Source organism: Euprymna scolopes, chromosome 30 (genome assembly GCF_053919585.1).
Source record: "Euprymna scolopes isolate OS-2025 chromosome 30, ASM5391958v1, whole genome shotgun sequence".
NCBI classification, from domain to species: Eukaryota; Metazoa; Mollusca; class Cephalopoda; order Sepiida; family Sepiolidae; genus Euprymna; species Euprymna scolopes.
In genome coordinates, this window is record NC_136511.1 from 15,314,314 (window position 1) to 15,458,492 (window position 144,179).

General features: G+C 35.2%; 1 protein-coding gene across 1 annotated transcript; it reads left to right on the forward strand.

Annotated features, from left to right (window-relative positions):
* The first annotated feature begins 11,648 nt into the window (after positions 1-11,648).
* Positions 11,649-100,302, forward strand: LOC145254656 (uncharacterized). Its single transcript, XM_080113306.1, has 6 exons — positions 11,649-11,787; positions 86,578-86,753; positions 91,099-91,195; positions 95,225-95,326; positions 98,412-98,573; positions 99,985-100,302. Exons 2-6 carry the CDS (start codon positions 86,602-86,604, stop codon positions 100,189-100,191), a joined length of 720 nt encoding a protein of 239 aa, XP_079969432.1. The 5' UTR covers positions 11,649-11,787; positions 86,578-86,601; the 3' UTR covers positions 100,192-100,302.
* Positions 100,303-144,179: the final 43,877 nt, after the last annotated feature.

Below are 144,179 nucleotides of genomic sequence, written 5' to 3' on the forward strand. Positions count from 1 at the left end.
TTTAGCAGAAGCAAATCTTAGATTAAAAAAAAAAACAAAGCAGGAGACCAGTATCCGCATTAAGCTGGTCTGCAGTTTGACTTGTTGCTGGCTATGTTGCTCTTGCTTGTTGCTGGATGTCAACATTTTGAACCGTGAGAGAGACTTAGCTGTCGTACAAAGCTAAAACTCTGTAACATCATCTGTGTATAGACACTCCCTCAGCAATGGAAAAGTTGTGACGCGTGTAGGCCTGAAATGCTGGAAGCATGTAATAATTGATCTGCCATCATTATATGTATGTATAGGTGTATGTATGTTCATGTAAAGGTGTGTATATCTATGTGTATATGTACGTGTGTGTATGTATATACGTATATATATTGTTTGTATGTGTATATATGTATGTATGTATATGTGTATGTATGTGCATATTTGTGTATGAGGGCATATTCATGTATGTGTATGTATATGTAGGTAAGTGTATATATATATATATATATATATGTGTGTATGTATTTGTATATGCATGTGTGTATGTATATGTAGTATGCATTGTGTATGTATATATATGTATGCCATTGATCGTCTTGTGTATGTATGTATGCATATATGTGTGTTATATGCATGTGTGTATCTATGTGTATATATGTATGTATGCATGCATGTATGTATACGTATGTATACTAGTGACCCTCTTTAGTGTCATGTCTGTTTGAGCGTGTGAATTTTGCCAGTAGGACTAAAGTCATTTTTGGCTCATGGACTTTCAGTGCCTGAGGAAGTGGCACTCGTCTGACAAGACGTTGCAATCATCATGAATGTATATATGTATGCATGTATGTATGTATGTATGTATGCCCAAAACCTTCAATAGAGGCGACGGATTTTCACGAGATCAGTATTGTTTTTGAAGCTCGACCCTTCAGACAACAAATATCGAAAATTTGGCTAAAAACATGAATTCTTTCACCCTAAACTGGACACTTTTCTACAAGGAGGGGTCGCTTCGTTCGCCAATATTTTCGAAAGTCATCCCCTTTTTTCAACTGACAAGCTTTAATTTAAACATTTGTCACTTTTGGTTTGGCGATGGGTACAACAGCAAAGACGTCACGTTTTTTGGGAGGGTATTTTCATGTTCTTTTCTACCTTCGCGGTACGAGTTCAAGCCTGCCTGCCTATTACCACTTTTTTTTTTTTTTTTTTTTTTTTTTTGCTCAACACACACCTTCAAACACCTGAGCGACGCCGGGCACCTAGGCTAGTCTATAATATAAATCTCACTTGTTTGTTTAAATGTATGTATATATGTATGTATGTTTGTATGTCTGCCTAAAACTTTTGACAGAGGTAGCGAATTTTCACGAGATCAGTATCGTTTATGAAGCTCAACCCTTCGGACAACAAATATCTAAAAATTGGCTAAAAACATTAATTCCTTCAGGGAGATCTCTCTTTTTTCGCCAATATTTTCAAAAGTCATCCCCTCTTTACGATTGACTAGCCTTAACATTTTCGGTTTGGCGATGGGCACAACAGCAAAGCCATCACCTTTTTTTTTTTTTTTTTTTTTTTTTTTTTTTTTAACGTTCTTTTCCTCCTTCACAGTACGGGTTTGAGCCTGCCTGCCCGCTACCACTTTTTTTGTTTGCTCAACACGCACTTCCAAACATCCAGGCTAGTTTGGACATAAAGGGATACTATGAGACCAAAAACTACAGGGACTTTGTGGCGGGAGGGGAGTTGAGCAGCGAGATATCTGTTTGTATTCCATAAGAGATATTACATTTAAATTTTTGCATGTTAGTACAGTCAGGGAAGGCTTTCTAGCATCTAGGGACCTCTTCTGATAAATTTTAAATTCCGTGCCGATTCCAGAGTTCGACAGAAAAATCCCCAAGTTTGACAAAATACACCTGGAGAAGGTCGGAGGTTACATCGGCCGAAATGTTGTGAAAACAACAGTTAAGATAGGAGCAGTAGTGCAGTAGTCCGAAGAATCCAAATAATATGTTGAACAAATAACGATGGAAATAAAGATAACCCAAAAGACATCCAATCTCTCTCAAGTGGTTGGAAATCGTTGTATACATGATGTTCAATTCAGAAGCAAGTTCTCGAACAGCACAATGGTGGTTTAAGAAATTTCGTGGCGACGAATGTTGAAGATTATGAGTATAGTGGTCGGCCATTGGATGTTAACAAAGATCAATGAAAAGCCTTAATCGAAGCCAATCCACATACAACTATTCGAGAACTTGCTTCTGAATTAGATGTAACATATATGATGATTTTCAACTACTTCAGAGATTGAAAAGACAAAAAACTTTATCAATGGCTGCCTCACGAATTGAACAACAACCAAAAGAAACGCTGTTATTAAGTGTTATCTTCCCTTCTTTTACAAAAAGCCAATCCACATACAACTATTCGAGAACTTGCTTCTGAATTAGATGTAACATATATGATGATTTTCAACTACTTCAGAGATTGAAAATACAAAAAACTTGATCAATGGCTGCCTCACGAATTGAACAACAACCAAAAGAAACGCTGTTATTAAGTGTGATCTTCCCTTCTTTTACGGAATAAGAACGAACCGTTTCTTGATCGGGTTGTGACTTGTGATGGAAAGTGGGTTCATTACAACAACCAGCTATGCTCAGCTCAGTGGTTAGATGCTGACGAAGCCACATGACACTTCCCAAAGCCAGAGTTGCACCAAAAAATGTTCATGCTGACTGTTTGGTGGTCTGCGACCAATTTCATCCGTTGCAGTTTTTTTGAATGCAAGCAAAACTATTATGACAGATAAGTACTGTTTACAAATGGATGAAATGCATCAGAAACTTCAACAACAACACCCAGCATTAGTCAACAGAAAAGGTCCAATTTTCCTCCACGACAAACCCCAACTACATGTTGCTAAATGGCTCCTACAGAAGTTAAATGAATTGGGCTACGAAACTCTGCCTCATCCGTCATACTTTCTAAACCTTTCACCTACCAACTACCAAATTTTCAAGCATCTTGACAACTTTCTGCGAGAAATGCTTCAAAAACCAAAGTGATATCAAAAAGACTTTTACTGACTTCATCGCTACCAGAACGCAAGATTTTTACATTACCTGCATAAATACACTTGTTTTGTGTTGATGAAAGTGTGTTGATTCTGATGTTTTTTTTTTTGTTTTCTTTTTTTCTTTTTTACAGTGATCACCACTTATCAAGGCCCGGAAGCCACTCAGGGATAAGGGTTATTGCAAGTACATTACATTACATGATGGTGCTTATTTTGATCAATAAATTTTAGTTTGAGCCGTAATATGTTTATCTGAATTTAAAAATTAAAAACCGCAAGAACTTTCTTCCCAAACTGGTACATAATTTGCGGTAAATAATGAAAATAATGCGATTTTTTAAATTCTCTAAAAAAATCAAATAACGGAGCAATTTCGTTATTTTTTTTACAGACGTATTTAAAAACGACTGAACTATATATACACGTAAATAAAATAATACACAAAAAATTTCTCATATTTTGCCCCCTTCCCCGAACACAATTATATCAGAATTTTTTTTTTTTGCGGGAGGGGGTGGGGGTGTCAGATCTTAAATTTTTACATATTAAAATATACTGGAATGACGATATAAAATATATTTAACTCTGAGTCACAAACGTTGCCGATTTATACGATTTTTTATCGATTTTTGGAAAAAAAATTGGAAAATATATTTAAATCTTTAAGTTTAATGAAATTTTAAAAAAATATTTACATTTGACAGTTTTTACCTGTGTAATTTCGTGTGAAAAAAAAAATGTATAAAATTCGGTCTTTAAACTTATGAATTAAAAACAATTTTTTTTTTTAAATCAATGCCGTTTTTGAATAGTGAATGATTAAAAAATATACTTAGAAATCGAACATGAATAATTTTTTCTACAAATAAATAAAAATCGTAGTGTTACTAGATTCTTTTGTTCAAACAAAATCATAATTTCTAAACCAAACCACTGAAATAATTATGATTAAAGAGTTAATATTTCTTTGTGCACGGAATGTTTCACAATAAAATAAAAATGCCACTTTCAACTTATGTTCATACAAAAATTTTGTATGGAGAATAAGTTTCCGATAAAATTAAGTTAAGGATTTAATTGGGATTAAAAAAAAAATGCTTAATTTTAGGAATTAAAAAATGGTATTTCCTAGAAGAAAGAGAAATTTTACAAAAAATAATTTAAATATTACTTTTTTCGAGCTACAAATTACGACATTGAAAATTAATATTAATGTAAATTCTTTCAATTAACGGATTCCATATCAACCTGGAAATTAATTATTTTAACTGTTTGCTAAAAATATGATTTTTTTTTTCTGGGTATTCTATATTTTTTTTTTTCATTTTCTTTCTTTGAAGATTGTAATGCTGGGTATGGGGCAGCCAAACCAGCTGCCAACATTGCCCTGCCTTTTATTGAAACCAACCGAGAACTCTTTTTAGTATCCTCGCTGTTTCTTTAAGTACAATTATCTGGATCTCTTTTGCACTTGGTTCACCAGGAATATTAGTTAGGTAGGACTTCAGATTCTTCTTCATAAGCCCTGTAGCACCTATAATAACTGGTATGATTGATATCTCTCTAAGATTCCAGTTTCTTTTCATATCATACATGAGACCTTGATATTTGGTCTGTTTCTCCCTTTTAGCTCTGTTCAGACCTCCATCATTAGGGACGCTCACTTCAACCAAGGTTGCCACTCTTTCTGACTTATTCCATATAACGATATCAGGTGTGACAGCAACATTTTCAAGGTAAGTAATGTATGGTATATAAGTCATTTCCAACTGTTCTTTCAGGTTGATGCTCCCAGGACTTGCTGCTACATGGGATGTTTAATTTTTTAGATTGTTGAATGGAGGTACTTACATACTCCATAATATTTCAAGCCAAATGTAAGACTTTTACTGTTTATATTTCATTTGAATAATGATTGAACAAATACTTTAAAAAGATACAATGCATATTTGTAGTAAGTTTTTTTCCCCTATATTTTTAATGTTTTATAAGACCTGTTTTTCGCGAGGCCATGTTAATTTCCAATTATGTATCTTTTGATTATTTTGTGGCGTTCAAATCAAATTTCATTCAGTGTAAAATAATGTTTATATACGATTTAAATCTCGACCTTTCCTCTTCAATATAGAGTGAAAATTACGATGAATTAATTCCATTTTACTATTTTTTACTTGTATTTTTTGTTTTGCTTGTCGAAAATTAGTGTTATACACTAGCAGTGTCAGATGTCGCCATGAGTGATAAAAATTTGAATAATTAGACTCACTGTCTGTCTAAGCTTAAAACTACTTGATAAATGTAATTTAAAACCTTAATTTTTTTTCAATAAAAGGAGCAAAGACTAAATTTTAAAATAATAAAACGTTTAATAGAAAAATATGCATTTTTTAAAATCGTTTTCTTTAAAAAGATTTCAAGAAAATCAACGAATTTTAACTTACTTCGAATATAAAAATATATATAAATTCCAAAAAAATCACTTACCTATAAAAAATAATAATCAATGGGTACTTCCATTCTTCATTAAGAATTTGCACATATTTATATTTTATATTCCATGTACTTTTTAAATAAAAGAATTTTTTAAGCAAGGATAAAAAAAAATGCGATTTTAAATTGTCATATTGCTTATAGTTGAGAAATACGAAGGCCGAAAACCACCATAATTAATTATTTCAAAAATATAAAAACAACACATTAGACCTAATATATTTCAAAAGTACTCCCGATACTAACTATAATAAAGAAAGAAACATTTGAAGTGCTGATGTGGGTCTTATCTCCTCTTTGGATTTTTTTTTTTTTTTTTTTTTTTTTTTTTTAATTACATTTTCACCCCAAACAAGGCAAATTGCCACTTTGGTGTAGGGGGCTACTATCAGGGGCAACAACTACTGGGGTACTATGTAGGGATTTGGGCAGCAAGGTGTCGGTTCACGTTACACTTGAACTTCTGCACGTCAGTACTGTTGGGGAAGCAGGGACCTGGAATGGAATTCCAGAGTCTTGCGGTTCTGGGGAAGAAACGATATCAGGTGTGACAGCAACATTTTCAAGGTAAGTAATGTATGGTATATAAGTCATTTCCAACTGTTCTTTCAGGTTGATGCTCCCAGGACTTGCTGCTACATGGGATGTTTAATTTTTTAGATTGTTGAATGGAGGTACTTACATACTCCATAATATTTCAAGCCAAATGTAAGACTTTTACTGTTTATATTTCATTTGAATAATGATTGAACAAATACTTTAAAAAGATACAATGCATATTTGTAGTAAGTTTTTTTCCCCTATATTTTTAATGTTTTATAAGACCTGTTTTTCGTAAGTATGCGAGGCCATGTTAATTTCCAATTATGTATCTTTTGATTATTTTGTGGCGTTCAAATCAAATTTCATTCAGTGTAAAATAATGTTTATATACGATTTAAATCTCGACCTTTCCTCTTCAATATAGAGTGAAAATTACGATGAATTAATTCCATTTTACTATTTTTTACTTGTATTTTTTGTTTTGCTTGTCGAAAATTAGTGTTATACACTAGCAGTGTCAGATGTCGCCATGAGTGATAAAAATTTGAATAGTTAGACTCATTGTCTGTCTAAGCTTAAAACTACTTGATAAATGTAATTTAAAACCTTCATTTTTTTTTCAATAAAAGGAGCAAAGACTAAATTTTAAAATAATAAAACGTTTAATAGAAAAATATGCATTTTTTAAAATCGTTTTCTTTAAAAAGATTTCAAGAAAATTAACGAATTTTAACTTACTTCGAATATAAAAATATATATAAATTCCAAAAAAATCACTTACCTATAAAAAATAATAATCAATGGGTACTTCCATTCTTCATTAAGAATTTGCACATATTTATATTTTATATTCCATGTACTTTTTAAATAAAAGAATTTTTTAAGCAAGGATAAAAAAAAAATGCGATTTTAAATTGTCATATTGCTTATAGTTGAGAAATACGAAGGCCGAAAACCACCATAATTAATTAGTTCAAAAACATAAAAACAACACATTAGACCAAATATATTTCAAAAGTACTCGATTTTAAATGCGTTTTTTAAACGCGATTTTAAATTGTCATATTGCTTATAGTTGAGAAATACAAAGGCCGAAAACCACCATAATTAATTATTTCAAAAATATAAAAACAACACATTAGACCTAATATATTTCAAAAGTACTCCCGATACTAACTATAATAAAGAAAGAAACATTTGAAGTGCTGATGTGGGTCTTATCTCCTCTTTGGATTTCTGACATGTGTTTGCTGTAAACAATCAAATTAGTCAGTTATGGGTCACCGTATTTGAAAAATGATCACATTTCACTCATTAGTTGAATAATTAAGTTTACTTTTAAAAACAAACCAGCCGACAAATTTTCCATCTTTTTTTTATTCTCTTAAAGAATTACACGAGTTTTTGATTTCAAATATTAAATTTCTTCTTTATGCAATGAACTTTTTTTCAAAATCTACCCCCCCCCCCACACACACAAAAAAAAAAAAAAACCCCAACTTTCAATGAAATAGAAAAAATTGATGTAGGTGTCCAATTTTTACAGGACTATACTTTCAAAATATGAGGTTTCACTTAAAAAAAATCAATGTGTTTTTTTAAAAAAAGGTTTTAAACTTTTGACTTTACAGGGAAATTTGCACATAACTATTTTTTTGTTTTTGTTTTAAATTATATTATTTTATTTATTGATCTTTTATCTTCAATTTGTGATATATAAACCTTAGGTGAGAAAATTAATTATTTTCTTTTTAATAGAAATTTCAAAATGGGGGTGGGGGTGAATAAAAAAAAACTTTGTCTAGAATATTACATTCGGTTTATTATAAAGAGCATAAAATTTCACATTAAACCTGAAAATATCTTTAAAATTGAACCAATAGGAAAATTTTGATAGTTTTTTAAATTAAAAAAATTGAAAAAAATTTAACTCGTAAAATTCAATTCATTTCATTACATAGAAAAAATGGCTGCATGAGCGGGCGCATGCACTTTGTAAGCACTTTTTTTTTTTTAAATAAAAAAATAATATTTCTATTATTTTTTTAAAAAACGTTAATAGTTTATTTTGAAAGTATATTCCATGAATAAATTAAACAAACCACTTTAAAAAAAAAGAAATTATGAGTTTTGTATATTTTATTCGCAGTTTTGTGTTAAAGGTGTCAAAAATTCCCCCAAAATTCTGACACATCTAATCATACACACCTAGACACTATCAGCTGTATTTATATATATATATATATATATATATATATATATATATATATATATATATATATATATATATACTAGCAGAAGTACCCGTTGTTGACTGGGTTCAAAAACAGCCTACAGAAAATGGACTGTGATTGATGAAAGTATGATAGGTTATGAAAAGGAGGGGTTTGTAAAGAGATAGGTTTTGATACTCAAAAACTTTACCCTAAGCAAAATATGATGAAAGTAAAGATAATTTTCACGAAAATATATTTTTTTTATATCAACTTTGTTTCCATTCATAGCCAAGAGTGACCAACAAAATGATGTTTCCTTACAAAGAGAAAATGTTATATATATAATAATATAAATATACAAGAAATAAATGTTACCATAGTCAATAAAAGTTACTTTTATGGTAGAAAAGTTCATTGGTTTGTATTTTTAAGTAGTTTGTAAAAAAAATTGTTTTTTTTTTTAATTCACGAACCGGGTTAAAAAAAAATCAAAATGGCAGCGACTTTGAAATGGAGAGCCCCGTTTTCAATTTGAAGGAGGGGCACCTGAGCATTCTGTGTCAACAATTGAAGAGAGTTCCATCAACGTAAGGAATATTTATAAACATATTTTAATGTTTTCCATTATTTTGTGCTTGAGGAATATTCGATTATGGCATGTGTAGTTTATATAAAAATTCATTTAAGTAGTTATTACCTCAAATTTCGTTTTAATTTCGGTTTGCTGAAATTATTTCAAGTAAAGAGCATTAAAAACTTTTTTCAAAACAAAAAAACATGAACTGAACTTTTATTGACTATGGTAACATTTATTTCTTGTATATTTATTTTTTTGGGTAGTCGTTTGTTGGTTTTTCTGCTAAACACTCTTACTAAATAATATCGATGAAATATCGACAAACAAACAAACAAAAACAGTTTTGAAAAATAATGAAGCTTTACTTTAGTAAAATAATCCGAAACAGCAAAATGGGATATTAAAAAATAAACACGTAATTACTTTAGTTTTTTAAGCAAAGAATCGATATAAATATGAATAAGAAGAAAATGGCGGCCTTTTCAAGCAGAACAGCTTCGTTTCAGTTTTCCAGTATTGAACGGGGTAGTATTGTGCCATCGGATTCAGGGTTGTACTATTGTAATGTAAAGAACACACAGAAAGGGTTGTAATCAACTGAATTCCTTCTAGTACACTGACAAAAAAAAGCTTAAACAGATATATAAATAAAAATAAAAAGGTTATGTAAATGTTTTTAAAAAGACATGTAATCACGTGAGCAGGATTTTTTCCTTCTTTTGACACGATAACAAGTAACGTTCTTATTTTTTATTATTTATCTATTTTCAAAAGAGTGCCACGTGCAAGTGGAGAAGGAAAAAAACAGTTATGCAAAATTTGTGTTGAGAATTGTCTAAAGTTCTGATTTTTTCTTTGGCTTTCACTTTAATAAGAACGTGAATTTATTCGACACAATATGATTCAACTCAAAAAAATAAATAAAAGCTAACGTGAATTAAGATTAAAGTTAAGGTGCTATTGTGGACCCTCACCCCTTTTAAAAAACCTTGTTAAACTTTGTGACATATTTACATTCTATGGAGGTCAAGTGTGAACGAACCCCAATAATTTTATTATACCATATTTCTTCAAACTGAAACATAATTACTTACGCAAATAGATATGAAAAGTCTTTATTAAAGTTTGTGCCATATTTCCATGGAGTACATGCGCAAACGCAGACCCCACAATTTTATTATACCATCCCTATTTAAGTTGAAACATAATTATCAAAGTATTCTTATGTACATCTATATCAAAAACACTTGTAAACATTTTTTTTTTCATTTTTTATTTCCATACTCTGGGGGCCAGGCGCGAACGCAGACCCCAGAATTTTTATGAACCACCGTTCTGCCAGATCAAACATACCCATTCCTGATCCTCGATACATCTTTTATCATTATATGTAATCAGTTTTTTTTTTAAATAGTCAACCATATAGGAGCCTATTCATGACCAGACACACACACACACACACGTTCAGCTTATATATATATAATTCGACTAGGTAGGTGTAAAAAAAAAAAAAAAAAAGTCTCATTTAAATCCCTTTGCAATTTATTTGAGAATTGGGTACTTGTACAGTTTAATCAAGACATTAAAAAAATGAAAATATCGAAAAAAGGTTATATTGTACGTATCCGTTATGGAGTGAAGTTGCTGAAGTTCTCCGGAAAAAAAAAATTCACTTAATTTCATCAAGTAGTTTTCTTTTTACAGCGAAAAAACAATTTCTTATGATACCAAACAAAATGTTCGATTTTTAGGAAAAAAACGTTAGTATTAAAGATGGGGAGGGAGTGTCGGCGCTTTAAACTGAGTTATCTCCCGTGACGTGTTTAAAAAATTGAAAGATGGTTACCTTTAGCACGCTGTCATAAAAACGTGTTTTTCCACTGTTACAAAGAAACTACTCAACAAATTAAGTGAACAAGGTAGACACAGGCAAAAAGACAAAGAAGAATGACAGACACAGGTTGTTTGGTTAAAGATGAGGGTTCAACTTTTACTTGCAAAGGAAGCTAAAAATCGTCTGATCTGGATGCTGGTCGCCTGGAAGGTCATACGTCACTGGAGACTAAGGTTTGGAGGTCTGGAACAGACGTAGCGTGATTCAGAGTCACTTGCTGGGTCTGGAACGATCGGCTGGACGTTTATTCCAAAAAAGTAGTTTAAAATTTACAACGCCCAAAACAAACAAACAAGTCGATTTTTTTAAATTTATTTTTTATTCAAATTCCAATCAAATGAACAATTCTCTTTCAATAGCTGGAAACGTGTGTTTTGTTTCATTGCCTGGGGTTTCATATTTCGCAATTTTGATTTACCAAGTGATTTCGGCCATTTTTTTTATTTTCGAACGCTCTCGGTCAAAATAACCCCCCCCCCCACAGTTAAAAAAAACAAAAACAGTAACATTGTGTTCTAAGCTGGGAGTAAACGAAGGTAGGATTCTTCAGTCGACCCCGAGCAACCCCAAATAAATCAGCTGGTAAATCATAATAAAAGTGAAATAAACACATATGTGATATGTAACAACTTTTGTGATTCGTCTAAACATAAAAGAACGTCACTTGCTGTCGTCCAATCACAGCGAATGTTACAAAATAATTAACGCAGAAAAAAAAAGTTTCACTTTACAAAAAAAAAAAAAAAAAAAAAGTGACAAATCGAACAAAAAACGCCCCCAAACAAATCGAGCACTTGTTGATTTACGACTTGTTTAACATTAAAAAGAAGTGACTATTTATATCATTTAATTTAAATTATATTTAATTAAGAAGTTTTATTATAAAGTAATATTAGATTATTTAACACATAGAAGAAAAAAAAGTTTACCTTTTTTAATTTTATGTGCGACGGACAATAAACAGGTATTTTTTTTCTTCGTTGGAAAAAAGCAAACTTGAAAGGTAAGTGAGATCACTTAATATTAATTTTGAGAATCGAAGCGTTTTTATTTATTTTACTTTTTTAAACCAAGTCTAGGTGCTAGGACATGTCTAGTGTGTATATATATATATATATATATATATATATATATATATATATATATATATATATATATATATATATACTACTTGCGTTTCAACGTAATAAGTGGAATTATTTGAAATCCAGGTACTTATATTATAATATTTTTGCATATTCTCATAGAAAATAACCCTAAATCTTAGACTAAAAATAAACAAGTTAATTTTTTCAAAAACTTTTTCTTTTTCTTTTTTTTAAATATTTATATACGCTTTTTGTGCAAGACAAAAAATGTCAATTGTTAACTTTTGGGGAAATTTTAACATTTAAAATTTAATTAAAAATAGTAGAAAAAGTTTTACATTATTCAGCTTTCTATATGATAAAATTCAGGATTTTATCTTTCTGGAAAAAAGAAAGTTACTCAGAAATCATGGAACAACTTGATTTTTCGGCCATTATTGGCGGTGCCTATAATAAACACTTTAAATTAAGGTTGGTTATGCAGAAAAGGTACCGTGCTATTAAAAAAAGAAAGTATTTTCAATTTGTACGGTATCTTTCGCATTTCCTTGTTTACACAATCTTCCTGCGATACTGAAGCCAAGCAAATTTTAATCTACAGTGTATATAATCTGCCTCAAAATATAACTTCTACAATAAAAATATATTGACTTTATTTTTTCCCAATACTGAAAATAATGTAGCAAAATATAACATTTTCTTTTTTATTAAAAAAAAAAAAATAAAATAAATAAATAAATATACTTTTATTTTAAAAGCTCTATCGGTGCTTGTTAAGATCATCGCTAGAATTCAAAAAACACTCGTCTAATTGAAACCATTACTAATAAGGCCGTTGATATTCGCAGCCGGCTGCGGCTATTCTAAAATGCTATTCGCAGCCGGTCGCATCAGCTGACCGGAAGTGACGTCAGACAAATCTTAAGTAAATTCTTGGCTAGAATTGTAAAAATAATTTGTTTTCTTTTGTAATAGAATTTAACAATTTCTTTCATTTTGAGCTGCTTTTTTCTCCCGTTTATTTTTGTTTTCTACAATTAATAAACCAGTTTACAAGTAAAAAAATAAGTTGTTTTAATTTTTAATTACCAACACAGTGGCGAATTTAATTTTTCTCTCTCCCATTTTTTATTTTGAGCGGAGAATTTAACATGTCTTTTCATTTTAATTATTTGTTTTAGTTTTTCATTACTAACACAGCGGAGAATTTGGGGTACTCATGCAGAGAACGGCATGGGCGTGGGCGTGGCTTATCACTTGCTCAGTTGCGAAATATTTTTGTTTTTAGTAAATAATTTGTGTTTTTGGCAAAGTTTATTTTTAATAAAATTAGCGTATTTACTGATATTTTTGAACCGCGATATTACCATTCTTTCATAACACCGATCACTTTAGTCCTGCCTTCTTACACAGGTTTTCGGGTCGCTGACAACGAATCTGATAATCAACCCCACAGCAAATTTACCGTTTAGATGGTATTAACCCCTGGAGACTGGCTCTACCTGTCGCCATTTTACAGGCTTCGTTGCCCGCCCGCTAGGTGTATCAGAATTTTAGGCGGAATTTTTGGTATTATTATACAAACACCGTGACAGCGAATTAACCCTAACCCTAACCCTAACGCTGTCACGGTGTTTGTATAATAATACCAAATTTTTGACACCCCCAACAAAAAACTGCGAATAAAATATATAAAACTCGTAATTTCTGTTTTTAAAGTGGGTTGTTTATTTTCCTTATGAAATATACTTCCAAAATAAACTATTACAGTCGTTTTAAACATAATAGAAGTATTATTTTTTATGTTTTAAAAACAATGTTTACAAAATGTCTAAGCGCGTTTCTCCGATGTTACAAGCAGCCATTTTTTTACGTATACAAATACATTGATTTTTACGAGTTCACTTTTTTAAAACTTTTTTAACTTTAAAAATCGATCTAAATTTTTCTATTAGTTCAATTTTTACGTAATTTTCAGGTTCAATGTGAAATTTTATGCTCTTTTCAATAAAGTGAATATAAATTTCTGGTAAGGTTTTTTTTTTTTATAATTTTGAGATCAATACCGTCGACTCGACAACTTCCGGTTTCGCCGCCGGCCGGCTGCGAATAGCATTTTAGAATAGCCGCAGCCGGCTGCGAATAGTCACTTCGACTAATAATTTCCTACACCCGTTATCTGTGCCTAAACCTAAACGTAGATTCCATGAACAAAGCTTCCTTCTTACTGACTGCACGCCTGTGGAACTGGAACTCTCTTCCGTTTGCCTTGGCCTCTTGGCCAAGATCAAAGAGCAGTATCTGTTCTTCAGATGTGGCACTTCCATTTCTCGTTCTCTTTCAGTGGAGGAGAAATCCTTCACGACTGAGACAATTTTTATTTTTGTACCTTTTCTCCACGTTAAAAAACGACCCTGGTGTCTAACTCTGTCCCGTGGGCCGTGGGGAGGCATTGTAAATAGGTACAATTTAGTCGTCTTAAAGTCCAACGTAAACAAATTTTGGTAGATGCACTTATTGATCCGTGCTGAAATAACAACGTTATTATTTAAAATGTCATTCTTAACATGGGGAAGGGAGGGTGTTTTGTATATATTCTGTACTTTAACCTTACAATTGAATAAAAAAAAAAACATATCATAAAACTTTAATTAAACTTGTAAAAAAACCCACCGAATATATGTCAGCCTATGTCACGCTAACAAATATTGAGCGAGTGGATTTGTATTACTGTACACATAGATTCGAAAAAGTTGTCAACAAAACAAATATATAACAAATAAATGTTATCAAAGGCAAGATAAGTTACTTTTCTGCCAAACTGGATATATATTTTGTGTTTTTATTCAATGTAACATGTTTATTCATCTCGAAAAAATACAGTGTTTACCATTACCAATGTATTGGAAAATTCAAGATGGCGTCTCACACCCTCTTTAACAACGTAAGTTTGGGAAAAGGTGATATAAATAAAAAACTGTACAAAATACTATTAAAAACCCGGCGAATATATGTCAACCAATGTCACGGTAACATATATTGAGCGAGTTTTTAACAGTATTTTATCCGTTTTTTTTTATTTATAACACCTTTTCCCAAACTTACCGTGTTAAAGAGAGAATCAGACGCCATCTTGAATGTTCCAATACATCGGTAAACACTGTATGGTTTTCGAGCTGAATAAACATGTTACATTGAATAAAAACACGAAAAATATATCCAGTTTGGTAGAAAAGTAACTTATCTTGCCTTTGATAACATTTATTTGTTATATATTTGTTTTTTGACAACTTTTTTCGAATCTGTGTACAGTAATACGAACCCGATCAAGATATTGAAAAAAACAAAAAAAACTTATACTGTACATACTCGTTAATAAAGTTTTCATACAAAAAAAAAATCACTTAATTTCATCAAGAACAAAACTTCTTTCTTAGAACTGAACTGCACGTCTGTGGAACTCAGTTCCATTGGAACTGTCTGCTTTTTCCTTGCTTTCCAGCTGACTACCAACGTAAACAAGTTCTTGATGAGCTGTTCCGTTCCAGTGTTCCACTTAAGTTAACAAATTTACCGAATTTCCATTACTAACGATGGTAATTTTTTTTTTTTTCCCTGGAACATAGAATTTTCAAATCTTCAAAAAGTACATTATATCACTTTTTGGGTGGAAAAAATTACGGACTGACATCAAAAGTACAACAAATTGAGGGACCTTTTTTTTTTTTTTTTTTTTTGTCTCACGTAGTTTTTAATGCGGTTTACAAAAACATAAGCACCAAACATTTTTATATTTTTCGTTCTTTTTTTTTTGCGGGAGGGGGGTTCAATTATAGAACTATGTGGCTTAATGGGTACTTACTTCTGCAGTTTAGTTAACCGTTTTTCCGTAAGTAACGCACCGACATTTACCAATTAGAACACCATTTAGCATTTTTCGAAGATTTTACTGTTACATTGGGCGGGCGAGCGGGGGGGGGCGTCCCCCCTCCCGCTCGCGACCCCAATGTAAACAGTAAAATCTTCGAAAAATGCTAAATGGTGTTCTAATTGGTAAATGTCGGTGCGTTACTTACGGAAAATTTGAAAATTCTATGTTTCAGGAACCCCCCTCCCCCCAAAAAAAACAATTTAATTACCCCCTCTCCCCAACTTGGAGTGCTTTCCTTTTCTTGTTTTATTTCTTTTTCAGCTAATTTTAACTTTTCCACCCAAAAAGTGCTATAACGTATTTTTGAAAATTAGAAAAAATTCTATGTTCTGGAAAAAAAAAAAAAAAAAACAATTAAATTACCCCCCCCCCCCAACTTGGTGTGCTTTTCTTTTCTTGCTTTATTTCTTTTTCATCTAATTTCAAATTTTCCACGGATGGTGTGCGCCATGTGAGAAGGCAGTTTGCTTGTTGAAGCCGTCGTTTATGCTGCAGCGTGCGCGCAAGCTGCAAAATGGTGGAAAGTAGTTCGTGGGTTCAGGGGTTAATACCATGCAAACGGTAAATTTGCCTCAAGTTTGACTATCAGATTCGTTGTCAGCGAACTCAATTACCTATACCAAAACAAATTAAAGTGGTCGGTTTTCTGTTGTAACGTATCTGGATATTTACCGATTTTTTTTTGTCAATTGTAATAAGTTACAATGGATGGTAGCTTCCAAATTATGCAGTCGAAATCACCTGAATTAAACATAACTTTAATCGTGTTAGTAGGTGAAAAATTGCCGCCATCTTAAATCAAAACGGAAAATTGCCTCCCTTTTGAACTCTCCTGTGTTTTACGATCGTTTTCATCAAATTCTATTATTTTCACACCATTTTTTTCCACGCACTTGCTAGTAAAATTTAAGAGATATATCATTATCTGGCCGAACGGTTACTTTTTGAAGGAAATAATAAATGTATTTTACACGCATATGGTGGAGTCATATCTAGCCGAATTTATGTGGCGACGGAAGTTTGGAGACACTACAGTCCGCTAAGAAGTATTTTAGAGTGTACCCACTGTAAACATAACACTGAGTTATGTACCCTTAACCCGAGCTCTCCGGGAAGGAGAGAGAAAAAGGGACTGTCATGGCGGACCCAATAAAGGTACACATGTACGTCGCTTATCGAGGCTAACTACTGTGTCTTGTTGTCTTTCCTTTATGTGTGAAGTCCTTCCCTCTTAATTATACATGGTGTCAGAAGTCGGATAAAAACAAAAATAACAAAACAAAGGAAAAATACAACGACCCATCCTAAAAATAAAACATGAAAATACGTATGAACGACGAAGGATCACCAATACATGAACCTCGTGGAAACAATAGAACAAGGATTCCCTGAACACAAGGATCTTCTACAGCCAAATATTAAAGAGTTTTGGAATATGCGAAGCGGCCTATACACAGTTCAGTCTCTAGTATTCAAGGAAGGCCGCATATTAATTCCAAAAACCTATGTCGCGAACTCATCGATCAACTCCATGTTGGCCACCAGGGGGTCAACAGTATGAGAAGCAACGCCAGACAACGTTTTTTTTGGCCTGGTATAGGAGCACAATTGCAGGAAAAGCGCAATCAGTGCAAGCGCTGTAACGAAATTGCCCCATCAAACCATAAAGAACCTGCAATGGAGCCTGTCCACCCAGAATACCCTTTCCAGTCGACAGTAACAGATATTTTCAACATGGCCGGACAGAAATATATGATATATGCTGACAAATATTCAGGTTGGACAGAGGTATCTTCAATGCAACAAGACGCCAGGATCTCCACAGTATGCAACATCTTACGCAGGTATTTTGTGAATTATGGTGTGCTGGAGGAAATTGCTTGTGACGGTGGACTCCCATACAACTCTGATGAGTGGAGGACATTTCTCAAAACATGGGGCATATCCCTCCGAGTCTCGTCGGCATATTATCCACAAAGCAATGGCAGAGCTGAGGCAGCTGTCAAGCATATGAAGAGGATATTAACAACAAATGTTAGCCCCAATGGTTCACTGGATACGGATAAAGTGGCAAAAGCACTGCTACTCCATCGCAACACACCACCACCTGACATAGGTGCGTCACCATCAGAACTTCTATTCGCTCGTCCCCTGAATGACCACTTACCAAACCCCACAAAATTTTGCCGTGAATGGTTGGAACTCGCCACCCACTTACTTCCCCGTTAAAAAAACAAAACAAAAAAAAGCAATAATTTAAATTTATTTGTTGTTTAAATTAATTTGTTTAAAATTATTTATTTGTTCGAGAAAAAAAAACTATTTTATACAAATCCAATTTAAAATTATATTTTTTACGCAAACTTTTCAATCAATGTTTTTACAATTATTTTGATAAATTTGTAAACCATTATGAACATGTCAGTTCATTTTCTGTTTTTAATAAAAAAAATTTTTTAAAATGATGCATGAAAAACTTTCCCGTTCTTATTAATTAAATCGAAACATTTCCAATTAAACAATTATTTTTTTTTTGTTATTTATTTGCGTGAAAAAATTTATTTCCTTTTCCGGAAGTAATCGTTCGGCCAGATAATGATATATCCCTTTAATTTTACTAGCAAGTGCGTGGAAAAAAATGGCGTCTTCAATTTCGGCAATAAACTGAAGAAGCACCATTAATTTTCTATCTTATCGATTTTCGTAATTTTTTGATATAATCATCTTAAAAATACGAGGAATACGTAGATACTATCGTTATTATGTGAAATTCAGCATTACGATTGGTGCTAGTGCACTTACGCGCTATTTTTTTTTAAGGCTCTCTTGCAGTTTAGATACACCAAAATATCAGGAATGTACGGGGGACATAGTTGACGGTACACCGCCTGTAAGAATGTCATTTGATTGGCTATTTGAAATTTGACAATTATTGTAAAAGAATTTTTAAAAAAAATTATTGTTAAAGAATTTAATTATTGTTTAATTATTAATTACTTAATAAATAGTATTATAGAAAATATGACACTACTACATTTAATCGGCGAAAATTTTTTCAGGAACCTGTCGTTAAAATAAGAGGAAGAAATCAATATTTTAAACTATGACCGAAGCAAAGCATGGAAAAAACCAAACTAAATAATGATTACTTCCGGAAAGAACTAATTACTATGTGCCCCAGCGTAGTATAAATAACCCATATTAAGAACGGCTTTCGGAATACCCCTCTCCCCTCCCCAACCTCGAAAGCCGTTCTTAACAAGGAGAGGTGGGGGGTGTTTATACTATGCTGGGGCACGTAGTAATTAGTTCTTTCCGGAAGTATGCATCTAATTAAAAAAATTGGGTACTGGTACAGTTTAATCAAGACATTAAAAAAATAAAAATATCGAAAAAAAGGTTATATTGTACGTATCCGAAGTTCCCCGAAAAAAAAAATTTCACTTGATTTTATCAAGTAGTTTTTTTTTTTTATTATTATTTTTTTATTTTTTTACAACGAAAAAACAATTTGTTATGATACCGAGCAAAAGGTTCGATTTTTAGGAAGAAAAGCTAGCATTAAAGATGGGGAGGGAGTGTCAGCGCTTTACATAGAGTTATCTCCCCGTGGCGTCTTTAACAAATTCCGTAATGGCTGACTTCAACGCGCTCTCTCATACGAACGTGTTTTTCCGCTTATTCGATCAAATTAAATGAAATTTTTTTTCGGAGATCTTCAGTCCAAAACGGATACGTGCAATATAACCTTTTTTCGACATTTTTATTTTTGAATGTCTTGATTAAACTGTACATATGCCAAAAATTCTGTATTTAAAAAAAAAAAAATCATTTAATAACAAAATATGATGGACTTTAACTCTGGATAAACTGTTAACTCTGTAAATCGAACTCTGATACTCCCAAGGGAACTTTTGGATCATAAGATCCTATTATACCCGAGCCAGTTATGTGCAGCTGAAAAAAGTGTAGCATTTTTTTTTTGCAACCTCGAGGATTACATTAATAAAGATGTCTGTTTAATTTTAAGGTAATTTTGTTGTTTGCTTATATTTTTTCATGCACTGCTAGGCGCCCCCAAAAAAAGGGCTACATGGAGAGAATGGAAATATTTCTCACATGTAGACCCTTTTTCTTGCAAAAAAAAATGAAAAATGATGAATATTAAAATAAATAGATAAATTCTTGTTGAAAACATTTTTAATTCGATATTGATATTACTAACGTATCGTAATTCTTTCCTTTTATGTAAGACCCACGAGGTCGTGAAATAAAAAAGGAGGAATCATACCTAATTAAAACAATAATAATATCTGTTAAATTTTAAATAAACTGAAATCGGTAAATTTTCAAAAAAGTTTTGTAGCTGGGACTTGTTGTCACTTGTTGTCACAGTTTTAAATTTAAAGTGGTGTCTGTTCTTCTGATTAAATTATATCGGTCCTATTTTTATGTAGACGATTTAGTGTGATTCTTTCGGTCTGTTGTTTCCTTTTACTTTGGTTTTGCCTTTGCCTCACGGTAACAAAGTTTGCTGGGGGGATCCTTTAAAGGCTTCGGTATGGCGGTGAAAGAATTAGCCGCCAAAATTGAGTCGAAGAAATTAAGAATCGACTGTGCCTTAAAGGAAGCGGAGATCTCCGAAGCTAAAAGAAATAGTCTCCGTTTGGCTTCTCGATATCAACAAACTTTACGACGATTTGATAGTTAAATCTTCGTCGGAAGATAGAGAAACGTTGAGTCAGGAGGCTGAAAAGTTTACTGAAGGTATAGAATGTAGATTGGATGCTTTAAGTGTGAGTAAAACGACCCATCCTTCCAAATCTGCTTCTTTTAATATAGACTGTCCTTCTTTCACCGGTCCTAGTAGTAATGTAGATAAGTTCGAGTTTCGAACTTTTATTAATAAATTTGAATTTTGCACTGCCAACATAGATAAGGCAGAGAAATTAATTTTTCTGAAAAGCAAAGTAAATGGTCGCGCATTTTACTTAATATCGCATCTTGATATCAAAGCCGACAACTATAATGTTGCAATTTCTATTTTGAAGGATGAATTTTTGGACCCTTCATTAATAAAATCAAAAATTTATAAAGATATATTTTCCTCTCCTGATAGGTTCACGAAAATTCAGGAGCTACAGTTCTTTTTAAAAAAAAGTGAAAGCGGAATTGGGTGAATTGGACGATTCCTTTAACACGGATTTCTCTAGACCGGACTCGACAAGCGGTTCCTTAGTAGCCCATGTCTTGTTTGAAAAATTCCCTAATAACGTTAAAAGGGAACTTCTTTGTAGGAGCGAAGGGAGAATTCCCTCTTCCAATTTTATAATGTTGAAGGTTTTCGACATCTTAGAAATATTAATCGCCACCCTCATTGAAAATTCTGGGCGGGAAAAAATGGTGCCAAGTTCTTCTTCTTCTTCGTCTTCTTCGGTTGGAAAATCCAAGATGGCAGTGCTGTCTCCTACCGTTAAGAGTAAATATTGTAAATTGTGCGACGTAAAAGGACATTCGTTGAACGATTGCTCTAATTATCCTCGTTATGAAGATAGACTGAAGAAAGCCAAAAAGTTAGGCATTTGCACGAATTGTTTGGGCAATCATTCATTAAAGGATTGCAAAGGAAATTCAGGTTTTCCGTATGCATGTCGTTTTTTTCTTCCAAATTGCTTGAGCAGCTCCATGTCGGTGGTGCTGTAAGAGCTAAAAGGACTCGTTTGCCGATCAATACACTTACGGGTCAAAATAACTTAAGTGCTCTTCGGTATAGGGTGTCTGTAAAATTAGGTCTTCAAAGTCCTTTTAGCTATGACGCCCTATTCCTGACTGACCTGAACTTGAGATTTCAAGTTAGTGACTTTGAGGCTGTAATACACAATCTCGAAGAGAATGGTTACCGGCTGTGTCCTGGGTATAGGGACCAGAACGGTGCGCAGTTGCAAGGTATCATGGGATTGGACCTTTTGCAACATATTAAAAATTTAAGGGTCACCCCCTGTTTAAAAGGTATGGCATGAAAGATAGATGAGACCCTCATTCCATGGGGAAGGGCAGGAATTTTCTTGGATGAAAGGTCTGAGTTGCCTCCCTCCAAGGGCAAATACGATAAATTAAGTCCAACGGACAGTTTCCTTGTTGAATCTGCTTTGAACCCCCTTTGTTCCTATGAGGACAACTTTGAATCCCTGTTCGGTATTTCAGATGTCGAAAGAGGGATTGAAAAATTTTTATCTCTCGATTCAATCGGAATTGAGGAGGGTGAAAGATGTTCGATCACTGGCACGGAAAAAATTAGGGAGTTTGAAGACTCCATATCTCTGCGGAGAGGTTATTATTTTGTTGACCTTCCGTGGAAGTTTGAGTTGCTTCCCTTGGTTAGGGACAATCATAACGTGTCCGTGAAAATTTGCGAGAGAGTCACTTCGTCTTTAAAAAGAAAAAATAAATTAAACGACTATATTCAAGTCTTCAGGAATTATGAGGAGGAGGACATAATAGAAGAATTCCTTGTTCCTCCAGGTCGTCAAAATGAATTCATTTGGATTCCACACAGACCTGTTATAAAGGAGGATGTAAACACTACTACTAAAATCAGGCCGGTCTTCAATTGCTCCCTGAAGGCTAAGGGAGGACTATCATTGAACGATGCTGCCTATGCGGGCATTAATTTAACAGCAGATTTGCTGAAATTATTAGTCGGATTCCGAAAGAACCTCTTTGTGCTCTTAGGAGATTTAAAAAAGGCGTTCTTACAAATTAAGTTAAAATCGTTAGAAGATAAAAACCGTTTTTGTTTTCATTTGTTAATAGGTAATAAGTTACATATCTATAGATTCAATACTTTGTTGTTTAGGTTCAACGCCAGCCCCTTTATATTGAATTTTTTGCTTAAATATCACGCAAAGAAATATGGGAACGACATCGCATCGTCCGCCATATTAAATAATTTTTATGTGGATAATCTCATTACCACAAGTAACGACCACGAGACCCTTTGCTCTGTTTACACCTTGGTTAGTAAGCGTTTGGGGGAGGCAGGATTCCAATTACAGTCCTGCAACTCCAATCACCCTGAACTAAGGAATAAAATGTCGATAGATAACTCACTCAGTACTCCTGCTACTTCATTTGAGAAGGTGTTGGGTTACTATTATTCTGTAGAAAATGATTCTCTTAGAATTATTCCCTCTTCGGTAAATTCTGAAGTTAAAACAAAAAGGGAGTTTCTTTCCCAAGTGGCCAGTGTTTTTGACCCACTGTCACTCCTTTTACCTGTCACTGTCCAGGGTAAAATTATTGTTAGTCTATTATGGAAACAAAAATTATCATGGGATCAGGAGATTCCAGAAAACATTCGTTGCTTATGGGAGCATCTAGCTGGGGAGTTGAATAAGTTGACAGAGTTTGAATTCCCTAGGTTTGTTCTGTCAGACAATATTCCGACAGAATTTATTTGTTGTTGCAATGCCTCTAAACAGGCATATGGCTTCGCAATATACGCAAAGCAAGGGACTGTAAGTAATTTATTGTTCGCGATAGCGAAAGTTGCTCCCATTAAAGGGAGATCACTTCCTACATTGGAACTGTTAGCTATTTATCTAACTATCAAAGTTGTTCCACACATTTTAGATGTTTTTAACGCATCTCATATCATTAATTTTTACCTCGTGTCAGATTCACAGGTTGCTCTTTCGTGGGTATTAAATGGTAAAGGTCCAAGAAAAAACGTTTTCGTGGGGAACAGGATTTCGGAAATTTCAAAATTCACTGAAGAAATCCTGACTAAATTTGGTGTTTCCCCAAAATTTAAATATGTTCCCTCCGCCGAGAACCCGGCGGACCTGTTAACCAGAGGTATTAACTCCTCTAAATTTACAGTACTTTACAATTTCTGGATTCATGGATCCGAATGGATGAACTTGCCCGAAATTAAATGGCCAAGTTCTTCCTTATCTTGCCTTAAAGATTCTAACAAAGAGATCATGTCTTGTTTAGTTTCAAATTGTGAACCCCCTTATGAGGGAAAATTTCCAATTGAAATAGAAAGATTCTCTAAGCTTTCAAAAATCATCAGGGTCTTGGAGAAGGTCCTAAAATTTGGCGATTTTAGTACGTCATCGATCATGTGACAATTTTAGCAAAGCTAAATTGTTACTTTTTTCTCATATGCAGGAAGAATCATTTCCTGCTGAACTTAAATACCTAAAACAACCTTCGGTTAAGGTTGTGCCACCTAGAGTGGCCGCATTGGGTTTATTTCTTGATAAGGACGACTTGATCAGGACCAGAGGTAGAATTCAGAATGCAGAAGCTCTACCGTTTGAGGCCAAATTTCCCCTTCTGGTAGGAAAAAGGCATGCCCTGACAAGGTTAATTATCATCGAGGCGCATGAGGGTTGCTGTCACTTAGGTACTAACTCCACTCTATGCAAGTTGCCCTTGTCAGGATTTTGGATTCCTCAGGGTAGACAAGCAGTTAAAAACGCACTATGTGCGTGTATTGTTTGCAGAAAAATTAATTCGTTACCTTGTGGGGCTCCTGCTGGTTCAGTCCTCCCAGCGCATCGAGTAAATTTGATTCATCCCTTCCAACAAGTGGGAGTGGATTTCACTGGTCATTTCTTAGTACACGTGCCAAAAATTCTGTATTTAAAAAAAAAAATCATTTAATAACAAAATATTTTGTTTTCTAATATTGTTTCCATTTAATTTTATTACGTCGATTTCAATATTTTTTCATTTTAATTTCTAAATTCTGTGCAATAATTACGTTATTTTTAATAGTCAATCAAATGACATTCTTACAGGCAGTGTACCGTCAACTATGTCCCCCAAAATTTCAGTTTAGCTAAACTGCAGGAGGGACCATATTTCAAACTGATATAAATTATTACACAAAAAAAAAAAAAAATCAGTAGAAACCATTGTTTTTTTTTAATCTGAGAACTCCATTTTATCGACTACAAACTTTTGTTCTGGTAGTGTAGAAGCGCCAAAAAGTCTACTGTTGTCAGCCTGCTGCTACAAATTTGGAATAGGGGGCATATGAGCGAGAAAAAGCGAAAGTAGTTCAGGGAGACACCTCTTACAGGAGAATCATAAAGACTTTGACTATCCAATGTAATCCATTGTTGTTACAGTGGTCACCACTTATAAAGGCCCGGAAGCCACTCAGGGATAAGGGTTATTGCAAGTACATTACGTTAGAGTGGAGATTTGATGAAGTGTTTAATTAAGGGGGCGGGTCATTAGGAATTTGTTAACGTTGGACTTGAACACATCCAAGTTGTAGTCACGTGGGAATCAGGCAGACGGAACAGAGTTCCACAGGCGCGCAGTTCTAAGAAAGAAGCGTTGTTCATGGAATCCACGTTTTGATTTGGGCACAGATAAAGAGTGGGGGAAATTTTTCACAGTGGATTCAGCTAGAGGGGTGTTTTTCGTGAAAGATTGGCGAGGGGGGAGGGACCAGAGATTGGAGTTCAGACGAGCACCTGCCATGGAAATAACGATAAAACAAGGATAGGCTCGCAACGTCTCTTCTGTGGGAGAGAGGTTGCAAGGTAGAGAAAAGGGTATCCCCCACTAAGCCACGAAGTCTATTTTGTACTCTGTCAAGGCAGGATAGGCTGTTTTTAGCAGCTCCTGCCCAGATATGGCAGCAGTATTCCATCCTTGGACGTACTTGGCTGAACAAGTACTAATGCACTTGCATGTTACAAAACATCCCCTCCTCCCCATATTAAGAATGGCGAACGACATTGGAAATGTTTTCTTAATATTCAGAAAACTATGTATCTGTGCCAAATTTAAATGTGATATTCGTTTTCAGCATACCCAAAAACATTAAGCTGTCATGTTAAATTGGAGAGAAAGTAAAAATTTACCAATGGCATGTCAGAAATTCTGCAATTACAGCATGCCTTCCACTGTATTTATTTTAGACCAATCAAATTGGTCAATTATTTTACCGCGGAGCAATCCACATTGGGGAAAAGTGATCGTGTTCTATGACAAAGACATACAGGCGGGCAGATACATGAGACAAAGCTATCAAACCAGATATTGTAATATGGAACAAGCCCGAAAGAACTGCGCTCATTATCGATGTCACAGTTCCAAATTATTTTGGCCTTAACAGAGCTGAACGGGAAAAGATAACAAAATATCAGGACCTAAAAAATGATCTAAAAACGACATGGTCTCTGAAAGAAATAAACATTATATCGGTTGTGATAGAAGCAACTGGCTTAATAAAAAAGAATCTTCATAAATACTTAGAAGCGATCCCTGGAAGACCAAGCTGTAATGAAATACAAATAGCAGCCGTAAAGGGAACAGCATCTATTCTTAAAAGAGCTCTCGGATATAAATTTAAATCATAACGGAATCAAGTGTTAGCTCCAGGAAGTAGCCCCTTGATATCTTAAAACTTACTGAAGTTAAATAAAAATAATTTTTTTTTTTTTTTTTTTTTTTTGCATGTGTTCTTTTTCAGTTCCAGAAAGCAACCGTGGAGGAAACATCTATGGAACTCAACTCTCTGCGTATAAGGCATTTCGCACGTTTTATTCTGGTTTCCTTGAAACTTATATTTAGCCCAATGATTTGGCTAAGTTATTATATGTCCAACAGAGACTTCCTTTTGAGGTCAGAGCTTAAGACCTGCTAATAATAATAATAATAAAATATATGAACTTCTTGTTTATGATTGTGGTTGAAAATCGAACCCATCTACAGAAGGCATCATACCAACCCTTTCAAACGGTTGCAATCCCCAATCTTCAAAGACAGATGAACCTGTATCTAGTTCCTGTTAAAAATAAAACTATTACCAACTCTATTTCAGCCCTGTCGGTGGGGCATTAGAATATGCCGACTGCCCCCTTGCAGAGGGTAAAAGTCCCTCAATGGGGGTCCTGGATATGACCTTAAACTATATCCAGTGGTGAGGCCCCAGCTTGTGGGCTTTGTGGAGTGGGGAGCCACCCTTTAATTACCATTGCTCCCAGGTCCACTCTGACCCGGAGTGGTAGTACCTGTTAGGGTCCCAACTATGGGTTAAATAGAAACAGACGTGAAAACAACAAATATATTCTATTAAAAAAATTTTTTCTTCAAAATCTTTGGATTCGGCATTAAATAACCTGAAAAGGGTTGATATGCCGTAAAACAAAAACAACCAACCAACCAACTCTATTTCAGAGGCAAAATGGGCATTCCTTTTTTTGCAACGAAGAAACTAATGAAATTTTTATTGAATTTTAAGGCAGGCCTTTATTGTATGTTGTCTTATTTTTGCCAAACGTTAACACGTGTAAGAAAAATATCTCGCAGGGAATCTTTTCGAGTTACATTGAGAAATACGTATTTTGTATTGAGAAATACACACTTTAAACATGCAAACGGGTTTGTTTTACTATACACAGAGGTACGAAAAAGTTGTTAAATAACAAATCCATAACAAATGTTATCAAAGGCAAGATAAATTACTTTTCCACCTAGTTGGATAATTTTTAGTGTTTTTATTTAATGTAAAATGTTTATTTGGTTCGAAAAACGAGTAATGTTGAACGCTGCCAGAGAACAAGAAAAGATGGCCGCAATGTCTTGGAAGACTCGATAATCACTTCAAAATAAGAAATAAAACAAAATGGTGGTAGAAACCCACCCAATAAATGTCACGGTAAAAGGTGATATGAAAAAAGTAAGGTATTAAAATGTTTTTTTATCTTAAACATTATTACGTCATTTTGAGTAAAAAGTTTATTTTGCCCATCGAAATTTGAGAAATGCATGATTAAATGTGGGTAAACATTCAATAAGGAAAAAAAATAGACATGGCTGCCCGTTATCATATTGTAGACCAAAAGCAGTCTTGACCTTGCAATCAAAAACCAAGATTGAGTCCAAACAACTTTTATTTTTAAGTAAAATTTAGTTTTTAATTTCAAATTAAAAAATATTTGGCAGACCTGTACGAGAGTACCCATCTCCAAAAAATGCATGTTTTTCATCTTTTTTGAAACTTTTTTTTTCAATGATTATCATAGATTACAGCTTTCATAATTAAAAAAAAAAAATAATGACTTTCAAGAAGGGAGAGGGTTCACTTTCTCATTATAATGTTTGACTACATTGCTACCTGACTTCCTGTCCATTTCTTTATCGACCTGTCACGTGATTAAAATGTTATGATGAGAAAGTGAGCCCCTCCCCTTCTTAAAAGTCATTAAATTTTTTTTCTTTTTTTTCTTGTTCTTTTCTTTTTCTTTTCTTTTTTTTTCTTTTCTTTTCTTTTTCTTTTTTTTCTTTTCTTTTTCTTTTCTTTTTCTTTTTTTTCTTTTCTTTTTCTTTTTTTTCTTTTCTTTTTCTTTTTTTCTTTTCTTCTTTTTTTTTCTTTTCTTTTTTTTCTTTTCTTTTTCTTTTTTTTTCTTTTCTTTTTCTTTTTTTTTCTTTTTTTTTTCTTTTTTTTCTTTTTTTTCTTTTTACTTTTTTCTTTTTACTTTTTTCTTTTTTCTTTTTTTTCTTTTTTTTTCTTTTTTTTCTTTTTTTTTCTTTTTTTTTCTTTCTTTTTTTTCTTTCTTTTTTTTCTTTCTTTTTTTTCTTTCTTTTTTTTCTTTCTTTTTTTTCTTTCTTTTTTTTCTTTTTCTTTTTCTTTTCTTTTTCTTTTTTTTCTTTTTCTTTCTTTTCTTCTTTTTTTCTTTTTCTTTTTCTTTTTCTTTTTCTTTTTTTCTTTTTGTTTTTTAAGTTTTTTCTGCGAATATGATTATTAAGTCTAATTTGTGATAATCGTTGAAAAAAAATTATGTAGAATAAATGCAAAGGATTTTGCCAAATTTATTTGTGTAATTCAATCTCTCCACATAAATTCATAAAGATACGAACTAAACTGATTCAATTAAGTCCCGTCGATTCGTTACGTTTTGACTCTATCTTCGTTTTTGATCGCAAGATCAAGGCTGCTTTTGGTCTACAATATGGCGACGGGCAGCCATGTTTAGCTTTTGTTTATTTAATTGTGCGTTTCTTAAGTTTCGATGGATAAACTAAATTAATTTTTTACACAAAATAACTTCTCCGTTCATCAGAGCCCCGTCTGCGTGGCAGTGGTCATGACGTGCACGTGGGGTTGATTTGTCTGGGAGAAGCACAGTATGAAACTAAGACATCTGTGTGTTTTAACACACGTCCACACCAGACCTTGACCACCATATATATATATATATATATATATATATATATATGAGCAAACAGTTAATATAATGTTAAAAAAACACTTTGAAATGAGTTAAAAACATATTTAATCTGAAAAGGAAACACTAGATAAATGGATAGTCCTTAATCCGTGGAGTTTCGAAGAAACACTCTCCTTCTCATCAGAGGGTAGGAATTAGCAAAATGCGGGATCGGATTTTGCATGCAGAAGTATTTGATGAAACAACAAGTAAGTCAAAGATCTTACTTGAAAACAAAATAAGTTAAGCAGAGGGAATATGGTGAAGAAAAAGGTGATTACACATGAATGGATAGTCTGGTGGAAGATAAAAAATCCAGTGACGGTAAAATCCAAATGTAAAACTTCAAGAAAGTTAAAAGAATTTCCATTTGTACAAGTAAAATCCAAAGAAATCCCGTAATTGGAAGATGGTCCATAATAATCCAAAGGCAGAATTCCATGGAATAATTCACAAAAATGTGTACAAGGAAAAAAATAATATTAATAAAAGAAAAATAAGATGTGATTTTCAGTCTACTTCCGAGACATAACTATAAATAAAAAAGATCTGGGAAGAGAAAGGAGAGAAAAAAAATGATAAAGTTAAATATAAAATAAAGGGATACAAAAGTCAAAATGACCCAGACAGGAAATGTTAAAGGCGCAAAAATATATATAGGGCAAAATAATATAGGTCAACTGAAATATACAGGTCATCACTTAAAAAAAATGTCAGCAAGAGTTGTTAAACGACACTAAAAGGAAAATAAAAAAAGGAAAATAAAATAAATATATAATAAAATAAATATATAATAAATAGAAAATAAAGAATAAATAAATAAATAAAAAAATATATGAAATATAATATATAAAATAAAATAAGAATAAAAATAAAAAAATAAAAATTATTTAAGGGGAGAAGATGGCCGGTATCTGCAATTTCAGGAAAAGAAAAAAAAAGAAAAAGAAAGTAAATTCATATAGTAAAATTTAAGTAAATATACATACAAGATATGAAAGTGTGGGTAGATTGATATATTAGATATATATATATATATATACTAGCAGACATTGCCTGGTCATAAAATATGCATAAATATATTTTAATTAATGCAGAATTCTTATCTATAATATAAATCTCACCTATCTGTTTAAATGTATGTATGTATGTTTGTATGTCTGCCTAAAACTTTTGACTGAGGTGACGGATTTTCACGAGGTCGGTATCATTTTGAAGCTCGATCCTTCGGACGAATAAACTGAAAAATTTGCCAAAAACATTAATTCCTTTACCCTCAACTGGGCAGTTTTCTACAAGGAGTCTCGTTTATTTTTTTTATATCGCCATTTTTGCAAGTCATCATATCGGTGGATTGACTTTGCCTAATTTTAATGTTCCGAACTTCCGGTCACACCATTGAGTAGTGGTAAGACGTCAGGTTTTCTTTCACTTTATTTTCCGCCTTCGCGTCACAGGTTCGAGCCTGCCTGCCTACTATCACGTTTTTTTTTCTTTCTTTTTTTTTTTTTTTTCTTTTTTTTTTTTTCTTTTTTTTTTTTTCTTTTTTTTTTTTTCTTTTTTTTTTTTTTCTTTTTTTTTTTCTTTCTTTTTTTTTTTTTCTTTTTTTTTTTTTTCTTTTTTTTTTTTTTTTCTTTTGCTCAACACACACCTTCAAACACCAAGGCTAGTTCATTATAAACAGAAATACTGTAGGTATTATATGTAACATTAAATTCCTTAAAAAAAAAAAAAAATGAAGTAAAAAATAAAATAAACTAAGGCACTTGCATGTAAGTATTATGCTTTTTCTTAACAATTCAGTTCTTGTAAGTAAAAAAAACAAAACTCAAGCTGAGATCGAAACTAAAACCTAAAGACAGTGGGTCAAGTACAATAATAATTGGGCCAGCTTGACACGATCTTTAAACTGTTTTCAAACCTATTTATTCTTAACATAAGTAATCTGTCATGAGCACGATTCACACATGTGCATTCGTGAAACAGTTTACAAATAGATAAAAATCCGAGCCCCCCCCACACGTACCAATTTTTCAATTTTGACTCCTTAGCAGCCCTTTTATCCAGATAAAAACCGATTAAAAATTTTCCACATGTCCGAATACCCCCATATACCAAATTACAAGTATGTAGATCAAAAATTTGTTGAGTATATAGGTTGAGGAGTGTCCTCACTTACGCACCCATTCTCACATTATATATAAAGATTAAATTAATATAGAAAATTGATCCTCCACTTTTTAAAACTGTAATTTCTTCATATCTTAGAAACTATTTGTATCCTGTTGTAATTTCAAATGTTAATGCCGTTTTCAGCATCCCTGAACATCCCTGAACAGTAATCATTTTAAAGACTGCAACTATAAAACAAAAATAGATGAATAAAAATAAACCCAAAAACAAACAAAAAAAAATACTCAAAAAAAACAAATTAAGCTTTTTTCATTTCAATAATAAAAAAAAAAACAAATAAGACTGTTTGAATTCGATAATCAAAAAAAATTAGAAAAATGAAAAAAAAAAAAACAATGTTATCAGTATTTATCGCAAGTTTTATGATGACTTTAGAAAGGGAGGGAGGGCATGAGTATGTAAGTTATAATCCCCTCTCTCCAAACTTCCACAAGAAACACTCGTCTAGCTGAAACCACTATCAATCATTTCCCCCACTCTTTATCTGTGCATAAACCTAAACGTAGATTCCATGAACAAAGTTTCTTTCTTAAAACTGCACACCTGTGGAACTGTCTTCCGTTTGCCTGCTTTCCAGCTGACTACAATCTGATTGTCTTCAAGTCCAATGTAAACAAGTTCTTGGTGAGCCGTTCCACTTAGGTTAACAAATTTACCGAATTTCCATTACTAACGATTACTATATTGTCCAATTGACGACTGTACACTCTTTAAGCCTTATCCTCGAGTAGCCTCTTGGCCTTGATAAGTGACGATGCCTATGTAAAAAAAAAAAAAAAAAAAAACTTAAATCATTGCAAATGCAAAACTTTAGCTATATGAGACAACTGTAAGTGGATTATGGACGATTACTTATTGAAATTCTCCACGTATACGTCAAATTCCTGTCTATGGATTAACTAGAATGTTGCCCAAGTAAAATGGGAAAGCCACCAAAATAGTAATTCTTATATTCATATTTCTCGATTTTTGTTTCCGTTTGTCTGGGCACTCTATTTCACAAAGATTAATATTTATTAAGCAACTTAAAACTTGTAAAAGCCACTGGATGCCTGATGATTTAAAGTCTATTATGTGGGACGTTTGTTCATTTCTTAAACTGTAATGGCTGACTGCTCTGCTCAAAGGCAATAACTTTCTAGTCCAGTTATTTGGATTTATTGAACTACTGCTCTCATCTTGAGAGTGATTTTTTTACAATGTTTCGGTCGATGTGACCTCCGACCTTCTTCAGGTATATCTTGTCGAACTCGGAATTTAGATGGAATTTCAAATGGAACTGAAGTGTTGAAATTAATGGTTTAACTCGGCGAATAAAAAACAAAAAAATCCATCATTTGTACTAATGCGTACAACAAAAAACTCCTATTGTGTAAAGCAATCTTCTCTTGATTTCTCAACTCTTCGTCTTCGTCACAGAATCACGATTACATTCTGACCAACTTGCGAAAAAGCTGTTTTTCTATACAGACTTATAATTGTGACAGTACCGTATCTTTCTTCTCTTTTCCTTGTACTCGACGGATTCCGGGTTCGAATGACGGTGGTTCTTGTGCACATCATTTTGTAATCTCAGTGTTGTTCAGTTCCGCTGCAGGAACCCTTTATTTACTTCACAGGGGGTACCATACTCTTGTTCTGTCAGCCATGACTGGATAGACGTCCTAAGTAAATCATAATTGTTTTTTTTATTTTTTTTTGTCGCCTACACTGAGAATTGAACCTTCGACCTTTCAGGAGAATATCACTTTTTACAATTGATTTTTTTTCCCAAGTACTCTAACCACTGTGCCGTGGGTCGTTGCGCATAAAGTGTGTGAAAAAAGAAAAAATACCAATCCGGATTTTTATTTCTTTCTTTCCTTTATTTGTTTGTAATGTAAAGTGGAGATCAGAGCGTTGTTGGTGAAAAGATAAGTTTGGTTTTGGATGCATTGTTTAGAACTTTGTACCACGTGTGGGGACCCCGATTATAACAAATAACTTCAAGTATATTAAAACTATAACTTTTTGCAAAACAGTATTTCAATCATAATTCAAATATTTTAACAAATGATGTGCTCTAGATCTTTACTAACCTTTGAAATGTTGCCATAAATGGTAGTATTGTCTGCATAAATGGTAGTATTGTCTGCATAAATGGTAGTATTGTCTGCATAAATACTGACGAACTAAAGTAGAGGTATTTAGTTCTCCCCCCCCCCAAGAACTGTGACTCTGGATCAGAAAGTAGGATTGAAGCATTCCGAGCTCCAGAGAAGATCTCTGATTCTGCAAAAGATGACTATGCAGCCCCATTGGCATTTCGAGCAAGGTGCCTCAGGTGATTAGCAATAACCTAACCCTTTCTCAAAGAGAGAAGGTCAAGCCTGGGAGGATGGACCCCCTAAAACTGCACAGAACCACTATTACACCACAAAAAAAAAAGGGACCAGGTCATTACAGGAATGGCCTAATTTCTGTTGATTTTAGGGGTCAAGGATAAAAATTCAGGCCAAACTGACAAATGAAAGTAGAATATGGGAGATCGTTGATGAAGATCTGGAAGAGAATTAGGACCAAGATGGATCCTTGAGACAAACCTGTTCAAACTGAACTTCAGATTTCTGCCTATCAATGGCTATCTTCTATAAATCTTAGCTGTCTGTTTAAATGTATGTTTGTATGTCTGCCTAAAACTTTCTACAGAGGGGATGGATTTTCACAAGCTTGGTATCGTTTTGAAGCTCGACCCTTTGGACGAAAATATCGAAAAATTGGCCAAAAACATTTAATTCCTTCACCCTCAACTAGGCCCATTTCTACAGGGAGGGGTCGCCTTTTTTCGTCAATATTTTCAAAAGTCATCCCCTCTTTTTGATTGTCTAGCCTTAATTGAAAACTGTCACTTCCGGTTTGGCAATGGGCACAACAACAAAGACGTCACTTTTTATAATTTTTTTTTTATTTTTTACATGTTCTTTTCCTCCTTTGCAGTACGGGTTCAAGCCTGCCTGCCCACTACTTTTTTTTTTTTTTTTTTGCTCAACACAAACCTCCAAACACCCAGGCAACGCCGGGCACCCAGGCAAGTAATACATTGATGCTAAATTGACTTTTACACCAATATGTTCAGCATATAATAATCATAGAAAATAGATACAATTTATGAGCTACTGCAGATCGACTTTCTGGTACTTTTTCTGTTGCTGTTGAGCAATAAGACTGCTGGAATTATTTGTTTATGGTAGTTTGAACACATCAGGATGATCCAACATGGAAGTCCACTTCTTCTAGATGGCCGGAGTCTACCAAGAGGGTGTCCAGAGGTGGTGGTTCAGCTGGAGAGTCGTGGATGTGGGGACAATCGTAAATGGCATGCTCCACTATCTCCTCCTCCATGCCACATTTTCTACAGATGGTATCGACCATTCGTTTGATTTTTTTGGCAAAACAGTACTTCAATTCCAAGTGGGTACCGCTTCATAGACAATTTGGTGTCACCTGCTCTTTTCTGCTTAGCTTTGCCAGACAATGAAGGCTTTTCCCTTTAGTCACTGCAGATGCATTTGATTCTATGATAAAATGATGGGTCACCTGCTGCACAGTTTGACGTCTTCAGTTTCCAGCTTCCTCCCGGTGCACTTTGATTGAAAAATGTACTATTTCACCGATTTCGATAATAAAAGAATTGGAAGTTTTGAACGTTTGTTGATTGTTGTTCAACTTTGGGCAACATCGGCTCTCCCTGCTAGTAAAACATAGAAATATTTACAAAAGAAATTTGAACATCAAATCATTACATTCATAGTGGTAATATGAAGTCGAGTTGCGTTATTTGTACTCACTAGGAGTTTTCACACAGGTCATCATCAGAGATACTCACTGATAACAACTGATGGTGTTCCCTGGAGTCCGAGTGACAAGTTTCTCCAGATTTTTTTTTGTATTCTCCACCTCTTTCAACAATGTTGTAAATGAATTTGCGTCATTGCAACAGCCACTTCTCATTGACTTTTCACTGGCAAAACCATTGATTTTCCGCAGTCATTTAGGTGGATCGCCTGCTGCACAGTTTGATGTCGGCTCTTCTCAGCTACTGGGGTTTGACGCCTTATCGTGTTACTCTTGGCTGCTCTCCAGACATTATGACTATTGACCAGATGCTGTGTGCTGTTTAGAGTGTGAAGATCAACCTTGATATTGTCCAGTTATTGCTTCTTTGGTTGGCTATCGTATTTGTTTCTGACGTCAAACGATAAAATTTACATCAATAAGAGAACGAGACAACACAAAACGGATAACCAAAACGATATTGCTCCGGTCAAGAAAATCCAATGACACCTAAATTTGTTTGCCAATATTTGCTTTGTTTTGAATTTATTCATGACTAGCAGGCCACCTGACATTGCACGGTTGTAAAATATGCTTACATATGATATTTTGATTAATGCAGATTTCATATTAATGATTGTATTATAGTGGACCCAATCTATAGTAATTATTTGAAACATGAAAAGAAAAATGACTTGTGCAACTCTAGGTGTATCAGAATTTTTGTAGGAATTTTTGACACCCCTAACACGAAACTGCGAATAAAATATAAAAAAACTCGTAATTTCTCTTTTTTAAAAATGGGTTGTTTATTTTCTTTATGGATTATACTTCCAAAATAAACTATTAAAGTTGTTTTAAAAGTAATAGAAATATTTTTTTTTATTTTTTAAAAAACAGTAATGAATTTTACGAACTCAATATTTTTCAATTTTTAAACTTTAAAAATCTATCAAAATTTTTCTATTGATTCTATTTTTACGATATTTTCAGGGTCAATGTGAAATGTTATGCTCTTTCCAATAAACCGAATCTAATATTTTGGACAAACGGTTTTTTTAAATTCACGCCCCCCCCCATTTTCAAGTGTCTATTAAAAAGTAAATAATTAATTTACTCACCAAAGTTTTATATATCACAAATTGAAGAGAAACGGTCAATAAATAATATATTCAAATATAAAACAAAAAAAAAAAGTAGTGTTTTTTAGAAATTTACCTAGTTCGAAGTTTAAAACCTTTTTTTTTTTTAAACCACGTTGTTTGTTTTTTCTTTTGTTTTCTTTTTTTTAATGAAACCTTGGTCCTTGCTCCTTTAATTGAAAAAAAAAATTAGGGCTTGAATTACATTTTTCGAGTAGTTATAAGCTTGGAAAGACAGGGGGTCGAATAATTCACGCCTCCCATTTTGAAATGTCTATTAAAAAGTAAATAATTAATTTACTCACCAAAGTGTTATATATCACAAATTGAAGAGAAAAGGTCAATAAATAATATATTCAAATTTAAAACAAAAAAAAAGTAGTGTTTTATTAGAAATTTACCTGTAAAGTCCGAAGTTTAAAACTTTTTTTTTTTTTTTAAAAAGCTCACGTTGTTTTTTTTTTTTTTTTTTTTTTTTTTTTAAATGAAACCTTGGTCCTTGCTCCTTTTAATTGAAAAAAAAAAATTCGGACTTGACTTACATTTTTCGAGGATTTATAAGCTTGGAAAGATGGGGTGGAATTATTCACTATTTTTCACAAAATTTCTGACACACCTAGTGCACCACCAATGAGAATCGTAACGAAAATATTTAGCTTACGGTTTATTTTTGGCTTTGATTGTAATGCCTGAGCTTCAAGGCTAAAAATTAAAACATTAACCAATAGCTATTACGTTACACATGCATGTTCGTGATGTTGTTGTTCGACCTTCACTTGGCAAATTCCATTTAAAAAATTTTCACACTTTTGCACAGATTTTCCTTGGATAAAAACTAAATATAAAGTTTCACATGGGTTCGAATACCTTATATATTAAGTTTCATGTCTGTAGACCAAAAACTGACAGTAGTTTGTTAGGTAAAACTTTTTAAATATATATATACGTATACATAAATATATATAGAAAGGGGTTTGCTATAAAGTTTTTACGCAAATATTATGCAAATATAAATCATGTAGAATATCTACATGAATATAATTACACGTAATAGTTACCTGAAGATGACCATCCCATAAGAAAACCAAAAACCTAATAGGGAATTAATTAATATAAATGTTTAAAAGAATATGCAAATTAGCTAGATCTTTTTCAGATGAATGCAATTCCATGACCCATATATAACAAAGTTGTATTTTCTTTTTAAATAAAAAGAAAAAGATTTTATATGAATATCTATACACACACACACAAAAATTATAGGAGTATAATTCTAAAATTTCCTGTTCATTTTTTTAAAAATCTGTATAAAAGCCAAGTACGTCCAAGGATGGAGTACTGCTGCCACATCTGGGCAGGAGCTGTTAAAAACAGCCTATCCTGCCTTGACAGTACAAAATAGACTTCGTGGTTTAGTAGGGGATGCCCTTTTCTCTTCCCTGCAACCTCTCTCCCACAGAAGAGACATTGCGAGCCTGTCTTTGTTTTATCGCTATTTCCATGGCAGGTGCTCGTCTGAGCTCCAATCCCTCGTCCTCCCTCACCAATCTTTCACGAGAAACACCTGTCTGGCTGAAACTACTATCAATAATTTTCCCCACTCTTTATCTGTGCCTAAATCCAAACGTAGATTCCATGAGCAAAGCTTCTTTCTTAGAACTGCACGCGAGTGGAACTCTCTACTGCTTGCCTGTTTCCCACCTGACTACAACTTGGACGTCTTCAAGTCCAACATAAACAAACTCCTGACAAACTGCCCCCTTAAGTAAGACACTTTATCAAAGCCCCCAATACTAATGATTACTACAATACTATCTCATTGATTACTGTACATGCAATAACCCTTATCCCTGAGTGGCCTTCAGGCCTTGATAAGTGGTGACCTCCACGTAAAAAAAAAAAAAAAAAATTTTTTTTGCTTTTATTTTTGATCTTATAGAACATTAAAAAAACAAAAACAATAACATCAATTCTGAATTTGTATTGATCTTACTATTGTTCTCATCTTGTGTGTTATTTGTTATTTCGGTTGATGTAGCCTTCGACCTTCATCAGGCATGTTGGTCGCCATCAGTAACTTTTTTCTTTCATTGCAGAAATAGCACTCAAAATGTGAACAATAATAAAACAATTGCCCTTCATCGCAAAATTTCTGAACTATCATTTTTTTACTTATAAAATGTTTTATTTTAAAGAAATTGATTTTAAAAACTCTGACTAGAAAAATATCGACCAACGCAACAAAATGTCCAACTTTCCCAATTGTTTAAATGTTGATTTTTCAGTTTGCTATCAACAGCTGGTGACTATTATATTTTTTATTTTTCTAAAGATTGTTATCAGATCTTTTATTGATTTGGTATTTTTTTTTCTTTGGAGCGGGGGTGGGGTGGGGGGCTGTGGTCCATTATGTACACAAGAATTGTTTGAATAATAAAAATTATAATACTTTATTTATACTTTGTATTTAAAATTGATATACAAAATCTTTAAAATAAAACATGAAATTATATAAAAAAAATTAATTTAAAATTGGAAAACCAACAATGCTCTCTCTCTCACTATACACACACGCACACACACACAATCTCACCCGCTACTTAACTGGCTGAAAAATGCGAAGCTCGTTGTTTGTTTGTTTACAAACAGGCGATTTGAGCACTGTAAAAGTGGAGGCAGGTGTCCATTTAAATAGACATTCTGACGAGTTATTTATGGGCGTCGCCTTCATGGTCGAGTGGGAGAACTGCCGACTGTCAACACGACGGTTCTAGGTTCAATCCTTGGCTAGGGAGCGATGCTAGTCTAGCGGCACTGATGAGTTGTGATACAACAAAACAGGACTATGTCGATGACTACAAATATATATATATATATATATATATATAATAATGATTCCTTCAGTCTTTGACAGACTGTAGGGGTGCCTGCGAATGAATTTTTTGTGGCAGGGGGTGTGTAATCTCCAATCACGCTTCTCCTGAGTCGACATTGTTAAATATCAGTGGCAAGTTGAGTCTATGTACAGGACAACTGGAGACAAATGCCGAGATAAGCGGAGAGCACATACAGTGCCTAGAATTCCCAAATGGTCACCCATCTGGTTGTAATCAGGCTCAATGTTGTGTAACTTCGGTGATCTGACAAGAGCCGGTAAATCAACGTGATTATGCCCTATATATATATATATATCTCAATGCCTCTGGTCAGTCTCAAGAGACAGTGGACACCCCTGCATGTGAGATAAGTTTGCAAAATCCCTAAGCACACCACTCTTTAATCGGTATTGCTTGGGTCCAGTGGCAAGGATAGGTCCAAGACTGGCTTGAAACAATGAAGAAATAAGCAGAGAGCACCTGGAATTCCCAAATGGTCACCCATTTTAATACTGATTAGACTCAGCATTGCTTAACCTCAGTGATCTGATAGGAACTGGTGTGTCAACGTGATTATGCTGTATATATGTACACAGCTTAGTTGCATTCCAATTAGCAAAAAATCTGTTCAGGTATTGTTATTTATTTAAAAACCTTTTTGTTTTGGGTAATGCTCATATTTTTTGCTTTTCACGTTTTGCAACTCCTATCGAAAATTTAAAGATGCCAATCAGAGAAAAATCCACCTTCTAAAAAAAAAAAAATCATACAATAGTAAAGATTCTTAAGCCACCATCTTAGATTTAACAAGCACAGCTAGAATCGTCATTTTTCAACTTCAAATTGGATAGAACTTCACTGAAATTTTACAATGCTTGTTGCTACGAATGGATAACAAGTCAACACTAAACTGGGAAACACAAACAGTTATCAGATGTTCACATATAGTAGAACCATATTGTTAAAAAGTCTGATGGTGAAAACATTGTATGAATAATCTTTGTGGAATATGTTTTCTTTTTGTGAGAATCCAATCTCTGTGAGGTCTGCCCAATGTATTGTAAGCCATGCCGTCTTTATTTAGCAATTATAAACTTCTTAAGCCCTCAAAAGATTTTTTAAATATTTTAGGGCTTTGTGTGAATTAATCAATGGATTAAATTCTATTGTCTTAACCCAGGTACATGCTATTGTTTTGAACATGTCTTTTTCTTTTTTTTCGTTTTCTTTTTTCTTTTTCTTCTTCTCGCTCATTATCATTCTTCTCATTCTCCTCCTCCTCATTCTTCTTTCCTTCTTGATCCTCTTTTTTCTTTTTTCTTATTCTCTTTCCACATCAGCTATTCTTCTCATTCTCCTCCTCTGTCCAAAATTTCTTCCTCTGCTTCTTGTTTACTTCTTCTGCAAAATTTTCAAAAATGACACGAGTATCTAAAAATAAACGTACTTTCGCAATGAAATGCACAAAGATTCTAAAAGCTCATGACTACTTGAACATTGTAAAAATGGTGTGCCCCCCCCCCCTCACCCCAAAGGAATTTTCCTGAAAATCTCATTGATTTCTATCATTCCAGTAATTATAAGAGAAACTGGACTCATGAAAAAGAATTTCAAAAACTACTTGGCTAAAATACTCTGTGAACCAAGTGCAAGATAGATTCAAACAACTGCACTTAAATGGACGGTCAGAATCTTCAAAAGATATCTTGGTTGGAATATCTGAGATAGCAGGTGAATTTTTGACATCCGGTGGGATGCCCCATCCCTAGTTTGAATAAACTGATAAGAAAATTAAAATTAAAAAAAAAAAAAATTCAATCTATGACTTACTTAAAAATATTAACGAATGAATTTCCTTTAGATAAGGCACCAGAATGAAGATCCAAGATGGATGCCTGCAATGAAAAAATAATGCGTTATTATTAATAGACGTGCAGAGATTGTAGCATTTTATATGTAAAACAAGAGAAAGCACATAATCGTTTACGTGTGTGTTCTCACCGGTGAGCAACCAAGAAAACAAACCAAATTTTTTTCATACAGAATTTCTTTCATCATCACTTTATGAAATTTCCTGTGAGGTTGTGTTGTCTAGTGGCTGTTGATCGGCTGTTTAACTATGACATAAAATTACTCATACATGAAACCACAATAGAGACTGGCCAAGTTATCAAGGTTTTATTTACAGAGAGAGAGATTGCTCATTGGGAAAAAGACCAATATGATTAATTATCTAATTAATCATTAATTTGATTAGTTTTATTAACTTAGTCTTAAGGATATGAATTGCCACAGGCAGGAAAAATTTTCAGGCAACATTCACTTAGATTATCTCATCTGTATTGTTCCCAGTTTAGAAACTATTTTCTCTCACTTGAACGCATGACGTCATCTCCATGTCACTGGGAAAGAGATCAATATGACTAATTATCTAATTAATTATTTACTTAATTAGTTTTCTTAACTTTGTCTTAAGGATATGAATCGAAAAACACAGACAGGCAAAATCTTCAGGCAACACATCAAGTCTGTTGCCAAGGTCACTGGAAAGATGGTGGGATCCTTCTACCGCTCAAGAAGATATCTCACTACTGATGCAATTCTCTATCTATATAAAAGCCAAGTACGTCCAAGGATGGAGTACTGCTGCCATATCTGGGCAGGAGCTGCTAAAAACAGCCTATCCTGCCTTGACAGAGTACAAAATAGACTTCATGGCTTAGTGGGGGATGCCCTTTTCTCTTCCCTGCAACCTCTCTCCCACAGAAGAGATGTTGCAAGCCTATCTTTGTTTTATCGCTATTTCCATGGCAAGTGCTTGTCTGAACTCCAATCTCTGGTCCCCCCTCGCCAATCTTTTACAAAAAACACCCGTCTAGCTGAATCCACTGTCAAAAACTTTCCCCACTCTATCTATGCCTAAATCAAAATGTAAATTCCATGAACAAAACTTCTTTCTTAGAACTGCATGCCTGTGGAACTCTGTTCTGTCTGCCTGCTTCCCTCCTGACTACAACTTGGATGTGTTCAAGTCCAACGTAAACAAATTCCTGATGAACCGCCCCCTTAAGTAGACACTCTAAAATATCCACACTAACGTACTGTACTTACAATAACCCTTATCCATGAGTGGCTTCTGGACCTTGATAAGTGGTGACCACCTTGTAAAAAAAACCCCAAAAAAACATACACTTAGATTATCTAATCTGTATCGCTCTCAAGGAGAGGCCAAGACTCTAGAAACTCGGTTCTCTCACTTGAACACATGACATCATCTTCATTTATTTGAACTTGTTTAACAGCAGTGGATAATGCAAATGCAAACGTATCTGAATATATGTAACATATTTTACTGTATTTTGTAGCTATGGTAACAGCATAGAGGTTTTAATGAAATAGTTGTTTTTCATATTTATAACCTATGCATAAAAACGTTATATTGCTCATGTGAAAATCTGATGAACTATAACCTCTATTTATACGCGCGTTCACAGAGGTCAATACATACAGACTACATTTACACGTTTTTACGTGTCTACCAAATTATGGTACAAAATGTATGAACTTACCCTTTCGTTTGTTTTTAAATAAATAATTTTAATTTTGTACATATACTGGTATAATGGTTTTTCTGTTACTAAATCGTCGGACATGCTCTGTAAGGCCTCACAACAGATCTCGGTTTAAAGTATAGGTGAACTGGTCAATCGGCAGGCAATACTCGCAATAGTAAAGACCATCTGTGCTCATGTTTCTATGCACAATGGTATGACAACTCTATTTCTGGCCTTCATTTTGTCAAAGTACAGATTTTTGTAGACTTATCACTTTCGAGAATTTTGCAGAGAATCTTAGTGATGAACATAACGAGAGATTATGTGCAAGTGCAATTAAGTGTCGATTCCAATAAGAGAGATTGCTACAATGCCTAATAACAAGAACTCCCCCTCCTCCTTGATAAGATTTTTATTTGAAAAACAACGGTCATTCACAAACGCCCACTACAAAGTTACTAGCATATGTGAGGCAGGCGATTAACCCCATCCAACCTCCTTGTCACATCACATATATCTTTATCCTCATACCCTCCACCCCACCATCTGTTCTTTTTAAAGGTAAAGAGACAGAGACAGCAAGTAATTTAAAACAGAAATGGTGCAAACATCAGACCACATAGTGCTGAAAATACTAAAAAAATATTCTGAGTATTCAAATGCTGTCGAATGCAGATGCAAATTACGGAGAAATTGCTAAATTTTCCACATGCCTGAATCAACTCAATGGATATAACTGCGCTGGAGAAAAGGCAAACGTGCCTATATGTTTCCCAAGATACCAATAAATGCCAGGCACCCAAAAACCATGCTTTACCGCAGACCGAGGAATGGATGTATTATCGCAAACCTCAAAGAACTATTAAAATTCTGAGAAGCTTGGAATTGGACAATTACTTCTCTTGAATGTTTTATTTCTATTCGACCTTTCGCTTTGTTATATTATTATTTCAACAGGTAATCATTCTGTGATAACTCCCCACTTTCATCCAGACCTCTGCCCACTCCTAATGAACAGCCAAACTAAATTCCTCAGACATTTGTTTTCGGACAACCAAATATTATTCTATCCATATATCTATAAAAATGAACGTGTCTGAGTGTTGGTCTGTCTGTCTGTGTGTACATTTCCCTACGCAATAGCTCTGTCAATTTTACGTCTACAGACTCGAAGTTTGATATACAGGGTACTGAGATTTGGGAAAATCTATGTGATCGGTTTTTGGCCAGAAATTTGGCGATTAAGGGGGTAAAGTTCACCAATTTGACCTTTGAGAACTCTACCAAACTTCTCCGACAATTTTGGGTCTAAACACTTGAAATTTTAGATATAGGTTCCCTGGACATGGATCTAACTTAATAATTCGATTTGAGCCCAAAACAATAAATGTTAAGGGGTCATAATAGGGATCAAAGTTAAAAAAATTGACCTCTTTTGTTTGTTTTTTTTTTGCTCAACATACACCTCCAAACACCTGGGCAACGCCGGGCTGAAATGCTAGTATGATATAAAGAAAAGAGAAAGGAAAGACATTTGTTTAATTTGACTTTTATTTGTCCTGTTTTTTGACTCATTGAGACATTGCATTTTATGTTTTGTTGTGTGATTATTACATTTTATTGCATAACAAAATAATTGATATATATATATATATATATATATATATATATAGTCTTATTATATCTGGTCATTTCTTCTCATCTTGTTGAATTGTGCTCTGGGTTATTTCATGACATTATTGATCAAAGAACCTTGGGTTAACTTGCCATTTTGAGTCATAACATTCCTTTTCTTATAACATAATCCATACTCTGGGATAAATTCCAATGTGGAATTCTTGATTGGGACATATCACAGATTCCATCAGGATATTTCAATGATGGAGAAACGTTTAAAAGTTGGCAGACTACTGCTGGAATATAAAAATGGATGATAAGACTCAACACAAGAGGGTTAAGAGGACAAATGTTGATTAAAATCACAATTCTATGTTTTTCATGCATAACCAATAATAATAATAAATAATAATTTATAGTACTTGAAAAAAGTGCCTAATCTGGAGAAATAAAGGTCATCCTTACATCGAAACAAGTTTTTTGTGGCATGTACTTTTTTTATAACCTGAAATTTGTTGCACAGTGTTATTTTCCTATTTCTTTGTTCTAATCTTAATTTTATAATTGTAAGCCCTTTTAAGATTATTAAAGATAAGCCTTGTTTGAGAAATAAACAAAAAGGCGATCAACTGGCGATATGAATCATTCACGACTTCTTGTTGTTATAATATTCTGACCACTTTACTGTTTTGCCGTCATTTGCGATTTGTAGCTGTTTAATATCCCTTAATTCTCATGTTTAATTGATGCTGGTTGTAACATAATAGCCAATGAATTCAAAGGTGACTTTAACTGGGTTCAAATCTCTCGACCAGCAATAATCACTTCCTATACTGATGATTATGAAGCATAGAACAAAAATGTCTGTAGATATAAAATAATAATTAATATTTATAAATATACTAATAGGGAGACCCGACGTTGCCCGGGATTGAATGGTGATCAATGAATATTTCACACTCCTATATATTTATTGTCATCGAAATCCGTGAAATCGCCCAGAAGGAAGCTTCTACATTGCACTCTAGAGAATCTACTGTTTCTGTTATAAAATTTTATATAAACTTTCTTTCTAGTTAACGAAAGAAAAAAAAAAAACATTAATAAATTTACATGCGAGGTTTGAACCTACAGAACACGACATGCAAAAAGAAAAAAAAAACATGCCATCAACTTACCCACAGTAGAATTTTTACGACGCGTTGTTCTATCATTGTTGCTAAACGACAACATGCCAAAAATGGCTTTACCGATGATCGATAAATTAAAATAAGTTTCGATTATCGGTAATTATCAGTAATTATCGGGGGTATTCTACGACAAAACTTAACTAAGATTACTCCCAGACTTGTACACTAAAGTTCTGTTAATTTTAAAGAAAATTATTTCAGCTGTTTTGGAGTCTATAAGGAATGAACTCACGCACAGACAAACTACATTTATATAATTGCAGAGATATTTTTTATAAACACTTTTGTTTAGACAACCATTATTGGCTACATATTGGATTCATTTCAGTTGTTGTAGAAGACACAGGAAACTAGTGTTGGGACGATTATTCGGAATCAGAAAAATTGGAAGATTTGGGGGTATTGGTATCGGAATCGGAAAAATTTATGCCTATTTTCCGATGCCAAAACGATTCTTTTAATTGTCTTTTATTTGATTTTGTTTAAATCAAAATCTTCCATTGTTGCTAATAATGATAAAATAATAAATATTTATTGATTTTAAATTACCAGTAAAGCTAAAATCGATAGATCATCCTCCACAAGTGTATTTTGACGTTTGGGAAAATATCTGCATATTTAACGTGTGTTTTTACAAAAGTTGTGGAAAATAGCAATCTTATAGTTAAATAATTAGAAGTTTATAAAGAATTGGAATCGGTAATTTAGTACGGAATCCGTAATTGTATTGGAATCGGGGGGGGGGAATATTGGAATCGTCCCATCACTACAAGAGACCTTGCCACTGCTAGTAAACAGGCTTCAAAATATTTAAGAACACCACCTTCATCCGTGGAAAGTGAGAGGCTCTTTAGTACAGGTGGTAATGTGTATGAATCTGTGGGGAACAGTGCAGGCATGTTTCAGTGGCAATTTCTTAAAAAATCTTCAGTCCAAATCCTGCGCTAACCAATAATAATAAAATATAATTTAGAATACGGGAGAATGGTGCCAAAAGGAATACTTTCTTTACACTGAAACAAGTCTTATGTGGTATGTATATTTGTTTTCAACCTGAAATTTGTTGCACAGTGTAATCGGTAATCTGCCTTATTGACCACTTTGCTGATTGATCGATAATCGGTCAACCTATTATTCAACTGATTAACTACTTTTCTGTTCTTTATCAAATTTAAACCATTTCATCAAAGCCAGGTGGCTCATTAGTCAGATAGCTTTAGCACATTAACACCGTAACTGCCAATTTAACTTGACCTTTGTTAAGTGTCTGGTTGCTATCACAGCTTTTTGCTATTTTTTGCTTATTTAAAAAAAAAAAATTTACGAAGTACAATTTCCAATTTTCAAATGAATATAATTAAACAACTAGATAAAAAAAAACAAAAAACAAAAAAAAAAAACGAAATTACAAACTAAAAAGTACAAATTCCATTTCTTAAATGGTCCTGGATATGACCTTAAACTATATCCGATAGTGAGGCCCCAACTTGTGGAGCCACCCTTTAATTGCCATTGCTCCCAGATCCACTCTGACCCGGAGTGGTAGTATCTGTTAGGGTCCCAACTATGAGTTAAATAGAAACCAACTTGAAAAAAAAAAAAATTCTATCAAAAAAATTTTTCTTCAACATCACTGGATCCGGCATTAAATAACTTGAAAAGGGTTGATATGCCGTAAAACAACCAACCAACCATTTCTTAAATGAATAACTATCAGTTGAAGTTCTGTTTCCATTAGAGCCTGCCAAGAAGATGATTTTGCCAGATCACTTTTATATATAGAGATCCCTACTTATTATACGTGGAGTAAGCAAAAAAAATGGGCTCATCGTAAGCAAGGACATATTATTCCCGGACATGACGTCAAAGCGTCCGATACTATTGGTCGTGCACATATTGCGGCTCTACTTCCTCTTTTCTTTTTGCTACCTGCTTTCTCTGCTCTCTTAGTCTTAGTTTTACAAAGGAGTCACCACTTATCAAGGCTCAGAGGCCACTCGAGGATAAGGATTAATGTGTGTACAGTGGTCAAAGGGAACATGTTGCAGCAATAACCAATAGTGGAAATTTCGTAAATTGGATTGTTTAAGGGATGGCTCATCAAGAATTTGTTCACATTGAACTTGAAGACAACCATATTCTAGTCAGTGGGAAAGCAAGAAAACTGAACAGTTTCACACTGCACTATTTTTAGAATGCCTCTCGTACAATCAGTTTCATGTTGTTATGATGCAAATGCACCGACGCCCAATTTTCATTTTTTCCCGTTTATTTTTTTGCCTGTATACACTTATATTTTTTCATTATTATTTTTTCATTATTATTTTTTCATTATTATTTTTTCATTATTATTTCTTCATTATTATTTTTTCATTATTATTTTTTCATTATTATTTCTTCATTATTATGCTTATTGGTCCACCAACTTAGTTCGATTTGGACCTTAGAATTCACCCTCGTCCGTTTGTTCTCAAAATTCTCAATAACTACTCATTACATTTTTCTGAAATTTTGAATGAAGTTACAACTATCTTAGGGAGGATATGTAACATTCTCGGATTTTTTATAAAAATTCTGGTTGCATCACAAGGGGGTCAAAAGGGGTCAAAATGGCCCCAAAATGGCACTTTCCAGGACATAGAATCTTTTCTGATCATTAGATTTTGCTGAAAATTACCCCAAAGCAAGATCACATGGACATACATCTGGAAACATTATATTTGACCCTGGGAAAATTCTAGTTGCATCCCCAGGAGACCGAAAGGGGTGAAAATGGCCAAAAATAGTACTTTTTGGGACATAGAATCTTTTCCGATTATTAGATTTTGCTGAAAATTACCCAAAAGTAAGACCACATAGATATACGTCTGGAAATGTAATATTTTACCCTGGGAAAATTTTCCGGTTTGAGCCCCAAAGTTTTTTAGGGGGTGAAAAACACACCTTTTCAGACTAATTTTTATTTTTCTCCTAAAATTCAAAGCATCAGTCGGGGACCATATAGTTTTTGGCTTGTTTAATATCATGGCAGGTGTCCGACTGAGCTTCAATCTATGGATTACCCTTGTAACTTATTCACAGCAGACACTTGACTAGCTACAACCATTATTTTATTTTTGCATGTTTTGGAATCTTTTGAAATGAGGTTTCATAATTTGAGATCAGATACAAATTTGGATTTAAAAGACCAAAAATCCAACCTTGGTTGCCCTTTCGATAGAGGCGTTGAGTAGCTACGGTTCAAAGTGAGCATTGGCTGGACATAGCAATTTCAACCCTACCCAAAGCAGGCCAAAGGATTAGTTGGCCAAAACGTGGTGACACAACAGCAACAACTACAGAAGGCAGTAATTACTGGGATACAGTTACAAGACTCGACATTTCTATCTCGTCGCTGTGAACTACCTGAAGAAGGCCAGAGGATAAGTTGGTGGAAACATGTTGGAACAACAATTATGAAGACGAGGATAACAGTCCACAAAAAAGTGAATGCAATCACTGTCAGCAAATTTTTTTTTTTTTTTTCAAAACTGCTCGTCTGTGGAACACAGTACTACAGAGCTGCTTCCCAGCTGACTATAACATGATTGTTTTCAAGTCCAACAATCAAAATAAATTAACTCCTATCCACTAATGTAATGGAAGTACAATTAGAAAGTGGGTTGTTGAGGGTGAAAGAAAGCCTCAAAATGAAGACGCGAGGAGGAGTTAAAAACGAACTAAAAAACGTTTTCGTCTCATCACAAGGATTCTTTAATAAAACTGTTAGTGGATAATCGTCAAGTTACCTTGGAATATTTATCTGAAAAATTGCAGAACTGCACAAATCCAAAAATAGCAATAAATGTATCTAGGTAGATGAGAGCCGTTCATTTTAATTGAAGCCAAACATGGATCAAACTATTGCTGGTGAAAATATATAAACTTGGTTTTGAAGGCATTAAAACTAACCAGTTACTGGTTGGTCCATTGCATCACGTGATCAAATCCTAAAAAAATAAAGTAATGAAGAATAACACGTTTTTCTTTCCAATGACCACAATACTTCAGAACTGCTTCCCGACTGGTTATAACACGGTCGTTTTCAAGTCCAACGTAAACAAGTTTTTGATGAACAGTCCTCTTAAATAAATTAACACCTATCCAATTTCCACCATAACTGATCATTGTCTTACTTGACACCCTTATCCTTGAGTGGGCTCTGAATCTTGATAAACAGTGAGTATATAGTAAACATAAAATGTTGATGTACTGTAGCATAAGCAATCCTGGACGATGCCAGATAACCTTGCTAGCCTAGAATAAATTGGTTGTTTGAAATAAAATTCTAGTTGAAATGTTTATATAAATATAAACAAGAAACGTAATGTTTAGAGAAGGAGTATAAATAAAATGATTTGTAGGACGATTAAATTAATTACAATGACTTAAAAATAGGTCTGACCTATAGCAGTTTAACATAGAGGTCATTTAAGATGACGTGGATCCTAGAATGAGACATGGAGATTGAATTAGTTGAGTTTGGTTTTTGGAGCTGACAAAAGAAGTTGGGTTTCTCCGAACGACCAGGAGGCAGGTTGAATCTAACAGACTGGGAATGTGAATAAAAACAATGCTTATAAGTTTGAGAAGAAAGAGACTACCGGGAATAAAGAAATGTAAATATAATTTTATCAATGACTAGCGAGGGGTACCCGGCGTTGCCCGGGTGTTTGTAGGTGTGTGTGAAAAAAACCCGAAATGTGGAAAAAAAACAGGTGCCCGTGAAAAAAAAAGCGAAGCGTTGACGTGCAGTTGGAAAATAGTAAAGTGAAAAAAAAAAAACTGGTGCGCGTTTTTGATTGACGTGACGGCGATAGGTATTTAGCAGTTAGCATTTTGTGCGGGACAGTTTTTAATGAGGTCAATAAATCGGTTTGTTTGTTTTTAAAAACCCGCTCCCTGTTTATTAGGGAGAGCGTCTCGTCTCGAAATGAAAGCTACCATCTGATATGAAGTCGACATTGAACAAACGTTACTTAACTCTCTAGAGACCACTGGCCTTCGGCCAGTAATTAGTCGAGTTTCGCTTTTTGTTTATACCGAAAACCGAATGTAACGCGTGCCGATGCTGGAAATGTGGAATAATTAACGTTTGAAAATCAATAAAATTAAATAGACAGGCAAACTCCGTAGTTAAGTGTGAAATATTACAATTTATAGATGATATAAAAAGTTTTAAGAAGTTGTGAAGCGAGCGAGCACTTCTCTGAAAGAAGCCTTTTGTGGACATCAAGGAAAAGCGTACATACATACATTTTCACTTTTATATATACATATAGATTTCTGTATATGTCTTGTGAACAGTCCCTTAAATCTTATACACATGTTGACATAACCACTAGAGATCCATCTACCAAGATATATAGTTATCTAATGTATACACTAGTTTATAGATACCCCCAACAATATTACAGCACAATGATTTCTGCGTTGGTCTTTTTTTTTATCGGAGAAGTTGAAGATCTTTCTTTCAGGTCCGATGGTCCAAACAGGTGAACTAAGAACTGGCTGAATGGAACCTATCAGATGAGAACATGTTGGCCCTTTCAATGTTTTCAATCTGTATATGTCTTCTGAACAGTCCCTTAAATGTTATACACACGTTGACATAACCACTAGAGATCAATATAGAAATTTATATAATTATGTAATGTGTACATTAGTTTATATATACTTTCCAACAATATTACAGCACATACAAAGTTATTGACTTCACTCAGATTGCCTATAGTGAAAATACATTGACTCTTCTGTCAATTTTGACATAGGAGCTCCACATAACTAAGTTGTCCGAAATTCGTGGTGAAGGCTTTGTGTAGAACCATTCATATTTTTGGAACAACTGCTAATCTTATTCGGTGCAATTGAATACCACAGATAGAGCAGACAGTAGACTTCAAGTTTTAAGAAGCATGTCTTAATAAAGATTGAGGGTGCATCATTTTATGTCTTGCGGCGCAATACATACAGCGCTTAGTATTTCCAAATGGTTACCCATCTGGTACTGATCAAGTTTATCGTTGCTTAACTTTAGTGATCTAACATGAACCGGTGTGTCAACGTAATCATGCTGTACATATTGAAAATATGAGCTGCCTTCAATAAGTTTCCAGACTTTTTTTTTGTACAGGCATTTAAAATTATTGTAGGCTCTTGAAAATTCAGTATGTTATTGATATACATCTTATGAGATGACTGACTAATTTTTATGATTTCAGGTTCAAATGAACGGCTACAGCAGGAATTGGAATACACCCTACTAAAGAATGATTGTCACAGCTGGTGAATTTAAAAAAATGCAATCTTGACGCGAAAACACTTTAGAAGAATGATATGCAATAAAATTCTGTTTTAAACTTGGAAAAAATTCCACAGAAAAGTATAGAATGTTTCGGACTGCTTTTAAATAATCTTTCATGAATCAAGCATTAGTTTTTGAGTGGTATAAGAGATTCAAGGAAGGCAGGGAGTCTGTGAGGGATGATGAGAGGTATGGGAGGATTAAGGAAGTCAGAAAACCAGAATTGATTGGCCAAATAAAGAATTTCATGGATAAGAATCGTCGTGTGTCTATAGAAACAATAAGTGCACAGTTTGATGTGCAAAGAACCGAAGATGTGGAAGATTTGCATGAAGTTTGTTCCAAGGGTGCTCAGAGAAGATCAGAAAGAAAGATGTTGTCATGACCAAGATGGGCATCGAGACAGTTCCTCACCCTCCTTGTTGTTCAGACCTTGCTCCCTGTGACTTTTGGTTATTCCCTTCTAGAAGTTGGTTGAACGGTAGAAGTGCATTGCAGCCAGAGGAGATTACTTTGAATGGGACTAGAGTTTCATGTGTATACTATCAATAAAATTGCCCATATGAAAAATGTCTGGAAACTTATTGAATGCACCTCATACAACATGATCATGCTGTACATATGAAAAATGCACACACAAACAAACCAGAACTTTCCTAAAACTAACAAACGCTGCATTCTCCTTTCTTTAATTAATTACGGTATGATTGTTTGCTACACAAATCGATAGCTTTTTACTTCCTTGTTTATACAACGTTTTAATCAATAATAATAATAAAGTCACTATTATTACGTCGGATTTTCTACTTTTATTAGTTGCTTGGAGATTCACAGTAACTATTATACTCAATTACTATACTGACATAATTTACTTTGATTTCTTAGACTATATTAGCCTGAGTGCCTGGCGTTGCCCGTGTGTTTGGAGGTGTGTGTTGAGCAAAAAAGAAAAAAAAAATGTGGTAGTAGGCAGGCAGGAAAAAAAAAAACATGAATAAAAAGTGACGTTTTTTGCTGTTGCATTAATCGCCAAACAGGAAGTGGCGAAAGTTTAAATTATGGCTAGTCAATTGAAAAGAGGGGATGACTTTCGAAAATATAGGCAAAAAAAGCGACCCCTCCTTGTAGAAACGTGCCCAGTTGAGGGTGAAAGAATTATTGTTTTAGCCAATTTTTCGATATTTGTTGTCTGAAGGGCCGAGCTTCAAAATGATACCAATTTCATGAAAATCCGTCACCTCTGTTGAAAGTTTTAGGCAGACATAGAAATATACATACATACATTTAAACAGAGAGGTGATATTTATATAATAGACTAGCAGGGGTACCCAGCGTTTCCCGGGGGTGTGTGTGTGGGGGGGGGGGAGTAAAGCAGAACAAAAAGGAAACTTAACCCTGTGTAAATATAAAAAAAAAATGTTGTTAAACTTCTTAAAAAAATAAAATTAAAAAACAACGATTTTAAAAATAGAAAAAAAATCTTTTGTAGATATAAAAGAAAAAAGGTGGGGGGGGGGGTTGTGGCAGGTAGGCTTGAACTCGGAGCCTTGAGGCCAGTGAGCGTTATGGCGACATAAGCAATCGCTATTCAGCAGTTAAAATTTTCTACGGGATAGTTTTTAATGAGGTCAAAAATCCGATTTGTTTGTTTTTACCCAACTTTGGGGAAAACCAGCTCCCTGTTTATTAGGGGAGTGTCTAGACGAAAGCAATTGTCTGATATGACGGTGAAAAGCCGACATTGACCAAACGTTTACATCACTTTCTAGAGTGGGCCGGAGAATTGCTGATTTGAATCCAGTTTCGCTTTTTTTATACTGAAAAGCGAAAGAAACATGCGACGATCGAGAAATCTGGAAAAAATAGTGCATGAAAGTCGGACAAATTAAATACACACGCGACCCCCATTCGTAACTCGTACATATTATCATTTAGACAGCATATAAAAAGTTTTAAGGAGTGAGCTGACCGAGAAGCTCGGTGGAAAAAGCCTTTTGTGGACATACAGAAAAAGTGCACGCACATACATACATACACACACACACACACACACACATACATTTTTTGCTTTTATATATATAGATTACATCAAGCCAGGCAGCCATTGGTTTTACAGGTTTGTGTATGTTCTTATATATATCAATTGTTATTAAAGAGAAAATCTTTAACAAAGCAAAATTTATCAACACAAGAAAAGCTCAACACTATTAAGAGGAGCGAACAGTAATATTAAATGAAAGATGACGAATAAAAAGGTAAAATAAAAGAAAGATGTTTCCTTCCTCTTTTTGGCCTGATGTAATCCCCAGAAAGATGTTATCCCTCAGTTGTTTAAAAAGAACTTTCCCTCTTCCTTATTGTTCGTTTTTTTTTTTTTCTAACTATTTATCGAACTGTAACTACACGTTATACACACTTATAAAATATGTGTACACACATACACACTAGACGGCAGCACACATATCGATAATTCACTCAGCACTTAAAGACGATATGGACGGCGATACAAACATACATGAACACTTTTTTTTAAAATTTTTTTTCCTTTGAAGATTGTAACGTTTCTTTGTGCACGGCATGTTTCACAATCTTTATATTAAATAAAAATGTCACTTTCAACTTATGTTCATACAAAAATTTTGTATGGAAAATAAGTTTCAGATAAAATTAATTGAAGAATTTAGTTGGGATTTAAAAAAAATGGTTCATTTTAGGAATTAAAAATTGGTATTTCTTAGAAGAAAGGAATTTTACAAAAAATAATTTAAATATTACTTTTTTCGAGCTACAAATTACAACATTGAAAATTAATATTAATGGAAATTCTTTCAATTAACAGATTCCATATCAACCTGGAAATTAATTATTTTAACTGTTTGCTTAAAATATGATTTTTTTCTTTGGGTATTCTATATATATATATTTTTTTCTTCATTTTCTTTCTTTGAAGATTGTAATGCTGGGTATGGGGCAGCTAGAGCAGCTGCCAACATTCCCCTGCTTTTTATTGAAACCAACCGAGAGCTCTTTTTAGTATCCTCGTTGTTCCCTAAAGTGCAATTGTCTGGATCTCTTTTGCACTTGGTTCACCAGGAATATTAGTTAGGTAGGACTTCAGGTTCTTTTCCATAAGTCCTGTGGCACCTATAATTGGTATGATTGATATCTCCTTAAGATTCCAGTTTCTTTTCATATCATACATGAGATCTTGGTATTTGGTCTGTTTATCCCTTTCAGCTCTGTTCAGACCTCTACCATTAGGAACACTCACTTCAACCAAGGTTGCCATTCTCTCTCTCTGACTTAGGGGGTGCCATGATATGTTAGGAGAGTTCAATATGTGACATATGAGATATACAATTCAAGAAAAAACAGCAGCAGTAATAAGAAATAATGGTAAAAAGGAATAGGAGATAAGGCATGATTTAAAATTATAAAAACAAAAAAGAGGTTAAGCCAGGTGTGGCAGTAAGAGTATAAATCAAGATAAAAACAAAATATAAAAAGGCAAGGTGATACGAACATTAAATTAGTAAACAGATACGCTAATTTAATGTTCATAGTATGTTATCCCCTTCTATCCTCTATTTTAATAAATAGGATGTCCCGATCACTAAAGATGTAATCTGAAAAATAAATAAATAAAATAAAAAATAAATGATGTCGCTTTTGGCCCAGGAACCACTAACAAACGTGTGGCACCACATTGGTTTAAAAAATTTCTCAATATTGACAAGAGCCGGCCATCTGTAGTTGGTAACGAATATTTGAAAGCCTTGATTGAAGCCGATCCTTGCAAAACCACACGAGAAGTTGCTGTTGAACTCCAGGTTGAACACTCAACAGTCATTTGCCATTTAACGCAAATAGGAAAGTAAAAAAAGTTGGATGAATGAGTGCTGCATGAATTGAACGATAATAAAAAAAATCCTCATTTTGAGGTGTTTTTTATGCTGTTTTTTTTTTGTTTTTGTTTTTTCCGATTTATTCAAGAAAGAGTTATTACTTTGCTTATTTGTTTTAGTTTCCATTTTAATTTACCCCCTCCCCCAACACACACACCTCCAAACACCTGGGCAACGCCAGGCACCCCCGCTAGTCTATAAATATAAAAGCGAAAATGTATGTATGTATGTGTGTGTTCGCTTTTTCTGTATGTCTACAAAAGGCTTTTTTCAGAGAAGCGGTCGGTCGGTTCACAACTTTTTAAAACTTTTTATATCACATGTAAATCGTAATATCTCAGAGTTAACAGCGGAGCTTGCCTGTCTATTTAATTTGCTCAACTTTGGGAAGATAAATATTCAACATTTGTCGCTCGCCGCATGTGGGTTAGTCTTTTTCCTATAACATCTTGGGAAAATAAAAATAAAAAAAAAACGTTCCCGCAGTAAATGAAATACTATCCCGCAGTCAAACTTGACCTCATTAAGTAATTAAAATGTGCGCCTGCCAAATTCAAGTAATTAAATAAATTCAAACGTGTTTCTGTTAGCGTCTCGCGGTGACCCAATGGTTAAAACTGTCGCACTCTTTTTTTTTCACACTTTAGTTTACAACTTTGCCTCAACGATTCGGGTTTGATCCTCATACTTACCTACCAAAACATTTTTTTTTTTAATTTACCCCCCCCCCCCGGAGTTTTGATTTACCCAAAACCACACACACCTCCAAACACCCGGGCAACGCCGGGTACTCCTCGCTAGTCTGTTATATAAAAAGGAAAATGTGTGCTTTGTATGTCTGCCAAAAACTTTTGACACCCACATCGGACCGTGACAAAATTGGTGTCGTTAGAAAGATTGATATTTCAGATGAAAAATCTATAAAAATCTGCCAAAAAGATTAATTCTGTGCTCGTCAACTGAGCCATTTATTGCAAGGAGGAGACAGTTTATGTGCCAACAATTTTGCAATTCATATACCTACAAATCTTAACGTACGTTTATAAAACTTTATTTCGAAGGCCTGTGACATCATAAGGCAGTTAGCATGTTAGCCTTTTCCACGTTCTTTTTCTCTTTCGCATTACAGGTGCAAGCCTGCCTGCCTACTGCAGCTAATTTTTATTGCGCTCGCACGGGTACTTACGACTATTTTGATTGAAACATTTTTTCTTTTTTCATGTGGTTGGCTGTACAATAGCCTTAATATACCACCTCTCTCCACCCGGGTAATGCAGGTTCACCATGTTAGTCTTATATATAAAAGACAAAATGTGTGTCCTCAGTCAATGGATGGGGAAACTCTTCTATACTAAGGTAATTTTATTTTTGTAGAATCCCTTTTTGAGAGGAGCTGGTGATCTCCCACATTAAACCGACCTTGTGTCACATTTTGTTTCGTGAGAAACAAATAACCTGTGTCTGTGTGTTTGTATATCTGCCAAAAGCTTTTTTTTTTTTTTTTTTTTTTTTTTTAATGGGGTTGCACAATAGCTTTAGTATACCACTTCTCTCCACCCGGGCAACGCCGAGTACCCCCAGTAGTACTAGTTAATAATAAATATGAAATCTGCAAGCATTAAAATATCATATTTAAACATTTCTTATGACCGGGCAACATCGAGCGCCCGTCTAGTATCTTTTAATAAGTGGTTACTCATCAGTAAATGTGAAAAAAAAAAAAAAATGGTGAAAACAATAAACTTGAAGATTGAACTTTGACAGAATTTCTAAGCTATTATTATAAAGAAAATGTATTTAAAGTTTGTGTTCTACTTAAATAATAGATCTTATCATTTTGTTTGAGAGCATTTGTTTGAGAAGTCCATGCATGAAGCGTCTTCAATGAACCCCCTCCCCCTCCCTCTGAAATAGATAAAGGTCAAGATGTATGAATAACTGTGCGATAGATACAACATCTAAAAATAGATAATAAAAACAGGTGTGTATTACTTGGATTATCCAGGACGCTATTCTTACAACGTTTTTTTTTTTTTTTTTTTTTACAAGGGAGTCACCACATATAAAGGCCCAAAGTCCACTCGAGGATAAAGATTAGTGGTAATCATCAGTACAACAGCATAGTAATTGTTAGTAGTGAGAATTTGGTATAATTTGATTTAAGCGGATGGCTCAACAAGAACTTGTTTACATTGGACTTGAAGCCAACCATATTGTAGTCAGCTGGAAAGCAAGCCAAGGGAACAGTTGATAACGATAGAGTAGAGACAGGCTAGCAATGTCTCTTCTGGAGGAAAAAGGTTGCAAGGAAGAGAAAAGGGTATCACTTACTAGGTTTTGAAGTCGGTTTAACCTCTGATCTTATTTGGGTGTGCCTTATCGAATTTGGTAACCTTTATAGAACAAAACCCTTCATTTAATCCTTGGAGGAAGTTTGCTTTCGTTTCATCAGCCATGACCAGGTAGAAATCTAAGCAAGGCCGAGAAATTGTATTTTCAGTTTCACGTTCGGCACCATAGTGACATCAGATGAAATAAGATAGAAAAGTATTGCACTGCACTTTCAGTGATCAGGCGATCCCATGTTTTTTAAAAAGGAGTGGAAGGTGATAAGGTACGTACAGACATGAAACTGAAAAATAAAATAGGGTTGTTAGTCAAGGTGTAGCAGTGATTAGGACAAAGGAGCGGAAATAGAGGTCAATATATTTAGAATTAGTTTGCAGACAGTATTAAAAGTACCAATGAATTTTGTGATAGTTTATAACAGGGACAATATGTGGACAGTCTTGAGTTTGCGACAGTTGAAGACAGTTTTTCAGTAGAATGTAAGTTGCAACTCAGAGTAGACAAGGATGACCTGATGACAATGGACGAACACAACCTCAACAGATGACGTAGATGTGGAGCTTAGAGGGTTGTTTCCCATGGTGTCTCACACTCACCTAGTGTTCAACCGATATATGTTGGAGTCTTTTGTTTCTCTCAAGTTTATGTTTTGAGTTTATTTTATTATTTTAATACTTTGTGTCACTGTGCACCCCTCCACAGCCAACAATGTGAGAGACAATGAAATGGCCAGAAGAGAAAATGAAAAAGAAGAAATCCACAACACACAATATTGGGGTGGGGGGTGGGGGTCAGCGGCGGTTGTCAAACGAGGTAGTACTTAGTAGCACAGTTGTTTTTAAACTGCGGTTGTGTTTTTTGTTTGGAAAAAGAATCCCTTTTATTGCAGTACTGACTGGGTTGAATAACAACTTTGGACCAGGACAACAAGTGAAAAGGATTACTGTGAAAAGGATTACTGTCTGTGCAGTGAACATGCCCGTGCATGATCATTGGTTCATTTGAAAGAAAAAAATGTTATTTGCTTAGGGTGTGAGCATGTGGTACAAGTGTTACATGGAAAAGGGCTGTCCCCTTTCCATGTAAATAGGAAGAATATTAGATAAGTGAAAATGAAATTAGGATAAGCCTAGAATCGAACCCTGTAGGCAAAGTTAAGAAATGGAATGTTAGAAATTAAGTCGATTGTCCGATTCTTTTAGAAATCTGAATATTAAAATGCCACTTAAAAGAATGGACAATGCAAATTAAAAATATATTGTTTAAAGAATAGATTAGGTTAAAAAAAATAGGTTAGGTGAGGATTCTTTTGTTTACCAGAAGTGTGTTTGGACAAACATACGAAAAGTCATGTGAAATTAGTCGCGTTTGAAAACCCACTTCTGACGTCATAGACAAAGGACATTTCTCCATAGAGGTCTATGGGTTCGGAGTAGAGTCAGCCAGAGAGAGAGAGAGAGAGAGTCAGTCGGTCAGTTGATCAGAAGTGTTAACATGGTCAGTTAGAGAGGAGAGTCCCCTTATAGGCAAAGGGTAGAAGATTAACCATGTAGATACAAGCGGAATTACTGACGTCATCGACCGGCCGATCAAATGAATAAAGAAGTCATCATTATGTTGTAATTGTTGTCTTGTGTCACATCCTTCATCACGAAACGAACGAAAGGTAATTGTGTTTATCATCTTATAATGAATATTGTGTAACCCTTCGAAGATTATGTATCTCCCCTCCTCTGTGTTAAGAACTTGCTTCAAGTATCACTCAGTCCGTATTAATACGAAACCTCCAAGAATTGTCACAGTCGTCGTCATGTTGTAATCTGTATAATTATAAAACTCAAATGACCTTGTAACAAGTGATGTAACCCACTTTCCAGTTTACGACATCCGGTTGTGCACGCGTGCATAAACATTAACCCATAACAACGTAAACAAATAAATACAAATCGCTCCTTTCGCAGATTTTGACCTGTGCACTGAAATATTAACATTATTATTTCGAAATTATTATTTAACATGGGAAGAATGGGGGTGTTTTGCAACTATTCTTTATTACAATTATACTGTCGCTATTTTCTTACAACTAAACTACTTTAACCCGTTGACAAACATAAGAACAATTGTAATAAAGCCAAGACTACTACTATTACTACTACTCTTTATCCGTCCCTTTTCCTTCTTTCCTTCCTTCTTTTTTTATTTTTTGTTTACATTTCTAGATACAAAATAGTTGTGTGAGAACGGTGAATTTGTTGATACATTTACTAATCTGTTTCAATATTAGTTTTATTTTATTTAGGTTTTATTTTTTTGCTTCGGGTTTTATTAATCATTTTTTTTTTTTTTTTTTTTTTTTTTTTAGATTTTAAGTTTCTATAACTTGGTTGAAGGATTCCAATATGGGTTTTTCATTCTTATAGTTCTCATCGGTAGGTTCATGTGCATTTTTGCTGCTAAATGACTTTCGTCGGCATTCGATTCGTAGGAAAATCATGTTTAATTTTCGATTTTTGAGCGATTATTCCGAAAAGTAGGTAACTTTACACGAATAGGGAGGATTTTTTTTTTTTGTTTGAGTTATCCATCAGTGATTTTTCATTTTAATATACTTTCATAGAAATGTTTCTGTTATGTCAAAAAAAAAAAAAACTATTTTCTTTACGTCACAAGTGTCATGCTCATACATGAATTCCATAGCTAATATAACATACTGACTCAACGGGTCACGGGTAGTCTATATATAAGTGTCATTATCATTCTATCTGTGTTATAAGAATCCCAGTCTGTATAAACGTCTACCTCATCACCATCGTCACATTTGTATTCGAAGCCCCTGTATATGTATCTCCGTTAATGTCTTTGTCATCTTTCAATATGTACCCCTATTTATGGAAGACAAGAATACAACACAAGGGGGTAAAAGGTGGCTGGTTTATTTTAATGCATCCAAAACTAAGCTTATGTCCCGTCACCATCAATGTTCTGATCTCCCCTTGGCTCCAATTGAAATGAATGGTTCCCGTCTCGAGAGAACATCTTGCTTTGGCAAGTTTCTGACCTGAAATAGAAAACATATCAAATCTGTTGCTAAAGTCACTGGAAAAATGGTTTCATCATTCTGCCACTCCACAAGGTATTTCACTCCCGACACAATTCTCTACCTGTACACGATTCAAATAGATCTTAGATAGAATATTACTTAGAATATTACTGTAGCAGAAGTAGCAATAACTAAAATGAGGGGAAAAAGAGCTTACCTCGGGTACGTCTGTTGTGTCACCAGTTGGGGGGAAAAAGAGAATTCCAAGATGGCGTCCGGGGGTTTTTATTAGCATTTACCCCATGCAACTCTCGGAAAATCACGTTTCTGTCTCATGTGATTATGCAAATGGATAATTCCCGGCCACTATAAAAGCAGGAGGCTAGAGACGAGTCGGCAGTGTCCTGCAAACTGTGTGTGTGGGTGTTTCTGGCGATTGGAGTGTGTCTTCTTTTACCACGGTTATCACGGACAGGAATTCCCTCTCTTCTGGAGGTGGGCGATATTGACTATTTTGAAGTTGTACTGTTGCTGACAGAACATTTATTTATTTATTTTTTTTTTTTTGCCTACTACATTTTTGTTTCAATTACTCAGTTAAAATATTACTTAGAATATTACTCAGATAGAATATTACTCAGATAGAATATTACTCAGATAGAATATTATTCAGAGAATATTACTTAGATAGAATATTATTCAGAGAATATTACTCAGATAGAATATTATTCAGAGAATATTACTCAGATAGAATATTACTCAGATAGAATATTATTCAGAGAATATTACTTAGATAGAATATTACTCAGATAGCATATTACTTAGATAGAATATTATTCAGAGAATATTACTTAGATAGAATATTACTCAGATAGAATATTATAAAGATAGAATATTACTCAGATAGAATATTATTCAGAGAATATTACTCAGATAGAATATTATTCAGAGAATATTACTCAGATAGAATATTATTCAGAGAATATTACTCAGATAGAATATTATTCAGAGAATATTACTCAGATAGAATATTATTCAGAGAATATTACTTAGATAGAATATTATTCAGAGAATATTACTCAGATAGAATATTATTCAGAGAATATTACTCAGATAGAATATTATTCAGAGAATATTACTCAGATAGAATATTATTCAGAGAATATTACTCAGATAGAATATTACTCAGATAGAATATTACTCAGATAGAATATTATTCAGGGAATATTACTCAGATAGAATATTATTCAGGGAATATTACTCAGATAGAATATTATTCAGGGAATATTACTCAGATAGAATATTATTCAGGGAATATTACTCAGATAGAATATTATTCAGAGAATATTACTCAGATAGAATATTATTCAGAGAATATTACTCAGATAGAATATTATTCAGAGAATATTACTCAGATAGAATATTACTCAGATAGAATATTATTCAGAGAATATTACTCAGATAGAATATTACTCAGATAGAATATTATTCAGAGAATATTACTCAGATAGAATATTATTCAGAGAATATTACTCAGATAGAATATTATTCAGAGAATATTACTCAGATAGAATATTACTCAGATAGAATATTATTCAGAGAATATTACTCAGATAGAATATTATTCAGAGAATATTACTCAGATAGAATATTATTCAGAGAATATTACTCAGATAGAATATTATTCAGAGAATATTACTTAGATAGAATATTATTCAGAGAATATTACTCAGATAGAATATTATTCAGAGAATATTACTCAGATAGAATATTATTCAGAGAATATTACTCAGATAGAATATTATTCAGAGAATATTACTCAGATAGAATATTATTCAGAGAATATTACTCAGATAGAATATTATTCATAGAATATTACTCAGATAGAATATTATTCAGAGAATATTACTCAGATAGAATATTATTCAGAGAATATTACTCAGATAGAATATTACTCAGATAGAATATTATTCAGAGAATATTACTCAGATCGAATATTATTCAGAGAATACAACTCAGATCGAATATTATTCAGAGAATATTACTCAGATAGAATATTACTCAGAGAATATTACTCAGATAGAATATCAGTCAGAGAATATTACTTAGATAGAATATTATTCAGAGAATATTACTCAAAATATTATTCAGAGAATATTACTCAGATAGAATATTATTCAGAGAATATTACTCAGATAGAATATTATTCAGAGAATATTACTCAGATAGAATATTACTCAGAATATTATTCAGAGAATATTACTCAGATAGAATATTACTCAGAATATTACTCAGGTAGAATATTACTTAGATAGAATATTACTCAGAATATTACTTAGATAGAATATTACTCAGATAGAGTATTACTCAGAATATTACTCAGATAGAATATTACTTAGATAGAATATTACTCAAATAGAATATTACTCAGATAGAATATTACTTAGATAGAATATTACTCAGAATATTACTTAGATAGAATATTACTCAGAATCTTACTTAGATAGAATATTACTCAGAATGTTACTCAGATAGAATATTACTGTTGCCACATCTGAGGTGCTTGGAGCACACTTTCCTACTTTGACATGGTTCAAAACCAGCTTTGAAGCCTCGCACGTGATGTCCTTTTCTCTTCCCTACAACCTTTTTCTCATAGAAGAGACAACTTCTAACTAAAAAAACTACTATAATTCTTGCCTTCTAAATTTCAAGAGCAAATGCCCCCACCGTTACAAAAAACCCTCCTCAATCGAGCAAAACTTATCTTCTCCAACAAAAAAAAAAAATTATTTAAAAAAAAAATATTAAACAAATCCTCATCAACAACAGATTCCCAAATTATATTGCTGACCAACATATAAACTCCACGCTCCAAAAGTTAAACAACATCCAATAATATTAGATTCATCATTTGCTGTAAAAAAATTTTAAACCCAAAACTTAGTTATCAAAAACAATCCTTCCTCTCCTCTAAAACCATTTGAACGCACCAACGTCATCTATCAGTTTAAATGTCCCTTGGGGGAATGTAACTCCTGTAACAACTATGCAACTAATAGTAATGTCAGATATACCACTACCACATTATCCCATCACCTTATCTGCCATAATGTTGAATCTAGTGCCATATTCCAACACTTACAGAAAATACATTTTAATCAACACAAATGTTAAGAAGCAAAAAAACCTTGAAGCTATTTATATAAAAAAGCAAAAACCTACCCTCAATCAGTTCGCATTCCAAAGTAATACCAACACACTTAAATGCCTTGGATAACTCGCCCCCCTCCCCTTCACACCCAGCCCATTCCTGCCTCTGACCCTAGAACTGGCACACTCTTCCATTTCCTATGATACTACCCACCCCCTACCGCTGCCAACAGATCCACTGACCCTCACTCGCATCTTCGCTCGCAACTGTTTAAATAAATCTACCCATAATTCCACTGAGCTTCTTGCAAAAATTCTTGAAGATATGTAAATGATTACACGAAAAGTTAAAAGTTACAAAAACCACGGATGCTTTGAGAAGAAGAAATGCTTGGACCATACATCCATACTTTCGACGTATATACACAGAAGATAATAGGAAAAATTGAAAAAAAAAAAAAAAAAAGAAAAAGGTATTACAAAACAGAAGCTTTCTTTTGTCCTTAATAATGTTTGTTTAAATATATAATAGTAGACTGGCAAGGCCACAGGGGAGATAATCAAGCAGAAAAAAAAAAATTATAATGTAAGCAAAATTCATCCCAAAGCAGCAAAACTAAAGCTGGCTTGCCAGGACACTATATATACAAATGTAGGCGAATTTGCGCATATTTTATTGGTTTGAAAATATAGGTTCTTTCTTACCAATTCTAATCAAATTCTACCCAATTTACATCATTAGCGTGGTCCTGGATATGACCTTAAACTATATCCCGTGGTGAGGCCCCAGTTTGCGGGCTTTGGGGAGTGTGGAGCCACCCTTTAATTGCCATTGCTCCCAGGTCCACTCTGACCCGGAGTGGTAGTACCTGTTAGGGTCCCAACTATGGGTTTAATAGAAACCGACTTGAACACAACAAATATATTCTATTAAAAAATTTTTCTTCAAAATCTTTGGATTCGGCATTAAATAACCTGAAAAGGGTTGATATGCCGTAAAACAAAAACAACCAACCAACTAACATCATTAGCGATTACTACACTACCACCTTACGTTCATTAACTCTTATCCTCGAGTGGCCTTCGGGCCTTGATAAGTGGTGACTTGTAAAAAAAACCAAACAATTTTCAAATATGTCAAAAGTTCAATCATAGAATAGTATTATAATCTTCAAAAAGCCTGCAAATTTTCATGTCCCAATTATCTGAGCATTTCAATATTCAATTTGGCTACGAATGTGTATATATACCCTCTGATGATATATATATATATATATATATATATATATATATATATATATACCCTCTGATGAAAAGGAAAGTATTTTTTCGAAACTCTGGATTAAGGACTATCCACTTATTTTGTGCTTCCTTTTAAAAATTAAATATGTTTTTTTTAACATGTTTTATTAAGTACTTGTTTTTATACAAGTAGTTAATAATACAACTTGTTCTTATGTATATATCACCTTTGTTGGCAATTTTATAAGTTTGAAATCTCAGCAACTATTCATCAGAATTTAACAAATGAAGGCTTGTTGGAAAGCTAATGACCTGAATTGTCTAGTCGACTAAGTGACATTTGCCATTAAGGTCGCACATTATTGTTTCAAAAAGTAGGTGTCACTTTTCTATATTAATTTAGCGTAAAATAAACACCCACTTTATGGCCACCATTTTGGGGGAGGGGGGTCTGTTATTTTTCTTTAGGGGTGGTGTTTATTGAGGCATGGTAAACCAACACAAAACCTATGTTAAAACACTTATTTTCTATAGGTTTTTGCATGTGCTGAAAACGAATATTGCATTTAAATTTTCCACAAATGAGTATTTTTCCAAGTATTAAGCAAAACTATGCGCGCTTGTATGTACAACAATGGCCACCACTTATAACAAAAAGAATTACATTGCTTAATACCGGTAAAAATACATATTTGCAGAAAATTTCAATGCAATATTCGTTTTTAGCACACCCCAAACCTATAGAAAACAAGTTTTTTAAAGGTAGGTTTTGTGTTGGTCTACCAAGCCACAATTATCAAATAAACACATTCCTAAAAAAATAATAGACGTCCCCCCCCCCAAAGAAAAGTGAGTGTTCATTTAATGTTAAATAAATGTAGAAAAGTGATCCTCCACTTTTTAAAACTATAATTTCTTCATATCTTGAAAACTATTCGTTCCCCGGGATTTTAACTGTTATTTTCATTTTCAGCACCCTCGAAAACCTATAATAGTGGTGATTTTAAATAATGTTTTGTGGGTGGAAAGATACTGCACCTTTATCAATATTTCAATTATAGTCATTTGTTTTTCTAGTTTTGCATATGAATTACAAAATATCTGATATTTCCCCAAAACCTCTGGCCTTGATAGATGGGAGACTAAAACTTGTTGCTATGATTTTAAATGATCTGAAATAACAGCAAGGGGAGACTTGATTCCAAATATTTCTCATATGTTATATCTCAACTCTTTGGTTTTCATACATAAAGTAAATTTCACTGTGTATAAAGATTATTTGATACTGGAGATATTCATAATTGTACCCTATTTACAAAAGAGGGGAGATATAACATGAGAAATATTTGGAATCAAGTCTCCCATTGCTATTATTTCAGATCATTTGAAACCATAGCAGCAAGTTCTAGTCTCCCCTCCATCAAGGCCAGAGGTTTTGGGGAAATATGGATATATCTATACTGGTGTGTGTATGTGTGTGTGTGTGTGTGTATATATATATATATATATATATATATATATATATATGTATGTATATGTACTGGTAGTCAAATTGAATATTGAAATGCTCATCAGATATTTGGTTCTATGGAACGAAACTACATGGAAATATGCAAGCTTTTTGAAGATTATAATACTATTCTTTGGTAAAACAGAATCTACATTTTCAAACCAATAAAATATGCCCAAATTTGCTTACATTTGTGTATATATATATATATATATATATATATATATATATTTAAAGTGATGGTTGTGTAGTTCCAACGAGAGAAAAAATGTATATTTAAAAGAGTGTAGCCATCAACAATTGTGGGTTTTTTTTAAAGGTTTTCATCATATTTTTATTTTAAAATATTTTTATAACGCGTTTCGAGCTTAGGGTGTGCTCTCTTCAGATATTTTCGTAAAAAGTTTTTCTTTAAAATGGGAGTTTGTGGATATGCCTCCGCTGATATTAAATATGTTTTTCATAGTGGTGCGTCGTGCGATGCGTGTGTTCAGTGTTTAGACGTTCTGTCTCCAAGTGTAAGTGTTTCACTGTGACCGGTCAAAGTTAGTTTCAAAGAGTGTTTTTTAGTCCATATGGTGAAGGTTTTTATGGCTTCTTTAGGGTTCTTTTTTAAAGACTTTCTTTCCCCATGTATAGCATACACTCACACACAATCCCATACGCATACATATATGTTCATGTACATGTACACATGCACACGCACACAGGTACACACACATACACACACGTACATACATAGAAATATATGTAGGAGCATACATATATACACATATACATACCCACCTACACACCCACACACGTACTCGCATACATCCACCGCTAACAATTATTTTTTTATTTTTTTATTTTATATATATATATATATATATATATATATATACACACACTTTTTTTTTTTTTTTCCCTACCAAAACACACATGTATATATGCGCTTAATCATTCAGACATATGTACACGCACCCACACACACACACAAGTAAGATGGAGAATAATAGGTAGAAGATATATATACACACACATACACGCACATACACACATATATGTACACACATATATGTATGTGCACATACACTCACAAACATCCACATACTATGTAGGCACATACACATACACACACACATGCACACACACAGACATATGCAGGGGCTCACACATACGCGTATATCCATATTCACACGAACACATTTACCCACTCATACATGTGCATACATATGTATATATTCATACATACACACACATACATACGGATGTGTATACACCCATCCACCCATATATATATATATATATATATATGGGCACATGCACTCACAATCCCACACACACATACATATTCATACATCCCACCTTATGTATATATTGGTTGAAGTTTCCTTTCCAATCCATGCACATATGCATACATGGATTCGGTCACCCAAACGTAAGTGCACGTATACATACAAACAAGATGTAGCATAGATAACAGATGATATATAATTATACACACACGCATACACAATCATATGTGTACACCACGCACATACACATATACACACGCACACATGCGCGCACACACACATACATACGTTTAATTTCTAGTTGTTTGTTTAGTTAAGAGAAATGGTACTGTACTGGGTATGGGCGCGCGCACCCGCGAAAGTGTGCGTGTGCCTTATTGTGCTTTTTTGTTGTTTCGTGTGTGAGGGTGCACACCTACCCAACTCAAGAAAAAAATTTCATAACAAAGTTTAACCCCGCCTTAAACGTCTCTCCATAATTATACACATAAATAGACAAAACACAAAATACACTTACACGCATGCATGCTTGGGTAGGTGTGCACTCTCATATATATATATAGTGTCCTGGCAGGCCAGCTTCAGTTTTGCTGCTTTGGTGGAATAAATTTTGCTTTTTTTTTTGCTCTGTTGTCTCCCTTGTGACCTTGCCAGGCTATATATATATATATATATATCACTTGAATAATATTGGGTGCAGTGCCATTACTATTAATTGTTGAAGTATTTTTTTTATCAAGACTATTAAATTTTTTGAAGAAATACATGTAGAAACTATAGTTTCTACATATATTTTTAAAAAGGAAAATTAATAGTCTTAATCGATTTTTTCTCAAAATACCTTAACAATTAATAATGGCACTGCACCCTGTATTATTCATACGTTTTATGAATTATGTACCTATAAAAATCTTCATATATAAACAAACGGACAATAAGCTTCACTTACTAGCCAAACGAAGCATCAGGTGAAAGTACATTTGCAACAGTGCTCAACCTAAAGACTGGGGCTTTAATAGCCACGCACATACTGTTTCGTTGTATCACAACTCATCAGTATGGCTAGACAATCACCTTCCCACACCCGTGGATCAAACCTTTAACCATCGAACTATATATACACATATATAGTAAATTTAAAATTTTGAATATGTATATAAAACAAAATTGTCCACCCACCTAACTCGTAATTAGCCGCCACGTAACCATGACCAAAAGATTATTTATATATATATATATATATATATATATATATATATATAATTACAAACATAATTTTTATGATGCAGTATGTCTGAGGATGATGGAAGTATTCCTATCGAAAGCGCTCACTAAAAAAACATATGGATCTAACCTAATCAATTTTGAGAAAAACGCAAAAAATTTATTCGGAGATTAGAGAAAGTAAAAAAGAAAATAGTAAAACAAAAATTCTGTGCTTTTTCACAACATGTCCGAGTGACGTACGACAAATTTTTAGCTGCGGATAACCAACTGTATAGAATGTACCTTTTTTTTTTTTTTTTTAAATGCAAATATAAAAATAGAAGTTTTATTCAAACAGTCTTTATTTGAACTCAATGGACTGGGTTTTTTTTTTTTTTTTTTTTTAAATATTTATGAACTGTTTTTTTCCCCCAAATAATATCTTTATGAACTGTGTTTTTTCTAACAAAAACAGCGCTTTTATAATAAAATATATATTTTGAACTGTTTTCCAAACATCAGGTGTTGGTAATTTTTATAAATAGTAAAATATAAAATTACAACTTTTATAATAAATGTTAGGTAAACGTTGATATCGAAATTTAAAAATAAAATTAGTTTTATTAAAAAAATGAAAAAACGCGATTTTTTTTTTTCTTTTTGAGATCTTTTTTTTCTCAATTTATCACTTTCAAATTTTATTCAACAATAAAATGATAAACCAATTTACAATAAAAAAAATAGAAAATTTATTTTTTGAAATGAGATTTTTGTAATGAGATTTTTTTCTAACGTGACTTGAGTTTTCGAAAGTGATTTCCAAATTATGAACACATTATCAAATGCAGTAATGCCCGCAATAAAACTCGCAACAACAAATATGATATTCAGTGATGTGATTAAAGAAACGCCCTCCACAAATGCACTGAATACCATGAAATGGTTGGCACAACATGGCCTAATCACCAACCAACCACGTGTCCAAAATGTACTGACCCATGCCAAACTATGAATCTTCAGAGTAGAAATGGGAGGCGCTTTATTGACGGCTATTGTTGGTCTTGCCCCATGTGAGATTTCTCTCACAAGGTTTTTGCCCCTGTCAGAATGGAAGAAAACCAAACAGAAATTACGAGCTCACCTTAAGACTTCAATGTAAATTTTATTAAAGTACAATCTTCAGCTATCTGCCATTATGGGCTGGTAATGACGCCGAAGGGAATAATAGTTTGTCTTTGATAAGGCTGGGTAGGATTCTCGCTAATGAAGAAATGCGCAGGTTGGAGATGTTGAATAGACTTCCAAGTCGGGCTGCTTGCTGAGCATACCCGAGGAGTCCATGCGAAAAACTGTCCAATGGCAGGTCAAACCTTAAATTTGTCTTGACATCAAATTGAAGCACAAACGTACAAATAAAAATGTACCCTACTTAACGGCATTGGTAATTGCAATAACAAAGTTCCACTCCACATCGGGGCATTTAAAACGTCTCGATGCAACAAGTAATTTTGTTGCCTCGATTCGAGTGAGAAATCCAGTCTGTTCCTCCCTGCGTCTTTTAGGATTCGAGTCAGAAATCCAGTCTGTTCCTCCCTGCGTCTTTTAGGATTCGAGTCAGAAATCCAGTCTGTTCCTCCCTGCATCTTTTAGGATTCGAGTCAGAAATCCACGTGTGTCCAACTCAACATCTTCCTGGATTCTGATCTGAAAAAGGGAATTTGGCGCCAAAGAACATTCTCGGCAGTCATAACATGCAATTTGATTCGTTAAAATAAATCTGTGGGCGGAGAAACCATCCAATAAAAAGCTTGCTTATTTCTGCAGAATTTTTTACACCCAAATGCAGAAATCTTTTCGTTAAATAAAAAGAAAAAAATTATTATAAAAGATCTATACAGTCTATTTTTATGTAAAAGTTTGTTAAAAAGTTCAAATAATGATGTTCGGAAAACAGTTCATAATATATATTTTATTATAAAAGTTCTGTTTTTGTTTGATAAAAAAAACAGTTCATAAAGATATTAATGGAAAAAAAAAACAGTTCATAAATATAAAAAAAACAAAAAAACAGTCCATGGAGTTCAAATAAAGACTTTGAATAAAACTTCTATTTTTATATTTGTAGCTACAAAAAACTAAAAAAAAAAACAAAAAAAATGGTTCATTTTATACAGTTTTGATCATTCGTAGCTAAAAATTTGTTCGACGTCACTAGCAGTGTCAGAAAATCGCCATTAAAATACATGATGAAAACTCGAATATTTAGACTTACTATCTTTACCAAATTTTAAAATAATATCAGGTTTAATAGCAAAATGTGCAATATGTGTTTTTTTAAATCGGTTTTCTTTAAAAAAGATTTCAAGAAAATCAACGAATTTTAACTTCGAATATAATATATATATATATATATATATATAATTCCAAAAAATCACTTACCTATAAAAATTACTAATCAATGAGTACTTCCATTCTTTATTGTTAAGAATTTATCCATATTTTATATTCCATATCCTTTTTAAATAAAATACTTTTTAAACCAAGTATTAAAAAATAGCGCGACATCAGATGTTTCAGAATGGAAATGAAGGGGACAACTGTCTCCTTTTATTCGAGTTAAGAACTATAGTGGCCTGTAAGGGCCAGAATTAATCTCCCTTTCTATTGCTGGCTGTAAACAAAAGTTAGTCAATGTGGGCCAGCGTATTTGAAAAATAATCACATTTCATTTTTTGCCGATAAAAAAATTCCACTCAACCGATTTTTGATTTTTTTTTTTTTTTTAATTCTCTTAAAAAAATACATGAGTTTTTTATTTAATATATTTTAATTCGTCTTTATGGAGTTTTTTTTTAAATCTAAAAAAAAAATATTGAATGAAGCAGAAAAAAATTGTAAGTATTCAATCTTTTCAGGACAAAATTTTAAAAATGTGAGGTTTCACTTAAAAACAAAAAAATCAGCGTGTTTTTAAAAAGAAAAAGAAAAAAGGTTTTAAACTTTTGACTTTACAGGTAAATTTGCACAAAACTATTCTTTTTTGTTTTTAATTAGATTATTTTATTAATTGATCTTTTATCTTCAATTTGTGATATATAAATCTGAGGTGAGAAAATTAATTATTTTCATTTTAATAGACATTTAAAAATGGGGTGGGGTGAATTTCAAAAGAAACGTTTGTCTAGAAAATTTTAATTGGTTTATTGGAAAGAGCATAAAATTTTGCATTAAACCTGCAAATATTATAAAAATGTAACCAATAGAAAAATTTCGATAGATTTTTGAATTGAAAAAATTAAAAAAAATTTAACTCGTAAAATTCAATTAATTTTATTACATAAAAAAAAATGGCTGCATGAGCACGTGAAGACACTTTGTAAACACTGTTTTTTAAAAAATAAAAAATAATATTTCTATTATTTTTCAAAAAACTTTAGTAGTTTATTTTGGAAGTATATTCTATAAATAAATTAAACAAACCACTTTAAAAAGAGAAATTACGAGTTTTGTATATTTTATTCGCAGTTTTGTGTTAAGGGTGTCAAAAATTCCCAAAAGATTCTGACACACCAAGGACGTCACTTCCGCCAAATGGCTTTGTAAACACAGGGATGCAGAAGGTGAACTTAACCACACACACACACATATATATATATATATATATATATATATAGCTGATTGAAAAAAATTCCATGCATAGCAAACCCCTCAAGAGATGAGACCTATTTTCTAAATCATCTTTTTATCCTCTTATTTCCATGATAAAGATAAGCATATGATAAGTTGTTAACTGATGTTAGCATTATACAATCGGTGTTGTCTGTTATAATGTAGCTATAAATAGAACCACAAACATCACCTATTTCTTTTTTCAAGTCGTGTCATTTTAAACTGAAAACATTTTTGAAATGCTAATAGTAGCAATTTTTACATTAAGTATATTTTAATTCCAAACCAAAAAAACAATTCTCGAGCAATTTTTAGACTAAAAATGTATCTTTCTTCTAAAGAAAGAACATTTCTAGCAATTTTTGCATTATACATTTTGATACAAAAGAGAAGCGCAAATTATCACAAAAAAAACGCTCGACTAGCTACAACAGCTATAAACGATTTCCCCCACTTTCTATTTGTGCTTAAATCAAAACACAGATTCCATGAACAAAGCTTCTTTCCTAGAACTCCCTGCCTGTGAAACACTGTTCCACTGTCCTTTCTTGGTTGGATATGAGATGGTAACCTTCAAATCCAATGTAAACAAGTTCTTGTTGAGCCTTCCCATAAATAATCAAATTCTACCCAGTGTCTGCTATTAACAATTACTATATTACCGTCTTACATCCATCCTCGAGTGGCCTTCAGGCCTTGATAGTTGGTAACTTTCAAGTAAAGAAAAAACAATACTTAGCAAATTCTCTCTCTCTCTCTCTCTATATATATATATATATATGAGTGAGAGAGAGAGAAAATAAGTTATAAAGAATAGGGGAGAAACCTCTCTAGGCCATGGCATTTCGAAGCTAAATACTTTTCATCAGTAGAGGAGAAAAAGTCGACATTATACAAATATAAGATTAAAAAGACTACACCATCTTTCAGATTAGAAGTGAAAAAAAATATTGTGTGTGGGTGGGGTGGGGGTTATATGATGTAAGCAAAAGAGAGAAGAGCAAGAAGGTCGGAGGTTATATCGACTGAAACGTTGTGAAAATCACACTCAAGATGAGAACAGTAGTCCAATGATTCCAATTAATACTGGTCAACACAATATTTTTGGCAGGCAAAGTAAGACTGGTTTCTGGGGTTTTCAAGGGCGCTGAATCCGAATCTGACATTAGTTTTTTCAAATTGGCTCTAGTTTTTGAGATATCACAGGGGGGTCGTTTGTCTGAAATCACCCATTCGCGACCATAGCTAAACGTACAAAAAACAGCTAAATAGTGTATAAATGTCAGATATTGATTTTTATGATAATCTTAAACCACAAAGACAGTGTAAAATCTCAATCTAACAAGTTAAGTTATCCTATTAGTGAACACTTTTCATAGAGTTCGAGGATATACAAAAAATTTGCTAAAAATTTGCTGAATTTTAATTCTCCAAGTGAAAAAAACATTTACATAATCAGTTATATATCATAAATTAATGCAAAGCATTATACACTAGATTCTTAGTTACAATGAACATACAAAACAATATTTTATTCACAAAACTAAAATTGACGTTTATACGATTTTCGCTTGTGAGCAACTTTTGGGCAGTCTCTCAAAAGGTTCCAGCAGTAGTCTGCCATCATGTGCTCATCCCATTTGCCTTGATACCTCGCTTCCATTGTTTTGATGTCTTGATGGAATCTCTCTCCCTGCTCCTCACTGCAATCACCAAGATTACCAGGAAATCTGTTGAGGTGGCTAAACAAGAAATGAACTTTAATGCTCATATTTGCCCCTAGTTTTCCGTATGCAGTAAGCATCTTACGGACCAATTGCTTGTAATTGTCAGCTTTGTGATTTCCCAAAAAGTTTGTCACTACATCTGTGAAGGACACCCAAGCATTTAACTCAACCGTGTTCATATGGTTAGTGAAGTCAGAATCCCTCATGAGCGTTCGAATCTGAGGTCCATCGAAGATGCCACCTTTAGCTTTTTCGATGGAAAGACCTGGAAATTGCCTGCATATGTACTTGAAGCAATCCCCATCCTTGTTCAACGCCTTAACAAACTGCTTCATGAGCCCTAGTTTTATGTGCAATGGAGGGAAGATGATTTTATCCCTGGGTACCAACGGCTCATTGATGACGTTGGCTGTGCCGACTTCGAGACTTTCTCGTTCTGGCCAGTTCTCCCTTCTCCAGTGCTGGATTCTTGTTCTGCTATCCCACAAACAAAGAAAGCAGGGATACTTTGTGTACCCACTTTGCTGACAAAGCAGAAAATTCACCATTTTCAAGTCCACACAAATCAGCCATTTATGAGTGTTCTAATTCAGCTTTTCAAGAACAAATTTGATAGCATCATACTCTTCTTTCATCTTGGTAGACTGGTCAATTGGTACAGGAGCAAACTTATTGCCATTGTGCAAAAGTACAATCTTTAGACTTGCTTTCGAGCTATCTATGAAAAGACGCCAATCTGCTGGGTCATATGATGAGATCCCCATGCAGTTAAGAAGTGCAGAAACGTCATTACCAAAGACCAGGTCGTCTTCTTTAGAAAAGAAACGAAGCAAGCTGCCTTCCCTTGTCCTATAGTATGTTACTTTTGTGCCAGAATCAAGAATGTTTTTCTCTTGGAGTCGTGATACAAGAACTTCAGACTGCTCCTTCGACAAACAAAGGTCTCGCACTAGGTCATTAAGTTCAGATTGATTAAAAAGCTGAGGGCCATTTGAGGGTTCTTCATAGTCACTACAGCTATCATCACTTGATATTGAAAGATCAGCTGGAATCTCTTCGGTTTCATCGATTTCAGGCAAACTGGTGAAAACAGGCACAGGTAGATCCTCAGAGTGCGCAACAGGACGGATAGCAGAATCCAGGCTCGGATACTGCCAATTTGCTTTCTTGTGCTTGTTAAACCCCGTCATGTCATTGAGACAGAAGTAGCAGTCATCAAAATGATTGTTGGGCTCTCTCCACACCATTGGTACAGCAAACTTCAACTTCAGCTTACCGTTGGTCCAACCGCGGAGACTTTCTACACAGGTTTTGCACACCATATGTGGGGCCCAAGACTTGTCTTGGTCACCAAGTATCATATCGAAGTATGCTTTGTAAGCCCTCTTGACAAAGTCTGTAATATTCCTCTTTTGTTGTGCTATTATATACTGTCCACAGATATAACAAAAGACATCCGATTCATATCTGCAACATCTTCTAGAAGAACTCATTTTCTCTCTGGAACTCATTTTCAACTGTGGAATTAAAAAGAAAATTATTAATTACTGTTTAATTTATGCTGCAACTATATTTATGGAACATGTTATTAAGTAATTACAGTATATAATTATATAAAAATTCTCCCTATATAAATAATTATATAAAAATTCTCCCTGAAATACTTCAATATATACATAATCGTTATAATGATTCAATAATATCAGAAAATTATTATTTACTGCTTCTATATTGAAGTATTTCAGGGAGAATTTTAGCAGTTTAGGCTTATTTGGGGCTATCAGTATCTTCTAAACTAGAGCCAATCTGGCAAAACCAATGTTATATTCGTAAGCAGCGACCTTCAAAACCCCAGAAAACACTCCTAGATGGTCTGCCAAAGAAAAAAAAAAAAAATTTGTTGACCAGTCCAATCCTCATCTCAAAAATTCAGATTTTCTTTTCTTTTTTTTTCTCTTCTTTACTGTTATACCCTCAAACAAAACAAAGTGCCACTTGAATGTAAGGAGCTACTATTTGGAACCGAATTTCCAGGGAGTTGAGCAGCAAGACGTCTGTTCACATTACACTTGAACTTCTGCGTGTCAGTACAGTCAGGAAAGCAGGGACCCGGGAGGGATTTACAAATTCTAGCAGTTTGAGGGAAGAAACTATTTAAATAGAAGGCTTTCTGACATCTGGGGATTTCTGCAGCGTAGAGGTGGGATTTTGCTGCTTGTCGGGTTAGCCGGATGGAAGGGGGGTATTTACACTGAGAGGACACTTGGTAAACTTTTATTCCTTGCTCCATTCAATTACCATATATTTCGGCGCATAAGGCGGCCGTCGGATAAGATGAGGTACAAAATTGGAGCAAATTTTAATAAATTTATCATATATCGGTTGTATAAGACGACTGCTAAATCACGAAACCATGTTTGTTTAACCTAGGCTAGAGATTGCAACATCCGGTATCTTATGAAATATTGGTTTTTAAACATGATTTTTTAAATTTAAGGGTCGTCTTATATGCTGAAGTATACAGTAAATAGGTGCAAAATTTGGTTCTTCAATAATAAAAAAAAATAGTTCAAAGGATCCAAACAATATGAATAATCAACGTTCATCTAAACAAATTCAGAGATTTTTTTTTGTTTTTTACGAATAAAAAAAAAATTCAGATTTTTTTTTTTTTTTTTTTTTACGAATAAAAAAAAACATTTGTTGGTCTGTATACAGTTCTTATTCTTGACCTGCACCAACTCAACAGACAGAACTGTTGTGTTTCTAGATGAGTTAACTTATTTGGTGGCTAGCCACCCATTTTTCTTCAAGATTTGTGCGTGTGTGCATGCGCAAAAGGGCGGGGGGGGTGAGGAGGTCTGCGTAATTCACCAACTAATAAGTGTTAAATTGCTGCTTGCTTTTAGTTTTTATCTTAGTTTGCATTCTTTTAGTTCCACAAGGGAGACCCGCAATTACGTCTTGGCACCGTCGGGTTCTATTACATCCCCTCCTCCTCCTCCTCCTCCTCCTCCGCCAGGACACTCAAATTCTGATTCAGGCTTTTGTCAAGGATGACAATAGTGGTAAGAGTTTTAATGTAGTTCATGTGTATAATTTTTGGAAACGATACTTTCCAAGCATGTATAGAAGTCGCTGTAGTAACTTTGAAATTAATGTGCGAGATGAAGGGCATAAGAAGAAAGAGTAAGCCGAATGAACAAAGGAATGAGTAGCTCGTATCGATTTTGTAACTTTACGATGCGCATTCGTCTCGCACATTAGTTTCTAATCCATCAAATCTTAACTGGTCGTTTTTATCTTCTTGTATTTTGACACCCCAACCATGTGTAGGTGGGTGGAAAGAGACTAGCTTAACCATTGTAAACTCTTAGCTGTGTGATTAGGAAAAGAAATTCTATCTTTGCTACGGATGCTCATTTGTTTAAAACTCTGGTGTTGATTTAAAAATCCAATTACACCAAAGATAGCTGACTTACGATCATAAAAAAATTCAAGTATAACAAAAATGGCTGACTAACGATCAAAAAATGGCTGATTAACGATCATAAAAAATTCAATTACACCAAAGATGGCTGACTTAACGATCATAAAAAATTCAATTACAACAAAAATGGCTGACTAACGATCATAAAAAATCAATTACAACAAAGATGGCTGACTTAACGATCATAAAAAACTTCAATTACAACAAAGATGGCTGATTAACGATCATAAAAAAATTCAATTACACCAAAGATGGCTGATTAACGATCATAAAAAACTTCAATTACAACAAAGATGGCTGACTAACGATCATAAAAAATTCAATTACAACAAAGATGGCTGACTAACGATCATAAAAAATTCAATTACAACAAAGATGGCTGACTAACGATCATAAAACAATTCAATTACAACAAAGATGGCTGATTAACGATCATAAAAAAATTCAATTACAACAAAGATGGCTGACTAACGATCGTTAAAAAAAATCATGATTTTACATCAACTACCAACTCCTGTAAAAATTTCTAATTTAAACTCGCCACTCTTAATAACAATATAGAGATTATAATGTAAGGGTTGTTGTAAAAGTAATGTCTCCTTTTTTTTTTTTAACTCAAAAAGTCAAAGAGCTATAAAGACGAGAGTGGTACCATGAAAACAAGCAATGTTTTGTGCCCAGTATTTTTTTTCCTATGTAGGCACTACTGTTTTTAATGCACTTTTGCCAGGAATTCAATGATGCATCTCTGCTTCAGGTAAACATCCATGACAAATGTTGGTTTCTTAGTCTCACACTGTCAATATCTGTAACAGAGAGATGAAACTTGTTGGCCATGAATGCATACGTTCACTCATCATAACAATGCAATATGCAATCCCTTCTTATCCATTCTGATGAAATGAAAAAAAAAAAAGAGGCATGACTTTTAAGAAGGCTCCCTTGTAAGTTTGTATGTGAACTATATAAGACAATAGGGGACAGATGAGAACTCAGATGTGGAGAACGTCTATTTTGATAGTGAGGTTACGCAGTTGTTCAGAAGTTTTGTGATCTTGGAGCACAGGGAGCATTTGATTGCAAGAATTAGGAGTAGATGGATTTAGGAAACTCTTGTTATTACAAACCAGCAAAGTTTTATCACTCTCTACCAAGACAAGAGTCCATCAAGCATGTGAATACATGTAGCATTTTTCTGTATATACTATGTGTGTCTCATTGAGTCCTTATATGTGTACCTATTTACTATGCCTCCCCACGGGACAGAGTTAGACACCAGGGTCGTTTTTTAACGTGGAGAAAAGGTACAAAAATAAAAATTGTCTCAGTCGTGAAGGATTTCTCCTCCACAGAAAGAGAACAAGAAATAGAAGTGCAGCATCTGAAGAACAGATGGTGTTTATTTGCTCCCCCACTGAGCAAATTAGGCACAAGGCCGTTTTTAATGTGAGGTAAAAACCAGCTCCCCTAAAAGTAGGCAAAAAGGGGGCACTCTGGTTACCAAAAATAATAATTGTCCCAGTATAGAGGGTTTCCCCTCCATTGACTGGTACAAATTATCTTAAGTGCAGTATCTGCCGGAACAGATACTACACTTTGATCTTGTTTATATATTTTATTGAGAAAGAAAAAATTGAACATAAAAAAAACGTACAAAAAATTCAATTCAACAAAATTAGGCACAAGGCCCTACAAGAAATTGGGAGGGGGAGGGTACAGGGTCTTTTTGACTATGTAACAGATGAGACTTTGAAGTCTTACTCTTGACTGGCAACATTTACCAAAATACCTCAATCACTCTGTGGATCCTAATCTAACTAATAACCCCAGCACACTTTGATCTTGACCAAAAGGCCAAGTGGCAACAAAAGCGTCTGTCATGGGCAATGTATGTGAGAGACTGTCTGCACTTTGTCATTTTGTGCCAATGAATTTGACTTGATATTTATTTTCTAATAATATTCACCTCCATAATGATGCATAAGTTGTAACAGACTGTTGTAAATCAAGTGGTCAGGGTTATCAGGAGTTGTACTGCGAGATGTTGGTAGTAGTTTTGGAAAAAACCTTAATGTATTTGTTCCGATTCATGTTGCCTATGAATGATTGTTGAATAATAACCTCTTGGGTAAGGTTGTTATGATTGTTGAACAATAACCTCTTGGGTAAGGTTGTTATGATTGTTGAACAATAACCTCTTGGGTAAGGTTGTTATGATTGTTGAACAATAACCTCTTGGGTAAGGTTGTTATGATTGTTGAACAATAACCTCTTGGGTAAGGTTGTTATGATTGTTGAACAATAACCTCTTGGGTAAGGTTGTTATGATTGTTGAACAATAACCTCTTGGGTAAGGTTGTTATGATTGTTGAACAATAACCTCTTGGGTAAGGTTGTTATGGCAATCTGTGGTTAAGTTTAAAAAAAAAATTTTTTTTTTTTTTTTTACTTAACCACAGATGTGATCGGTTTTGGGCCAGAAATTTCGCTGTTAAGGGATCAAAGTTCAACGATTTGACCTTTCAGAACTCTACCAAACTCCTCCGCCGATTTTGGGTCCACACACTTGAAATTTTAGATATAGGTTCCTTGGACATGGATCTTAACCACTTAACTCCTTTGTTAAAAGAAAAAAAAATTTTTTTTGTAACAAAGGAGTCACCACTTATCAAGGCCTGGAAGCCACTTGGGGATAAGGGTTAATGAGTGTACCGTAGTCAATGGGAGAATATCGTAGTAATCGTTAGTAGTGGGAATTTGGTAAATTGGATGACTTAAAGGAACGGCTCATCAAGAACTTGTTTACGTTGGACTTGAAGACAATCAGATTGTAGTCAGTTGGAAAGCAGGAAAGTGGAACAGTTCCACAGGTGTACAGTTCTAAGAAAGAAGTTTTGTTCATGGAATCTACATTTAGGTTTAGGCACAGATAAAGAGTGGGGAAAAACAGTCTTAAAGAGGTGGTGATAGTGTCTGTTCTATTAAAGACGTCTAGGGCATGTATCTCCTTTTCATTATGTCATTAATACACATAGCATTAAGATCATCTGATGTCATCACTCAATCGTCTTTATTGTCTATGTTCTAACATGCCACGTTAGCATTCCTGATATATTTTTACCATAGTTATTTTATCTTATAAGTACCTTTTTCATCTTGATATATCTATCTATCTATATGTCTATAAAAGTGAAAGTGTCTGTGTGTCTGTGTACATTTTCCTTTGCAATAACTCTGTTAATTTTACGCCAACAGACTCGAAATTTGATATACAGGGTAGTGAGATTTGGGAAAATCTTTGTAACCCGTTTTTTGCCAGAAATTTCGCTGTTAAGGAGTCAAAGTTCAACGATTTGACCTTTCAGAACTCTACCAAACTCCTCCGCCAATTTTGGGTCTAAACACTTGAAATTTTAGATATAGGTTCCTTGAACATGGATCTAACTTAATAATTTGATTTGAGTCCCAAACAATAAATGTTAAGGGGTCATAATAGGGGTCAGAGTTAAAAATAAATTGACCACTTTTTTTTTTTTTTTGCTCAACATACACCTCCAAACACCCGGGCAACGCCGGGCTGAAATGCTAGTATTTTTTGAAATTCTTTTTTCGAAACATTAGAAACAGTCATAATAATAATCGTACAAGTTACTTGGCATCCAACCAGTAGTACTCTATATAACATATGATGTGATGATGTCTAGAAGTGAAACTAGTGAGGGTTGAAGACATGCATTGCATGGATAGAAATTATGAGCAGGGACTTGAGGCCTCCACTTTTTACTTTTTTGTAGATTGGGAAAAGTGGATATTTATTTAATATTTTTTTAAAGAAGTTTTTAATCCCATAATTATCACAAATGTTACGTTACTTGTCCCTCAAGTCTTTACAGCAACCGTAATCATTTTTTTTTTGTTGAATCATCGACAATTGGCTAAATAACATTGCTTATTAGGTTAAGATCAGTCTGAATACCCTTTATACAAAATTTCTAATGCTTAGGCCAGAAATTGTCTGAGTAATTTGGTAGAGACCGCAGAGGTAAAAATTTTTTTTATTACTTTGACCCCAATTTTACTCTCTTAACATTCACTTATGTTATTATTATTATTATTATTATTATTATTATTATTATAAGATATCGTCAAACTTGAGTTTAACTTGAGTTTAACTTGAAAATATTGTTTAAAAAGTAATAATAGACATTTAAAATTTTAGAGTATCACTTTCCTATATAAAGTTTACGTAAAATGAGCACCCACTTCATGGTCAATGAGGCGTGCAATCGTTTTTTGTTTCGTTCGCAGTTCCCGATTCTGTGGGTCATATCGTTTTTTGTTTCTTACATTTTGTTTTGTGGGGGGAGAGTGCTAGAGTTCAATTGTTAACTATTCTGTACTTTCACCTAACAAATTAGTACAAAAATATATCGTAAAAATATTGTTGGTTATGATAAAACTTTGCAAAGCTTGCCACTGTGGTTTTTATTGGGGGGATTTATACCAGCATTTTGTTTAATTTTTGCTAAAGAATTCTATTTGACTTTTAACGTTTTATTTTAGAATGAGTGCCCATTTATTGGCCATCACCCAATAACCGAAACTTAATGCTTAAAAATATTTTGTTTAATCATTGGTCTCAGATCAAATTAAAAAAAAATTGACTAATGTCCAAGTAACCTACATTTAAAATTCCAAGTTTTAGACCCAAAATTGGCAGAGGAGTCTGGTAGCATTTTCAAAGGTCAAATCGTTGACTTTGACCCCTTGACAGCCAAATTTCTGTCGGAAAACTGATTAAAAAGATTTTCACAAAACTCAATACTCCTTATGTCAAATCTTGAGTCTGTAGACCGAAAAAATGACAGAGTAGTTTGGTAGGGAAATGACCCACACAGACAATTTCACTTTTATAGATATACAGATTTGTCATTTCTTGTATCAGGATTTCAATCAACAACTAGTAACCAAAACTGATTCACTATGCCTGTATATGTCGTGGCAGAACCATTATTTGCTACTTTTTAAACAATATTTTCTACCGCTCCAGAAGATATCTCACTACTGATGCAATTCTCTATCTATATAAAAGCCAAGTACGTCCAAGGATGGAATACTGTTGCCATATCTGGGCAGGAGTTGCTAAAAACAGCCTATCCTGCCTTGACAGAGTACAAAATAGACTTCATGGCTTAGTGGGGGATGCCCTTTTCTCTACCCTGCAACCTCTAACCCACAAAAGAGACGTTGCGAGCATATCCTTGTTTAATCGTTATTTCCATAGCAGGTGCTCGTCTGAACTCCAATCTCTGGTCACCCCTCGCCAATCTTTCACGAAAAACACCCATCTAGCTGAATCCACTGTGAAAAATTTCCCCCACTCTATATCTGTGCCTAAATCAAAACGCGGATTCCATGAACAAAGCTTCTTTCTTAGAACTGCACGCCTGTGGAACTCTGTTCCGTCTGCCTGCCTGCTTCCCTCCGGACTACAACTTGGATGTCTTCAAGTCCAATGTTAACAAATTCCTAATGAACCGCCCCCTTAAGTAAACACTTCATCAAATCTCCATACTAACGTAATGTACTTGCAATAACCCTTATCCCTGAGTGGCTTCCGGGCCTTGATAAGTGGTGATCACTATGTAAAAAAAACAAAAAAAAAACATATTGTATTAAATTGCTGTATGTAAGATTTCTTAGAAGCAAATGAAGGCCTCATTGCATTAAATTACTCTGCGTTACATGCAGGTGTATATGCTTCCAATAACCTTCTGTTTTCCTTTAAAATGCATATGGGTGTATATATAGGGTAGATAGACATGGGGAAAACTTTTTAATTGATTTTCATCCTGAAAATAAGCTGCTAAAGAGTCAAAATTGAAAAAAATTGGTACTTGGGGTTATCGGATTTTTATCTGTTTGTTAACTGTTTCACAACTGCATGTGCGTTAATCATTCACATTCCTTATGTAAAGAATAAGTAGGGTTAAAGACAATTTTTAAAATCATGACAAGCTGGCCTAATGGTTATTGTATTTGGCTCACTGTCTTTCGGTTTTGGTTTTGATCTGAGCTTGAGTAGTTTTATTTTGTTTTTTTTACTTACAAGAAGTGAATTGTTTAGAAAAAACATAATACTTGCATGCACATGTCTCAGTTTCTGTCCGTTTTTTAATATATAATATTTATTTATGCATATTTAACACCAGGGCAATGCCGGGCAGCCTGCTAGTACATTATAAAAATTGTGTGCATGATTGACAAATTTATGTTTAGTTGGCCTTTGACAACTATATATTTACAAGCCCAATAGGAAAGTTACTAGTCAATCCCATATGATTTTTGGAATATGACATCTATATGATGTGATTTGTTGTTCATGACAAGTACGTACATCATGGAGATTTTTCTGTATTTTATATTTTCTTTAAATAAGTTTAATTCTAAATATGCACCAAATTTTTATGTTAAGATTTGAAAGTATAAATATTCGAATTTTCTTCAAATTTTCATTTATTTGTTAGCATTCCCGATATATTTTTACCATAAATATTTTATCTGATAAATACCTTTTTCATCTCGATATATATTTTCAAAAATTCTTTTTTCCAAACAGTAGAAACAGTCATAATAATTGTACAGGTTACTTGACCTCCACCCAGTAGTACTCTATATAACATATGGTGTGATGATGTCTAGAAGTGAAACCAGTGAAGGTTGAAGACATGCGTTGCATGGATAGAAATTATGAGCAGGGATGGTAGACCCCCACTTTTTACTTTTTTGTAAATGGGGAAAAGTGGATATTTATTTGTTTATTTTATTTATTTCAATAAAAAAAGTATATTGTTAAACCTTTTATTGTTTAAATAATTTAACTTTGCTCGTTTTATAAAAAAATAAAAAAGGTCAAAGATATTTTTCACTCAGTAATGAGCTTTGTAAGATTATTGATGAAATACAATCGCCAAAAGATAAGCAGTTTAGAAAAAAAACATAATACTCGCGTACACCTGTCTCAGTTTCTGTATGAATTAAAACATAATATTATACATATTTCATGACCGGGCAATGTCGGGCAGCCTGCTAGTACACTACAAAAATTGTGAGAAGGATTGACATCAGGGCACTATGGACAAATTTACGTTTAGTTGGCCTTTGACAACTAAACATTTTCGTTTACTAGTCCAATAGGAAAGTTACTAGTGATACGATTTTTGGAATATGAGATCTTTGTTCCATGACAAGTATGTACACCATAAAAAATTTTCTGTATTTTTTTTTTTTTTTTTTTCAAATAAGTGTGATTCTAAATATGCACTAAACTTTTACATTGAAACTTGAATGTATAAAGATTTGAATTTTCTTCAGATGTTTTTTTGAAACGGCTTTCAATAAAAAAAAGTATATTGTTATACCTTTTATTGTTTAAATAATTTAACTTTGCTGATTTTATTAAAAAAAAATGATAGGATTGAAGATATTTTTCACTCAGTAATGAGCTTTGCAAGATTATTGATGAAATACAATCGCCAAAAGATAAGCATTTTAGAAAAAAACATAATAATCACACGCACAATGTGCATGTGGTTATGTTTTTTCATTGCACCTATCTCAGTTTCTGTATGAATTAAAACATATTATGCATATTTTATGACCGGGCAATGTCGGGCAGTCTGCTAGTACATTACAAAAATTGTATGAAGGATTGACATCAGGGCACTATGGACAAATTTATGTTTAGTTGGCCTTTGACAACTACATATTTTCGTTTACTAGTCCAATAGGAAAGTTACTAGTCACACGATTTTTGGAATATGACATCTTTGTTCCATGACAAGTATTAAAAAAAATGATAGGATTGAAAAGATATTTTTCACTCGGTAATAGGATTTGCAAGAATGTTGGTGAAATACAATCATTAAAAGATAAGCATTTTATTATTTCTAGTCATCACTTGGAAAAAATCACTCACAAATGCAACTGTTTAACTCGTAAGGTAAAGCCTTGAACATATATTAAATTGTTGTGTGTATGATTGCTTAGAAGCAAATGGTAACCTCATTTTATTAGATTACTCTGCATTACATATGAGTGTGTTTGCTTTCAATACTGTTTTTCAACTGTATTTTTGATGACACCAAATTGCATCCTGTTAAGTACTGCTGTTTTTATTAAATAAATGACAAATTCTTTGATTATAATATATTTGTCATTTCTTATTCGATTTTCAGGGACTTCAATCAACGGCAACGAAAATGATTCACTACGCTTGTATATGTCGTGGCGCTACCATTATTTGCTCCCAGCAAAAACCTGGTGCCCCAAAGAATTTTGAGGACATTGTGTCCTCGATGATCCCTAATATCCCGACAGATCAAGACAAGCGGACGTCCTACACATCAGACAAGTAAGTAACACCCTTCTAACTTTTCTTTACTTTCTTCTCCAGTGTAGCTCAATGATAAAAAACCCTTTACGGAGAGCTTTTCAGCTCTCCACGTTTAATATATGTTACTGTGACATTTATTGGTTAGGTTTCAAACCGTATTTTCTTTGAGTCATTATCAAGTTTTCAAATATTTATGTTATTACTGCGACATTTATTGAGTAAGTTTCTAACAGTATTTTCTTTTTGAATCATCGTTTTCAAATATTTAAGGTGTCAGTTTGTGACCATTTTTCTTGTTCTTATGTAACACTCAACACTGTTTTTCAAACCGAATAAACGTTTTAGAGCGAGTTAGACCACTACAAATTTTTCCAGATGAGTAGAAAAGTAACTTATCTTGCCTTTTGATAACGTTTATTTGTTATACATTTGTTTCATGGCCATTTCTTCGTACCTCTAGTTTTTTTTTTTTTTTGTAGAATAATAAAGGCATTTTCATTTTGGACACAAACTTCACCGCTCACTACAAATATCTTAAAATATGAGCCATTTTGTAGACTTCGCCATTGTGCTGAAGGAGATAACACCATTTTACTAAAAAATTTGTTCATTTTTTTCATCTGAAAATTTGGGATGCTAAAACCAACGCAACTTTGAGTAATTGTTTTTTCGAATACTTTTTTTGTTGAGATGCGACTATTTTTTTTTTTTTTTTTTTTTTTTTCGACTACTTTATTAATAAATGTTAAGGTTTTTAAAAAATGTACTCTTTAAAATAATAAAATAGAAAGAAAATGATTGCAGAGGTAGCTTCCATTATAAACATTTTCATCCTTTTTTTTTTCTTTTAATAAAATGTTTTGTTGAAAAAAAAATACACTTCCTCTGCAATTATCATGTTTCTAAATTGATGCATCTTTTTCTTACAATTCCTCAAAGTGTTTTTTTCTTAGAAAAAAAAAAAGTAACCGAAAAAAACCCCCCAAAAATAAACAATTTCTTAAAGTTGAGTTGGCTTTAGGTGTCCCAAATTCTCATATGAAAAAATAAAGAACCTCTTAGTAAAATAGAATTATCTCCCTTAGACCAATAAGAAATTGTACAAAAATGCCAAATAATGGTTATTTTAAAGATGCAAGAACACACTTTTAATCTGTATCTGATACCGAATCAATGTACCTATTTACTGTGCCTCCCCACGGGACAAAGTTAGACACCAGGGTCGTTTTTTTAACGTGGAGAAAAGGTACAAAAATAAAAATTGTCTCAGTCGTGAAGGATTTCTCCTCCACCGAAAAAGAACAAGAAATGGAAGTGCAGCATCTGAAGAACAGATACTATACTTTGATCTTGTCCCGAAGGCCACCGAATTAATGTAACTTGAATCTTAAAAATTCTTTTTAAATTAAAATTAACATTCTTAACACACAGACTTTTCATGAATGCCTTCAGTGCCAGGGACATAACTCAATTTATAACATGCAAGGGAGATAATCTGGTTCTTCGTTATTATAGCAAAATCCAACGGGCGAAAAAAATGACTTTACACCCGCGGAACTTAGCAACCTTTACATAACCCGTAAATCAATCTGCCTAATATCAAATAAACAAAATAGTACATGTATGTGTTTGTCTGTCTATTTGTGAATATTTAACCGATAAACTTTTAAACTACTGGTTACATAACCCTGAAATTCACAAGAAAGGGTAATCATACACCAATGACGATTTATAACAAGTAAAATCTTGCATATCGTTCTTAAGTGTCCTCACGTCCAGATAACATTTTTGAAATTCACCAAAATCTGTGACAATTAAGCTTTAGTGGGATGTATTCCAATTCATGCTGAAGTTATTCATTTGAACGTGTCATCATAAAAATTAGTCAATCATCTCATAAGATGACATTCTGAAGTTTCAATAATCTACAATAATTTTAAATGCCTGCAGAAAAGAAGTCTGGAAATTTATTGAAAGCACCTTGTATACTGTGCTGCTTAACTTTCTACTTAGCATACTCCTATGGACATTGCCTTTAGTAATAGCCTCTAATGTTCCACTGGCAATGTGCATGGTTGCAGGTGAATATGTGTGTGTATATATATATATATATATATATATATATTCGTTTCTTATCATTGAGCACTTTCAGTTGAATAAAAGTCGGTCAATTTAGCTCTTATGCATAGATCATCGTATAACGATTAGATCACTCTCTGACTGACGTAAATGAACATTTAAAATTAAAATGTTTAAATTCAACGTTATTTCACGCGGTTAATGGTAGCCGAATGGATTAGATCTTTGCTAAATCGAGCCAGAGATGTCTCGTGTTGCGGGGTTCAAATCGTTTGACTGTTATTAATCGTGACACCCTGCACTCAAGATTCCCAAAAGGATGAAACACTAGTGTCTGTAGGTATTTAATAATTATTATAGTAAAAAATAATTATCTCTCTCTCTCTTTATATATATATATATATATATATATATACACATAACACACACACATATATATATATATAATACACATAACACACACACATATATATAATACACATAACACACACACACATATATATATATAATACACATAACACACGCATATATATATATATATAATACACATAACACACATATATATATAATACACATAACACACACATATATATATATATATATATATATATATATATATATATAATACACATAACACACACACACACACACATATATATATATATACACATAATACACACACACACATATATATATATATATATAATACACATAACACGCACATATATATATATAATACACATAACACAGACACACACACACATATATATATATATATATATATATATATAATACACATAAACACACATATCTATATATATATATACATAACACACACACACATATATATATATATATATAATACACATAACACACACACACACATATATATATATATATATATATATATATAATACACATAACACACATACACACACACACACACATATATATATACATACACACACATATATATACACACACACACATATATATATAATACACATAACACACACATTATTATATATATAATACACATAACACGCACATATGTATATACACACACATACACATATACATACACACATACACACTTATATGTGTATATATATATATACACACACATACATATATATATGTGTGTATGTGTGTATGTATATATATATATATATAATCTCAATTGGCTGAAAAATGCGAAGCTCGTTGTTTGTTTGTTTACAAACAGGCGGTTTGAGCACTGTAAGAGTGGTGGCAGATGTCTATTAAAATAGACATTTCGATGAGTTATTTGCGGGTGTCGCTTCTGTGGTCGAGTGGGAGAACTGCCGACTATCAACACGACGGATCTAGGTTCAATCCTTGGCTTGGGAGAGATGCTAGTCTAGCGGCACTGATGAGTTGTGATACAACAAAACAGGACTGTATGTCGATGACTACAAATATATATATTTTTAAAGTTTGTTTTTGAAATGTTGTTACTTTCAATGTATACCGTTTTTGTTTAACAGGTCAAGATTGTTATTTTAAAACCATTCACCGTTAATTTTGAGTTAAGCTCAATGTGTCTATTTAATAGGGACAAAGCATATAGAGCATATATAGTGCAATATACATTCAGGTTTGAGATGTTCAAAACTCGGGACTAATAAATACAACGAGGTTGTTAGATAGTGCTCGATAATAAGAGAAAAATACTTTTTATTTAAGGGTAAGCAGTTACATATGGTCGCTACAGTCATCTGTTTCAGTCAATGAGACTTCCTTAGGCGACCTTGAACCCATCGACGCCACCTGTTTGTAGCGACCATATGTAACTGTTTACCCTCAATAAAATATATATATAGACATATATATATAATGAAAAGAAATCAAGACTAAATTAAAATTTAGAAATAAATTTATTGTTCGACAGAATACTCTTTTCCTTATACAATATGTGCATTCATCCTGCCAGAAGTGAAGACTATTATTTCGAAGTTGAAGCGGATCAAAATAGTACTTGGCCTTCGGGACAAGATGAAAGTGTAGTATCTGTTCTTCAGATGCTGCACTTCAATTTCTTGTTCTGTCAGTGGAGGAGAAATCCTTCACGACTGAGACAATTTTTATTTTTGTTCCTTTTCTCCACGTTAAAAAACGACCCTGGTGTCTAACTCTGTCCCGTGGGGAGGCATTGTAAATAGGAATAAAATTAAGACAAAAAAAAAGCTCATCTATTTTGTTTAATAAAATAAGTGACAATAATCGATTTCTACACTTCTGCTATTCTTTCTGTTTATTCCAGTTACACATTCCACTGCAATGTTGACTGCGGCATCCTTTTCCTTTGTGTCGCAGACAGTGACATGGGAAAACCAGCGCCTCATTCTTGCCTGGCTGAAGTAAGAATTATTAAAAAAAAAAAAAAAATTTTCTTACCTTTTTTCAAAATTTCATATCTGTTAACCAAGCCCATCAGTAATGACGCCATTTTTTAAAAACATTTTGTAACGTTAAAACCCATTTTTCAAAAATAATACTCTTCATTTGTTTTTCTGATTAAAATTTTTTTTTTTTATTCAATTAAAGTTGTAATTCATATTATTTGGATTCATTAGACGAATGTTCTCATCTTGAACGTTGTGTTCGATTTGATCTTCTTCAGGCAAATCTTGTTGAACTCAGAAATGTTTCTATCGCACTCGACAATTCCCATCTTTGATTATTTGGATTCTTCAGACTAATGTTCTCATCTTGATGTGATTCGCAAACGTTTTAGCTGATGTGACCTTCTTTAGGTGTCTCTCGTTGAATTTGGGAATCTTTCTGCACAAAATTTATGGGCACCTTTTAATAGAAATGCTATAATGAAAGCCATGTGCCTTCTTGAATACTGTTAAGATGGCTGACTTTATCTTGTCTGTATGTCATTAATTAAACATCTGATTAAATAACCAAGCTTCTACCTTTACATCATCAACGTTCTGATCCTCATCTAGCATCAATTAAAATGAATGGCTCTCATCTTGGGGAGCCTCAAGTTTTGACAAGCTTCTGGGCTTGATCTTTACTCCTGATCTTAAATGGAACACGTACATCAAATCTGTTGCCAAGGCTGCTGGAAAAATAGTCGGATCCTTCTATCGATCCAGTAGATCTCACTGCTGATGCAATTCTCTATCTATATAAGAGCCAGGTATGTCCAAGGATGGAATACTGTTGCTACATCTGGACAGGAGCTGCAAGAAAGGACTTGTCTTGCCTTGATAGAGTTCAAAATAGACTTTGTAGCCTTGTAGGAGATGTCCTTTTCTCTTCGCTGCAACCTCTATCTCACAGAAGAGATGTTGCAGGTTTGTCTCTGCTTTATCGTTATTTTCATGTTGATCCGAAAGGTTTTTTTTTTTTTTACATAGGCATTAAGGAATTATTGATAGTGTTTTCAGCTAGATGAATGTTTCTTGTGAAAGTTTGGTGAGAGGGGACCATAGACTGAAGCTCAGTCGAACACTTTCCATGAAAATAATGATACACCAGAGACAAACTTGCAACATCTTTTCTGTGAGATAAAGATTGCAGGGAAGAAAAAAAGAATAATTCATAACAATTACTTTAAGTCATAAAACTTTTAAACTAACTAAGCTTAACTAACTGCTGGGAAAGACTGAGTGCCCTCCCACTTTTTGGAGAGACAAAAATATGCTTCCTCATCTCATGCTTGCCGGTGACGAACGGATGTCTGGGGAATTGCATTGTTGCCTTCTTTACCCATATCCCTCTGTAATTGACCAAATCACCTCCCGGCTATGGGGGTAGTGACAACAAAGTGGCAGTTATGTCATATCGTGCCACATAAAAAAGTTTTGAGGTTATTTTTGGCAAATGCTCTTTTAAGTCTCTACCTAGAAAGATGTTTATTAAAGAAAACTCCTAATTTAAATACTCCCGGATGATTTACTGAGTCCGTTATGTGCGTAAAAAGACGTTTTGTTGGTTGTTTCTCAGTTGCTGACTATTGATACTGCAAATGTGCACAAGCTTGCGTTTGTTGGAAATGACATGTGCGAACTGCTTGTTTAACAAATTTGCGCAGGAAAATGTTACTTAAGACGAGCGTAATACCGTTAAAAATAGCGGTACTTGTACAGTTTAATCACAACATTAAAAAAAAATTTCGCTAAATTTGATCAAGTAGTTTTTTTTTTTTTTTTAGAGTGGAAAAACAATTTTTTATGATACTAAGTAGCCATGTTTCGATTTTTAGATGACAAGGAAGAAAGAGAAACTATTATTTAACATGGAAGGGGGTATCGGCGCTTTAGACTGAGTTATCTCCCCATGGTGCCCCCTCCTTTCTTCCTCATGGTCTAAAAATTCAATCCTGGCTCACCATCATAAAAAATTATACCAAAAATGCAATGTTTTGTGATCCAGAATTTATTTTTCTAATTTTTCTATATGGTCATCACGATTTTCAATGCAATTTTGCCAACGATGGACAGTGGCTGTGTATGAGCATCCGGAGTATGATTTGCCATACAGGAGTCATTCCAAATGTAAAGTCTCCTATTTTTGGTCCCCTGATTTATCGGAGAGGTACCTATGTTTTCAGTGCGTCCATGTGTCCCTGCATGTGTCTGTTGTTCCGGACGATTGCCAGATAACCGTCCATTAGTTTTTCCTTGCCATAAATTGTATTTCATTAAATAAATGTTCACAGCAAAAACATTTTTTTTGCAAAAATTCCCAAAAATGCCCCAAATGGCCAAAAAATGACACGTTTTTCCCCATAACTTTTGATCCATCCATTAGATTTTCCTGAAACTTGGCCAAAATATGGAGCCCATTGTTCTTAATATAAATCCAGTATGGGTAACCCTGGCAAAATTCTGGTTCATGTCCCTGGGGACTTTCAGTGCTAAAAACGCCCCTTTTTGTGGTTCTTTTTTCATATTTCTCAACAAAAACTTGATATGTCTGACTATATAGTGGTTTTTTTCATGATGGTCAACTAAAATATTTGTCCTAAGGCATGAAACTGCACCGTTTGTCCATTTTCGCTGGGATTCGGCATTCCCAGCAGCTCAAAAGTGGTCACAAATGCTCTAAAATTGCAATAAATGACACTTTTTACCCCATAACTTCTGCCCCATCCATTAGATTTTTCTGGAACTTGGCGAAAATGTGAAGGCAACGTTGGCCCTTCACACCTCTCACATTCATCATTTCTTCACTATTTTTTGTGGCGTCATCTCACATGCAGCACCAGAAGGGGACAACACATGTGCGGCTTGTTTTGTTTTAAAATAGTCACCAGCATTCTTAATGCACTTTTGCTAGGAATTCAATAATGTGCCTCTGCTTCTGACACATGCCTATGACGGGTTGCTTTCTTGAAGTCTCACACTGTCAATATCTACAACGGAGATGAAAGTTTCAGGTCCTGAGTGTATAAGTTTTGTCATAATAACAATGCAATTTGCAATCCCCTCTAATCCATTCAGATGGAATAAAAAAATAGGAGGCATTACTTTTAGAATACCGCTTGTAGTTTTTGCTAAAGTTTTCTGTGCATTCTGGGGTTTCTTCTAAGTATTGACCTATAGTGAAGTTATGTTTTTGTTTTGTATTTTTTAAATTTCTTGAACAACAAATCTTAAGTATATCTTTATTGAAAAGAAAATATGTACAAAAGGCTTTCAAAAATTAATGCTTCCTAATTTTTATTCCGCCTGAATGGATCAAAAGTTGTTTTTGTTTAGTATATTTTATTTTAAAACTTCTTTATTGACAATTTTTAAAATTTATTTAACAATACATTTATTGACAATTTTTAAATTTATTTAACAATATCTTAATTGACAATTTTTAAATTTATTTAACAATATCTTAATTGACAATTTCTAAATTTATTTAACAATATCTTTATTGACAATTTCTAAATTTCTTTAACAATATCTTTATTGACAATTTCTAAATTTATTTAACAATATCTTAATTGACAATTTTTAAATTTTTTTAATAATATCTTAATTGACAATTTTTTAATTTATTTAACAATATCTTTCTTAACAATTTTTTAAATTTATTCGGGACAAGATCAAAGTGTAGTATCTGTTCTTCAGATGCTGCACTTCAATTTCTTGTTCTCTGTCAGTGGAGGAAAAATCCTTCACGACTGAGACAATTTTTAGTTTTGTTCCTTTTCTCCACGTTAAAAAAAGACCCTGGTGTCTAACTCTGTCCCGTGGGGAGGCATTGTATATTGGAACAATATCTTAATTGGCAATTTTTAAAAATTTATTGAACAATACCTTTTATTGACAATTTTTTTATTTATTTAACAATATCTTTATTGACAAAAAAAAAAAAACAAGCAAAATATAAGGAAGTATTTAATATTTTTTTTTTTTTTTGTTCCCCCATTTTAGATCAAGAAACATTTCCAACGTGGTAATTATGGATCGAGAGCTGTGACCGCTAGTAGCCATGAGCTTGATCAACAGTTTGGTAATGTCTTGATTCAAGAAATGGTAAGTTTATGCAAATTCTTCATTATAATTTATTAAATATTTTTTTTTTTTTTAACCTTTAATTGTCAATTAAATTGTTGATCAGGACAGCATGATGGCATTCAAGTCATGTTTTCAAAAGCTATTTTTGCTTCTACTTTAGAGTTAACTCTGAAATTTCTTTTTTTCTTTCTCACCATATCTTTCAAATTGAAATTCAGGGAATCCTACCTTTTGGACGTTCCTATTTTGAAAATAAATAATTGTTATAATTCTTTTTCTATCCTTTGCAAATGATTCAAATGTTAGTATGTCATTATGGATGATATCGACTACCAGTTGTCAAAATTTCAGCTTTTCACAATTGTTATTTCTAACAAATATTAGGTTTTAAAATGTTGTCCCTTAGTTTTGGACGCTACTGTATAATACATTTTTTCACTTGTTTTGCTGTATTTGTTTATTATATATTGTTGCGGGGCTGGTTGCTCAGAGACAATCGACCCAACAACTAACAAGGTAGACACAGGCAAAAAGGTAAACAGCAAAACGGCAAAGAAGAATGACAGACACAGATTGTTTGGTTAAAGACGAGGGTTCACCTTTTATTTGCAAAGGAAGCTAAAAATCGTCTGATCTGGATGCTGATAGTTCAGAAGGTCACACGTCACTGGAGGCTAAGGTCTAGAGGCTGGAACTGGTACTCTAGACGTAGCGTGGTTTAGGATTGCTCACTGGGTCTGGAATGATCGGGTGGACGTCAGGGTGATCCGGAACGGACGGTGGACACTGAGAATGTGGGGGTCAGTGTTAAGGAACGGACGACACTGAGAATGTAGGGTCAGTGTTAAGAGACGAACGACACTGAGAGCAATGGGGTCAGTGTTAAGGAACGGACAGTCGGTAAGGAGTAAGGTGCAGGCGAGTTTGCAGGCCGGAGGAGCTGGAAAGCACCAAGGGCTGGAAAGGCTGCGAGAATGAGCAGGAAGCCGCTGGAGTGAGTTGAAAGCACTGGAGACTGGGAGTGAAGTTCACTGCTAGTGGGTCTCAGGAAGCAAGCAGTAGTGAATCACATGAGTAGAAAAATTTAGCCCTGATAAGGGCTGGATGTTTAGCCCCTGATAAGGGCTGTTTGAACTGCTGCTGAGATGGCTGCTTCTGCTGCTGCTGGGATTTCTTTGGCTGGTGGATTCGGTCGGCATGACTGGTAGTGTCAGTCATCGCTTCAAGAGCCTCCTCCTACTCCCCCGGCCGAGTCTGGTGCCCCGCCGAAACTGCTTGGTTGGGCCGAGACTGACTGTATTCATTTGGCCAGCATGATGTTAGAGGCGTTGCTCCCAATAAGACAAACGACTCTAATTCTAGAACAAAATTTATGCAATCAAAAGTAGCCTGGGAGTTTGTTGATTCCATTTAATTTAATTTCGTTTAAAAAGTAAAAAGTCAATTCCCTGAATTATTGACGTTTTGTTTGATATATTTGAATTCCGACGTGTGTAAGAGTCAAGGACGGAAAAAAAAGGAAGGTGAATGTGTTCACTGACCCCGGATATGTTCATACGTTTAGCTCGCGTTAGCCTATCGCGTCCTTTGTTTAAGGGAAGGGAAGGTTAAGAGAAGCGAGGGGGGTAGAGAAAGAAATAAAAATGCGGTGATTTTGGAACTATGACAATATATGTCCAAACTTTTCCCGTTTTATTCCTTATATCCACGACAAAAAAAATCAATATATATAATGAACTTTTTCACTTATTTTGCTCTGTTTGTTCATTATGTTAGAACTCCTCAACTTTTTTTTTTTTTTTTTTACATGGGTGTCACCACTTATCAAGGCCCAGAGGCCACTCGAGGATAAGGGTTAATAGGTATACATTAGTCATTGTGATTTTAGCATAGTAAACAGTGGGAATTTTGTAACTTGGATTACTTAGGGGGACGATTCAATTAGAACTTGTTCACATTGGACTTTATCTTTTTTTTTTTTTTCATAGGTATCAACTCATTATCAAGATCAAAGAGGCAACTCAAGGATAAGGGTTAAAGAGTGTACAGTAGAAATTGGACAATATAATAATAATTAGTAATGAAAATTTGTTAAATTTGATAACTTATATGGAACGGCTCATCAAGAACTTATTTACGTTAGACTTGAAGACAATCATATTGTAGTCAGCCGGAAAGCAGGAAAACGGAAGACAATTCCACAGGCGTGCAGTTCTAATAAAAAAGCTTTGTTCATGGAATCTACGTTTAGGTTTAGGCACAGATAAAGTGCTCAAATACGTGACAAATAATCAGTACCATATAATGACCTTTTTCATCTGTTTTGCTGTATTTATTCATTATATATGTTCAAACTATTCGCCTTTTAGTGCTAGAATATGTGATAAAAAATCAGTATATATAATGAACTTTGTTTTCTAATGAGGTTACAAACTTCAGACAGAATTCCTCTCCAAACAGCATTGTGATAACTTGGTCAATTGTTGATTTAGACAGAATGATGGCTTTCATTAAAAATTGCGATTGTTTGTCAAAGACATGGAACAACAGATTATTTCTTTTTAGTTGCGTGCAAGCGACTCTATAAGTCACTCTGTCGGTCGGTCTGTCCGTAACACTTTTGTGCTGGGCCTTTTTGGTTAAGATCAAAGGTCTGTTAATAGATGCTGTTCTTTTGGCCAAGATCAAAGTGGGGTGTCTGTTCTTACATGCTGTACTTATGTTTGTAACTTTGTGATATTAAGTGGGGGATCACTTTTCTGTATTAATTTAATGTAAAATGATCACTCACTTTACAACCAATCAGTCTCAAAGCCATTCAAGTCATTCTCCAGATCATTCAAGTTGTTTTTGAAGGATTCCAGTTATTTTCTAAGCATTCAAGTCATTCTTAAGGTCATTAAAGTCATTCTAAGTTATTTATTTTTTATTTATTTAAGTCATTTCAGCCCATTTTTCGGTCATTTCAGTTTATCTTTAAGAATTTCATGTCAATCCTACATTCACGCATTACACGAGAGCACGTGATTAATGGCTATCGTCCTTGTTCATTTAGTGTTCAATATTCCGAGATATAAAATTTTTTGAATTCTTTCTTTTTTAGGATCGGTTTTCCAAGCCGGGAAATGCTGGTGGTGCGATGGGTGAATTACAATCTCAGGTTGAAGAGGTCAAAGGCATTTTGACGCAGAACATCGAAAAGGTCATGGAAAGAGGAGATAGACTTGATGACTTAATGGACAAGACTTACGAGTTGGAAGAACAGGTAAGAAACTTGTCATTAGCATCATCATCTTCATGTTCTTCATCTTCATGTCATTATCATCTTCATGTTCTTCATCTTCATGTCATCATCATCTTCATGTTCTTCATCTTCATGTCATCATCATCTTCGTGTTCTTCATCTTCATGTCATCATCATCTTCATGTTCTTCATCTTCATGTCATCATCATCTTCATGTTCTTCATCTTCATGTCATCATCATCTTCATGTTCTTCATCTTCATGTCATTATCATCTTCATGTTCTTCATCTTCATGTCATCATCATCTTCATGTTCTTCATCTTCATGTCATTATCATCTTCATGTTCTTCATCTTCATGTCATCATCATCTTCATGTTCTTCATCTTCATGTCATTATCATCTTCATGTTCTTCATCTTCATGTCATTATCATCTTCATGTTCTTCATCTTCATGTCATTATCATCTTCATGTTCTTCATCTTCATGTCATCATCATCTTCATGTTCTTCATCTTCATGTCATCATCATCTTCATGTTCTTCATCTTCATGTCATTATCATCTTCAATATCTTCAATAAATTCATCTTCATAATCTTCTTTATCAATATCTTCATCTTAGCCCTGTCTTTGGGAAATTATAATATGCTGACTACCCTCCTGCAGAGGGTAAAAATACTTCACTGGGCCCACCTGTTGGGCTTGCGTGGCGATTCGTGATGCTTTGGGATGGAATCCTATTGGTTGAGCGACTTATAGGATGGGTTTGAGCTCTTTCCCTTCCCAACACATGACTTTGACCTTTATCCTGGCTAGAAGGGAGTCAGAGGGGTATGTTGTGATCAATCCGCTGGTCAGGTCAAGCCCCAATGTCTACTATTAAAAGCTCAAACTAAACAAACTCATAATTCTAAAACTACAAAAAGAAATCTCAAAATAAATTACACAGAAATCAACAAGACGTTAGAAGGCGCTGGAAGAACGCAAATTCCAACATGGCTGCTAAATTAACGATTTTAAATTCTCCCACTCTTTATCTGTGCCTAAACCTAAATGTAGATTCCATGAACAAAGTTTCTTTCTTAAAATGGCACGCCTGTGAAACTGCCTTCCGTTTGCCTGCTTTCCTGCTGACTACAATATGGCCATCTTCAAGTCCAATGTAAACAAGTTCTTGATGAGCCGTTCCACTTAAGTTAACAAATTTACCAAATTTCCACTACTAACGATTACTACGATCCTGATACTGTACACTCTTTAACCCTTATCCTCGAGTGGTCTCTAGGCCTTGGTAAGTGGTGACTCCTACATCAAAAAAAAAAAAATTAATTCAAGATTTTGGTACTGAAACAAATCTGGTAAAAGATGCTTGCGATTTCCCACTTGACTGTGTATTTTCTCTAATAAGTATTTCCTTTCTTTGTTTCTTTCTAGTCGATTCGCTTCCAGAAGACATCCCGGAAAGTAAGGACCCGATTTTGGTGGAAAAATCTGAAGATGAAAATCATCATGGTGTGCGTGGCTGTTATCGTTGTTCTTGTGTTGATTCTGATCATTCTTTTTTCCACGGGAGTTCTGCCGGTGAAGAGTGACAGCACTACCCCAGCACCTGCAACATCGAAACCTTATGTTGGTTCTTAAAAAACAAAAAATGATTTTAAAATTTGCATTCTTGTAATTTTAGAAATCCATCCAATATTCATTAAATTTGAAAACACAAATGATCATACTTACGTAAGCATGTATATATTTATGTAATACATACATATATATATATATATATATATATATATATATATATATATATCGTATTACAAGTTTGAACGCAAAATGCTATGAATGCCATTTTCAAAATTACAAAGCTATTACTATAATAAGTGTTGTATTTCAGCATTTTACATACATATATATATATATATATATATATATATATATATAATATATATCATTTAAAAAATTTTTTTTTTTTTTTTTTTTTACTTTTGGATTCCTTTGAGATGCGGCTTCATAATTTGTGCATTTATTCTTTTTGTGGACTATCATCCTCATCTTCATCACGTTTCGGACAACTCATCCTCTTGGCCCATGGCACAGTGGATAGAGGCGTTGAGTTTCTACAATTCCAGATGAGCATTGTCTGAAGATAGCGGTTTCAATCTTAGCCAAAGCAGGCCTGAGGATTGGTTGGCCAAAATGTGGTGATATAACAATTATGGAAGACAGTTTGTATATTCATATTTTTGCGTACTGTCATCCCCATCTTTGTTGATGTTTCACCACGTTTCGACCAATTCATCCTCTGGCCTTCTTCAGAGGATAGAAATGCTGAGTGTTGTAATTTATCTTCAGTAATTACGACCTTATATATACTAGCAAAAGTACCTGTCGTTGACTGGGTTCTAAAACAGCCTACAGAAAATGGACTCTGATTTATTAATGATAGGTTATGAAAAGGAAGGGTTGTAAAGAGATAGCTTCGAATTTGGGGGTATCAAAACCAAAGCAAAATATGATGAAAGTAAAAATAAAATAGATAAACCCCATAATTTATTATACCATACCTGTTCACACTGAAACACTTATCACAATATTCTGTGGATCTATATTAAAAAAACCTTGTTAAACTTTGTGACATATTTCCATTCTATGGAGGTCATGTGCGAACGAACACCCCATAATTATATTATACCATATTTCTTCAAATTGAAACATAATTATCAAAGAATACTTATGCAGATAGATATGAAAAGTCTTTATTAAAGTTTGTGCCTATTTCCATTCTATGGACTCCACAATTTATTATACCATCCCTATTTAAGTTAAAACATACTTATTCAAATATTATTATGTATATCTATATAAAAAATACTTGTAAACGTTTTTTTAAAAATTTTTACATTTTTTATGTCCATACTTTGTGGACCAGTACGCGAACGCAGATCCCACAATTTTAATGAACCACTGTTCTGCCAGGTCAAACATAGCCATTCCTGTGTCTTGATACATCTATCATTATATGTAATCAGTTTTTTAAAATAGTCAACCATATAGGAGCCTATTCATGACCAGACACACACACACACACACAGCTTTATATTATATATATAGACGGAAAAGCTTTGAGGGGAAATTTACTAATCAAGGAAAAAGCAAATTCCAAAATCAAATATAAATATTGTTATTTATATCTTAATCCCAACCAAATGAAAAAGCTCAATAGATTCACTGACGATAGTAGAGCTTACGATAAATAATAAGAAACAGATATTTAAAGCAGAAATTTACAAAAAGTTTTTATTATTTGGCAGAATACTCCAAAGCTGGTAGCTGATTTATTTATATATATATATATACATATATATATATATATATATATATATATATTAAGTAATGTGATTTATAATTTAAAAATTTTAAAAATTTTTAAAATTTAAAAATCAAAATTTAATTAAATTAAAAATCAGTTTCATAAGAAGGAACAACAACAAAGTCAAGATAATTGACTTTGTTGTTGTTCCTTCTTATGAAACTGATTTTTAATTTAATTAAATTTTGATTTTTAAATTCAAAAATTTTTTTAAATTTTTAAATTATAAATCACATTACTTAATATTGAATTAGCTCTAGGACATTTAACTATCGAGCTTATTATATATCTAAATTACAACGAGCATTTCCTGTATTTTAATTAAACTAGTAATTTCACTATTACATTGAAATACACTTAGCTCTTTAGACTATTATTCTAATCTCCTTTAAATATATATATATATATATATATATATATATATATATATATATCAAGAGTTTGAATGCAAAATGCAATGAACGTTATTTTTTAAATTCTAAGGCTATCACTATAATTTCAGCGTTTTACATATTGATATTATTTTTTTATTTTTGGATTAACTGTGACAGGAGAGGATTGCTCAATCTTGTAACTGTATCTTCAGCAATTACTGCCTTCCATAGTTGTCTCACTACATTATGACCAACTAATCCTCTGGCCTTCTTGGGTAAGATTGAACCCGCTATCTTCAGACTCGATGCCTCTATCCAATACGTTGAGTCTCTACAGTTTCAGGTGAGCATTGTCTAAAGATAGCGGTTTCAATCCTACCCAAGAAGGTCAGTGGATTAGTTGGCCATAATGTGGCGCAACAACAACTATGGAAAGCCGTAATTACTATCCTGTTGCGGCTAATGACCTGAAGAAGGATGAATTGACCGAAACGTAGTGAAACGACAACGGCAACTATGAAGATGAGGATAACAATCCAAAAAAAGAATGAATGCATTTATATATTGGCATAATTTTTTGCTTTCAATTGAAATAACCTTTTAGTCAAAGTCTACATTTAATATATTCGTTCCTTTCTCATTTAATGTCGAAAAAAACATAACATTTTACAGAAAAACTCTTCACACACGCAAACACACACACATATATATATGGTCATATATATATTATATATATATATGAATATGTATTTTATATCTGTACAGATATGTACATCTATATAAAGGTGTATATATTCATAAGCATATGTGTATATGATATAGAAGTCTGTGTATATTGATATATATGGGTTAATTATATATATGGATGTGTTCATAATATATCTGCATTATGCAAATATATGACATGTTTATGTAATAGATATGTATATAATGTTTTATTATATTTGTGGCATATACATTTATACACTCGCGTGTGTGTGTATATATATAGGTATATACACATACATATGTACATACAAAAACACACATATATCTATATACACACATCTCTCTCTCTCTGTCTGTCTCTGTCTCTCTCTCTCTCTCTCTCTATATATATATATATATATATACACACACATACATACATACATACATATATATATATATATATATATATATATTTTTTATTTATATAGACAAATATTAAATAGTCGCTACAATGAACATGCTAATGTTTCGGACAATTGGTTGTCCTCATCAGGCGACGTAATAAAGCTTATGTGCGACTGAAGGAGAACCAGAGACTTCAGTGGCACTTTAGCTTCATCACGTCACCTGATGAGGACTTTTGGTTCTAGCCAACCAATTGTCCAAAACATTAGCATGTTCAGTGTAGCGACTGTAATATTTGTCTATATAAATAAAAATATTATGGTGTGCTCTTTTTTTATTGAGCACTTTTAATTACCTCATTTTAATTCATGAGTTTTATCTCTTAAACACTTTCAACTTGATATATATATATATATATATATCTATCTATATATATATATAATGATGCAAATTATTGAAATTATATTCTGATGTGATTGAGATATGAAAAAGGAAACAAAGTAAATTATAAGTTCATCAATGTTTCGTCTTTATTTCAAGACTTCTTTGGGATGATTAATTTGTAGAAAATAGAATACTTATACAATATTTGTTGTGCGTGAAAAGGATATCTTTGTTCTGTTTCAAAAGGGGAAAAAGATGTCATCATTCAAAATGATGAACATATAATTCGATTTGTTCCTTTTTCTATATCTATCGATCAAAGAGGTGCAGAGATTCCAACAAGATAGAAAAAAAATGTTTATCTAAATGAGTTGTGTCGCTGATAATTGTTATTTTTTTCTGTACTTGTTTTATTATTTGAGATTTTCATTTTTCCAATAATTGAAACAAATTTTAACACATTTTGGACGATTTTTTTTTTTTTTTTTTTTTTTTTACACCCTAATCAGAAAATTTTTTTGAAAAAAAAGTAGATTTGGGAAAACCATTCGGAGAATAATGTTCTTCTCACAAATTGGAATGTATAATTTTAATTTTTATTTCTTCTAACTCGACTGTCGCTTGACCTTAGTTTGGTTGGGGTCAAGTCAGGTTCATTAAGTGCAATTTCGGTTTGTGGGCGCATCAGTGTTGTTTATTTTACATTTTTTTTTTTTTTATCTTTTTGTTTATTTTTTTCTACTTTGTAGGAAAAACATTCTCAGAATAATTTTACCCGAAACTACTTTTTCCACAAAATTTCTGATGAGGATGTAAAACTCATCTGCATCGCATCAAACTTATTTTAATAATTGGAAAAGTGAAATATCAAATAAAACAAGCACATAAAAAAACATTCATTGAAATATACACATAAGTTTGAAAGACTAAAGCTTCTGTAGTGAATATAAATATTAATAGTTATATAGAAATACTAACCAAATAAAAAAGCTCAATGCAACCAAAATGGGAAATAGAGCTTATTAGAACACAATTTAAAATTGTAAATTATACTTTACATGAATTTATTTGTCGAAAGTATACTCAAATAAATACATATTAAGATTATTAATATTTTTTATTTGTGTATCTTGTCAAACAATAAATTTAGGTGGACTCAAATTTAGTCTTAAATTGTGTTCTTATGTAATATAAATTGAGATTCTAGGTTAAATTTATGTAAAATTACAACAAAATTCTTTGATAAAAGGGTACAAATAATTATTAAATTAAATTATGATCAAATTAAATTAAACTCCTTTGTCAAACACATTTTGTTGTAATTCTACATAATGTACCTATTTACTATGGCTCCCCACGGGACAGTTAGACACCAGGGTCGTTTTTTAACATGGAGAAAAGGTACAAAAATAAAAATTGTCTCAGTCGTGAAGGATTTCTCCTCCACCGAAAGAGACCAAGAAAATGAAGTGCAGCATCTGAAGAACAGATACTACGCTTTGATCTTGAAATGTAATCCACAATTTCCATTTATATTATTGTTCTATCTCACGTATTGAGTTTTCATTATCTGCTTGGGATTGTCTTATAAATGTTAATATTAGTATTCAGTTAGACTTAAGGTTTACAGTATCTGTAATCTTACAGCATTTCAGTATTAAAATTAATTTATATCAGAGTGTCCGTAAAGTTACTATACAGTCGAATTACATCCTGTGCGTTTTCTGTTTTCCAATATCGCTTCAAAATAAATATGCGATCTTCCAAAGTTAGCTTGCGTGGCATGCTTGATTAAATAAACCTGTAAAAAAAAAAATATTAACTATTAATACAAATATAATACAATAAAACAATAAGACTGTATAGTAAATTTACGGACACCCTGTATATATATATATATATATATATATATATATATATATATATATATATATATATATATATATATATATATGCTAATGGCAGTTCGTATATCACTTCACAATATATATATATATAGTCATCCACATACAGTACTGTTTCGCTGTTTCACAGCTCATCAGTGTGGCTGTTTTTTGTATATATATATATATATATATATACATAGTTTGTTGTTGATTTTTTTTTTTAACAATACTAAGGTTAAAGTCTCCGCCTCAGAGATCCGGTGTTTTTCTTAGAAAGTCGCCCATTTTTTATTTGGACGTGTTTTTTTATTTATTTATTATTTTCAAAAACAGTAATCTGCGGGCACACGTGTTTCGGGGCCCTACATCGTTGAAGAGGAGTCGGGTTCTGAAACACGCGTGTCCGTAGATTACTGTTTTTAAAAATAATATATATATATATATATATATATATATATATATATATATATATATATATATATATATATGTGTGTTACTACACAGATTATCGTCTGGAGAAATCATTAATGTGCACCTGTTATCCGATTCGATGAAGAAACACAAAGGAACACTTAACAGACATCCACAAAACTTAAATTGAAATAATTTAATGATGCAGTTAAAACACCCAGACTAGACCATGTTATTAATGATCACAAGTTTTCATTGTCCATCAAGATAACATCTGAACGCATATGCTAAGTCCATGACGCGAATATTTTGTGTAATGTTGCCTTTGCAAACTTTAATAACCAGATATATACTAGCAAACGTACCCTTTTCTATTTAACAGTAACACTGCATCTAAGTATATTTAACAGAAATGCTTGTATCTAAATATATTTAACAGTAACGCATCTAAATATACTTAACAGTATTGCTCGCATCAAAATATATTTAGCAGTAATGCTTCTTTCAAAATATATTTAACAGTAACACTTGCATCTAAATACATTTAACAGTATTGCTTGCATATAAATATATTTAACAGTAAGACATATAAAGATATTTAACAGTAACACTTGTATCTAAATATATTTAACAGTAACGCTTGTATCTACAGATATTTAACAGTAACGCTTGCATCTAAATATATTTTACAGTAACACTTGCATCTAAATATATTTTACAGTAACACTTGCATCTAAATATATTTTACAGTAACACTTGCATCTAAATATATTTTACAGTAACGCTTGCATCTACATATATTTTACAGTAACGTTTGCATCTACATATATTTTACAGTAACGTTTGCATCTACATATATTTTGCAGTAACGCTTGCATCTACATATATTTTACAGTAACGCTTGCATCTACATATATTTAACAGTAACGCTTGCATCTACATATATTTAACAGTAACGCTTGCATCTACATATATTTAACAGTAACGCTTGCATCTAAATATATTTTACAGTAACGCTCTCATCTAAATATATTTAACAGTAACGCTCTCATCTAAATATATTTAACAGTAACACTTGTATCTAAATCTATTTAACCGTAATGCTTGCATCTAAATCTATTTAACATAAAGGCTTGCATTTAAATATATTTAACGGTAATGCTCGCATCGGAATATATTTAACAGTAACACTTGCATCTAAATATATTTAACAGTAATGCATCTAAATACATTTAAGAGCAACGCTTGTATATAAATTAGATTATTACTTCATTTATAATTAATTAAAATTAAAATGATATTGTTTTATCTTTTATAACTCCATTAATAAACTGACTTTTTTAAAATGCATTGTTGCATTGAAACATGATTTGAATGAAAAACAAATGATGGTGCTTATTCAGATTGGCACTTATGGCGATAAACAAAAATGGAGAGAAACTTCTATTGTGTACGGAGTTGTCATGGAATGGAGATGTATATTCCAAAAATCACAAAAATTGATCAAATAGTTATTTTTTTATCTTCGAAAAACAAATTTGCCCTTTTTTTTTTTTTTTTTTTTTTTTTTTTTTTTTTTTGCTGATATTAAGCCAAGGCCATTTTAATATTCAAATTTTGTTTTTGACTTATATAAAATGAACTGTCTAAAAAAAATATTTTCATAATAAGGAATTTTTTTTTTTCTGAAATTAAATTAAAAATAAAATACTTGTGTTAATACATTGTTTGGTTTTAAAGCTTATGTTTCAGTTGTGTTTGCGGCATTATTCACCCCTCCCTCCCCATCCAAAAAATATTGAAATAAAAGTCGGTTGTCTGCCCTTGATTCTTCTATTACCTCTACTTTTACTCCCCCACCCCTCATGGACACGGAGTAAAATTTTATTTTCTTGAATAAAAAAAATAGCAACTTGATCAAATTACATGATTTTTTGGAATATGTCATTTTCTTTCCATGACTCGTATGTATGCTATACAGATTTTTCTGCATTTTCTTTATTTTCAATTCTCGTTGTTTGTGCCAATTTGAATAAGCACGAAAAATCTTGATAAAATGTCTTTCAGAATATATCTTTATATCTGAATACTTTTTTTACTGATTTTTTTTTTTTAAATCTTCTCAAAAATGTGACTTTCAAAATATATAAAATTAAATATATTTTTTTATGATTCTAAAACTCGCTAAAAATGTCTTAAAATGTATCTACGTTGAAACCTTTTTCTTCTGTTTCTACTGTTCTCATCTTGAGTGTCATTTTCACAATGCTTCGGTTGTGTAATCTTCGACCTTCTTCCGGTTTATCTTGTCGAACTCTGAAATCTTTGTCCACAAGGACTTGTGACGTAGTGAATAAAGCATTTGGTTAAATTCAGGTGTACTTAAACTTTCATGGAGGTTGAAGGCTCAATCCTCGGTGCTGACAACACTTAATAATACATGCAAAGGCTTTCTATTAGGACTTTTACCTTTAGTCATGGCTGATGGAACAAGAACATGGATTCAAGAAAGTGTTCCATTGGACATTCCGTGCAGATTTCTGAGTTCAACGAAGATTCTTGAGTTCAACAAGAGGCACTTGAAAAAGGTCAGAGGTTACATTGAATGAAACGTTGCAAAAATAACACTAAAGATAACAGAAGTAAAAAAAAAAATTTTGTTTTTTTAAATCATTTTGAAACTGTTAAAAAAAACTGTAAAACTTGCATATAAATTGCAATTAAATCTTTATGGGATTTGAATTGCTTTATTCAGTCTCTTCTTTATGTTCCATGTTAAAAATCTGTTTTTGCGTTTTTGTATTTGATTAAACTTTTTACTAGTAATGGGACGATTCCACTATTTTCCTCGATTCTGATACAATTACCAATTCCATACTAAATTTCCAATTCCAATACGATTACCGATTCTGATTCTGTATAAATCTCTAAATATTTAACTATAAAGTTTTTTTCTCTCTATTATCATTAAAACAAATATTGAATGTGCATATATATTTTTTCAAACATGAAAAAAAACTTGGCGTCTATAGATTTTAGTTTTACTGGTAGTTTAAACTCACTAAATATTTATTATTAATTATTACTACTAGCAATGGAAGATTTTGTTTTAAAGAAAATCAAAAAAAAAAAAAAAAAGATAATTATAGGAATCATTTTAGCATTAGAAAATAGATAATTTTTCCGATTCTGATATCCCCAAAAAGTTCCGAATTTTTTTTTCTGATTCCCGATTCCGATTAATCGTACCATCATTACTTTTTACGCATGCTTATGATTTTAATACTAATTAATAATAATTTTATTTTTAACCAATAAATAAGTGCCTTTTTGTTTAATAATAAAAAGAGATGTAGATGTCTGAAGAGTATGAAATTTATATGAAAAAGAAAATACCATGCGATTAGTCCACGGTAAATAAATTTGAGCCTCAGAATGGAATTTCATGGCATAAGATCATTATAAGTAAAAATGGAATTTGAATTATAACAAATACTTCCTAAAAAAAAAAAAAAAAAAATGAATAAAATATAAATATATGCCTATAAAAAAATAATTACTCTTAGCAGATCCGAATGAATGTATATACTTTTTATTTTTTGAAAAAAGAAAAAAAAAAAAGTTAAAAAAAAAAAAAGAGATCAGAAAATATTTTTCTCCAATAATTGAAAGAAATAAAAATATAAATTTTTGCTGGAAAATGACTTCTTGTTATTTCTTTGGTTGTCTTTTTTTTTTTTTATTGAGTCTATCATTATTTCTATGAAACTCCAATCTCTGGTTGTAAGACATTCACAGTAAGAACTCGTCGATCTACCACAGTTGAAAATCTAATATTGTCTTTGCTACATTCCACTTTAATTTTTTTTCTTCTACCGTTATAAATTTAAAAGAAAAAAATATTAAACCAGATTAACTCCTTCCAACAGGAGATCCAAGCTCTTCGGGGTACTGGCTATCTGTATAAATAAAAGGCAAAAATGTGTGTGTATGTGTGTTTGTATATCTCGCAAAAACGTTCCACACAGGCAATGGATTTTCACCAGATAGAAATCATTTTGAAGCTCGAACCTTCGGACAACAAATATCGAAAAATTGGCTAAAAATATTAATTTCTTCACCTTCCTGTTTTTCTTTTAGTTTTTGTTTTTCCAATTTTAATAAATTTTAACATCGTTCGTTTTGCATGAACTCCTACTGACCCCCTCCGCCAGTAACAAGCAATGTCCCATAATCACTTTGAGGAATGTCATTTTTCAGTAGATATATAACCTTTATAAACTAACCCAGTAACATTAACTACCCACGCGGGGTCGCCGAAATACCTGGATTAGGACTCAGGCGCGAGGCAAACCCTCTCGATGCTGATGGACCCGTAGATCTTCCAAGGTCATCCGTCTAACCTGCTAACAAGGATTGCTCAATTGTTGATGCATTGCAACTTAATCCATCAAGTTATATCCTTGCATTTGGTGACTTTAATGTTCATATTTCTATTCCGGTTCCCCTAATAAAACAGATCTGGTGAAATCTGCCTTAACTTTTCTGCTTCATGACTTGTTTCAAATTGTCACCTTCCCTACATGCTCTCCTGATAACGACCATTATCAACCATCTTTGCTTGATCATTTTCTTACTTCTGAACCTGAATCATGTTTTTCTCCTCCTCCTCCTGGTTCTTCTGATCATGTGATACTATCGATGCCCCCCCCTCACCCGAAGAAATAGGTTTATTGATGTAACAAAGCTGTAGAAATTAGAGTTGAAAAGTCAAGGGTTAGAAATTTGTTCACCAATTCAGACAAAAGAGAGCTCTGATGAGATTTTAATCCAGATGTGGTAATGACAGTAACAAAAGGACCCAACAATCGATGTAGATATCAGTGATGTGATGATTCCAATACTATTCCCGATTCCATACTAAATTCCCAATTCTGATACAAGTACTGATTCTGATTCTTTATTAATCTGTAAATATTTACCGAGTTGTTAATTTTTTTTTTTATAATTACCATAAAACACGTTAAATGTGGAGATATTTTCTCAAACGTAAAAATACACTTATGGGGATGATCTATCGATGTTAGTCTACTATGAGTTTAAAATCAAATATTTATTATTTTATCATTACTATAAACAGTAGAAGTTTTTGCTTTAAATAAAATCAAATTGAAAAGGCAATTAAAAGAATCGTTTTTAGCATCGGAAAATAGACACAAATTTTTCTGATTCCGATACCCCCAAAAGTTCTGATTTTTTTTTTTATTCCCAATTCAAATTCTGATTAATTGGCCTAAGTAGATATATTTAGATTTGGTTTACATTTTGCGACGGTGAACGACAGTTAGAGTTGAGTTGACTTACCTTTGTTCCTGAATCATTTTCTACTTCGCCTCCATTCGGTTCTTATCATGTCTGATACTATTGATGCCCCCCCCCCAAAGTGTTAGGAAGTAGGGGAGAAAAGAATAAGAAATCTAAGGAAAAGAAGAAGAAATAGGTTTATTGATATACCAAAGGTGTGAAAATTACCTTTGCTAATTGCGTTAGTGAAAAGATAATGCCTAGGAATTAGTTCATCAATGCAGACAAAAGAAAGCTAGTGTTAGCTAATAGCTATGTAGAAGCATTTGATTATCTGTTTATCTATCTATATAATTATCTATCTACCTAGCAATGAGTGGACAACAGAGATTTGAATTGTCATGTTTTTGTGACCCAGTCAGTTTGCACTAAAAAGTATGCGAATGGGAACCAGGCTGATGTGTAACATCCCGGTTTGTGCAAGCATAGTTTGAGTTGGAGCTTAGGCACTAAGAAAAACAGATGGGCTAAAATGGATCTCCCCATGAGGGTGGGGGAAAGATCTCAGAATGGAGACAAAGAAGATCTCCCCCTCCCCAGCCCAGCCAAAGATCGTCAGCCACTCCATTTCTGCTGACGGGATGCCTGGGAGTAAATAAAGGCCATATAATAAAAATACACATTTGTCTTGGGTTCCTGCCTTGAAGCGTTTCCTTTAAACAGATTTCAGCTCTCCCAAGATGGTTGAAGAAGCTCCCAGAAGCAGTTAGGAGAAACAGGTATGTTTTCATGTTACGTGTATTATATATTCTGACATGCATGCATATACTTATAAAGTCACGGGCCTTTAAGGTAAACATTTAGGACGAGGACACCAGTCCGGTATCTATAATATAAATCTCACTTGTCTTGTTTAAATGTATGTATGCATGTATTTTTCTCTACCTAAACAATTTGACATAGTCAACGAATTTTCACGAGATCAGTATCATTTTGAAGATCGACCCTCTGGACGACAAATATCGAAAAATTCACCAAAAACATTAATTCCTTCGTCCTCAACTGGACACTTTTCTACAAGGAGGGGTCGGGTTTTTTTTCACCAATATTTTCGAAAGTCATCCCCCATTTTCGTAATGGATGGTAATGGATGCAACAGTAACATGTCACGTTTTTTCATGTTCTTTTCCTTCTTCGCGATACAGGTTCGAGCCTGCCTGTCTACTACCTCTTCTTTTTTTGCTCAACACACACTTCCAAACACCCAGCCTAGTATATCATACAATGAATTATTAATTAATCAAGTAAATGTAAGTATGATTTAGATAAGAACACACAGCTAGTCATTAAAAATGCACTTTTCAGTCTATAGAATTGTGAAATCGACTTTTGTCACTGGTCTATGATATATACACACTGACAACACAGTTGATCTATAAAATAATATATTTTTATTTCACATTGACAAACAGTTTTGGATTTAAAGTTATGATGGGTGTTTTGACATCAGAGAAGACGCATGGAGTTGGTGTGAATATTGGTGGGGAAGAACTCTCAGCTTGTTCCCTCTCTTTGATTGACTGCCCGTTTTCTGTTTGTGACGATTTATATAAATATTCTTTTCACCAGGAATGTTTAATATTTCCCATTGTCTATTGTTTAATATTTACTTTAACCGATATCCTCACACATATTCCTAGGTCAAATTATGCTTTCTAATAGACAGTGGGGAAAGTGACACATTCCTCAAGTAGAATGCATCTACGTGTGTGCAAGCCACCAAACACTTCTCCTCCCGGGGTCACCTGCCTATCTATATTGATGGTTGTGAGTGGTTTGCGATGGTCAATGACAGAGTTGAGTTCCACGTTGGATACTTTAGGACAATTGCAAGCTGGACACAGTCGAGAGCAGATCATGGCTTGGGAGAGATGCAGAAATGAATTGATCAACTGACTGACACATGCAGCCTCAACAGGAAACGTAACTTCCCACAATGGTGTCACACATGTGCTCGGAGCCAAACCAATATGTATGGGAAGTGTTAGAGTTTTAAATTATTTTATGATCCAGTGCACTGCCAATGCATAAACGACAACCACACACCTGAGCCAGAGGAGAAGATGAATTTGGATTATAAAATTTTATCCAAAAATGTCAGAAATGGTAATTTGACAAGTCTCATCTCAATGCCATCCTTGTTAAGAAAAACAGTTAACCAAATTCCTTTAGGTGGTCGAGTTTGTTTAGATGTAACCCAAAACATAGTTCAGTTTCTTTGGCTAGAGAAAATGAAATAGCAGATACGAATTCAAGAGGCCATTAATTGTTGTTCAATCCTTAGAAGAAAGGAAATTTGGTTATCCCAAAAGATAACCAATTTATTTCTTTTTTACTCATATGAAATGGCATTTGAGAAAATCCTTGATTATGCCATTGGGACTCAAGAAGAGGAGGGACGTGAATAGAATAGACATCAATGGCAAAATATATTTCATTTAGGTTCCAACCTTCCAGAGATGTAAACCCAATTACAGGAGACGAAACCGGACATATTCTTTCTAAGTGAAACTGGAATAGGGCCGACCACTTCCCTAGATGAGTTCATAATTAACGGATACTTCAACTTAACATCTAAATCTGACCCCCAAGATCGCCATGGGCATGGAATATGTGCCTACATTAAAGGTGGCTTCCCGTGTGGCAGGGATAACTCCAGAGAATACCCTAATTTACCTTATATGTGCTTCCGGGTTGCATTTGCTTACACATTTGCATTTATATTTGCCCTCTATCTGCCCCATAACAGTGGAGTTACTATCTTTAAGAGTATATCTGAGAAAATAGACCACATCCTGTCTGCACATCCCTCGGTTAACATTCACATCTGTGGTGACTTCAATGTCCATAATGTGGAATGACTGACCCACTCAAATAAGACAGATGATGAGGGGAGGTTCTGTCATGATTTTGCCATTGCCTATGACCTCACACAGATTGTTCGTGAGCCCACCCATGAGCCCGATACTACGGGTCAGTATGCAAGCCTTCTAGACCTTTTTCTCTCCACTTCTCCTGAGCTATGTTCATGTTCCATTCTATCTTCCCTAGGGTCCACCGACTACTCTGTTGTATTAGTTAAGATAAAAATGAAATGTAATAAGTCCCCAGACGTACCCTTCCACCATACTGTATACTGATACTCCATGGCTCACTGAGTTAGCTTCCGTACATTCATATCTGATCTACCTCTGCATTCCATGTTCAAAAAGGATGTGTCCTTTATAGTATCAGACCTGACCGAATGGTTAATTGTAGGCATAGACCGATTCTTATCATCTAAAAAATTGCAACGAAAACCTAACAGCCAGCCATGGTTCCCCTCAAAATGTGCTGCTGCCATCGCGCACAGAAATTACTTTTTCCATAGCTACCAACGTAATAGATGCACTGAGACTAAAGCTGCTTTCAGGAACGGCAGCAACCAATGTAACACAGAACACGCTAGGTAACATAAAAATATTTGTGCGTGAGGTCGCCAAGCTAATCAAGAACCTGGATTCCAGTAAAGCAACTGGCCCTGACAGCATCCCAATTATAGTGTTAAAAAAGCTTCAACTAGAACTTGCTCCCACACTTACGAAACTGTTTATGCGTTGCCTTAAGGAGAAGTGCTTTCCAACACCCTCATCAGTAGGCCCTGTATTTAAGAATTCAGAATAAGTCTCCTGTGTGTCATGAGTAAGTTGCTGGAATCCATATTAAATAGAGAAGTAGTCAACTACCTCAGCAGAAATAACCTTCTTAGTGACACACAATATGGTTTCCGCTCTGCAAGATCTACCGCAGATGTGCTAACAGTTATATCTCATAGAATTAGCGAATCTCTTGACAAAGGCTTCATTTCTAGGGCAATTGCTCTTGACATATCAAAGGCCTTTGATAAGGTATGGCATAAGGGTCTACTTCACAAGATTTCCAGCTACGGTATAACTGGAAATGTTTTCTCAATCATAAAATCATTTCTCTCTGATAGGCTCATAAGAGTAGTGGTTGATGGACAAAAATCAGAGGCCTGCAGTATTAATGCTGGAGTCACTCAGGGGTCCATCCTGGGCCCAACTCTCTTCCTGATCTACATCAATGATCTCCTAAAACACATACTTAAATCATTTGTTGACATCTATGCTGATGACATGACCATCTATGGCAACACATCAAAGGCTGTAAGTGACAAAGTTCTCTCTGATTTTCTCTTTTCTGATCTCGAGCGTGTGGTACAGTGGGGGAAGAGGTGGCTGGTTACGTTTACTGCATCTAAAACCAAGCTCCTATCTTTACATCATCAACGCTCTGATCCCCATCTGGCATCAATTGAAATGGATGGCTTTCGTCTAGGGGAGGCCCCATGTTTTTACAAACTTCTGGGCTTGACCTTTTCTCCTGATCTGAAATGGAACATGTACATCAAGTCTGTTGCCAAGGTCGCTGGAAAGATGGTGGGGTCCTTCTACTGCTCCAGAAGATATCTCACTTCTGATGCAATTCTCTGTCTATATAAAAGCCAAGTACGTCCAAGGATGGAATACTGCTGCCAGATATGGGCAGGAGCTGCTAAAAACAGCCTATCCTGCCTTTACAGAGTACAAAATAGACTTTGTGGCTTAGTAGGGGATGCCCTTTTCTCTATCCTGCAACCTCTCTCCCACAGAAGAGACGTTGCAAGCCAATCTTTCACGATAAACACTCGTCTAGCTGAAACCACTGTGAAAAATTTCCCCCTCTCTTTATCTGTGCCTAAATCAAAACGTAGATTCCATGAACAAAGCTTCTTTCTTAGAACTGCACGCCTGTGGAACTCTCTACCACTTGCCAGTTTCCCACCTGACTTCAACATGGATGTCTTCAAGTCCAACATAAACAAATTCCTGATGAACCGCCCTCTAAGTAATGACACTTTATTAAATCTCCAATACTAATGAATACTGCAACACTATCCCATTGATTACTGTACACAAAATAAACCTTATCCCCGAGTGTCTTCTGGGCCTTGATAAGTGGTAAACTTCATGTAAAAAAAAAAAATTGAATTTTGAAAATATCGGTGAAAAAAGCGACCGGTCCCTGTAGCCGATGTTTCAGTATTTCTCGTCCGAAGGGTCGAGCTTAAAAACGATACTGATCTTGTGAAAATCCGTCCCCTCTGTCGAAAGTTTTAGGCAGACATGCAAACATGCATACAAACATTTATGTATTGCGTAGGGAAATGTACACAGACAGACACACAGACAGACACTTTCACTTTTATAGATATATAGATATAGATAGATATATTATTATAGAGTCGAGATTTCAAAAGTAAAAAAAAAAAGGTATTTGGGTGTCATTAGTAAGAATCAAAGCCGAAAGCAACACTGTAGCATTCAAAGCTGGTGACGTTACCACTGTACCAACTCGACACGCATATGAACTGATTAAAAATAAACTAAGATGAATGTACAAAATATATGACAATTTTTTAAAATTTTAATCCATGTATATCTGAGAAAATAGACCACATCCTGTCTGCACATCCCTCGGTTAACATTCACATCTGTGGTGACTTCAATGTCCATAACGTGGAATGGCTGACCCACTCAAATAAGACAAATGATGAGGGGAGGTTCTGTCATGATTTTGCCATTGCCTATGACCTCACACAGATTGTTCGTGAGCCCACCCATGAGCCTGATACTACGGGTCAGTATGCAAGCCTTCTAGACCTTTTTCTCTCCACTTCTCCTGAGCTATGTTCATGTTCCATTCTATCTCCCCTAGGGTCCACCGACTACTCTGTTGTATTAGTTAAGATAAAAATGAAATGTAATAAGTCCCCAGACGTACCCCTCCACCATACTGTATACTGATACTCCATGGCTCACTGAGATAGCTTCCGTACATTCATATCTGATCTACCTCTGCATTTAATGTTCAAAAAGGATGTGTCCTCTATAGTATCAGACCTGACCGAATGGTTAATTGTACCTATTTACTATGCCTCCTCACGGGACAGAGTTAGACACCAGGGTCGTTTTTTAACGTGGAGAAAAGGTACAAAAATAAAAAATAGTATTTATTTGCTCCTCCACCGAACAAATTAGGCACAAGGCCGATTTTTAAAGTGAGGAGTGAAGGGGAAATGGGGACCAACTCCCCGGGGAGTAGGGGAGTTGGATAGTGACAATTGGTATGAAGGGTTGCCCCTACATTGACCAAGGTCTTACATGTGGGGTCGCCCCCACATATGGTCTTTGCTTGCAGTATCTGCCGGAACAGATGGTGTTTATTTGCTCCCCCACCGAGCAAATTAGGCACAAGGCCGATTTTTAATGTGAGGAGTGAAGGGAGGGGGAAGGGAAAAAGGGGACCAGCTCCCGAGAGGTGGGAAATGGGAGCTGGTTAATGGTCAGGCATGTGGGGTTGCCCCCACATCTGGTCTTTGCTAGTCATAGCTAGTCATAGCTAGTCATAGCTTGCAGCATCTGCCGGAACAGATGGTGTTTATTTGCTCCCCCACCGAGCAAATTAGGCACAAGGCCGTTTTTAATGTGAGGTAAAAACCAGCTCCCCTAAAAGTAGGCAAAAAGGGGGCACTCTGGTTACCAAAAATAATAATTGTCCCAGTATAGAGGGCTTCCCCTCCATTGACCGGCACAAACCATCCCAAGTGCAGCATCTGCCGGAACAGATGGTATTTATTTGCTCCCCCACCGAGCAAATTAGGCACAAGGCCGATTTTTAATGTGAGGAGTGAAGGGAGGGGGAATGGAAAAAGGGGACCAGCTCCCGAGAGGTGGGAAATGGGAGCTGGTTAAAGGTCAGGCATGTGGGGTTGCCCCCACATCTGGTCTTTGCTAGTCATAGCTAGTCATAGCTTGCAGTATCTGCCGGAACAGATGGTGTTTATTTGCTCCCCCACTGAGCAAATTAGGCACAAGGCCGTTTTTAATGTGAGGTAAAAACCAGCTCCCCTAAAAGGGGTCACTCTGGTTACCAAAAATAATAATTGTCCCAGTATAGAGGGTTTCCCCTCCATTGACTGGTACAAATTATCTTAAGTGCAGCATCTGCCGGAACAGATACTACACTTTGATCTTGACCAAAAGGAGGCATAGACCGATTCTTATCATCTAAAAAATTCCAACGAAAACCTAACAGCCAGCCATGGTTGAAAACTATTTTAATCCATAGAAGGGCGGTCCATAAACCCCCGCCCCCCAATCATTTGAGGCCCCTTGCGCCACTCTGCGACTTTTAGTTTCGGTAAAGATAGAGTTTATCAGAATCGGAATCAGAAAAAGATCGGAGCTTTTTGGAGTATCGGAATCGCTATCGGAATCGGGAAAATTTTAGCCTATTTTCCGATACCAAAACCGATTCCTTTAATTATCTATTTGATTTTTTTTTTTTTTTTATAAAACATAAAATAATAAATATTTATTGATTTAAACTTCCAGTAAGACTAAAATCTCTAGATCACCCCTTCACAAGTGTGTTTTTTTTACGTTTGAGAAAATACATGCACATTTAAGATATGCTTTTTACAGTAATCGGGTCAAAATAGCAACTTCATAGTAAAATATTTAGAGATTTATAGAACCGGAATCAGAATCGGGAATCGTATCGGAATCGGGAACTACGTACGGAAGCGGTAATTGTATCAGAATCGGGGAAAAATATCGGGATCGTCCCAGCACTAGTTAATATGCTGTAATGCGAAAACATTGCGATCCGAGTCTTTTACGTCTCCCTTCCGGAAGTGATAGAGTTTGAAAATGCAGAGACAGACAGAGAAACACAGTGAATTTTATAAATAAGATTTTATATAGGTGTAGATTGTATGACACAAAAATAATCGATAGGGTTGATATGCCGTAATGCGAAAACATTGCGATCCGAGGCCTTTACGTCTCCCTTCCTTCTAAATCCCCATCCATTTGAGCCCTCTTGCACCGTTCTGCGACTTTTAGTTCCGGAAGAGATAGAATTTGAAAATATAGAGACAGACAGAGAGACACAGTGAATTTTATAAATAAAATTGTATATAGGTGTAGATTGTATGACACAAAAATAATCGATAGGGTTGATATGCCGTAATGTGAAAACATTGCGATCCGAGGCCTTTACGTCTCCCTTCCTTCTAAACCCCCATCCATTTGGGCCCTCTAGCGCCGTTCTGCGACTTTTAGTTCCGGGAGAGATAGAGTTTGAAAATACAGAGACAGACAGAGAAACACAGTGAATTTTATAAATAAGATTTTATATAGGTGTAGATTGTATGACACAAAATAATCGATAGGGTTGATATGCCGTAATGCGAAAACATTGCGATCCGAGTCTTTTATGCCCTCCCCTTCCTTCTAAACCCCCATCCATTTGAGCCCTCTAGCGCCGTTCTGCGACTTTTAGTTCCGGGAGAGATAGAGTTTGAAAATACAGAGACAGACAGAGAAACACAGTGAATTTTATAAATAAGATTTTATATAGGTGTAGATTGTATGACACAAAAATAATCGATAGGGTTGATATGCCGTAATGCGAAAACATCGCGATCCGAGGCCTTTACGTCTCCCTTCCTTCTAAACCCCCATCTATTTGAGCCCTCTAGCGCCGTTCTGCGACTTTTAGTTCCGGGAGAGATAGAGTTTGAAAATATAGAGACAGACAGAGAGACACAGTGAATTTTATAAATAAGATTTTATATAGGTGTAGATTGTATGACACAAAAATAATCGATAGGGTTGATATGCCGTAATGCGAAAACATTGCGATCCGAGGCCTTTACGCCCTCCCCTTCCTTCTAAACCCCCATCCATTTGAGCCCTCTAGCACCGTTCTTCGACTTTTAGTTCCGGAAGTGATAGAATTTGAAAATATAGAGACAGACAGAGAGACACAGTGAATTTTACAAATAAGATTTTATATAGGTGTAGATTGTATGACACAAAATAATCGATAGGGTTGATATGCCGTAATGCGAAAACATCGCGATCCGAGGTCTTTACGTTTCTCCCCCCCCCTTCTGTATAGCTCAGTACAACCTCTCAGCAAGACACGTTTCTTCAATTCACGTCGACTTCCTCGCCTCCACTTTTCCAATGCACTACCCGCAATCAATCCGTAGTCAACGAATTGGAAACGACATTCAATGTAAACGAACAACGTTTAGATTTTAGACAGCTGCGTGGTTTCTTTCCATTACAACCTTTTCCTTTCAAAGACTTCTTCCTTAGAGGAAGAAAAAAGTGTTCATCTTTTGAAACTTTTTTTAGCTTTTTCAACTACGAGTCAAGCTAAAGGTTTCCACCGACAATTATAACAAGATCAATATAAGCATGGATATAGGGGTAGTTACTTAGGTAATAAAAGGATGGAAAAATAGAGCTCAGCCGGGGGTTTTCTCTTGGCACTAAAGTCAACAGGATTTAGGTCATTATAAAGATATCTTTCTCTCTGTCTGCAACAGAGCTGCTGAGCTTCTGGGTTGAGCAGCAGCAAGCATATGCAAATGACCAAGCCAGTGTTGCGATGTGACGTCACAGCGAAAGGAAATAAAAAGCAGAGACAAAATGACACACGTGGACGGAGGAGGGCGTTTGTAGAAAAGGAATTTTAGATGTGACGAAAGTAGCGTGTGTTCAAGACGGTACTGGTATTCGAAACACGTGGGCGACGTCACAGAAGAGACGAAAAGTCACACGCGGCCAGAGTAGAAGAAGTAAACTGTTTAAATATTTATAAAAAAAATGCGTTGTTGGAAATATCAGATATAAAGGCATTTAAAAAAAAAAAAGAAAGTGAGCCGAGTTTTTTTTTTTCTGTTCTCTGTTTCTTTGATATAACAACCACGTTACATGTGGACTGAGTTATGGCTTTGGTTCTATGTTCAGTTCTAGGCGGTCTACCCTCCCAGGCTTTGTTTTCTCTTTTCGAGAAAGCCTATTGTTAATTATCGGTCTATTGGAAAACAAGCACTTATTTTAAATTTATATATTAGTATAAATATTAACTGAATTGTGTCTACATTTTGTTATTGGAAAATGGCTTTTTTTCACTTGAGAGCCATAAATTTAACAGCTGTCTTGCTTTTAAATCCGTGAAGCAGCTACATGATAAACAATCGATGACCCCCGTTTTTTTAATTTCATAATTTAAGTTTTGTTTTTATTTTGTTTTGCTTATTTCTCACTGTTATGTAGTTGAATCAGTCCTTTTTTTGTAATTGCGAATTTTCCAGCGGTAAGTCTTCTCATGCAAGTGCTACATCTGTAATTTCAAATTTGCAAGCGGCCCTCAGCCGCAATTTATACCCCGTTCAGGGGAAGATAACATACAGCAATTAGTATTTCCAATGATTACCCATGTGATAATGGTCAGGCCCCACGTCGCTTAACTTCGGTGATCTAGGTTTATAAAAATAATGATTGTTGGGCAGTAATCAGAAGCTCACAGTATTAATGCTGGCGTTCCTTATGTCCAACTCTCTTCCAGATCTTCATCAAGGATTTCCCAAATCACATTGTTGGATCATTTGTAAACATTTATGCAGACAACACTACTATCTATGGCAACACTTCAAAAGCCGGAAATGATCAAGATTATCTCTCCTCTGATCTTGAGCACGTTGATACAATGGGGGAAAAGATTGCTGGTTAATTTTAATGCAGCTAAAGCAAAGCTTCTCTTTTTCGACCATCAACGCTCTGATCACCGGAAATTTATCCGTGTTCAGATAAATTCGACGAGAAACGAATAACCTGCACAAATAATAAATGAAAAAAAATAAATAAATAAAGAGAGAGGGGGAGATAAATAAAGTAGAAAGGAGTCTTGCTTAAAATAAATAACAAAATTTATTTACAAAATAGGCTACAAATTATTCCCCTTTGCGGCTTATCAAAAACAAAACAAAACAAAATACAAGTAAGAAAATAGCACACTTTCAAAACAACAATAACAAAAAACAAATAAATAAATAAACTGGTTTATAAAACAAAAAACAAAACCAAAAACACCAAGTAACAAAAATAGCACACTTTCAAAACAACAACAATAACAAAAAACAAATAAATAAATAAACTGGTTTATAAAACAAAAAACAAAACCAAAAACACCAAGTAACAAAAATAGCACACTTTCAAAACAACAACAAAACATAGACTGGTTCATTAAAAACAAACTGGTTCATCTATAATATAAATCTCACCTTTCTGTTTAAATGAATGAATGTATGTATGTATGTATGTATGTATGTACGGCATAAAAGTCGTCGATTTTATTTGTGAAATAATATGTGAATTTGTCCATATTTACTACACCAAAAGTGTTAGTCTCAACAAAACTTTTTATTAAAAAAAAAAAAAGTAAGCGTCTTTAATATGTGTATGTGTGTGTGGTGGGCGGCGCAGTGGTGCGTAAAAAAAAGAGTAAGCGTCTTTAATATATGTCGGTTGGACTGTGTTTACATTTGACTCGTCATAAATTTTATTTGTGAAATAATGTGTGAATTTGTCCACATCATCATCATTTACTACACCAAAAGTGATAGTCTTATAGCAAAACTTTTTTGTAAAAATAAGAACAAGATGTAAATCCGTGCCATTTTTTTTAAAATCGTGCCCATCACCATCATCATCGTCCTGATCATTGAGTATTTAAGAATGTTCCTTCATGTGTATTATGTGTACGTATGTATGTGCATGTGTATGTATATGCATATTTGTTTGCTACTATGTGTGTATGTTTGCATGTGTGTGCACATGCATATGTATGTTGGCATACATCTGTATGTAAGCATGTGCTCATTTCCATGTGTATGTGATTTAAAAAAGAAACAACATAGCGGGAGACCAGTACCCGCATCAAGCTGATCTGCAGTTTGACTTGTTGCTGGTTATCTTGCTCTTGCTTGTTGCTGGATATCAACATTTTGAATCGAGAGAGAGAGAGAGAGAGAGAGAGAGAGAGAGAGAGAGAGAGAGAGAGAGAGAGAGAGAGAGAGAGAGATTTAGCTGTCGTACAAAGCTAAAACTCTGTAGCATCATCTTTGTATAGATACTCCCTTAGGCATTTGTCTATTAAAAAAAAAAAAGAAAAAAACGTCCTGTGGCGATAAAAAAAAAGTTGTGACGTGTGTACGCCTGAAATGCTGGATGCATGTAACAATTAATCTGCCATCATTATATGTATCTATGTATGTATATGTGTATGTATATTTATATATGTATGTGTGTGTATATTTATATATGTACATGTGTGTTTATATGTATTTATATCTATGTGTATATGTATGTATATGTGTCTGTGTGTATATATGTTTGTGTGTGTATGTATATACATTTATAGATGTTTGTATGCATGTATGTGTGTATGCATATATGTGTATGTGTGTGTATGCATATATGTGTATGTATGCATGTGTGTATGTATATGTATGTGTATATATGCATGTATGTGTGTATGTGTATGAATGCATATATATGTATGTGTATGTATATGTAGGTAAGTCTATGTATATATATGTGCATATGTATGTGTATGTGTAAGTATATATGTGTATGTATTTGTATATGTGTGTGTATATGTGGATGTATATGTATGTATATGTGTATGCATGCATGTGGGTATGTATATGTATGTTTGTGTATTATGCATTGTGTATGTATATGGGTATATATGAGCGTATGCTTATAGACATGTATGTATGTATGCATGTATATATTTATATGTATGTATACCAATGACCGTCTTGTGTATGTTTGCATGTGTGTGTGTATGTATATGTGCGTAATGTGTATTGCGTATGTATGCATGTATATATGTGTGTGATACGTGTACATATGTATGTGTGCGTGCGTGTATATATATGTATGTATAACAATGACTGTCTTTAGTGTCATGTCTGCTTGAGCATGTGAATTCACCAGCAGGACTATATGTTATTTTCGGGCTCATGAACTTTCAGTGTCTGAGGGAGTGGCACTCGTCTGACAAGACGTTGCAATCATCATGTACGACATAATCACGTTGACACACCAGCTTCCGTCAGATCACCGAAATTAAGCAACATTGAGTCTGGCTAGTACCAGATGGGTGACCATTTGGAAATTCTAGGCGCTGTATGTGCTTTTCACTTATCTCCGTATTGTTTCCAGTTCTCCTGAACCTACACTTGCCACTAGTATTCAACAATGTCGACTGTGGTTGGAGATTGCACAATTCTTGCTACAAAAAATTGCACGTGCAGGCACTCTTACCGTGGGTATCCATAGTCTGTTAAGACTGAAGGAAGTCTTTTTTATGTATGTATGTATGTATGTATGTATGTATGTATGTCTCGCAAAAACTTTCGACAGAGGTGACGGATTCTCATGATATCAGTATCATTTTGAAACTCGACCCTTCGGACAACAAATATCGAAAAATTGGCCAAAAACATTAATTCCTTCAACCTCAACTGGGCAGTTTTCTACAGGGAGAGTTGATTTTTTGCAAGTCATTCAACCCTCGCAACCACGATGTCGCATATAAGGCGTTATTTCGACCTCCCATTACGTCACAACCACAGTAGACACATCACGTTACTTGGTCGAACCTGCTTACTACTCCTATTTATTTTTTTTTCACCCGCAATTTTCCTTTTTTTGTTGTTCAACCAACACCCTTACACACACCTTCACCTTCTTTACAGCCTTCGCATCACGGGTTAGAGCCTGCCTGCTTCAACTTTTCTTTTTTTGCTCAACACATACCTCCAAACACCCGGGCAACGCCAGGCAGCCAGGCTAGTAAAGTATAAATATAGCTTCAACGAACGAATATCATTACTATGAAAATTAAAACGAGTATCCAAAATAATGCACACAATAAATTCAATGGAATGTACCCAGAAGTTTGTAGAAAGAAAAAGCTCAGGAATCTTTGTCCATAGTAGGCAATGAAGCACACGTTTACTCTCCTGGTCGGCAGGATTCCAAAAGAAAGATCTTTGCGGTGGATTCTGTGACGTAAATCCAAAGAAGCTTGCATTGCTTTTTGTTCAAAATTAATTGTAGTTTCGTACGAATATCAAAAGGTACGAAACAAATTTCAATAAAGTATAGAATTAAACAGATATTCTGGTTAATTAACCAGAATAAAAATAGAATACAAAAATATACATGGGGTTACATAATTGTTGGCACAAAAAAATCCACATGACCCCGATCTGACACCAATTTTGATGAATGAGAACGCTTCAGGCTTTAACAAGCTTCTTGCTATGACCTTCACTGGTGATCTAAAATGGAGCGCTTACATCAAATTTGTTGCCAATATCACTGAAAAAATGGTTGGTTCATTTTACTGCTCTAGTAAATATCTCACTGCCGATGCAATCCTTTACCTGTATAAGAGTCAAGTACGTCTTAGGATAGAGTACTGTTACCACATCTGGCTAAGCGTTACTTGGATATCCATATCCTGCTTTGATAGAGTTCAAAACCGACTTTTTAACCTAATAGGTGATGCCCTTTTCTCTTCTCTGCAACTTCTTTCCTATAGGAGAGACGTTGCAAATTTGTGTCTGTTTCATCGTTTTTTTTATTTACGGCAAGTGCTCGTCTGAGCTCCAATTTGGCGACCCTCTTTGCTAATCTTTCACAAAAACACTCGTCTAGCTAAAACCACTATCAATAATTTCCCCCACTTTCTATCGGTGCCTACACCTAAACGTGGGTTCAATGAACAGCGATTCTTTCCTAGAACTACCCACCTGCGGAACTCTGTTCTGCTGGTCTGCTTTCCAGCTGACTACAATATGATCGTCTTCAAGTCCACTATAAACAAGTTCTTGTTGAACCGTCATCTTAAATAATCTAATTATACAAAGTGTTCACTACTAACGATTACTAAGCTATTGTCCCAATGAGCACTGTACACACATTAACCCTTATTCTTGAGTGGCCTCCGGGCCTTAATAAGTGCTGACCCGTTTGTAAAAAAAAAAAAAAGATGAAACAAAAAATAAACTGGAACATGCCTTACAATGGTTTAAGGAAGGTAATTATTGGACATCCTTGAAATCCACGATATCCAACCTCAAAGCGTATCACAAGGTACATTCATTCCCCCTTTTTTTACGCACTTTGCAAGCAGCAACTTGGAAGAACATTTAAGTTAAACTTTTACGAGTAAATATTGATTTAATATAATTACGGAAACAGAACAGGCAAGATCACCCACAGAGCTGACGAGGCGATTCTCGAAGACTTCTTGCAAATAGTTAAGTGGCCGTCTGGAATTATTGCCAACGCAACCTGTCTTTCTTTTTCTCTTTTATTTTGGCATTCGCTTTATTGAATGCTAAATTGATATAGAATGAATAAATCAATAAATATTTTGTTCTTTTCCGTTTCCAAAGATGGCATGTTATAAAAGACCGGACACTTAAAAGACGACACGTGACTAAAATTGATGACATCATTTCATGCTGTTCCATTTACTCAGCAGACTTTCTTTGTAGTTTTCGTTTGAAATCGCCATCTCTATTATTATATAAAGTCACTTTATGTGTGTGTGCGTCTGTGTGCGTGCGTGCGTGTGTGTGTGTGTGTGTGTGTGTGTGTGTGAGAGAGAGAGAGAGAGAGAGAGAGAGAGAGATTATGATTACGAAACGGCCGAGCCTATCAGTTGCAAATTTCACACGAAGATAATTTATATGCCTGGCAGTGTTCTTAGATATGCTTTTTACAGAAGTTCAACCAAATAAGTATCGAAAACTGAAAAAAATCCGATCTTAAAAATAGTTTTTCTTCTCTTAGAAATAAAAATGATTTTTACTGGGGAATATTTTACGTTACACCGGGCAAATGTGTAGCGTAAAATATTCTTCTTCATTTTTTAAGAAAGACTATTTTTAAGACCGTAAAGCCGACGTGAGACTGTAAACACACACAGACGTAATTTGATGATCGACATTATCATTATTACTTAAAATTTAAAAAAAATTTTTTTTTTTTGCGAATTAATCCACTGGGAAAATTATTTATTGTAATATATAATAATCGATAAGGATTGATTCTATAATAATACATATACAGAATCTGCATGAATTAAAATATAATTTTTAAGCCTAATGTACGACCAGGCAACGCCGGGTGGCCAGTTAGTCTGATATAATTTGCGTAATGCCTTTGATTTGCAAATTATTATCGGGTAAGTTGATATATCTATTTAAGGACTAATCGACTTTTCCAGAGATTTTGTGCATTCATTCTTTGCACGGACTGTTATCCTCATCTACATAGTTCCTGTTGTTTCACCACGTTTCGGCCAACTTATCCTATGGCCTTCTTCAGGTGATTAACCATGATGGGATAGGAATACTGAGTCTCTTAACTGTATCCCCAGCAATTACTACTTTCCAATAGTTGTTGTCTCACCACATTTTGGCCGACTAATCCTCTGGCCTGCTTGGATAGAATTGAAACCGCTATCTTCAGAGAATGCCCACCTGGAACCATAGACTCAATGCCCTTATCCACTGTGTCCAGAGGATGAGTTGACCGAAACTTGGGGAAATAACAACAAATGTGAGATGAGGATGAGAGTCTACAAAAAATGAATACAAAAATAATGAAGCTTCATCTCAAATGATTAAATGTAAACGAAAATAAAAAATTTTGCTCAGAGACCATAAATATTATTACATGATATTTGATAGCGTTGGTTCTAGAATCACGACGTCTACTTGTGTAAAATATTTTTACACTATTATCAACGTCCCCAAATGTTAGAAAGTTTACCAAGAGGAAAATACTATGACAAAAAACGAGGAAATAAGTTCATCATCAGAATAAAGCGATAGGAAGTATTTCACAAAGGAACATAAAAAAGCAAAAAATAGGATTGTTAATCAAATTGTGTCGGTAAACAAAAAATCGGTCAGTATATTTTCAAGTTAGTTTTAGGAATGGCAACGAGTTTTGCGGTAGTTAACAACAGTTATGGACAGTTTACAAACAGTTTACGGACAGTTTTGGGTCTGCGACAGTTGAAGACAGTTTCGAGTTTAATAGAGCTGAACACAATCTGTGGCTTGAAGCATATCGAGAGACAAACTGACGTCAATTGACGACAAGAGGCCCCGATAAACTATGGAGATGTGGATTTTAGTGTTATAAGGTCATTTCCGGCGATGGTGTTACACACGCATCCATAGCCCAACTAACACCCACAAAATATATTTTCTTTTTTGCCTCTAGCTTTATTTTATAATTTTGAACTCGTGCGTCGCCACCCCCTTCTTCAGTAGACACACACATGGGAGATGATGACACGGCAAAAGAGAAGACGATGGAGAAGAAAACCATGGAGACGTGGCTTTACATTTTTCCTGATGTACTTTTCGTTAATTATATCACAGTGATTTTCTATAAATATAATAACGCTGACAAACCTAGTCTCGTTAGATTACCAAAGTTAAGCATTGGTGAGCCTGTTACTTACTAAAATGGGTGATCACTTGGGAATACCAGGTGCTGTATGTACTCCCCGCTTATCTTGGCATTGTTTCCAGTCATCCCGGATTTCTGTTTGCCACTGGAATCAGGCAGTGCCGACTCAGGAAGAGGTGTGGATGGAGATTGTTCAACTCTTGCTTCACAATCAGCCATGTAGGTACAGAGTCATTTTGTTTAGAGTATTACTGGAGTCCATTTGCTTTGAGTATTACAGTGTCCTGGATATTAGTCTCCTGGTTATTTGTGTGTGTGTCTCGGTCATAAGTTTCCTGGTTATTAGTGTCCTGGCTATTAGTGCCCCAATCATGTCCCGGCCATTAGTGTCCCGGTCATAATTATCCTGGTTATTTGTCGCCAGTCATAAGCGTTCTGAGCATTAGTGTCCCAGTCATTAGTGTCTAGGTCATAAGTTTCTTGGTTATTAGTGTCCTGGCTATTATTGCCCCGGTCATGTCCTAGCCATTAGTGTACCGGTCATAATTATCCTCGTTATTAGTGTCTCAGCTATAAGTATTCCCAACATTAGTGTTCCAGTCATTAGTGTCTCGGTCATAAGTTTCTTGGTTATTAGTGTCTTGGTTATTAGTGTCCTGGTTATTAGTGTCCCGGCCATAAGTATTATTAGTATCCTGGTCTAAGTGTCTCAGTCATTAGTGTCCTGGTTATTAATGCCAGTCATGATCATTAGTGTCCTGCTTATTAGTGTCCCGGTCAACAGAACGCGAACCTGTAACTTTTTTTTTAACGATTATCATAGATTACATAAGCATCATATTAGCAGGAAAAGAATCTAAAAAAAATAAATTTTAAGAAGGGGGTTCACTTTCTCGTTATAGCGTTCTACTTCATTGCTACCTGAGTTTCTGTCCATTTTTTTACCAACGTGTCACGTGATTAGAACGTTATAACTGAAAAGTGAATCCGTGTGTTAAAAGCCATTAAATTTTTTATTTTCAAAAAATTTTTTCTGCTAATATGATGTTTAAAAGTACGTAATCTATGATAATCGTTGGGGGGAAAAAACTTACAAAAAAAAATCGAAAAACACGTATTTTTAGGTAGTGGGCACTCTCGTACATTCCACTAACAGAACAGATACTACAATATCCCCCACACACAAAAAAGAGGAGATAATACCTGGAATGATAGTATCGTGACTACAGGATAGGTGTGTAAGTAGATAGGGTAAAAATATGTGTGCGATTATGTGTATATGTATATGTTGGTTTGTGTGATGTATGCATATATTTCTGTATGTGTGTATGTGCGTGTGTGTGTGTGTGTGTGTGTGTTTCAATGGCAGACTTCGTATATATTATTATAGAGTCAATTTCCTATCGATTCTTATATATTATAGATTTGTGATTAATATATATATATATATATATATTTATTTTTTAATTATTTTTTACTATAATAATTAAATACCTACAGACACTAGTGTTTCATCCTTTCGGGATTCTTCAGTGCAGGGTGTCACGATTACTACCAGTCGAACGATTCGAACGATTCGAACCCCGCGACACGAGACATCTCTGGCTCGATAAGCGGAGGCCGTATCCATTCGGCTACCATTAACCGTGTGAAATAGCGTTGAATTTTAAACATTTTAATTTAAATGTTCATTACGTCAGACAGACAGTGATCAAATCGTTATACGATGATCTACGCATAAGAGCTAAATTGACCGACTTTTAATTCAACTGAAAGTGCTCAACGATAAGAAACGAATTTCTTAAAGGGGCTGTCATAATTATTTTTTACTATAATAATTAAATACCTACAGACACTAGTGTTTCATCCTTTCGGGATTCTTCAGTGCAGGGTGTCACGATTACTACCAGTCGAACGATTTGAACCCCGTGACACGAGACATCTCTGGCTCGATAAGCGGAGGCCGTATCCATTCGGCTACCATTAACCGTGTGAAATAGCGTTGAATTTTAAACATTTTAATTTAAATGTTCATTACGTCAGACAGACAGTGATTAAATCGTTATACGATGATCTACGCATAAGAGCTAAATTGACCGACTTTTAATTCAACTGAAAGTGCTCAACGATAAGAAACGAATTTCTTAAAGGGGCTGTCATAATTATTTTTTACTATAATAATTAAATACCTACAGACACTAGTGTTTCATCCTTTCGGGATTCTTCAGTGCAGGGTGTCACGATTACTACCAGTCGAACGATTCGAACCCCACGACACGAGACATCTCTGGCTCGATTAGCGGAGGCCGTATCCATTCGGCTACCATTAACCGTGTGAAATAGCGTTGAATTTTAAACATTTTAATTTAAATGTTCATTACGTCAGACAGACAGTGATCAAATCGTTATATATATATATATATATATATATATATATATATATATATATATATATATATATATATATATATATATATATATATATATATATATATATATATATATATATATCCATGTGACTTCGGTGCATCAGCTTGAATCGAAACCGAAACCAAAACTTATGAAGAATTCTTGGTAAAATTATTTATAAAAAAAATAGATGACTTGAGTGCCATTATCTATAATCGAAACCGAAACCAAAACTTTTAAAGAATTCTTGGTAAAATTATTTATGACAAGAAATGGAAAGTCATAACAATTAAATGCCAGCCACTTGGAAGAAAAAAGATGTAAGCGTGATACGCAAAATAACACACGCACTATCGTATTAATACGTTTAATAATGAATCCTCATTGGATATTAGTTTTCATATCCAATAACCCCGACCCTGTATTAAAAATGTCAGTTGATGCAAAACCGAAATACCGAATCGTTTTACCAATTTATCGTCATCAGATTGACAACTTAAGTTCTATTCTTGCAGCTGGGGTCTTTTTTTTTTCTTTTTAAAAAAAAAAGGATTCTTTTATTTGATGAATTAATTAATCTCATTTTTTGACGTCATCATTATCATTTCAAATTCATTTCTATTCCTGGTCTGCGAAAAAGAGTCACATTATTTTAATTATTCACACAAACACACACACACATGCGCACACACACACACACACACACATGCACGCATACACACAGATGCACGCACACACACACATGCACGCACACACACACGCACACACACATGCATGCATACACACATGCACACATACACGCGCACACACACACGCACACATTATTCACACACACACACACTCACATACACATACACGCGTGCGCGCACACACACACACATGCACGCACAGACACACACACACGCAGACACACACACGCACGCACACACACATCCACACACACACACGCGTGCACACACACACACACACACACGCGTACACACGCACATACACACACACGCACACAGATACACACACACGCACACAGATACATACACACATATTTAATACATTTTAGAAAACATAAGAGGTACGAGATGTCTTCAATAAATTTCCAGACCTTTTTAGTATAAGCACGTTTATTGATAATACACAAATGAAACTCTAGTCCTCTTTTAGAAGTAATCTCCTCCGGCTGCAATGCACTTGTTGTACCATGCCAACAACTTCTGGAAGCCCCCCATGGAAGTTCTCTTGTGTAAGCGTGTCAATGACCCTTGTCACAGCGTTTTTCATCTCCTCAATTGCCTCATAACGACAGCCTCTAAGATTTTTCTTGAGCTTAAGGAATAACCAAAAGTCACATGGAACAGGATCTGGACTATAGGGAGGGGGAGGAACTGTCTTGATGCCCAATTTGGTCAAATAGTCTGTGACAAGGATCAAGTTGTGGACTGGTGCATGCGCACAAATCTCCTGCATCTTCAGTTCCTCATGAATAATTGTGAGCTTCTTGTCTCTTTAGACACACGACGGTTCTTATCTATGAAATTCTTTATTTGGTCAATCAACTCTGATGTTCGGACTTCCTTACTCCTCTCATACTTCTCATCATTCCTCAAAGACTCCCTGCCTCCTTGAATCTCTTACGCACTTCGCAAACTGATGCTCGATTCATGCAAGATTGTTCAAAAGCAGTCTGAAGCATTCCATGCGTTTCTCTGATATTTTTTCTGAGTTTAAAACAGAATTATACTGCATATTCTCCTTCTAAAGTGTCCTCATGTTCGGATTGCATTTTTGAAATGTACTAGCTCTGACAATAAGGCTTTAGTAGAGTGTTTAGTAGGCTGCTGTAGCTGTTCATTTGAACCTGAAATCATAAAAAATTGATCAATCATCGCATAAGATGTATAGCAATAACATACTGCCTTGTCAAGAGTCTACGACAATTTTAAATACCTGTACAAAAAGGTCTGAAACTTATTGAAGGAATCTCGTACTTACTAAGATTTCATTTCAGGTGAAAACATTATTATTTACTTGTCGAAAGTAGTATAAATTCCAAAAATTATGGAAAAATGAACAACTAGAAAATAATTACATTACAATAAAAATAGAATGCTTGTGTAGATGAGTCATGTTTTCAACCGACGCATTTCAGGTGAAAACATTATTACCTACTTACTCCGCTTGTTCAAAAAAACATCCTTTTATCACCCTATCTCGAGAGTCAAACGTTGTTATTGCACACTTTAAAAGAAAATTAAGCTTTGTTTAACCAAAGGCAAACAATTAATAATAATTTTTTTTTTTTTTTTTTACATGGGGGTCACCGCTTATCAAGGCCTGAAGGCCACTCAGGGATAAGGGTTATTGCGTGTACAGTAATCAATGAGATAGTATTGTAGTAATCATTAGTATTGGGGGTTTTGATAGAGTGTCTTACTTAAGGGGGCGGTTTGTCAGGAGTTTGTTTATGTTGGACTTGAAGACATCCAAGTTGTAGTCAGGTGGGAAACAGGCAAGCAGCAGAGAGTTCCACTGGCGTGCAGTTCTAAGAAAGAAGCTTTGCTCATGGAATCTACGTTTGGATTTAGGCACAGATAAAGAGTGGGGAAAATTATTGATAGTAGTTTCAGGCAGACGGGTGTTTCTCGTGAAAGATTGGCGAGTGGGGGGACGAGGGATTGGAGCTCAGACGAGCACCTGCCATGGAAATAACGATAAAACAAAGACAGGCTCGCAACGTCTCTTCTGTGGGAGAGAGGTTGCAGGGAAGATAAAAGAGCATCCCCACTAAACCACGAAGTCTATCAAGGCAGGATAGAGCATCTCCACTAAACCACGAAGCCTATCAAGGCAGGATAGAGCATCCCCACTAAACCACGAAGCCTATCAAGGCAGGATAGAGCATCCCCACTAAACCACGAAGCCTATCAAGGCAGGATAGAGCATCCCCACTAAACCACGAAGCCTATCAAGGCAGGATAGAGCATCCCCACTAAACCACGAAGCCTATCAAGGCAGGATAGAGCATCCCCACTAAACCACGAAGCCTATCAAGGCAGGATAGAGCATCCCCACTAAACCACGAAGCCTATCAAGGCAGGATAGAGCATCCCCACTAAACCACGAAGCCTATCAAGGCAGGATAGAGCATCTCCACTAAACCACGAAGTCTATCAAGGCAGGATAGAGCATCCCCACTAAACCACGAAGCCTATCAAGGCAGGATAGAGCATCCCCACTAAACCACGAAGCCTATCAAGGCAGGATAGAGCATCCCCACTAAACCACGAAGCCTATCAAGGCAGGATAGAGCATCCCCACTAAACCACGAAGCCTATCAAGGCAGGATAGAGCATCCCCACTAAACCACGAAGTCTATCAAGGCAGGATAGAGCATCCCCACTAAACCACGAAGCCTATCAAGGCAGGATAGAGCATCCCCACTAAACCACGAAGCCTATCAAGGCAGGATAGAGCATCCCCACTAAACCACGAAGCCTATCAAGGCAGGATAGAGCATCCCCACTAAACCACGAAGCCTATCAAGGCAGGATAGAGCATCCCCACTAAACCACGAAGCCTATCAAGGCAGGATAGAGCATCCCCACTAAACCACGAAGTCTATCAAGGCAGGATAGAGCATCCCCACTAAACCACGAAGCCTATCAAGGCAGGATAGAGCATCCCCACTAAACCACGAAGCCTATCAAGGCAGGATAGAGCATCCCCACTAAACCACGAAGCCTATCAAGGCAGGATAGAGCATCCCCACTAAACCACGAAGCCTATCAAGGCAGGATAGAGCATCCCCACTAAACCACGAAGTCTATCAAGGCAGGATAGAGCATCCCCACTAAACCACGAAGCCTATCAAGGCAGGATAGAGCATCCCCACTAAACCACGAAGCCTATCAAGGCAGGATAGAGCATCCCCACTAAACCACGAAGCCTATCAAGGCAGGATAGAGCATCTCCACTAAACCACGAAGCCTATCAAGGCAGGATAGAGCATCTCCACTAAACCACGAAGTCTATCAAGGCAGGATAGAGCATCCCCACTAAACCACGAAGCCTATCAAGGCAGGATAGAGCATCTCCACTAAACCACGAAGCCTATCAAGGCAGGATAGAGCATCCCCACTAAACCACGAAGCCTATCAAGGCAGGATAGAGCATCCCCACTAAACCACGAAGTCTATCAAGGCAGGATAGAGCATCCCCACTAAACCACGAAGCCTATCAAGGCAGGATAGAGCATCCCCACTAAACCACGAAGCCTATCAAGGCAGGATAGAGCATCCCCACTAAACCACGAAGCCTATCAAGGCAGGATAGAGCATCTCCACTAAACCACGAAGCCTATCAAGGCAGGATAGAGCATCCCCACTAAACCACGAAGCCTATCAAGGCAGGATAGAGCATCCCCACTAAACCACGAAGCCTATCAAGGCAGGATAGAGCATCCCCACTAAACCACGAAGCCTATCAAGGCCGGATAGAGCATCCCCACTAAACCACGAAGTCTATCAAGGCAGGATAGAGCATCCCCACTAAACCACGAAGCCTATCAAGGCAGGATAGAGCATCCCCACTAAACCACGAAGCCTATCAAGGCAGGATAGAGCATCCCCACTAAACCACGAAGCCTATCAAGGCAGGATAGAGCATCCCCACTAAACCACGAAGTCTATCAAGGCAGGATAGAGCATCCCCACTAAACCACGAAGCCTATCAAGGCAGGATAGAGCATCCCCACTAAACCACGAAGCCTATCAAGGCAGGATAGAGCATCCCCACTAAACCACGAAGCCTATCAAGGCAGGATAGAGCATCTCCACTAAACCACGAAGCCTATCAAGGCAGGATAGAGCATCCCCACTAAACCACGAAGCCTATCAAGGCAGGATAGAGCATCTCCACTAAACCACGAAGCCTATCAAGGCAGGATAGAGCATCTCCACTAAACCACGAAGCCTATCAAGGCAGGATAGAGCATCCCCACTAAACCACGAAGTCTATCAAGGCAGGATAGAGCATCCCCACTAAACCACGAAGCCTATCAAGGCAGGATAGAGCATCCCCACTAAAACACGAAGCCTATCAAGGCAGGATAGAGCATCCCCACTAAACCACGAAGCCTATCAAGGCAGGATAGAGCATCCCCACTAAACCACGAAGCCTATCAAGGCAGGATAGAGCATCCCCACTAAACCACGAAGCCTATCAAGGCAGGATAGAGCATCCCCACTAAACCACGAAGCCTATCAAGGCAGGATAGAGCATCCCCACTAAACCACGAAGTCTATCAAGGCAGGATAGAGCATCCCCACTAAACCACGAAGCCTATCAAGGCAGGATAGAGCATCCCCACTAAACCACGAAGCCTATCAAGGCAGGATAGAGCATCCCCACTAAACCACGAAGCCTATCAAGGCAGGATAGAGCATCCCCACTAAACCACGAAGCCTATCAAGGCAGGATAGAGCATCCCCACTAAACCACGAAGCCTATCAAGGCAGGATAGAGCATCCCCACTAAACCACGAAGCCTATCAAGGCAGGATAGAGCATCCCCACTAAACCACGAAGTCTATCAAGGCAGGATAGAGCATCCCCACTAAACCACGAAGCCTATCAAGGCAGGATAGAGCATCCCCACTAAACCACGAAGCCTATCAAGGCAGGATAGAGCATCCCCACTAAACCACGAAGCCTATCAAGGCAGGATAGAGCATCCCCACTAAACCACGAAGTCTATCAAGGCAGGATAGAGCATCCCCACTAAACCACGAAGCCTATCAAGGCAGGATAGAGCATCCCCACTAAACCACGAAGCCTATCAAGGCAGGATAGAGCATCCCCACTAAACCACGAAGTCTATCAAGGCAGGATAGAGCATCCCCACTAAACCACGAAGCCTATCAAGGCAGGATAGAGCATCCCCACTAAACCACGAAGCCTATCAAGGCAGGATAGAGCATCCCCACTAAACCACGAAGCCTATCAAGGCAGGATAGAGCATCCCCACTAAACCACGAAGCCTATCAAGGCAGGATAGAGCATCCCCACTAAACCACGAAGCCTATCAGGGCAGGATAGAGCATCTCCACTAAACCACGAAACCTATCAAGGCAGGATAGAGCATCCCCACTAAACCACGAAGCCTATCAAGGCAGGATAGAGCATCCCCACTAAACCACGAAGCCTATCAAGGCAGGATAGAGCATCCCCACTAAACCACGAAGCCTATCAAGGCAGGATAGAGCATCCCCACTAAACCACGAAGCCTATCAAGGCAGGATAGAGCATCTCCACTAAACCACGAAGCCTATCAAGGCAGGATAGAGCATCCCCACTAAACCACGAAGCCTATCAAGGCAGGATAGAGCATCCCCACTAAACCACGAAGCCTATCAAGGCAGGATAGAGCATCCCCACTAAACCACGAAGCCTATCAAGGCAGGATAGAGCATCCCCACTAAACCACGAAGTCTATCAAGGCAGGATAGAGCATCCCCACTAAACCACGAAGCCTATCAAGGCAGGATAGAGCATCCCCACTAAACCACGAAGCCTATCAAGGCAGGATAGAGCATCCCCACTAAACCACGAAGCCTATCAAGGCAGGATAGAGCATCCCCACTAAACCACGAAGTCTATCAAGGCAGGATAGAGCATCCCCACTAAACCACGAAGCCTATCAAGGCAGGATAGAGCATCCCCACTAAACCACGAAGCCTATCAAGGCAGGATAGAGCATCCCCACTAAACCACGAAGCCTATCAAGGCAGGATAGAGCATCTCCACTAAACCACGAAGCCTATCAAGGCAGGATAGAGCATCCCCACTAAACCACGAAGCCTATCAAGGCAGGATAGAGCATCTCCACTAAACCACGAAGCCTATCAAGGCAGGATAGAGCATCTCCACTAAACCACGAAGCCTATCAAGGCAGGATAGAGCATCCCCACTAAACCACGAAGTCTATCAAGGCAGGATAGAGCATCCCCACTAAACCACGAAGCCTATCAAGGCAGGATAGAGCATCCCCACTAAACCACGAAGCCTATCAAGGCAGGATAGAGCATCCCCACTAAACCACGAAGCCTATCAAGGCAGGATAGAGCATCCCCACTAAACCACGAAGCCTATCAAGGCAGGATAGAGCATCCCCACTAAACCACGAAGCCTATCAAGGCAGGATAGAGCATCCCCACTAAACCACGAAGCCTATCAAGGCAGGATAGAGCATCCCCACTAAACCACGAAGTCTATCAAGGCAGGATAGAGCATCCCCACTAAACCACGAAGCCTATCAAGGCAGGATAGAGCATCCCCACTAAACCACGAAGCCTATCAAGGCAGGATAGAGCATCCCCACTAAACCACGAAGCCTATCAAGGCAGGATAGAGCATCCCCACTAAACCACGAAGCCTATCAAGGCAGGATAGAGCATCCCCACTAAACCACGAAGCCTATCAAGGCAGGATAGAGCATCCCCACTAAACCACGAAGCCTATCAAGGCAGGATAGAGCATCTCCACTAAACCACGAAGCCTATCAAGGCAGGATAGAGCATCCCCACTAAACCACGAAGCCTATCAAGGCAGGATAGAGCATCTCCACTAAACCACGAAGCCTATCAAGGCAGGATAGAGCATCTCCACTAAACCACGAAGCCTATCAAGGCAGGATAGAGCATCCCCACTAAACCACGAAGTCTATCAAGGCAGGATAGAGCATCCCCACTAAACCACGAAGCCTATCAAGGCAGGATAGAGCATCCCCACTAAACCACGAAGCCTATCAAGGCAGGATAGAGCATCCCCACTAAACCACGAAGCCTATCAAGGCAGGATAGAGCATCCCCACTAAACCACGAAGCCTATCAAGGCAGGATAGAGCATCCCCACTAAACCACGAAGTCTATCAAGGCAGGATAGAGCATCCCCACTAAACCACGAAGCCTATCAAGGCAGGATAGAGCATCCCCACTAAACCACGAAGCCTATCAAGGCAGGATAGAGCATCCCCACTAAACCACGAAGCCTATCAAGGCAGGATAGAGCATCTCCACTAAACCACGAAGCCTATCAAGGCAGGATAGAGCATCTCCACTAAACCACGAAGCCTATCAAGGCAGGATAGAGCATCCCCACTAAACCACGAAGCCTATCAAGGCAGGATAGAGCATCTCCACTAAACCACGAAACCTATCAAGGCAGGATAGAGCATCCCCACTAAACCACGAAGCCTATCAAGGCAGGATAGAGCATCCCCACTAAACCACGAAGCCTATCAAGGCAGGATAGAGCATCCCCACTAAACCACGAAGCCTATCAAGGCAGGATAGAGCATCCCCACTAAACCACGAAGCCTATCAAGGCAGGATAGAGCATCTCCACTAAACCACGAAGCCTATCAAGGCAGGATAGAGCATCCCCACTAAACCACGAAGCCTATCAAGGCAGGATAGAGCATCCCCACTAAACCACGAAGCCTATCAAGGCAGGATAGAGCATCCCCACTAAACCACGAAGCCTATCAAGGCAGGATAGAGCATCTCCACTAAACCACGAAGCCTATCAAGGCAGGATAGAGCATCCCCACTAAACCACGAAGCCTATCAAGGCAGGATAGAGCATCCCCACTAAACCACGAAGCCTATCAAGGCAGGATAGAGCATCCCCACTAAACCACGAAGCCTATCAAGGCAGGATAGAGCATCCCCACTAAACCACGAAGCCTATCAAGGCAGGATAGAGCATCCCCACTAAACCACGAAGCCTATCAAGGCAGGATAGAGCATCCCCACTAAACCACGAAGCCTATCAAGGCAGGATAGAGCATCCCCACTAAACCACGAAGTCTATCAAGGCAGGATAGAGCATCCCCACTAAACCACGAAGCCTATCAAGGCAGGATAGAGCATCCCCACTAAACCACGAAGCCTATCAAGGCAGGATAGAGCATCCCCACTAAACCACGAAGCCTATCAAGGCAGGATAGAGCATCTCCACTAAACCACGAAGCCTATCAAGGCAGGATAGAGCATCTCCACTAAACCACGAAGCCTATCAAGGCAGGATAGAGCATCCCCACTAAACCACGAAGCCTATCAAGGCAGGATAGAGCATCTCCACTAAACCACGAAACCTATCAAGGCAGGATAGAGCATCCCCACTAAACCACGAAGCCTATCAAGGCAGGATAGAGCATCCCCACTAAACCACGAAGCCTATCAAGGCAGGATAGAGCATCCCCACTAAACCACGAAGCCTATCAAGGCAGGATAGAGCATCTCCACTAAACCACGAAGCCTATCAAGGCAGGATAGAGCATCCCCACTAAACCACGAAGCCTATCAAGGCAGGATAGAGCATCCCCACTAAACCACGAAGCCTATCAAGGCAGGATAGAGCATCCCCACTAAACCACGAAGCCTATCAAGGCAGGATAGAGCATCTCCACTAAACCACGAAGCCTATCAAGGCAGGATAGAGCATCCCCACTAAACCACGAAGCCTATCAAGGCAGGATAGAGCATCCCCACTAAACCACGAAGCCTATCAAGGCAGGATAGAGCATCCCTAATAAACCACGAAGCCTATCAAGGCAGGATAGAGCATCTCCACTAAACCACGAAGCCTATCAAGGCAGGATAGAGCATCCCCACTAAACCACGAAGCCTATCAAGGCAGGATAGAGCATCCCCACTAAACCACGAAGCCTATCAAGGCAGGATAGAGCATCCCCACTAAACCACGAAGCCTATCAAGGCAGGATAGAGCATCCCCACTAAACCACGAAGCCTATCAAGGCAGGATAGAGCATCCCCACTAAACCACGAAGCCTATCAAGGCAGGATAGAGCATCCCCACTAAACCACGAAGCCTATCAAGGCAGGATAGAGCATCCCCACTAAACCACGAAGCCTATCAAGGCAGGATAGAGCATCCCCACTAAACCACGAAGCCTATCAAGGCAGGATAGAGCATCCCCACTAAACCACGAAGCCTATCAAGGCAGGATAGAGCATCCCCACTAAACCACGAAGCCTATCAAGGCAGGATAGAGCATCCCCACTAAACCACGAAGCCTATCAAGGCAGGATAGAGCATCCCTAATAAACCACGAAGCCTATCAAGGCAGGATAGAGCATCTCCACTAAACCACGAAGCCTATCAAGGCAGGATAGAGCATCCCCACTAAACCACGAAGCCTATCAAGGCAGGATAGAGCATCCCCACTAAACCACGAAGCCTATCAAGGCAGGATAGAGCATCCCCACTAAACCACGAAGCCTATCAAGGCAGGATAGAGCATCCCCACTAAACCACGAAGCCTATCAAGGCAGGATAGAGCATCCCCACTAAACCACGAAGCCTATCAAGGCAGGATAGAGCATCCCCACTAAACCACGAAGCCTATCAAGGCAGGATAGAGCATCCCCACTAAACCACGAAGCCTATCAAGGCAGGATAGAGCATCCCCACTAAACCACGAAGCCTATCAAGGCAGGATAGAGCATCCCCACTAAACCACGAAGCCTATCAAGGCAGGATAGAGCATCCCCACTAAACCACGAAGCCTATCAAGGCAGGATAGAGCATCCCCACTAAACCACGAAGCCTATCAAGGCAGGATAGAGCATCCCCACTAAACCACGAAGCCTATCAAGGCAGGATAGAGCATCCCCACTAAACCACGAAGCCTATCAAGGCAGGATAGAGCATCCCCACTAAACCACGAAGCCTATCAAGGCAGGATAGAGCATCTCCACTAAACCACGAAGCCTATCAAGGCAGGATAGAGCATCCCCACTAAACCACGAAGCCTATCAAGGCAGGATAGAGCATCCCCACTAAACCACGAAGCCTATCAAGGCAGGATAGAGCATCCCCACTAAACCACGAAGCCTATCAAGGCAGGATAGAGCATCCCCACTAAACCACGAAGCCTATCAAGGCAGGATAGAGCATCCCCACTAAACCACGAAGCCTATCAAGGCAGGATAGAGCATCCCCACTAAACCACGAAGCCTATCAAGGCAGGATAGAGCATCCCCACTAAACCACGAAGCCTATCAAGGCAGGATAGAGCATCCCCACTAAACCACGAAGCCTATCAAGGCAGGATAGAGCATCCCCACTAAACCACGAAGCCTATCAAGGCAGGATAGAGCATCCCCACTAAACCACGAAGCCTATCAAGGCAGGATAGAGCATCCCCACTAAACCACGAAGCCTATCAAGGCAGGATAGAGCATCTCCACTAAACCACGAAGCCTATCAAGGCAGGATAGAGCATCCCCACTAAACCACGAAGCCTATCAAGGCAGAATAGAGCATCCCCACTAAACCACGAAGCCTATCAAGGCAGGATAGAGCATCCCCACTAAACCACGAAGCCTATCAAGGCAGGATAGAGCATCTCCACTAAACCACGAAGCCTATCAAGGCAGGATAGAGCATCCCCACTAAACCACGAAGCCTATCAAGGCAGGATAGAGCATCCCCACTAAACCACGAAGCCTATCAAGGCAGGATAGAGCATCCCTAATAAACCACGAAGCCTATCAAGGCAGGATAGAGCATCTCCACTAAACCACGAAGCCTATCAAGGCAGGATAGAGCATCCCCATTAAACCACGAAGCCTATCAAGGCAGGATAGAGCATCCCCACTAAACCACGAAGCCTATCAAGGCAGGATAGAGCATCCCCACTAAACCACGAAGCCTATCAAGGCAGGATAGAGCATCCCCACTAAACCACGAAGCCTATCAAGGCAGGATAGAGCATCCCCACTAAACCACGAAGCCTATCAAGGCAGGATAGAGCATCCCCACTAAACCACGAAGCCTATCAAGGCAGGATAGAGCATCCCCACTAAACCACGAAGTCTATCAAGGCAGGATAGAGCATCCCCACTAAACCACGCAGCCTATCAAGGCAGGATAGAGCATCCCCACTAAACCACGAAGCCTATCAAGGCAGGATAGAGCATCCCCACTAAACCACGAAGCCTATCAAGGCAGGATAGAGCATCCCCACTAAACCACGAAGCCTATCAAGGCAGGATAGAGCATCCCCACTAAACCACGAAGCCTATCAAGGCAGGATAGAGCATCCCCACTAAACCACGAAGCCTATCAAGGCAGGATAGAGCATCCCCACTAAACCACGAAGCCTATCAAGGCAGGATAGAGCATCCCCACTAAACCACGAAGCCTATCAAGGCAGGATAGAGCATCCCCACTAAACCACGAAGCCTATCAAGGCAGGATAGAGCATCCCCACTAAACCACGAAGCCTATCAAGGCAGGATAGAGCATCCCCACTAAACCACGAAGCCTATCAAGGCAGGATAGAGCATCCCCACTAAACCACGAAGCCTATCAAGGCAGGATAGAGCATCCCCACTAAACCACGAAGCCTATCAAGGCAGGATAGAGCATCCCCACTAAACCACGAAGCCTATCAAGGCAGGATAGAGCATCCCCACTAAACCACGAAGCCTATCAAGGCAGGATAGAGCATCCCCACTAAACCACGAAGCCTATCAAGGCAGGATAGAGCATCCCCACTAAACCACGAAGCCTATCAAGGCAGGATAGAGCATCCCTAATAAACCACGAAGCCTATCAAGGCAGGATAGAGCATCTCCACTAAACCACGAAGCCTATCAAGGCAGGATAGAGCATCCCCACTAAACCACGAAGCCTATCAAGGCAGGATAGAGCATCCCCACTAAACCACGAAGCCTATCAAGGCAGGATAGAGCATCCCCACTAAACCACGAAGCCTATCAAGGCAGGATAGAGCATCCCCACTAAACCACGAAGCCTATCAAGGCAGGATAGAGCATCCCCACTAAACCACGAAGCCTATCAAGGCAGGATAGAGCATCCCCACTAAACCACGAAGCCTATCA

Excerpts from the sequence above, each read along its gene's own strand:
- LOC145254656 (XM_080113306.1), top strand. The coding sequence starts at position 86,602 with ATGATTCACTACGCTTGTATATGTCGTGGCGCTACCATTATTTGCTCC. Across the intron at positions 91,196-95,224 it reads CTCATTCTTGCCTGGCTGAA|ATCAAGAAACATTTCCAACG; the intron begins GTAAGAATTATT and ends CCCCCATTTTAG. Across the intron at positions 98,574-99,984 it reads CTTACGAGTTGGAAGAACAG|TCGATTCGCTTCCAGAAGAC; the intron begins GTAAGAAACTTG and ends GTTTCTTTCTAG.